Here is a 124384-nt window from a genome sequence, read left to right on the forward strand (position 1 = left end):
GGCACCTACAGCTCCGATTAGACTCCTGGCCTGGGAACCTCCATATGCTGCGGGTGCGGCCCTAGAAAAGGCAAAAAAAAAAAAAAAGATAAAAAATAAAAAAAGAGTTCCCGTTGTGGCGCAGTGGTTAACGAATCCGGCTAGGAACCATGAGGTTGCGGGTTGCCCTTGCTCAGTGGGTTAAGGATCCGGCGTTGCCGTGAGCTGTGGTGTAGGTCGCAGACGTGGCACGGATCCCGCGTTGCTGTGACTCTGGAGTAGGCCGGTGGCTACAGCTCCGATTCGACCCCTAGCCTGGGAATCTCCATATGCCATGGGAGTGGCCCAAGAAATGGCAAAAGACAAAATAATAATAATAATAATAATAATATTCTGAAAAAAGATATATCAAGTTATTTTCCATTGAAGGATATATGTATATCCTTCATGAAAATGAGGCGGTTGAGTGCAAAGGCCCTGAGGCAGGAAGCTGTTGGACAGGCTGCAGAAACAGGGAGGTCAGTAGCTGCAGCAGGAAGAGCACCACACTGAGGGCTACTGGGGCCTCTACTCACCCTGACTTTGGTTCCAATTCATTTATTTTTTGTGTTTTTATTTTAAAACAAAAACAGGATCAGTAACAGTGTCACACTGAGCCAAAAGAAAACTCAATAATTCTGATTCTATTTAAAATGTTGACATTTTGTTCACTGTGGACCTTCTTCAGCATTATTTTTAGCTTTCTGAAAATTATCCCATTAAAATACTCTTTATCTTGATGCTGGAGTTTGGGGCGTCCTCTTAGACTTTGCTCCCCAGGTGAGCTCAACCTCAGAGCAAGTGTTAAGAGGTAAATACTGTTTATTTCTTTCTCCTTTCTTTTTCGTCTTTTTGTCTTTTTCGGGCTGCACCAGCGGCACATGAAGGTTCCCAGGCTAGGGGTCGAATCAGAGCTGTAGCCGCCGGCCTACACCACAGCCACAGCAACGCAAGATCTGAGCTGTGTCTGCGACCTACACCACAGCTCACGGCAATGCCAGATCCTTAACCCACTGAGCCAGGCCAGGGATCGAACCCACATCCTCATGGATGCTAGTCGGGTTCGCCAACCACTAAGCCATGACTGGAACTCCAGAGGTAAGTACTATTTCTATACCTACTTTACAGAGGGGGAAACTGAGGCTCAGAGAGATCACGTCACTTGGGCAAGGTCACAGAGTGAAAGTGCTGGGATTTGACCCCAGGCAGCTGGACTCCAGAGCCTACATGCATCCTGTGATTCTGCACCACCTTCCCCATGCTTTAGATAGGCAAGCCTTGGTCTCATTTGCTATGTGAGACTGAAGAGGGTGAAACTCCTGGCCTGGGTTCAGTGAGCTAATAGGTGAGGCTCAGCATAGGAGCCCAGAACATCTTTAGCGCTCAGTAAATGGCTACTATCATGGCTTTTACAGGCAGGCACCCGCCCACCCCCAGACAGGAGCAGAATGCCAGGACTGGGTGGGGAGCAGAGCCTGGGTGAGGGTCCAGGGTCCTCTTAAAACATTCCACCTCTTGGCTCTGCCCAGCCCCTGGTTCTGGGCTCAGCCTCTGGCTGGGCTGGGAGAGCAGGGTGGGAGACAGGCTCTGTCTCCATGGAGACCCAAGCCCTGTGGTCCTCTGATGTGCTGAGAGAGTAATTTAAAAGAATAAAAATAAAACTCCGCCCGTTCTTCTGTGAGTCAAAGAGGCATTTTTCTCAGACTCTTTACACTGGAGTGTGGGGAAAAGCCCAGTCTAGCTTGAGTCTGACCCCTGGGAGCTTAAAGTCAGCATGCTGCCTCCTGAACAACACACATCCTTAGAGTTTATTCTATTCCCTGACACACCTCAGCCATATCAGAGGCAGAGAAAACTGGGGCTGTGCACCCGAAAGCATTTGGAGCCCTTGAGGCTGAATCTAAATGATCATTATAGCCAGAGGAAACCTGGTCACGTCAGCATTATGGCAGGAGGCCCACGGTTTGGGCTGTTACTTAAAAAAGGCAGTGAGGGTGGGAACAGAGCCTGTTGAGGGCCCTGGGGCTGGGAAGCCTCTGGCAAGGTGTCTGGCTCTCTGGATCTGTCATCAAAAACCTGTCTCAGGACCTTTGCCCTTGCTCTGTGTTTATCTCCTAGAATAGGGTTTCTCAAAATAATTACACAAACTTAAAATAAATTCATCTTAAGGGAAAACTGTCTACACTGCGGGCTGGGTCATTCCCTGTGGGGGATGGAGCAGTACCAATGGCTCTACCCACTCAGTGGAGCCCCACCCCCCCGCCAAGTTGTGACCACACAGATGTTCCCAGACATGGTCCAGAGTCCCCTGGGGGCAGAATGGCCCAAGGTGAGAACTGCTGACGTGGACAGGTAGGGAACTTCCCTGGGCAGAGGGGCTGTGTTGGGGTTAGAGGGCAAAGTCCACGCTGGCACCTCTCAGGTGTAGGCAAGACCACCTGGGCTTGTTAAAAACGCAGATCCTGATCCTGCAGGGCTGTGGTGGGGTCTGGGACTGCATTTCTAACAAGCCTCCAGGTGAGGGACAGCCATGGGGCAAGGAGACATACACCATGCTCCCGACCTGATGTGTGATGCCAAGACTCCTTTCATTGGCCATGGGTGCAAAAGGACTGAGTCCGTGAAGAGAAATGTCCTTTCTGGATCCCTGCCTTGCTTGTCTCTACTGAAGGGGAGGTGGATGGGGGGGGGGGTCTTCTGGGAGCTATCTTGCGCCAGTAGCCTCTGCCATTTGGTGGTCTCCGCAGTTGGCCTGAATGTCTTCCTGGGTGATGGTCAGCTGTGACTGTCCCCTTGGACTCTGGTGGCCTTTGGACCTGTTCCCTCCATGCCTCCAAGAACCTCACTGCCCAGGCTATGTAAGTTGTTATTAGCACACTCCCAGGAGGTTGAAGCCCCCCCAACTCATGACGGCCTAGGGGCTCAGGATGCATCTCCCCAAAAACACTACACCACAGTCCCTACCCACCCTAGACACCTTCCACCTTCACACACCTAGGGACAGAAATCAGCCAGAGATCTCCAGTCCTCAACGCCCCCAGCCCCATTGCCTTCCCTCAACTAGGAAGGACCTGACCGTCCACCTTTCTGCAGGGACCCCAATTCTCCCTGGTCTCCAGGGATGGGAAAGGACTTCTCATTGGGCCAACCCCTCACTCTTCCCTCTCTCAACAAACTCCACCTTCTAGATGGGGCGGGGGAAGGGGCGTCTGAAGAACACCTTGGCCCCCTCTGAGCAAGCCTGGGTGGGGGGAGGAAGGAAGAAGGGGATGGAAATAGGAATGGGGGTCCAGCATGCCACCCAGTGGGTGGCGGTCCCTTACCCCCCCACCCCAAACATACTGTGGCTTCACCCCTCTGGCCACAGGAGTGGACACCTGCCCCCACAGAGCCAGTGAGTTCTTTCCCTGGGAATTTGAGCTTGGGAACAAGAGGGTGTGGGCATGTGCCATGCTGAACTCAGGAGTTGTCAGGTTCCCCCCTTCAAGTGAGAATGAGAAAGAGATTAATATATTTTTTCTTTTCTTTTTTTTTTTTTAAGGGCCACACTCGCAACATACGGAGGTTCCCAGGCTAGGGGTTGAATCAGAGCTGCAGCTGCCGGCCTACACCACAGCCACAGTAACACCAGATCCTTAACAAACTGAGCAAGGCCAGGGATACTAGTCAGTATCCTCAAGGATACTAGTCAGATTTGTTTCCACCAAGCTATGACAGGAACTCCAAATTCTCTTTTCTTAATGAGCCAGCCTCAGTGTGTTCTGGCAAGTTGCAATCAAATCTGCGTAGGTTTAGACATTGTAGGATTCCGTTTCTGTGAAATGTCCAGAACAGGCACATCCACAGAGACAGAGAGTGGGTTCCTGGTTGTCAGGGGGTGTGGAGGGGATGGAGGTGACTGTTCATGGGGACAGAGTTTCTTTTGGGGGTGATGGAATGTCTTGGGAATTAGAGGTGATGGTCGCACAACACTGTGAATGTACTAAAACCCACTGAACTATATACACTTTTAAAGGGTAAATTTTAAGGTATGTGACTATATCTCAATGAGGCTTTTTTTTTTTTTTTTTTAATACAGAAAACTGAAAGCCAACTGTGCCCTTCTGCCACAAGACCCCAAGGCAAGACACTTCATTTGCCTGGATTTCCCTCTCGTCCTCTGTAAATTGGAGATTAATGCAGGTATGTGATGCTTTCGACGAGGACCTTTGGGAGGAGGGATGGAAGGAAAGTCCGTTTGGCATTTCGGGCAGGAATGGTCAATGGGCGCTGCCAATAGAGGAGGAGGAGGGTTTGCAGAGACTAAAGGATCACCTGCAACTTGCTTATGAATCACAAGGGGGGAAACAGCGACTCTCCCATGAGATGTCCGAGAGAAACGACATCACCCCGAGGTCAGGAGCGATGCCCTCTCTTCACTCCATGACGGCTACTCCCACCCCAACGCACAAGCCCAACCCAGGCCCGTGAAAGGCCCCGAGAGCCCGGAGAGGGGCTGTCCACAGAAACCTGGCCAGGATGCATCCAAAATGTCAAGGGCGTGGCATTCCAGGGTAAAGGTGGCTAGACAGGAACCAGGATGCAGTGCCTGATCTGGAATATTCTTCACTGCTGGGGACAATGGCCAACATCTAGGTAAAGTCTGTAACTCTTTAACAGTATCCTATCGGTGCCCATGCCCTGACTGTCCGGTGAGGAGGGAGAATGCCCTGGGTTTAAGGAAAGACACTTTGATGGATTTAGGAGTGAAGGGGTGGAGAGACAGGGAGAGACAGATACACAGGGAGAGAGAGAGACATGGAGAACGCCAGTGTGGTAACACACACAAAATAGATGAAGGGGTTGGAGGCTCTTTGTATTATTCCTAGGGCTTTTCTGGAAATCTGAAATTATGTCAGAATAAAAACTCAGAAAACAGAAAGAAAGAAAGAAAAAAAAAAAAAAAACCAAGCAAACAAGGAGAAAGCAAAAGCACTGGGCAACGAGCTGGATCTCCCCCTTCAGAACCACACATGTGGGCTGGCCCCAGGCCCGGCTAAGACCATCTGCCTGGCCCTGGCTGTGAGCACCTCTCCTCTCTTCCCTCGGCCTCGGTCCTACATCCTCAGGTGGCACTGGGCGTGGACTGGGATGCCCTGAGCGTCCCAACCATGGGTGGAGAAGCTTCCCCTGCCCCTTGGAACCACAGTTCCTCTATCGGACTCCCCTGGCTCAGACTTCCTCTGGACCTTCTGTGGGTCAAAGGGTGATTAAAACCATCAGTGACTCTCAGAACTGAGATGGAAATGTGTCCCGTGCAAAAGGACCACAGAGCCACTCTGTTCTGGCAGCAGCCTGAGGTTTCCCATGATGAGAATGGACAGAAATCAGAGGGCAGCTTGGGGACCACGGACTTTTCCTGGAAAGAGCCGGGAGGGTAAGCACTGGGGGTTTGCGGGCCCTGCAGTGAAAAAACACAGTTGGCAGTGGTGGGAGGGGGCGGTGGCCACAGCTGGGTGTCAATAAAGCTTTATTTACAAAGATGGCCAGTGGGCCAGACTCAGCCACAGATTGCAGTTTGCTGACCTCTGGTTAAACGCACTCCCTCCCAGTGTACCAAGAGGCACCTATGAGGCTTGCGATGGTGTGTCTATTCATTAGCAGGGCACCAGGTGGGTAAACTGTGGCACCTTCTGAGAACAGAATAGAACACAGCAGGAGAAAGGAGTTTGTGCATGTGAGTGAAAGATACCAAAGCAAGGGTTAATCAAGAGGACAGTATGATGCCATCCACAAAATATGTGTAGGTCACATACCAAGCAATGATGAATATTGTCCATGAATTCAAAAACATGCGTGTAAACAGTTTTAAAAGAATGAGAGAGTTACAGACCATGAATGATGCTCCTGTGCAAAAGGGGCAGACTGAGGTGCTTTCACAAGATGTTTGTTGTATAGCTTTCAAAACTCTCGGGAAGAGACTGAGGCCACCAGATGTGACTCCCTTGGGGTCTCAACTGGGGGGGGGGTGCAATGTCCTCCCTAGGGTACTCTTACCCAGGGTTGATGGGGACCCAGCGGGATGCTCATGGTACAGAGCAGGGTCAATTTCATAACCAGCCTTCAGGAGCCAACGGCCTCTCCAAGGCCCTCCACTCCTTGGCCCACCCCTCCCCAGAGCTCCCCATCACACTGAGAGCAGAATGAAAAACACCAACCAAAGCCCTGGAGCCTCTCTTGCCCTCCCCCCACTCCCCACTCTCAGCTCCACACACAGGGACCTTCTCACTGTTCCTGCAACACACCAGGCCAGATTCGGCCCCAGGGCCTTTGCACAGGCTGTGCCTTCTGCCTGGACCATCGTCCTGGATTTCCACACGGCTTAGCCCTTCCTGTCACACCAATTTCACTCAAAAGCCCCCTCACAGTCCACCGCAGGTTATTTTTCATTACCCGTCTTCCCCAGTAGACCACAAGCCCCAGGGCCTCTCACTGGCAGCTGCATCCCCAAGCCCAATGCAGTACCTGGCGCTTGGTGGGGGGAAATACTGGTTGACTTCATAGTTGAATGACACTAATCTGCAGTGGCGTGATCAGTGGGCTCCTGGGGACAAGGAGGGTGCAGGGAGGGGTTGCAAAAGGGAAGCCTGGAGCACCTGTCATCCCCTGAATGTGGCAATGGCCTTGCGTGCCCCTCACTGCATGTCCACTGAGCCTACAGAGAGAAACACTTAAACCATTTTTGTACATGGATATTATTTCCAGAATGAGATTTCATTTACATACCTGTACACGCACCCACACACCTGGGGGAGCAGGATGAGAAAACACAAGCATGTAGATGGCAGCCATCTGTGCCAGCCAGCACCCAGCACTGCTGTTGTTTTCGTTTTCTTGGTTACAGTCAATAGAATATTTTTGTGAAAAAGTAAAACTGGTCCCTATCAGAACGGGACGAGGGGGCTGGCTTTCTCCCTGAAATGCAGTTTTACCTGAGTCCGTGCTGGGGATAGAGCCACCTTCCAGCCTGGGAGGGGGAGGGAGGGTCTGAGGAGGTGGCAGTGACCCTGACCCTGACCACAGGAGTCACTAAGAACACCTCAGCAGCGCCCCCTCCGGCCCACACACCTACTAGACGCTCCCCAGAGCAGCCACCAGAGGGCGCCCACAAGCATACAACTCAGGCCCTGCCCTTCTCTGCCCATAGCCTTCCGGTGTAAAGGATCTCACCGCCCCCTTCCTTGGCTCCACCACAGCCCTGACCCAACTGCACCCTCAGTACCACTTGCCTCCCAGTGGCTTAGTCCCTCTGCAATGCACACCTCTGTACTTTGCGTGTCCTCTCCACCCCCGAGAATCCAAGTTCCTGAGAGCAGGGACTCAGTTCAAGGCTGACCACCACCCCCAACACACCTCTCTAGCCTGACGCTGTGTGACACCCAATGAATGTGGAATGAATCGGAACTAGGCGGACCAGGTAGCAGCTGAGGGATAAGCTCCAGACCGGGGTCTGCCCTGCCGATCCTTGGGAGCTCCCAGGCCATGCTGAGCAGCACAGGGCATCCTGGGACCCTGGCCCAGCCTGGATCTCCCTGAGCCAGGTTTGGGGCTTGGGGTAGGCCTGGCACTCAAAAAGCCACGGCACCCCATATTGGTATTGGGGCAAATGGTGTCCTTCCAAGCTCATGTCCACACAGAACTTCAGAATGTGGACATAGGTGGAAATAGGGCCTTTGCAGATGCAATTAGTCGGCGAGAGGCCGTGCTGGAGTAGGGTGGGCCCTAAACCCAAAGGTCCATCCTTAGAAGACATGGAAAGGACGGCCACGTGAAGATGGAGGCAAAGACTGGATGGGAACCAGTGAAGGCCAGAAGCTGAGAAAGACTTGGGACCCTCTCCCTCGGCCTCCAGAGCTGGGAAATGATACACTGCTGCCGTTTTGACACTGAGTTTACGGTTCCGTGGCCCTGCCCAAGGAAATGAATACGCCCCACTGTTCCAGCACCTCATGAGCTGGTTTTCACACCCATTTTGCAGTGGCATGTGTCGGGGGGTCCCAGCTGGGGGCAGGAAGGACGCTGACCTTGGGTTTCAGAGCTCCCCCACCGGGGAACACAAACCACCATGAGGTGGGTAAGGTCACACCCTGAGGCCCCAGCCCCAACAGGACACCCGAGGCAGTCGTTCGATATGGCTTTATTTCTGATCGTCCGGCTGCGTCCCACAACCAGCCTGAGCTCGGCAGTCCTGACGACCTGCCCGGGGAGGAAGAACGCTCACTCGGCACCACTCTGACCGCACATCCACGGGCTCGACCCACTGCACTCACACACAGGGAAGGGTGGCTGACCCTGGCTCCAGCCCACCCGGGGTGACGGGAGCTCAGTAAAGTCTTTGGGGGGATGGGCCACCTGGCAGGGAGGCAAGGGAGGGCCATGGCGCACCCGTTCCCTCCAATGAGCAGTGAGCCGGCTTCCTTCTGGAGGGAGCCAGTCCTGGCCCCTGGGGGCCCCTCAGTATCCAGGAGGCAGGTGCCAGGAGGCTCCTTGAATCCCCTCTCCTGGACCCTGACCCCCCAGCACTAACACTCAATTGATTATATTGCTAATGAATCGGTACACCTGGTCTCCCTGAGGTCAGTCCCAGCCCTGCTCCCCTCCCCACTTACAAGGGGCTCATGCCCCACAAGGCCTGGCGGCTCAGATCTGCCCCCTTGGGGTGTTGGGAAGAGCTGCCCCCAGGGCACATGTCCTCCTGGGGTGTGGGGAAGCCTGCCCCCGCCCCCGCTCAGTGCATCCTTCTTACAGATGAGGAACCCGAGGCCCAGGGAAAGGAGCAGAAGGGCTGCTTCTCGCCTCAGGGACTCTGCTGACACCTGTGCCCCAGGGGGACAGGCTAAGTGCAAGTCCCAAGGTGGTGGTGGGGGGACAGGGGAGCTGGGCTGGGCTTCCAGGGGCGGCAGGAGGGGCAGAGGCAGCTAAAGCAGGGCGAGCGGAGCAAGGGGAGGGGTGGACAGGGGGGTGTTCAGGGGAGTCTCAACCCAGGGCCACCCCTGGGCTGGCTCTCCTCAGCCTTGCTGGGGTGGGGCCACAGGCTGCCGAGGGAGGGGCGACGCTGCCCTCTCCAGAGAGGAGAGAAGGGGGTATCCAAGTCACCGGAGCGGGTGGGGACAGCTTGGAGGTTAGACGCAGAGCCAGCGAGGGGATGGTCTGGCCCTGGTCCCCTCAGCCTGCAACTGCTAGGTCCAAGGTCAGAGTCATAGGCAGGCTGTGCTGGGGGCATTTCCTCTTTCCTCCAGTGGCTTTTATGCCCTGAGGGCCACGGGGCCAACTCTGGGGCTGGGGGCTCGTCCACGCACTTGTCCCCGACCAAGTCCACAGCCTGGCCTGGACCTCCACCAATGCTCCTCCAAGGGAGCTCGAAGGACAGAAAAGAGAAAGAAGCCCCCAAATCCTCAAGAGCAACACAGAAAAGCTCTGTAATTCAGAGTTTCCTCGCCGAGGGAGTGAGGCCCTGCCCTCCACCAGTGTGGAGCAGGAGAGTGCAGGCGGCCGCGTCACTGCGTCTTGGCCTTCAGCAGTCTCTGAACAGTTTTGTACAGGAGGTCGAAGTGCTGGGGGCAGCGGGAGGGCTCCAGTGAGGTCAGGGCCACCCCACCAATGGGAAGGCCGCCTGTGGGGACTCGCCTGGTCAGGAGGCCCTGCCCCGCCCCCGCTTACCTGGACTGCCGTGTAGGCCATCCCGAGGTAGGCACCGATGCAGACGGCCAGGAGCAGGTCGAAGATGGCCGGCTTGACCCTGGGGAGAGGAGGGCAGTGGGGTGGCTCAGCTGGCTAGGCCAGCGGTCCCTGGACCCGGCCCCCTGGGCGGTGACGCAGAGTGCTCACCTGTAGGCATTCATCACCTGCTTCAGCTGGTCGTAGAAGACAAACTCAGGGTCCCTGGCAAGAGAGGGCTTTCTCAGAGGGCTCATCAGGCAACCCTGGAAGACGGCAGGGGATGGGGGCACCCTGGGGGTGTGTCTGCACGGGGCTGCCGCTGTCTCTCTGGGAAGGACCGTCCTTCACTCTGAAGTAATGTCTTTCCTGTTGTTTGGGGGGGGGTGTCAAAATGTACTCTCTAGAAGTAGTAATTGTGGATATTTTCTGGTCTGGGAAGTGTTCTACAGAAAAGGAGAAAGACTACAACCTAGGAATCGGAGATCCCAGCTCCGCAGCTGTGGGGCCACTCTGAGCCTCAGTTTCTTCCTCTGTTTTAGAGCTCTGTCTCCCTGGAGTGACATGAGCTGGGGGAGGCTGCCTGTGGATGCCCAAGGACACCTCTCCTCGGTCCTCCCTCACTCAGCCCAACCAGGGAGTTTGGGAGCGTCCAACAGAAAAAAAAAAATCCAGGAGACCTGTAGTGAGAAAATCCGGGAGGCCAGGGCTGGAAGGGACCTGGGTGGAGTGTGAGTCACCTGAGGCCCAGAGCACAGAAGGACCACAGAGGCTGGGTGGGAGTAATAGGGTTGCCAGATAAAACATGGGACTTCAGCTCTATGGGGAATGCAGACAAGGAAGAAGCAGGCTTTGAGCATAAGTATGTCCCAAACACTATGTGGGATAGACTTAGGCTGAGACAACCTGTCCTTCACCTGGAACCTGGATTTCAGGGGGCAACATACTTCTCACTGAGTTAGTTTTCACCCAGACCCTAGAGGAGCCACCTGCTGGCGAGCCGAGCCGGGGAAGGGCCAGGGCCTTACCGCTTGTCGGCCTTGATGTGGTGCTGCTTCACCTCCTTCAGGTATCGGCCCAGGTGGTGCTCCAGCGTGCTGAGGAACGTGCCGTCCTTGTCCACCAGCTGGGCGGCCCTTGGCTGGGTGGTGAGCCAGTCCATCACGGAGTCCAGCTGCTCCTGCTGGATCTGCTGCGGGAACGCGGCCGTGGTCACGGGACCCCTGCCCCCCTGCCCCCAACTCCCCACACCCGCCTGCCCAGCCATTACCATCTGCTCCGTGAAGACCGGCATGTCCGGGGGAGTCCCCTGTGGAGAGAGGAGGACACGGCCTGAGTCAAGACTGGACAGGGGACTCGAGGGGGGCGGGTGGGGGGGGCCCTCACCTTCTCTGTCAGGTTGTAGATGACGCGGGTCAGGGCCTCGGCAATGAGCCTTGTGTTTCGCGTCAGGGTTTTAGAGTCAACCCGGGACCTTGAAGGGCAGATTTTAAACTGTGTTTAAATGTGTTTGGAACTGTCATCATTTATAATCACCAAAAACCAAGAAGCCCCATGTATCTCTGATGATAAAAACAGGAACAGCAACAGCCTCCCTGGCAGATGGGCCCCCCCCCGCTCAGGCTCCTCTAGGCCGGGCCGCCCTCCTATGGGGCCCAGCCTGAGTCCTGTGGACACACATCTGCCTCCAGGGACTGGACAGCTCTGGGCCTAGTTCCTCCTCCGGAACCTGGAGGAGGTCAGGGCACTGGCCCATGGGCAGCTGATGTAACACCCCGCAGTGGGAGAAATGTCCCCCCAAATTCATACCCACCTGGAACCTGGGAATAGGACCTGATTTGGAAGTGGGATCTCTGCAGATGTGATAAGTCAAGTGGAATAGGGGGTTCTAAGTCCCACAGCTGGAGTCCTTATAAGGAGAGGGGGGTTTGGACACAGGCACAGGGAGAGGACATGTGATAACAGAGGATGAGTGGTGGCGCAGCCTCAACCTCAGGGACACCGAGGGCTGCCAGTGACACAGGACCACAGAGAGGAGCTTCAGAGGCAACACGTTCCTCCCAAGTGGGTGTGAGGTGCAGGCTGCCCAGGGAGGCAGGGTGAGGGGTGGCTGGCTCGCTCTCCCGCTCCCCCACATCCCCCCAACAACTCTTCTTTGCCCTCAGCTCCCTCTGCACTGCAACATCCTTCTCCTGGCTCAGGCCCCTTGGCTTGGACACCACCTCCTCCAGGAAGCCTCCTAGATGCCCCAGGACTGGCTAACACCCATCCCCCTGCTTGTTCAGACAGTGACCTTTTAACCATCCCTGCAGCAGACACGTGCCCACCCCCCGGGCATGGGGCTGACACCACCACACGACCTGCTGCTGAGGGCTGGTGTGCTAGTGGCGGACACGTGGGAGTCACAGAGGCTCAGCGTGGGCAGGGGGGAGGCCGCACTCACCGCACATCCATGATGCTGCTGCGCTGGCCATCACGGTGGCTCTCCAGGTGGGAGAGGGTGAAGGCAGGCAGCCGGCGGATGGCGAAACGCTCATGCTCCCAGGCCAGGATATCTTCCGCCAGGTTGATCTTCTTGTGCACCATGGAGAACCGCACCTCTGGGAACTGGTGGGCGGCCACCTGCCAGGGGCACCATCAGGGTCTGCCCGGTGCCTGCAGGCCTTGCCCCCGTCCCCACCACTCTGCGGAGAGAACCCCTTGTGCCTGGAGGGTCCCAAGTCCCTCCCTGAACCTCCTGCCAATGTCCCAGCCAGGCCCCCAATCCTCAAGGCGCCCATCTGTGAAGTGGGCTTGTGTGCCTGGCCCTTGCGGGGTACTTACCATCTCAAGCTCCCGTAGGAAGGCATGCTGCAGCGTCCCCTCCCTGGGTGGCTTGGACACGTGCAGGTGCAGACTATCCCCCCGGCCCACGGTGTCCAGGCAGAGGACAAAGGCCACGTTGTCCTGGAGCAGGCTGGAATCTGTGGGCAGTGAGGGCTAGTGGGGAGGGGGAGGCAGCAAGTACCAGGGGCCTGAACCCCACCCCAGGCACCCGGGGCTGCTCACCTGTGTGGTCCAGGTTGTCTTCCAGCCAGCGCTTGGTGCCCTGGTAGTTAAACTTTCCTCCTCCGGAAGCAAAGAACAGGAGATTGTACCTGCCAGTGGGAGCGGGGTGTCAGCACTGACAGGAAAGAGCCTACGCACCTGCTAAGGCGGAGAGGTCTCCCCAAGTACAAAATCCGACTGGCCCTTGGGGCATTCTAGGCGCTGTGGGGGGCTGGGCAGCGGCCTCGGCCTCTACTCACTAGATGCCAGGAGATCCCAGTCAGGACCACCACAGATGTTCAGCCAGTGTCCCCTGGGGACAAAGACGCCCCTTGGGTGAGAAGCATGGCTCCAGAGACCTCTCTGAGCTCTGGAAACCAGGAGTGACTGGGTGGCCCAACCAGGAAATAGACCCAAAGACAGAAAGCGACAGGAATGCAGCAACGCCTCCCTCAAGCAGGCCTGAAGCCAGGGATGTCATGAAGGCCGTGTCCCTGTGCCCCCCCCCATCCCATCCATCCTACCAGGGCCACTGTGGTCCTCACAGGAGAGGAGAGACATGTGAGGGTGTGGCCAAGGAATGCATTCACTGATGGAAACCACCGTTGCCGAGGAGGTAGGAAGAACCCTCCCCTCAATCTTAGCAGGGGATGCAGCCCTGCTAACACCCCAATCTCAACTCCATACTCCTGACCATGAGCACCCCTGCTGCTCGAGCCACTGTGTGGGTGGAGTCTGGCACAGCAGCCCAGGGGAGACCCACCCTGACTGGCCGTGCTCAGTGCCAAGACAGAGACCCTAGCGTAAGTGGCTATTTCCTGGGTGTTTCTGCTTTTCATCGCTGGAAGCATGCCCAAGCGTTCCGGCAACAAGAGAAGCCTGGTTTCCTGGGTGGGATTCCAGGGGCTGGCTCATAGACGTTGTGATTCCCAGGTCGGAACTGCCCCCAGCCCCACGGTGGCCGTCACTTACGCAGCATGGGTGCGCTTGTAGGTGTAGAGCCTGGAGAAGAGGCGGGCAAGCTCCAGGAGCACAGAGATGCCACTTCCGTTGGAGTCTGCCCCGTGTGACAGCCACTGCAGGTGGGAGAGATAAAGCCAGGCTCACCCCACATCCACACACAGCACCTAGATCCCCCACTCCAGCCCCCTCTGAGCCACCCCCTAATCTTGCCTTCAGCCCTATTTCCAGCACACAGCTCGGATCACTCCCCTCCATGGTTCAAAGTCCCAGACGGACGGCCCCTTGGCCTGGCCCAGCCCCACACATGAGGATCCCCTCACTGATGGAGATACTGCCCCAAGCCCACAGGGAGCTGGGATGGCAGCCTCTGCATCTGCCCCAGGAACCTTGGGCCTCCTTGCTATGACTGGGTAGGCTTTCCCTCCAGCCAGACCACCAGTCTTCTGCTCCCCCACACTGTGAAATCCCGCTGACTTGTCTGGGTCCTGCGATCTAAGGTGACATTCCCACTGGGGGATAATGGGCTCTTAGTGGGAAAAAAATTGGCCTGGGACCCTCCCACTGTCACAGTGCATAAACCGACACAGTGTATTAAGGGTCCCAGGGAAGGGGCTTCACGATGTTCAGTGAGAGAAGCCAGACACTGAGGGCCCACAGAGTGTGACTCCATTGATCTGAAACAGCTGGAACAGGCATATCCACAGAGACAGGAGGGCTGGTGTTGTCAGGGGCTGGGGAGGGGGTGCAGGTGACTGATGGGGACAGGGCTGATTTTGGTGGTGATGGAAAAAAAACAAACTTAAGAAAATTTCACAGGAGTTCCCGTCGTGACTTAGTGGTTAACAAATCCAACGAATATCCATGAGGATGTGGGTTCGATCCCTGGCCTTGCTCAGTGGGTTAGGGATCTGGCGTTGCTGTGCGCTATGGGTCACAGAAGTGGCTGCGATCTGGTGTAGTGATGGCTGTGATACAGGCTGGCAGCCGCAGCTCCGATTCAACCACTAGCCTGGGAACCTCCATATGCCGCAGGTGCGGTCCTAAAAAGAAAAAAAAGAAAAGAGAATTTCAACAGAAGGGGGAAAATCAGGACAAAAATGTCTAAAAAGGCTCTGTGAAGGTGGGTAATGAACAGGGTGAGACGGCAGTTCCAAGCTGACTGTCCAGGGCTGGCCTCACAGGTACGGTGACCTCCATGTGGCACAGCTGGGAGCACACACCCGGCTGCAGGCCCTCCAACATGCCCCGTTTGGTCCAGGTGGTTGTTACTTCTCCTGTGTGAAGCCCCAGCCCAACCACCGTGGGGCTGTGAGAGCCCCAGGAGGCCTTCAGCCTGGAAGAGGGCCGAGCGCGGGAGCTCGCGCTGCGGATCTTAGGCCACGTTCTGGGACAACCACTCACCAGGTCAGCCCTCAAGGGTCTGGCACTGGACTCTGGGGGCTCCTGATGGGGGCCTGGGGGGGGGCGCTCCCTGTCTCTACACTGATTGTGCCAACACAGGGTCTTCATGTGCACCTGCTCTCCTCCTGGAGTCTGGGGTCTCAGCCATGCCGGGCAGAGGCGCTTGCGTGACCGAGCCCAGTGAAAAGCCAGGCTAGGTCTCATGAGCCTCCCTGGGGACCCCGCCTCACTTATGCTGTCACATCTTTGGCGGAGCGAAGCTTCACGATGACACCCAACCCCTAGGGTGTTCAAAGGGACCCAAGGTAGTGCCTACTGGGCCTCCAGAGAGCATAGCGGCACGTCTGCTCCAAACTGGGCATGGAGGATAAGAACGTACCGGGGCCACCCCGAAAGCGTCGTAGTGAGCCACGATGACGATGGTGGGCAGGTCCTCTCCACCCAGCCCGGTCAGTCGCCCCTGCAAAGACACAGGCATAAAGGGCCCGCCAGCCTGAGACAGTCTCCTGGGCTTTGCCAGCTATATGCGCACACATGGGGACTGGGTGGGCATGACTATGCCAATAAAACTTTATTTACAGACACAGATTGAGGGCCACAACCTCAGGTGCCAACACTGCTTCTCCACCCAGAAACCAGGCCCACCCGTCAAAGGCTGAGCTCCAAGCCCGGTCTTAGCTGCCAGGTTGAGCTCTGCTGGAACAGCACAGGAGGAGCCCCGTGGAGTCTGGGTCAGAGGCCCTGGCTGGGGTCCTCCCGTGTAAACTGACCCTCCCTCAAGTCCAACAGGAAATAGAAAGACATCCTGTCAGGAGCACTGCCCATGGGTATTTGGCCAGGGACAGCAGGATCGGACCAACTCCCCGCTGAGTGGTGGGGCAGCAGGTGGGGGCAGCATGTGCTGAGGCCGTGTCCCTTACGCTCAGACAGAGGCAGCTCCGCAAGGCCACAGCAGAGGTCTTGGTGGAGCCTCTCAGATGCCACTTCATGGGGTGGAAGGGAACAAAACCGCCAGAGCCTTTGCTGCAGCAGTCCCCTCAACCCAGTGACATGTCCCCTTGGCCACCCAAGGGGTTGACCCTCATGGGGAGAATGGAAGGCAGGAGACTTAGTGTTTGCTCTGGCCTGGATGCTTGCCCTGCCAGTGGGAGATAAGAGACTGGACTCTTTCATGTTTGGCTTTTTTTCTTCTTTTCCAGAATGGTATTTTTAAAAAAAATTCATCGAAGTACAGTTGATTTACAACGTTATGCCAATTTCTGCTGTACAGCAAAGTGAATCAACATACATACATTTGTTCTTTTTTTAAATATTATTTTCCATCATGATCTATCCCAAGAGATTGGATCTAGTTCCCTGTGCTGTACAGGAGGACCTTGTTCTGTATCCTGGACTGGGAGTCTGGGGTAAACAGATGCAAACTATGTATGGCTTTGATCACCACCCAGAGCTCTGCTCCCTCCCAGCTCAGGTGAGTTCCTGTAATGTTAACCTGAAGGGAAGGGCTCAGCCACTCGCGGAGAGAGGGCTAAGGGGCGCCTGGTGAGGTGGGGGTCAGGGGAGGCAGTGGAAAGGCCCTCTGGTGGGATGAAGAGGCAGGGCAGCTGCATGAAGCCAGCAGGAGCCCCACCTTTCCACAGAGCCCCAATCGGAGGCTTCCTCTAATGGAGTCGGGCACTCACCTCCACACTGGTGATGAGCCAGTCACTCACGGCCTTGCTCTGGACGCCGCTGGTAACCATCTGGAAGCCATTGGCGGTGGCGGTGTGGAGCAGCACTGCAGATGGAGGCAGGGAGGGTCAGCCTGAGCCCTGGTGCTGCCCTCCAGTGGCCCCTCCAGCTGGCATCCTTGTCACCCCTGCACCCCAGGTCTGAGTGAAAGCAGAACTGACCACATGGACTAGAACACAATGCATTAACTGCACATGGGAAAGAACCTGGGTGTCCAGAATAAGAGCTAGTGAAACAGGCACCTGGACCTCGGGCAGGCCGGCAGTGTGCTTCCCCACTCTGCAGGGCCATCAAGGCCCTGTTCCTAAATCACAGAGTCACCAACCCAAATTCCAAAGGATCAATTCTGGAGTTCCTGTCATGGCTAAGTGGTTAACGAATCTGACTAGGAACCATGAGGTTGCAGGTTCCATCCCTGGCCTTGCTCAGTGGGTTAAGGAACCGGCATTGCCGTGAGCTGTGGTGTAGGTTGCAGATGTGGCTCGGATCCCGTGTTGCTGTGGCTGTGGTGTAAGCCAACGGCAACAGCTCTGATTCGACCCCTAGCCTGGGAACCTCCATATGCCGTGGGAGTGGCCCTAGAAAAGGCAAAAAGACCAAAAACAGAACAAAACAAAACAAAAACAAAGGATCAATTCAGCAATGACCCCCAAACAGGAGTTTCCCATCAGAGGGCCTATAATCCTCCAGCCCAACTGTGATGGGCACACAAGATGTTACCCCTGGAAGCCAGGAGTAGGGTGCCCCTCAGGAACTGGGGTACGTCTGCAACTTCTTCTAAATCTTAATGTACTCCAAAACAAACAATACATTTATTTTTCTTTCTTTCTTTCCTTCCTTTCTTTTCTTCCTTTTTTTTTTTTGACTCTTTAGGGCCTCAACTATGGCACATGGAAGTTCCCAGGCTAGGGTTCGAATCAGAACTGCAGCTGCTGGCCTACACCACAGCCACAGCAACGCCAGAGCCAAGTTGCATCTGCCACCTACACCACAGCTCATGGCAACACCAGATCCTTAACCCACTGAGCAAGGCCAGGGATTGAACCCACATCCTCACAGATACTAGTCAGGTTTGTTACCACTGAGCCATGGACGGGAGCTCTAAATGAGCTATTTCTGAGAGTGTTGCGACTGAGATTTATGATTTTGTATCCTGTTTTTTCCAGTAACCAATGGGAATAAGCACTTTCCCATGCTGCTAAAAAGTCTGGCCTGATATAATTTTTAATGGCTTCATGATATTGTGATATTCCATCAAGTAGCTGACTCCTCCTCCCTTTCATTCCAAATAGGAATTTAGGTCTTTCTAAAAACTCACTCTTCTGCTGCCACAATGCAAATGGCCATTCAACCTCATGGTTACTAGTCAGATTAGTTTCCCGCTGCCACAACGGGAACTCCTGTCCAGACTTTAATCTAGACCAGAGAGGGCAAACTTTTCTGTAAAGCGCTGAAGTCGAAATTTTTTGGCTCTGTGGGTCAAATGGTCTTTTGCAGCCACTTAACTCTGCTGTTGCAGTGGGAAAGCCACCATGAACCATGGAACACTGGCTCTGTGCCAATAAATCTTTATTACACAAATGGCAGCCAAGGGCCATAGTTTGCCAATCCCCAGTGTAGTACCCATGCAGCTAATAATTTGGCCAGGAGGAACCATCCTTCATTTACACCTTAAACACATAATGACAAACTATTTCTCCCAGGAGCTGGGCAAGTCCACCATGTGGACAAACCTGCCTGTCCCACCCACTCCCATGGGCTCTGAGGACTAGCTTCCTTCTCCTTTGACTACTTTTGCTAGTTTACTCCCCTTCCCCCTGAACAAACCGACAAACTGAGAGAGTTCCCAGCTGCCAAACACGGCAGCATCCCCCAGCTGATGGGTGGAAGGAAACGTTGGTGGAAGGGCCATCCAAGAGCACTGATGGCCCACCGTGACCTACACAAGACAGTGACACCAGAAGTTTACCAGGCAGGTAGAAGGGACTAAGAAAACTGTGCAGATGTCGGTGTTCCATAAACCATCCAGAAGCTGAGGACGGCAAACACCCCCCGTGGAATGAGTGGTTCTCAAGCTTTTGTTTGCATGGGAACAGGTGGTGGGATAGGGCGGGAGCTTTGAAACCCAAACTTTGCAAGCGGGTCTGGAGCCTCCACCATTACATATGAGGGATGGATGCCACACGCTTGCAGCAGGTGCAGGTAGCTGAAGAGCACAGCCTGGACCCTACCGTGAAGCCACCTCTCCCCAACCCCCCAGTCCGAGCCCACCTTCAGCAGCGGAGGCGGAGCCCTGGGAGGCGGAGGCAGCCTGCGTCTGTTCGTAGATGGACAGCAGGGCGTCATCCTCCACCGCAAAGTACACGGGGACAATGGTCTCCATGGCCAGCATCTCGGGCTCGATCTCCATGAATTGCTGTAGGAGAGAGATTCGGTCAGGTGGCTTCTGGCCAGGAGAGGGGGACCCACGGCCGCCCCTGGAGGGCGGGCAGCCAGGGCCTGGCCTGGACGGAGCTGGGCTGGCGGGGTGGGGAGGGGCTCACCCGGACGACGTCCTGCGGCACGGCGGCCATGGCCCGCGGCAGGATGATGACCACGGCGCCCGCGGACTGGCGCAGGGCGCGCTGGTAGCGCTCATACGAGAAGTCCAGCAGCCGCATGAGCACGCAGCGCCTGCTCAGCACGTCCGCGTCGATGGTGCGCGCCTCCGTGTTAAGCACCGCGTTCCGAGTGCCTACAGGAAGAGGTCCCTCAGCTGACGCTGGAACCCCGGCTGGCGCACCTCACTGCCCACCAGAGCCATACCCACCACAAACGTGGTGATCATGGGGCCTTTCAAGAAGCCAAGGAACACCAAGTCACTCCCCTTGGACCAACCTCCCATCTGCGCCTCCATTCCTAGACCAGGGCTCCACTGGCTGTCCCTGCTCTGGAACACCCCCACCCCCTCCCTTCACCCCCAGCTGCAGTCGCCCCTCAGAAAGTGACATCATGGGAGTTCCCACTGTGGTTCAAATGGTTCCCAGTGACAAAGCTGACGAGTGTCCATGAAGACGAAGGTGTGATCCCTGGCCTCGCTCAGTGGGTTAAGAATCCCATGTTGCTGTAAGCTGTGGTGTAGGTCACAGATGCAGCTGGGATCCCACACCGCTGTGGCTGTGGCTGTGGCTTGGCTGGCAGCTGCAGCTCAGATAGGGCCCCTAGTCTGGGAACTTCCATATGCTGCAGGTCTGGACCTAAAAAAGCAAAAGACATTGTCTCTGCCCACCCAGCCACCCTGTGAGGATGTGTAGTCTGCCTGCTGGGCTCTCCCCACATGCCCTTGTGGCCCCACCACAGCTGAGGGGGGCTTAGTGTCCTCACCCCACCGGAAGAGGCTGCCAGTGTCCCCCCAGCCACCCGCCCACAAGGCAGAGGCAAGAACATCAGCAGGAGCACTGGATTGGATCCTGGACGGTCCTGCTTCCCCATCACTTCCACTGGGTCCCTCCAAACTCCTTGGACACAGAACCCCAGGCCCAGCCCAGGTTGGTGGGAGACCACCAGCGCTGATTCCAGGGTCCAGTCACCAGCACAGGGAGCCCCCAGGCTACAGGACTGCCCTCCACAGTCCTCAAAGCCCTGAGGAAAACCCAAACCCTGCCCTGGCTGACCCGAGCCGGTGGCCCTGGTCCTGCCCTCTCAGCTCAGTTGTGGTCCTCTCCTGGCCAGGCACCCCCCACCTCCACGGCTCTAACATCACCCTGTCCAAGTCTGTGGGGGCCTGAGCACCACTCAGAGGGTGTAGTTGCTATCTACTCCCCTAAATAGCCTGGGGCTTCAGGGGGCAAGCGTCTCATTCACTGAAGCTTACACCCAGCATCGCTTGGCAACTCCTGGCCCAAGTGACAAAGACACACAGCGAGCCCAAAACATCTCGTGTGTGCAGGCTGACCCAGGATGCACAAAGCAAGGAAACAAACCCTATCATACATGAAGCCTGCATGTAGTCCTTTGGATCTCCAGTCTGAGACCACACAGGGGGTGTCAAAATAACAATGCAGGAATCCCTGCTGTGGTGCAAGGGGACTGGCTATGTCTCTGCAGCACCAGGTCGCAGGTTTGATCCCCTGCCCAGCCCAGTAGGTTAAAGGATCTGGCGTTGCCACAGCTTTCAGTGTAGACTGCAACTGTGGCTCAGATCTGATCCCTGGCTGGGAAACTCATACGCCCCAGGGCGGCCAAAAAACAAAAAAGAACAATGCAGAGGAATTTTCTTATGGCTTAATGGGTTAAGGATTTGGTGTTGTCACCGTGGTGGTTCTGGTTTTAGCTGTGGTGAGGATTTGATCCCTGGCCTGGGAACTTCCTGTGTGTGAGGCCAATAAAATAAAATAAAAATAGAATAACAATGCAGAGAAACGGGTCTGTTTCCCCACAGGAGTCAGAGTGTGCTGCTCGGAGGTCGAGGCAGCAGGGCAAGGTGACACCCAAGTCCTCAGGGATACACCAGGCCAGGCTCAGGGCCAGGAGTGAGGTCTCCACCTCTGCTTTCCAGGAATGCACCATGGGGGTAAAGGCAGCTTCCTACAGCTCATCCTGAGGGCTGTTCCCAGGGAGAAATGCAAAAATGACAGTGTCCCAGGTGGGAATGGGGAGGGCTGTCTCAGGGCCTTGGGCCTATGACCTAGGAGTGAAGCTGGGCCGTGGGCCTCAGGCTGGTGGCTCCATGCCTCTCCCCACCCCTTCTGGGCCTTTCCTCAGCTCTAGGGCCACCTTCAGAGCTGGAGGATGGCAAAGACCTTCAAGAGCCCTTGAAGCTTTGGGAATGCTGGGCAGCCCCTCCCCCGTGCCCCACCTGTCCCAGCCGCAGACTCCCAGGGGAGGTTCAGATGTCACCTCAGGGTGGGGACACAGAGGGCTGCCTGGGAAGCCTACTGTGACCCACTTTCTGCAGGGAAAGTAGAAGGAGGGAAGAGGTGAGAGCAGAGCCAGGTGGATGCCAACTCCCCAACTGTCCCCAGAGTGTGAGCACCCCGAGAACAGAAACAGTCTTTGCTGGGGTGAGGCTGGAGTCAGCATAGCCTCGGTCACCCTCGTGTCTGGGTGGGCACTGGACACCTGGACAGAAGTTACCAATTTCCACAACAGGATCAGACCTGAGCGGGGTTTGCAAACTTTTCTATCTATGGCCTAGTGCCAGTCTTCTCTCCTTGTGGGTGGCACTTGTCCTTTGCTGCAGGAAGCCACCAACTGGTGGGTATAGCCACATGCTGATAAAACTTTATTTACAACACGGGGCAGAGAGCCCAGCCCCAGTGAGGCAGTCCTACAAGCCTGCCCAGGTGGTTGGTTACATCCCCACCTCCCAGGACCTGTTTCAATGTGGACCAAGTGAGATGGGCACAAGCAGGCCACCCTAGCAGGGCCAGAGTCCGGGGCAGGGGGGGGGGGATGAGGTCACACCCCAGGGCCCAGCTCACACCCCAGCTCAAAGAGCACACGCCTCTCCTTCCCAGCAGCCCGCCCGCCTGTTTCTCAACAGGAGCGAACAGGAAATTGGGAAAGGAGGCCCAGCAAGGGTTGCACCAGGAGGCGGGGCGGGGAGCAAGGGTGTGCGCGGTGACACTGGGGACTCTGCAATCAGCAATGACCCAGCAGGTCAACTCTCAAAGCTTCCACCACCGGCAGAGCCAGGGGCTCCCTCTGTCCCCAGCATATCCCCAGCTTCTCAGCAGGAGAGGCAGAACAGGGGAGGGAGGAGGGCAGGGAGAAAGCAGAGAGGGTTCTCAAGGAGGACACTAGTCTGAAGTACCCATCTGCAGAGGGGAGAGTGGGCCACCCAGCAGGCAGGCCAGATTGATGAGGTGAGGGAACGGCGGGCAACTCCTCCTGGAGAGTTCCAGGATCTGGACCTGCTGGATTTCAGGATTGTCCAGACCAGGACAGCAGCTCATTACAATTAAATAACGCTGAAGATCCCTTTCCTCCGTTGCATGAACTACATCTTCAGTGGCCACCTGCGACAGCACTGCCGTGACAGCACTGTCTCCTCAGGAGGATGCCAACAATGCATACAGACGGACCACACGTTAGGGCTCCTGGCTTTCTAACCCACTGGTTAGGAGCCTGGGGCCTCGGGTCTAGAGCCATCACTGTAAGCCCCCTCTTGGCACTGCTGACATTCCAGCCCAGACCATTCTGTGGGGGAGCCATCCTGGGCACTGTGTGGGGTGGAGCACCCTTCCTGGCCCCATCCACTCAATGCCAGAGGCCCCCCTCCATGACAACAACAGTCATCACTCAGTGACCCGTAGGTTGACAATCATTGCACTAAACAGAAATGACATAACTCTGGGACAGGGAAGGATCTGAGAGAAAGTCCCAAGAAACCGGGGCCCCTCAAGGGCCCGGCAGTGGCAGGGGGTCCAGGCTGGGCCTAAGGTCCCAATTGCAGGGGCAAGTCCAATAGAACCAGGGCTCAGAGATGAACCAGGACCAGGAGGAATGGGGAGGGGGTTTCCTCATAGGGAGGGCAGGCGTTAACTTGTGGGGACCTAAGACACCAGGCCGGAAGGTTCTGGAACACCAGATACAGCAAAGCTGGGAAAAGAGAGGGGAATTTAAAATGAGCTGGGCAACGAGGTCTGAGAGATGAGGGAACAGGGCTGGGGAGTAGGATCTAGGCCTCTGCGTCTGAAATCCTGGGAAGGAGCGGGAGTGTCCCAGGAAGCCGACAGATGGGTATGCACCAAAGGAGAGAACAAAATATGGGGTCTAGGAGATTTCAGGAGCCCAAACACAAGGGACTGAAAGGGGGTGGGGGCGGAGGGATTAGCTAAGCCCTTCTGAGGAACCTGACACATAAGCTGCGACCAGGAAGCAGAGCCTAGGAGAGAGAGACCTGGACACCGGGCCACGCTGAGGTTGGCGATCAGAGCTCTTGAGCCCTAAGGGGGGCAGAATGTGGGCACTGGACAAAGAGCACCAGGGTGCTCTGGGCTATGGATGGTTGGGAAGCTCAGCCTGGCAGAACCGAGCTGAGAGGCTCCAGTCCAAGTCAAGTAGGTCAAAGGTTGGAGCTCTGGTCCACGTGGGAATCAGAGAGAGAGGGGACCCAGGAGTCCAAACGCAGGAGGAGCCTGGCCTGAGAGTAAGAGCTCTGACTTCTGGAGCATATAGCCCTTGTCGGGGCCGGGGAGCTGGGAGTGCCAGTGCAGCAGGTTCCTGGGGCATTAGGCAGAGAGAGCTGGGGGCCTAGCGTGGATCTAGGTGTTCAGGCTCTGACTTGCCAGGGGTCTTGGGTAAGAGTCTAGAGACCAAGTGAGGTCTGCGCTTGGACTCCTGCTAGACAGGTGGGAGAGACGGGTCCTAGGGCCCGAAGAGCAGAGACCAAACCAAGGGAGAGAGGTATCCCGGCTGGAGTAGGCCAGGGCCCCAGTAAAGGGGGAGTCTGAGTGGGAAAGCAGGTTGGGGTAGGCAAAGCCGGGGTAGGCCAGGGGCCCAGGAGGAGAGCCGGACTCCGTGGGGAGATGAGGGGCCCGGGTCCACGTACCATAGGGCTGTCCCTGCAGGTCGTACTGCTGCATGCGGTACACGGTAAACTCGTGCGCCGCGTCGGCGGCTGGCAGCGGCGGCGCCACGAGCAGCAGCACGGCGGGCAGGAAAACGATGAAGCCAAGTGGCAGGCACGACGCCTTCAGCATGTTCTCCAGCACCTCGCCCGCTTCCTCCAACATCCTGGCCGGCGGCGGGGCCGCGCGGGGCGGCGGCGGGGACGGGACGGCGACAGCGGCGACTCCCGCGGACTCACCTCGGCATGGGTAGGCGCCGGGGTCCTGCGGGCGCCGTGCCGGGCAGCCTGCATCCGCTTCGGGGTCCTGAGGGCACCGCTGAGGGCTACATGCCCGCCGCCCTGCCGACTGGAAGTTGTAGTTCTCCAGGCGCGCGCGGAGGCATCTGGGAATCGTAGGCCCATTCCGTTACTTCCAGATGGCGAAGGGTGAAGGGGACCGTTTGGCTAAAGTTTCACATAAACTCCAAGCCAGAAGCTACAGAGACTTTAAAAATGCTATTAGCAGTGGAACTTACTGAAATTCTGCTTTACTTTGGGAAAAGAGGAGGGAAGGGGGTGTGTTGCAGGATGTGACCTCGCGACCCGGAAGTAAGTTTGGAAGCAATTGGGGACGGGGGGCGGGGGGGAGTGGAACGTGATACTCTAGGTCTCCTGGGAATTGTAGTCTAATTGAGCAAGCGCAAGGGGTCATGGGAGCTGGAGTCTTTTAGACAGAAGTTGGAGAAAAATCACTTAAAATTCCCAAAGAATATAGATGTTAAACTACATAAGGACAAAGAATTTTGTCTGCTTTGTGCACTGATTTATACCTCATAACGTAACACAGGGTCTAGCACACAGTGGATGGTTTATATAATTTTTGGATAAATGAATGAAATAGAATAAAGAAATCCTGATAGAAGGTTCCTAAGGGATGTCGCAATGGATTGTGGGACTTGTAGTCAGGAGCCAGGCGTTGTGCCAAGATTGGAGAGATAATTATTTTGTGCTTATGCTTATTTATATTGGGGACATTCTCATATTAAAAAAAAAAAAAAGTTTAGTGTTAGAAATTCAAATTTCACTGGGTGTCTCAGATTTGTATTTTCTTATCTGGGCACCCTAAGAATCCAATTGTCTCAGGGTCCCTGGAGGCGTTGAAGAGCATTAGTAATTCACACCCTCTTGTACAGATGGGAAGACCGAGGCCACAGGGTGCAGAGCACACTGGCCCTAGCCCCCAGACTCTGATACTGTTGCCAAAGGAATTGGGCCCTCCCTCCTACCCAAGGGAGAAGTGGCAGTTATGCTGATTAATAGCATGGGTTCAAGTCCCAGCTCATCCACTTCCCAGGCTGTGTGACCTTGGGCATGTTGCTTCACCTCTCTGACCCTCTTTTTCCTCAGCTGCCAAATATGATCATCAAACACTCTTCTTGGGCTCCCCAGGGGTGTGTAAAGATTCAATAAGATAATCCACGTGAACCGACTTGGAAAAAGCAAGGCAGACGTGAAATGCTCAATAAGTGTTGGTATTAGGAGAAAGCACCAAGCTTGTGCAGCCTCAGAGCTGCTGCATCTGCTATCCCTGCGAAACACTCACGCCCCTCCCCCACCCCACCTTTCTGCATGGCTAGCTCCTTACTGAAATGATGGGCATCTCTTAGTTTGAGGCTTGTCAACCCTACCAAACTGTGACCGTTATGTGGGCAGGCACCAGGTTATTTTTCGCTGGAACTCCAGTGTCCAGAACAGAGCCTGACACACAGTGGTTGCGTGAGTGAATGAAAGAGTCATGAACACCCCAACACACCAGCCCAGCCCTCCCAGCTATGTCCCCTGCTTCTGGCCATCCCGAGGCCTCTCCAGGGAGGTCCTAGGCACCAGGAGTAATGAGCGGCCCGGTAGGGCTGGGAAAGGGATGAGAACTCATTCTGGCCCACATAATCCTCAGCAGCAAATGTTTATTACCTGCTTCTCCATCCAACCCTATTCTTCCACTCCAGGCTATGAACAGGCAAGACATGCACATGCGTCTCTCACACACACGCACACACACACTCACCCAGAATTAGAGAAAGAAAACAGCCTGAACTTGGCTCAGATAGCAGGAATTCGACTCGAGAGCTGTTCATGCTGCCTCCTCTCCTGACCCTTGGTTTTTTCTGTCTGTAAAATAAGATTCAATTAATCCTGCTTTGTGGATATGAAACCTAGGACAGCCCAAAGGATGAAATGGAACATTTGTTCTGAGTTTTCCAAAGAGGGAAGGAACTGGTATTTATTCATTCATTCATTCATCAAAGAGGCAGTAACAAGCAGGGATCAAGAAGTCACCTGCCTGGGTTTGACTCCCATCTCTGCCTCTTCCCAGCTGTGTGACTTTGTGTAAGTTATCTAACCTCTCTGGGCATTGGTTTCACCATCTGCAAACTGAAGTTAATGATGATGTCTGCCTCCTGGAGGTTTTGCAAGAATTAAATGAGTTAATACAAAAGTGACAAGAATATTGTTGAGTGATATATAAGGCTTTGTTGTTATTTGTCATTTAAAAACATACACATAATAGTTTGAGGGCCTTTATACTCCTTGCTTATCAATATCCCTGGACGGCAGGGGATATCAATATCCTCATTTTACAGATGAGGAAACTGAAGCCTGTAGTGTGTGGCAGAGCTGGAGAATGGAAATGAGTTACAGACACCTGAGCCACCTAACGAGCAGAAGTCAGGATTCATGGGGACAGTGCCACCACAGTCAGGGAGGTGGGTTGAGAATAAGGAAGGGGAGAGGCTTCCAAGGCTCAGTGGAAGGAGTGCTGCTGAGTCCAGTTCTCTCAGAGCCCCAGATCATGGAGCACCTACTGTCCGCTGGGCCCTGTGCTGACCTAGACACTGTCACTATTTCCACTCTCACAGAGCCCAAAGTCCAGGGGAGAAGGTGGATGTGTGACCAGGGGGTGATTGGAGCTATGATGGGGATGCACAGGCAGCTGTAGGAGCCCAGAAGAGGGCTAGAGAGGAGGAAAAATCAAGGAGACTTCCTGGAGGAGGTGATGTTAAAGTTGAGAACTGAAGGATGGTCAGGGCAAGTGCCAGGCAGACCACTCTAGTGGGAGCAACAAAGGCAGGTGCAAAGGCCCCAGACAGAAGGTAGCAACAGGAGTTCCCATCGTGGTTCAGCGGAAACAAATGTGACTAGCATCCATGAGAATGCAGGTTCAATCCCTGGCCTTGCTCAGTGGATTAAGGATACAGCATTGCCGTGAGCTGTGGTGTAGGTTGCAGATGTGGTTCAGATCTGTTGTTGCCGTGGCTGTGGTGTAGGCCAGCAGCTACAGCTCCGATTGGACCCCAAGCTGGGAACTTCCATATGTTGAGGGTGCAGCCCTAAAATGAGACAAAAAAAAAAAAAAAAAGAGAGAAGGGAGCAACTAACAGTCCAACTCAGACACGGCAAAATATGACACGCCAGAGGGCAGAGGGGGCCACGGGACCAGCTTACACAGGCCTGGGATACAGGATTCAAGGAGGTCCAGACTTCACTCATGCCAGATTTCACCAAGACCCCACACCCTGCCTGCCACCGTCCCAGATAAACACACCAGGAGTCAGGTAAAGGTAAGAGGTACCTCAGCTTATTCTGCATCTGATATATGCTTGGAACTTTTTCCAGCCTGGCCAACAGAACTTTCTGTTCTGATGGTGGAAATGTCCTGTGTCTACACTGTCCAAAACAATAGCCACAAGCCACTAGTCCCATTGAGCACTTGAAATGTAGCTAGTGTGACCGAGGGTTACAGGCTGAATTGCGTTTCCCCCAAAAAATTCATGTCTTGAAATCCTAACCTCCTAAGACCTTATTTGGGAACTAGGATTGTTACAGGTATAATTAGTTAAGATGACTCACAATGGAATAGGGTGACCAAAGGGGAAATTTGGAGTTCCCATTGTGGCTCAGCAGGTTAAGAACTGGACATAGTGTCTACAAGGATTCGGGTTCGATCCCTGGCCTCCATCAGTGGTTAAGGATCTGGCGTTGCTGCAAGCTGTGGTGTAGGTCACAGATGCAGCTCAGATCTGGTGTTGCTGTGGTTGTGGCTTAGGCTAGCAGCTGTAGCTCTAGGCTGGAAACTTCCATATGCCACAGGTGCAGCCCTAAAAAAAAAAAATAAATGAAACGAAAAATTAAAAAAATAAAAAGGGGAAATTTAGACTCAGATGCGCATACAGGAAGAGTCCACGTGAAGATGGAGGCAGAGATGGGATGATGTGTCTCCAAGCCAAAGGACGTCAAAGATTGCCGGCAAAGCACCAGGATCTAGGAGAGAGGCCTGGCACAGTCCCTCCTCACGGTCCCAGAAGGAACCAACCTTGCCAGCACCTTGATCTCAGACTCCCAGCCTCCAGAACCAAGAGAGAATCAATGTGTTGTTGAAGCCCCCCCACACACACCCCGGTCTGTGGTATTTGGTATGGCAGCCCCGAGAAATGCACCAAGAAACTGAACTTTTAAAATACATTTTAATTCATTTTAAGTAGCCACATGTGGCTAATGCCTGCTTTCCTGGACAGCACAGGAAAATGCTTTCCCATCGCCGCATCCTCCATCCTGCAGAGGAGAATCGGAGGCCACTGTCTTGGCTGGGAGGATGAAGACAGAGAACTTCCTACCAGCCAAAGGTGGCTACATATGGAGGGTGAACCCCTACACTGTCCTGTACTGCTGCCTGGAGTCTCACGGGCCATTCAAATGCAAATGGAGTCCAAGTTCAGTTCTTCAGTAGCACTGGACATTTATCAAGGGCTCAGTAGCCATGTGGGGGTCCCATGCTGGATGGCACAGATGTAAACATTCCCTCCATCGATGGACATTTGGTTGCACACCCTGATGCCATGTGCTGCCGCAAGAGCCCTGAACGAGTAACTGACAGCCTCCTGTGGTGGGGGGGGTCTGTCCCCTATCAGCCCATTTTACAGATGGGGAAGGGTGAGGCAGTTAGTGCTAAAGGGAACTCTACAGGTGTGGGTGAGATTCCCTGAATGAGGCCAGGAGGGCCAGGCAGCTCCCCCTCTGCTGGCCCCCAGGCTGAGGCCCAAAAGATGCAGAGGCCAGAGGTGGGGGAAGGAGGCTGCCTGGAACCTAAGATGAGACATAAGGCAGGGAAAGGGGAAGTGAGCGAGAAGGGGCGGGTGTCAATGTCACAGCCCCCTCCTCCCCACTGCCTGGCAGCCTCCAGAAACACTCACCACACACCAACAGAGTGGATTGGTCACACACATGTGTATGGCAAGCTATGTCTGTGCACACACGGGCACATGAGCACATACCCATAGGCACAGCTTGTTCCGCCCTCAGCCTCTCTCACACACACACATACATCCCCCCCCCCATAGTCCACCACTTTCTGTCACAACCACACTTCCCAAGCACACGGACTCATGGCCCTCCTGGGCCCCCGACACAGCTCAAGCAGAACCACAGCCCTCATCCCGTCACCTGGGTGCCACCTGTGATTAAGGAGAAGCTTCAACATCTCATCCTCTCATTGACCTTCTGTTTTGTCTGGGCATGGACCCCATGGCCCAGTCCTTGCAGCCTGGGAGCCCCACTAAGGCCCAGAGAGGGGTTGGAACTGCCTCAGAATCACACGGGGGCAGGAACGCGGGGGGAGGGGCGCCATACACAACAACCTCATTCAACCCCATTCCAGGAAGCTCTTGGTTCCAAAGAGCAGTTGCCTCTCGCTCCCAGCAAACTGTGGGAAACGAGCTCTGCATCAGCAGCTGCAGGAGGCTTCGGGGAAGACCACGGGGCCCTGGAATGCACGTTCCCAGTTGCCCAATTCCTTCATCTCCACGCGGCAGGCGGGCCGCCTGCAGCTCCCCCGCGCGCCAGCGCGCACCGCGTGGATGGACCACCGCCCCAGCCATGGGCTCAGACGCTCCGCACGCTGGAGATGCTGGACAGAGGCTCCCGCATCCGGAAGCTGAGCGAGCGTGAGCCGCGAAAGCTGTCCCTTGGCCTCAGCGAGCTGTCGGTGTTGGAGGCTCCAGATTGAGCCTCCGCCGCCTGCGCCAGGCAGTCCCCAGGTCCTCGCAGGCCGAGCCGTAGACACGGGCAACAGAGGAAGCTCAGCACAGCCCGGCGCACGTCCCGGCTGCGGAAAGAGTAGATGAGCGGGTTGATGCCTGAGTTGAGCACAGCCAGCGTCAGAATCCACTCCATGCCCCGCAGGTACTCCTGGGCCCAGACGTTGGAGCCGAAGATGTCGGCCAGCAGCAGGCCGAAGAGCGGGCCCCAGCACACCACGAAGGCCACCAGGATCATGAGCACCGTGTTGAGCAGCGAGCGGGCCTTGCGGCGGGCGGGGGCGCGCATGGCCTTCTGCCCGTTGGCCCGCACCACCCGGAAGATGGCTCCGTAGAGCACCGTGATGGTGGCCAGGATGCAGGCGAAGACCACCACGCAGAAGAGAATGTAGTCCTTGGAGTAGAGCGGGAGCAGGCTGGAGCAGCGCTGGAAGGCGCACACGCAGTTCCAGCCCAGTAGGGGCAGCAGGCCCAGCAGGGTGGCCAGCAGCCAGCACAGCCCGATGAAGCTGCACACGCGGCCCCTCTTGGTGGCCCCGCTCTCGGCCACCGGCCGCACCATGGTGGCAAAGCGCTCGCCGGCTGTGAAGAGCAGGCTGAAGGTGGAGGCGGCCAGCGCCATGAAGAGCAGGCCCTCGCGCAGGAACCACTGGGCCGGCGCCAGGCGGAAGGTATGGGCCCCCGACAGCAGGACATTGGCCAGGTATGCAGCGCCGGTGAGCAGGTCACTGAGCGTGATGTTCACCAAGCAGTAGTAGACCCAGCGCCGTGACCTCATGCGGCTGGCGATGGCCACCAGCACCAGCAGGTTCTCCAGCACCACCAGGCAGCTGACCGCCACGAAGAGCCCGCGCAGCAGCCCCAGGCCGCCCTCCTCCGGCCCGCCCCGCCCTGCCAGCCGGCCCGAGTGGTTGTAGTGCAGGATGATGAGCCGGCTGTGCCCGCCAGCCGCCAGCTGTTGGCAGGATTCGGGGGCCTCAGCCGGGGCCTCCGTGGTGTTCATCACGGTCCCGCGGGGCAGACTGAGGCCCGGGGTGGCTCGCCCCAGGCAGGGTGGAGCCGCCTGCCTTGCCCGGTCTTGGTTTCCTGTTATTTGAAATTTCCTGTTATGTTCAAGGTACCCCCAGGGTGGGGGTGAGGCCAGGACAGGGAGGGGCATCCCAACGGTCTCAGCTCCCACCAGGGCCCCAGGGAAGGACCTGCGGCCGCCCCCTGCTGCGAGACCCCAGCCCTGCCCCCTTCCGGTCCTTGAAAGCCCAGTGCGGTTCCACCCCCCACCCCACCCCAGGAGGGAAAACCAGCTAGCTCCCTTGTGGCCCCTGGGCTGAAGGACTTCCTCGCTCCCATGAGCTACGCCCTGCAGGGCCCACGGTTCCTCACCAGCTCCCCAACTGCTCCAAGCCCACCTGGCACACAGTAGGTGCCTAATTATTGTGCACCAAGTGACACACAGGCTATGGGAGCAGTGGCAGCTCCCTCATCGATGGCGCAGATGCACTTCATTTGATCCTCACGGCAGGCCCAGGACCGACTCGTCTACAGAAGGGAAAACTGAGGCCTGGAGAAGCTCTATGGTCCAACCGGAGTCCCGCAGAAGAACTTGCAGCCAGAAGTGAGCCCCCACATACCCACATGCTCACACAGGGGGAGGGGGCTACTCTCCTTACTGGGGTTTTCTGTTGCCTCTCCTGCCCCTGAGCTGGCCTTCCTAGGAGCAGAGCTGCACAGGACCTCCACCCAGGGCAGCAGCTCACCTCTGGAGGGGGAGGGGTCACTGGAGAAGTGGGGAGCTCCTCCTGCCCCCACTGCTCAGCCATCTGACCCAGGCTCAGGCTGACTCAACCTGAGATGGTTGAGGACAGTGGTGGGGGCACCAGGTGGAGGAGAGGAAGTGGGGGTTGATGTGTAGAGCGATGCTTGGGGAGCCTGAGGGAGGAGGCTTAGCCCTGACCAGTGTCTGAAGGGGGAGGCATAGGTATCTGAGGGGCTCAGGTATCTTCCATGTGTGTTGAGTGGGCAGGGGGCCAGGGGCTCAGAACAGCCCAGCAATCCCTCCCTGAGTTCACTGTTCAGCTCTAGGAGCAGGACAGTTACAGGGAGGCTTAGAGGGAGGGGCTGTCCTGGGAGGCAGCAATGTCCCATCACTGGAGGTAACCAAGCATAAACAGATCAGAAGGGGGGAGGGTGTGGGGGGAGGGGAAGTAAAAGTGGCTGGAGTGTGTGGCGAGGGGGTAGGGTGAGTGTGCAGTAGGCCTAGGGAGCCCCAGTCTTGGGCTCACAAGAGGCCACGGATCCAGGCACATCCACAGCAAACACTGCATCTTCTGAGCCTGGACCCTGAACTGAGCCCTGATCCCAGGCTGAACCTTGACCTTGGCTGAGCCCTTGACCATGGGCTGACTCCAACCATGACTGCTGACACCTGACCCTGGCTGAGACCTGACCCCAAACAGAGCCCTGATTCCAGGCTGGGAGAGCAAATTCAGAACTAGACTAAAATGCTATGAGAGAGCACAGTTTGACTAATTTGAGACCAAGCTGTCCAACAGTGACCTTCTGCTATGAATAACCTGCTGCCTGGGTGAAAGGCCATATGTGCATTAAACCTTACATAAGCTTATGATTATCCCCAAGCTATAGAAAAGCAGTCCCCTCTCTAGAAATTTGTCCTGAAGACATAGCTCTAACCATACACAAGTAAGTATGCAGAAGGCTATTCATTGTCAATGCAAAACATTGGAAGCAACCCAGATGTCTGTACGCAGGAGAGAAGCTGGTGCATTACATTGCACCCCATGGTGGAGTACTACACATCTATGAAAAAGAATGGAGTGATCCCTGTGAGTGGAGTGGGGTGATTTCCAAGACATGCTGTTAAGCTGAGGGGGAAATTCAAAACAATGCATGCAGTATGTTACTTTGTGTATAATAAAGAAGTGGGGATAAAATGTCCACATATCTGCCTCCATTTTGCAAAAGGAAAGAAAAACCAGGAATCATCAAATTGGTTATCTGTGGAGGTGGATGGAACTGAAGTTGAAGAGAGGAGGAGATGATAGCGTTTTGTATTCCTCTTCATATAGTTTTTAAACAGTTAAAGCTTTCTGTATTCAACAAAAAATTAAATCCACACTAATGGAGCAAAAAAGCTTTAAGATGGAATATAAATAGAAAACAAATGAGTTGAACTGTATTTCAAATGAAAATCATAACTACACAAAAATAGAAAAGAACCAGCTTATGCAACTTTTGGACATGGTACTCACTCTAGAGACAAAGGGAACTACAAAAAAATTTTTTTTAACTTGGTTCAGTACATTTGTTTTCACGAGGGGTATGGGTGTAGTGATTCTGAAACTATCATGTGTATTGTGGGACTGAGTGAAGTAGCAACTGTGTTGATATTATTAGGAATCGGGTCTTCACTGGGGGAGAAAGAAGTTGCAAAGATTAAATGGAAAAATTCAGAAAAGAAATGCATAGGGAGGGACTAGGATTAAAAGTATCAGTGTGGGAGTTTCCACTGTGGCTCAGCAGAAATGAACCTGACTGATATTCATGAAGATACGGGTTCAATCCCTGGCCTCGCTCAGTGGGTTAAGGATCTGGCCACAAACTGCCATGTTGGTCGAAGATGTGGCTTGGATCCAGTGTCACTGTGGCTGTGGCATAGACCAGCAGCTGCAGCTCTGATTCAACCCCTAGCCTGGGAACTTCCAAGTGTGGCCCTAAAAAGAAGAAAAAATGGGGGTGGGGGAGAAAAAAGAAAAAGTGGGAAAAAAAGAATGATCTTAAAATCAAACAGAAAGAGGGATGGTGGGTTTGGGGGTAGGGGAGGGGATTCAGAGTTAGTGTTTACTGAGGACAGAATTCCAATTTTACAAGAGGAAAAGAATTCTGCACATGGACAGCAGTGACATTGGCAAACATGGTGAATATATTCAGCCCTACCTCTGAAATGTCCACTCCCCATGATTCATTTTATGTTATGTGTATGTATATATATATATATGTTGTTTTTTTTTGCCTTTTAGCCTTTTTGTCTTTTTGCCTTTTCTAGGACCGCTCCCGCGGCATATCGAGGTTCCCAGGCCAGCGGTCTAATCGGAGCTGTAGCCGCCGGCCTACACCGCAGCCATAGCAACGTGGGATCTGAGCCACATCTGCAACCTACACCACAACTCATGGCAATGCCGGATCGTTAACCCACTGAGCAAGGGCAGGGACCGAACCCGAAACCTCATGGTTCCTTGTCGGATTCATTAAGCACTGCGCCACAACGGGAACTCGTGTTATGTAGATTTTATCACAATAGAAAACAACTGGTGGAGTTCCCATTAAGCACTGCGCCACAACGGGAACTCGTGTTATGTATATTTTATCACAATAGAAAACAACTGGTGGAGTTGTGGAGAAAACAACTGGTGGAGTTGTGGTGCAGCAGAAATGAATCCAACCAGGAACCACGAGGTTGCGGGTTTGATCCCTGGCCTTGCTTAGTGGGTAAAGGATCTGGTGTTGCCATGAGCTGTGGTGTAGGTTGCAGACACAGCTCAGATCTGGCGTTGCTGTGGTCGTGGTGTAGGCCAGCAGCTGCAGCACCAATTAGACCCTAGCCTGGGAACCTCCATATGCCGCCAGTGCGGCCCTAGAAAGCAAAATAAATAAATAAATAAATAAATAAAAGGGGTTGGGGGGAGGAAAGAATGACCTTTCTGTAGGACGCAGCAATTCCAATTCCAGGCATTGATTCGATCACAGGGCTACAATAATCACTCTATGATAACCATCCCAGCAAATGATTGATCCAAGCAAGATTCATCAGTGGATGCTAAAATGATTGGGTGGAAGTTTATTAGGGAGCAGGATATTTACATCATCTCAAATTTTCTTTCTATGCATGACTTATCAATTCTAAAGGGAAAAACACCTTACTTAGAAACCTGGTAAATAGCATCTTAGCCAAGCCACCCACGTAAACACACTGGGAATGGGAGAAAAAATGGGCCTCCTGATATAATGTGCTGAGGACACATCACTACTAGGATACACCTGCCAAACACAGACAACCTGTATCTGATTGTGGGAACCATCAGACAAACCCACATGGAAGGACATCCTACAGAATAAGTGACCTGGTCTCCTAGAGTCAAGGTCATAAGAGACCAAAAAAAAAAACAAAAAACAAAAACAAAAACAAAAAAAGGCCAAAGCTGCCTCAGAAGCCTCAGAAACAAGGAGATTGGAGATTTATGAAACTATATACAATGAGTGATCCCTGACTGAATATGAATACAACACTGGGGGATGGGAAGGAGTTGCAATAAAAAACAATATGGGACAACTGGTGACATTTTCCTATGGGCTAATATTAGGCCAGTATTGCTAATAGTAGTAGATGCTATTATTTAATCAGTACTAGTTTTCCTGAAATTGACTATCACCTTCTGGTTATATAACAGAAGGTATTTGCAGGAAATACATGTTTTGTTTTGTTTTGTTTTGGAGTAAATGTACATGATGGAGCAACTTTGGAATCATTTATAAAAATGAAGAAAAAGAATACAAATGTGAATATTCTTTATAGAATATATTGTGTGCTTTTAGATTATGTTTATAGAGAAATAGAAAGGAAAAGGTTAACTGTGGGAGGACCCAGTTCAAGGGTCTGCAGACTTCTTTTGCAAAGAGCCAAATAGTGGAGTCTACTAGTGGCTCAGTGGGTTAAATATCTGATGTCACTGCTGTGGTGATGGTTCAATCCCTGGCCCAGGAACTTCCGTATGCCTCAGGTGTGGCCAAAAAAAAAAAAAAAAAAAAAAAAAGCAAGTGGTAAATTTTTTTGGTGTTGAAGGCAGTTCTTGACAACGATTGAACTCTGCTGTTGTGGGGAAAGCTGCTCCAGACAGGTGTAAATGAATGGGCATGGCCGTGTGCCAATAAAACTTTATTTACAAAAACAGGCTTAGAGCAGGTAGTGACCCCTGACCTAGAGAAACGGTATATGGGAGTTCATTGTCACCTTCGTGCAACTTATGTAGGTCTGAAATATTTTCAAAGTAAAAAAGATGTGGGGGAGTTCCCATTGTGGCTCAGCAGTAACAAACCTGACTACTATCCATGAGGATGCATGTTTGATCCCAGGCCTCACTCAGTGGATTAAGGATCCAGTATTGCCATGAGCTGTGGCATAGGTTGCAGATGCAGCTCAGATCCCAAGGTGCTGTGGTTGTGCTGTAGGTCAGCAACTACAACTCCAATTGGACTCCTAGTCTGGGAACTTCCACATGCTGCGGGGTGGCCCTAGAAAGATAGATTAAAAAAAAACATGAGTGGGAAGTTCCCATTGTGGCACAGTGGAAATGAATCCAATCCATGAAGTTGCAGGTTTGATCCCTGGCCTCGCTCAGTGCGTTAAGGACCTGGCATTGCCGTGAGCTGTGGTGTAGGTCGCAGATATGGCTTGGATCCCATGTTGCTGTGGCTGTGGAGTAGGCCAACAGCTGTAGCTCCAATTTGACCCCTAGCCTGGGAACCTCCATATGCTGTGGGTGCAGCCCTAAAAAAAGCAAAAAAAAAAAGAGTGGGAGTTCCCTGGTGGTACATTGGGTTAAAGATCCGTCATGGTCACTGCAGTGGCTTGGGTCATTGCTGCAGAGCGAGTTTGATCCCTGGCCTGGGAACTTCCCTCAGCATGGCAAAGAAATAAAGAGAGTGGAGGAGAAAGAAAGAAAGAGAGAAAGAGAGGGAGAGTGGGAGGGAGGAAGAAAGAAGAAAATACGGCTTTCCTAACTTTGTGGTCTCTAAAGATCATTGCTGATAAAAGGAGGCAGGGCTCCTTAGAGAAATGGCCAGGTCTGGGGTTGGGGCTGGAAAGTATGGGATGAAGGGAAAGCATCTCGTTGTGCAGGACTCTGAATCATGAGGCCACTGGGTTACATCCAAAGGACTTAGGCACCAACTCGAAGAGGTCTCCACTGGCCAAAGATGGACTACTGTGGGCTGAAGGGAAGAAAAAGATGCCCAGTGGATGGAAACAATCAAACGTTGCATCCATGAGTTCATAGTGACACAAAAGAGAAAAGAACGTCTTGGGTGATCTTTTGTGTATAGTGAGGAACTAACTCATTACTGAGAAAATTGCTAATTAAAAGTCAAGAATCAGACATCTACCCTGTCTTTTCTGCACAGCCTTTATTTCTGGGTAACCACTTACTTGATAGGGGAAGGAGTTCTTAAATAATACTCCATTTCAAAAATTGTTCTTAATGGGTAAAATATATATGGCATAAAATTAGCATTTTAACCATTTTTAAGTACTCAGATCAGTGGCATTAAGTACATTCACATTGTTGTGCGACCATCTCCACCATCCATCCCTCAGAACTTTTTTTTTTTTTTTTTGTCTTTTTGACATTTCTTGGGCCGCTTCTGCGGCATATGGAGGTTCCCACGCTAGGGTCCGAATCGGCCAGCCTACACCAGAGCCACAGCAATGCGGGATCCGAGCTTCGTCTGCGACCTACACCACAGGTCATGGCAATGCCAGATCCTTAACCCACTGAGCAAGGCCAGGGATCGAACCCGAAACCTCATGGTTCCTAGTCGGATTCGTTAACCACTGAGCCACGACAGGAACTCCAATCCCCAGAATTTTCTAATCTTCCCAAACTGAAACTCTGTCCCCATGAAACACTGACTCCCCTCCCCCTCCTGCAGCCCCTGCCCCACCATCTCCTGCCTGTCTCTGTGGATTTGACTCCTCTAAGGACCTCCTGGGGGTGGAATCAGACCATCTTTGTCCTCCTGTGTCTGGCTTCTGTCACTGAGCACAAGGATCTCCAGGTATGTGCATGTTGTAGTGAGTGTCACAATCTCCTTTCTCATTAAGGCTGAATCATATTCCACTGTATGGATGGACCATATTTGTTTATCCCTTATCCATCAGTGGACACTTCGGTTGCTCCCAACTTTTGGCTACTGCAAATAATACTGCTGTGAACATAGGGGTACAAATAGCTCTTTAAGACTCTGCTTTCAATTCTTTTGGGTGAGGTGGGGTTTTTTTATTTTTAAATTTTTTTATTTTTATTTTTTGCTTTTTTAGGGCTGCACCCATGGCACATGGAGGTTCCCAGGCTAGAGGTCGAATGGGAGCTGTAGCCAACGGCCGTCACCACAGCCACAGCAACAACAGATCTGAGCAGTGTCTGTGACCTACGCCACAACTCGTGGCCACGCCAGATCCTTAACCCACTGAGCAAGGCCAGGGATTGAACCTGCATCCTCATGGATGCTAGTCAGATTCGTTAACCACTGAGCCATGATGGGAACTCCTGTTCGTTTTTTGTTTTTTAATAGAGCCATTCCAGACAATAAATTCAAGAGGAAATGAAAGTATTATAAGTCACTATTTTTGCAACTCCTAATGATGTATGTAAACAATGATATCAATGGCCACTAAGACCATGAGGAGAGAGGTTCATGGGGGAAATTCACAATGGATGAAATAGACGGATGCCCCCTGAACTCACTGGTCAATCTTAATGAGAGAGAGAGACGGAACCAATCAGATGTTATGTTGTTATGTGTCTTACAGACATACACAGAGAGAAAACCAACTGGATGCTATGTGTCATCCAGTGGGGCTCACACCACCTAGGATGCCATGTTTCTGGGTAGATCAATGACAGGGGAGAGGGGAGCTCACTCATCCACACCTGGGAAGCAACCTGCCCGGTTAGGAGGCTGAGAAACCCTACCAGACAAATGACCTGGTTTCTTCATCACATAAGCAGCAAAGAAAAAAAAAAAAGGCTGGGTGATTGATGGCTTTAGATGAAAAGAGTCATAAGAGATACAGCAACCAAATGCCAAGTGTGGACTTTGTTGGGGTCCTGACTCAGATGAACCAACTGTGAAACAAAAACATCTGACATTTCATTACCAGTGATGAGATTTTTTGTTTTGTTTTATTTTTTGTTTTTTGTCTTTTTGCTATTTCTTGGGCCGCTCCCACAGCATATGGAGGTTCCCAGGCTAGGGGTCCAATCGGAGATGTAGCTGCCAGCCTACGCCAGAGCCACAGCAACATGGGATCCGAGCTGCGTCTGCAACCTACACCACAGCTCACGGCGACGCCGGATCGTTAACCCACTGAGCAAGGGCAGGGATCGAACCCGAAACCCGAAACCTCATGGTTCCTAGTCGGATTCGTTAACCACTGCGCCACCACGGGAACTCCGAGATTTTTTCATTATTGACCCACCCTGTCTGATGCACTGAGGACCCTGTGGGATTCTTGTCCCAAATGTATGACATTAATCAAATCACGAGCACACATCCACCAAAGCCCAAATTGTGGATGTTCTGCAAAATAACTGGGTCGAAACCTCTAAATGGGTCACGACGGGGAAAGGCTGAGGAACCAACCCTGAGTAGGGAGACAAAGATGAGGAGGCGCAATGTGTAATTCTGGCCCAGGAAAAGGGCAGGAGAGGGAAAACTGGCCAGATTCTCATAAGTCTAGAGGTTAGCTAATAGGATGATGGTTGATGTTGATTCCCCAGCTTCAATAACCTGGCTTGTTACCTAAGAGCTTCACATCAGAGGAAGCTGGTGAAGGGTGTTCAGAAACTCTGCACTATTGCTGCAACTGTGCTGTCAATCTAAGATTACTACAAAATGAAAATTTTGGAAGACATTTACAAGACACATAGGAAAATCTAAACACTGACGGGGTATTTAATATTAAAAGATCATTGCTAACTTTTTGTTTTTTGGCAATGCCTGTGGCATGCAGAAGTTCCTGGGCCAGGGATAAAACCCATGCCACAGTAGCAACTGGAGCCACAGCAGTGACAACACTGGATCCTTAACCTGCTGAGCCACCAGGGGACTCCCACTGCTAACCTTTTTAGATGTGATAATGTTGCATATGGTTATCCTTTTTAGAAGGGAGTCTTTATATTTTAGAAGGATGCAGATGAAGTGTTATGATATCAGGGATAATGAAAATAACCAAGAGGCAGAACGGGCGGGAAGGTAGGATGGAGGGGTATGAATGGAACAGGCTTGAGTGGTTAATGTTTGAGGGATGATGGGATTTACATACAGGTTCAGGGTCAAATTAACATTCAGGCCCTGGGCCCACACCACATTTAGGGGCTCATGAAATGTTTCAGTTTTCATTTCCTTTTAAGATCTGAAGAAGGAGTTCCTGTCATGGCACAGTGGTTAATGAACCTGACTAGGAACCATGAGGTTGCGGGTTTGATCCCTGGCCTTGCTCAGTTGCCGTGAGCTGTGGTGTAGGTCGCAGACGCAGCTCGGATCCCGCGTCACTGTGGCTCTGGCGTAGGCCGGTGGCTACACCTCTGATTAGACCCCTAGCCTGTACCCTCCATATGCCGAGGGAGCAGCCCTAGAAAAGGAAAAAAGACAAAAAAAAAAAAAAAGGTGCCTAACTCAGACAGGGGACCAAGTCAACACCAAGAGTGGTTAAGTCATGTTGATGGCATGTACTTTTTTTTTTTTTTTTTTTTTCTGTCTTTTTGCCATTTCTAGGGCTGCTTCTTCGGCATATGGAGCTTCCCCTGCTAGGGGTTTAATCGGAGCTGTGGGATCCGAGCTGCGTCTGCGACCTACACCACAGCTCATGGCAATGCTGGAGACTTAACCCACTGAGCGAGGCCAGGGATTGAACCCACAACCTCATGGCTCCCAGTCGGATTCGTTAACCACTGAGCCACGATGGGAACTCCGATGGCATGTACTCTTGATACGATGGGACGAAACCTCTTCTCCCCTGTGCTCTTCCTCCTTAAAGCCCAAACTTCGGTCTAACCACAAGAAAACATCAGACAAAACTCAACCATGAGACATTGGACAAAATACCTGTTAGGAGTCCTAACTCCTGGTATCTGGGAATGTGATCTTATTTGGAAATCAGTTCATTGCAGGTACAGTCAAGTTAAGATGAAATCATTCAAGGAGGGCTAATTCAGTATAATTGGTGTTTCTATAAGAAGAGGGAATTTTGGACACAGACACACACAAGAGGAGACGGCAATGTGAACATAGAGGCAGGGACCAGAGTGACGTGGCAACAAGGCACAGGACATGGGGAGTCACCAGAAGCTAGAGGAGGCAGGAAGGACTTAGGACTTAGAGGAGTGCAGCTCTGATGACCCTTTATTCTCAGACTTTGCCCCCAGAACTATGGGAAAAAATATTTCTGTTGTTTTAAGCCCCTCTGTCTGTGGTATTTTGCTACAGCAGCCTGGGTGATAGCTGACCAGGAGTCCTCAAAACTGTCAAAGCTAGAGTTCCCGTCATGGCTCAGCAAAAACAAATCCCACTAGTATCCATGAGGATGCAGGTTTGATCCCTGGCCTAGCTCAGGGGGTTGGGGGTCCGGCGTTGCTGTGAGCTGTGGTGTAGGTCACAGAGATGGCTCTGATCCTGCATTGTTGGCAGCTCCAGCTCTGAATTGATCCTTAGCCTGGGAACTTCCATATGCTGCAGGTGCAGCCCTAAAAAGTTAAAAAAACAAAAACAAAACTGTCAAAGTTATCAAAAACGAGAAAAGAGTGAGAAATCATCACATCACAGAGGAGCCTAAGAGACTTGATGATTAAATGTCATGTGGGATCCTGGATGGTGTCCCAGGACAGAAAAAGGATATTTGGGGAAAACAGGAAATCTGAATCAAGTGTGACTTCAGTTAATAATGTGTCAATATCGGTTCATTAGTTGCTTTTTAAAAAGGACCATATTAATTAAAATATTAATATGGGGAATCATGTATCATGTGTGATTTTACAAGGCAGCTCTCTGGAGTCACAATTTTTCTGTAAACCTAAGGCTATTTTAAAAAATAAAGTTGATTATTTTAAAAGTGTAAAAAAAAAAAACCCCAGCTGTGAAATGAATAATAGAATCTTGGCTCGGTCACCTGCCAGTTGTGTAACCTTAATCCAATTATTCAGTTTCTCTGTGCCTCAGTTTCCTCATCTGAAAAATGTGGGTGGTGGAGCTTGTGCCACGTGGAGTTGCCCTGAGGGTGGTGGGCAATCAGGATCTGGAGTAAACGGAGCCATCATCTCCATCAGAGGTGAGGGGTGGCTGCTGCTGGACTGTTGTGTGAGTAGCAACAGACGGTCGGTCGGCTCAGATATCCCCGGGGGCCAGGGAGAGAGGTTGGACTCCCCTTCGGGGCAAAGTGCATACAGTCCTGCACAGCTATGTGTGCTGTGCCGCCTCGCACGAGGGGGTGGACAAGAAGAACTTTTTCTTCCTTCACTATGTTGCTACCCCTAGCCGGGATAAGCGACCTAAGAAGGGACCGCGTGGGGCGGGGACGTAGTGGGTATAAACAGGACACCCCTAAGAAATCATAGGTCTCCAGAATGTCATTTCTTTAATGTTCACCCTTGCAAGGGGCCCCGCAGATGAGGGAATAAATACAGAAAGTTGCAAGATGCAGCGCGCCGGGCCCCAGCCTGGGAAGGAGAGGAGATGCCTGTGTGCCTCGGTTTCCCTCGTCCGCAGACTGGGGCGGGACCCATTCCTGGGACAGTGTTTTCTTCCTCTTAAGAAAACGGAAGTCCCGGACCTCGGTTGGGATACTACTGTCCGCTAGGGGGCGCCGGAGTCCGCATCCCGGGGCATGAAAGACCACTCCCCCCAATCCAGGGGCTGGTGCATCACCCACAAAAGGGTCCCAGACCCCTGCTCAAGAGGGGAAATACCTGGAGGTGGGGGTCCTAAGAGGGCCCCTTCCCCCCCCCAGTCCAGGATTCCCCTCCTCTTTTCACCTTTTCTGCACCCTGATCTCCCAAATGGCCATTGTGCTCCCTCCCCAAGGAGGTAAACTGAGTCAAGGGAAGAAGGACCCAGGGGCTGTCCTGGTGAGGGGCGGAGAAGAGAGGGGGTGGCAACTGGCCTTCCAGCCCGACTCACTTGTGGCCCTTCCGCACCTGGGCTTGGAACGACAAGAGGTACCTGGGCTTGCTGAGCGCCGGCCCATCCTGCGCCCACAGCCCGCAGGTTCCACCTGCCACGCGCGGGCCTGGGGCGACAGGCCTGGGTCACAGCAGATTGATCTCATCCAGGTAGCGGGCCAGGACCGAGTCCCGCACGTCCTTGAAGACCTTGCGGATATTCTGTGTGTCCGTGGCACACGTGTAGTGGCTGAAGAGGCGGCGGGAGCGCGGGCCTTTCCTGCCTCCATCCGCGCCATCCACGCAGCCGGCGTACATCCTGGTGTACATGTCCAGAATGAACCTCTTGGCTGCCTCCGCGTCCTGCTTCGGGCCTGGGGGCAGGGGTGGGGGCAGTCAGGGAACGCGGTGACTCGTGGCAAGCGAGAGATCCTCCCTCCCGGAACCAGTGCCCACTCTGAAGATCCTGTTCCCAGTATGGGCGACATCACAGTTGCAGGGCCCACCCACCAGGTTTCCTCCCCCAACCTCCAACGCAGGTCGCCGCCATCTTTTGCCTTTCTAGCTGGTCACATGGCTCAGGCCCAGCCAATAGGAGCATCAAGGGTGGGCTCGGTTGGGTCACACGACCTGGAAAGGACCAGTAAGACTGGTCTCTGGGACTTTGAGCAGAACTGTGTTGAGAAGAGGCCCTCCCACTTGGCTAGGTTTGAGCTGGGGCTATGGGAATCCAAAGCTGCAGAGAAAGACATCTTGGGGAGGTGTATATGAGGAAACCAAAGCCAAGAGAAGAGGAGGAATGGCCATCCTGATGAGGCACACTTAGGATTCACCCCGCCACACACCCATCTCTCATTCGTACATATAATGTGTGTGAGTTAAGGGCTTTTGGAGCTCAAGACCTGGCCCTGCTACTTACTGGTGGGGTTACCTCATATGTTAACCCACATAACCTCTGTGAGCTTTAGTTTCCTCATTTGTAAAATAGGGCTCATAACGGGCCCAGGCCTCCCCGAGGATTTAACATAATCATGTCTAGTGCTCCGAGCTCAATAATCACAAGGCTTCATGAATGTGTGCTATCTATCATCAGTCTTTCAGAAAGGCAGGTTTGCATAGTGGTTAAGGCCAGCCAGCTCTGAATCCAGACAAACTGGGTTGGAATCCTGCCCCTGCCACTCACTGGCTGTGTGACTTTTGGCAAATGATTGTACCTCTCTGAGCCTCCGTTTCCCGTCGCTGTAGTGGTAAGAATGAGTGCTACCAAATAGGAATTTTTAATGAGTGCTACCAAATAGGAATTTTTAATGAGGATTAAACAAGTCAGTACAAGAGGGTACTTCCATCAGTGTTAGAAGGTTTAGCGATTATTGGTTTATCATTCTTGTCATGACTATAAGGCCAAGAACCAGAGATGAGCAAAGAGTGCTCCAGCCTCTGCATCTGGGAGAAAAGGATGAGTTATGTGGGTTCCCTTTGACCTGAAGGAAAACAAACCCTCCTCAAAACTATCCCCTTTATTCCTGTTCCCAGACTCTCCAAGCCGTGGTCCCACTCCAAGCACTACCGAGGGGGTGGTGTGGGAAGGCCATGAAGGGTGTCCAGGCCACCATCATGGAATTGACATCTGATGCCAGACCCCAAGTCTTGTAGGTATGATTAACTAGGGTTGGCCACGTAGGTTGTGACAGACCAAGGGTCACACCCCTGGTGACATCACCAAAACTTACATGCCAAGCTCACCCTCAGGGCTTCATTTACCATGGTTGATTGTGTATTAGGAAGAATAGTGCCCCCCCAAATTCATGTCCACTCAGGACCTCAGAATATGGCCTTCTGTGGAAATAGGGGTCTTGCATATGTAATTAGTTGAGTTAAGATGAATAATTAATTAAGTTGAAATGAGATCATACTAGATGAGGATGGGCCTTACATCCAATGACTGGTGTCCTTATAAGAAGATGAGACAACGGAAGCCGTGTGATGGCAGAGGCAGAGATTGGAGTAATCCATCTATAAGTCGAGGAATGCTAAAGAAGTGCAGGCAACCAGCAGAAGTTAGGCAAGAGGCCTGGGACAGATTCTCCCTCACACCCTCCAGAAGGAACCAACCCTGCTGACACCTTGATTTCAGACTTCCAGCTTCCTGAACTGTAGGGGGAAAAAAATCCCACTGTTTTCAGCATCGAGCATGAAGCCTTCTGTTATCTTCTCCCCATTCTACAGTGTGGGGGAAGCTGAGACTCGGAGAGGTTGGGCAGCAGAAAGAGCTAGGTCTGCAACTCAGGTCTGTCTGTCCAATGGGATTTGAAACCCCACTGACTCCAGGCTGGGGTAGGGCCTGGACCAGCATCTCTCTTGGGAGCTGCTTTGGAGCAAGTGAAGGGGATGGAAAGTTCTAGAACCACTCACCCTGGAAACTGGGGAAGTAGGTAGCCAGGTGGGAGGTGGGGATCTTCTCCTCCAGGATGTCGGTTTTGTTGAGGAAGAGGATGACAGAAGTGCTTTTGAACCAGGGCAGTTCCAAGATGGTGCCGAACAGGGCCAGGCTTTCCTTCATTCGGTTCTGGGTTGGGAGGCACAGGCAGGTCACTGATCCAGACAGCCAGCTTGGCTCAAACAGGACCCCTCTCCCATCTAGCAGCTTGAGGCTCCCCACTTCCCGCTCAGCTGGGTCTGAGGGTGGTGTGGCCAGCTGCCTGTGTATGCCTGGGATGGTTTTTGTGCCTTTACTGGTTTGGCTGGTGTCCCCCCTGCCCCAAATTCATGTCCATCTGGAACTTCAGAATGAAACATCTTCAGGGTCTTTGAGGATGTAATTAGTTAAGAAGCAGTCACCCTGGAGGAGGATAGGCGCCAAGTCTAATGACCGATGTCCTTATAAAAAGGGGAAATTAGGACACAAGGAGATACCCAGGTGAAGATGGAGGCAGAAATAGGGTGATGTGTCTACGAACCAAGGGACACCACAGATTGCCAGCGGCCACCAGAAGCTGGGAGAGAACCTCCTTCATAGGTTCAGGAGGAACCAACCCTATAGACACCTTGACATGGGACTTCTGGCTTCCAGGACTATGAAACAATAAGCTTCTGCCGTTTCAGCTCTGCCCCCCCCCCCCAATACCACCTTGCCTCCCAGTTTGTGCTACTTCATCACGGCAGCCCTAACAAACTGGGACAACTCCTGTGGCTGGACTTGAGCAAGATCTGTGTCAGACTAACCTCAGGTTGATTCTATCTGAAAGTCAAAATTATAATATCCGACCCTTGGATCCTGAAACTATGTGAAACTTTAACCCCAAAAAGTGCATATGTCAGAGATAATAATGTGCCCAACCTTCATACTGGGTGTTAATTAGGAGCAGAGTCCACAAAAGAGTGACCCCAGCCTTTCTGAATAAAAAGCACGACACTGTCCTCATCCCCACAGCACTGTCCCTGTCCCTGACCCACATTCCCAGGACAGCTTATGCTGTGCTTTAGACGTGGGGGAGTGGACATCGTGGGGCTTGAGTGTCCAATTGTGTGTGTGTGTGTGTGTGTGTGTGTGTGTGTCCAGGGTCCTGGTGTCACAAATGCTTGTGGATCTGTGTGTTGGGGTTCAAGGGTCTGACCACAAAAGAGTGGATGGTGAAGCTCAAAGCCACGCCAGACACACAAAGGCCCACTCTAGAGTGGCAGTGGGGCTTCTTGCTCCGCTGCAGGACCCTGGGCCAAGGAGGCGAGGTGGGAAGAGTGGAGGAGACAGTGCCCCGAAATCCCCCATGGCCTCTCACCTCTTGGTTGTTTTCCTCCAGACACTGGTCATATTCACTCAGCGAGGCTAGGTAGATGAGGGCGATCACATTCTCGAAGCAGTGGATCCACTTCTTGCGTTCTGACTTCTGGCCCCCAACATCCACGATCCTACCAGAACCACCCCTTTTCAGAGCTCAGGCCTAACTGGGACCCCGCGATGAGGCACCTGGACCCCAGTCATGGCTGGGACATGCCATGATAAAGATTAAGAGCAGCAAGAATAAATAGCAGCCGCTTTGTGTGTTACTGCATTTCCCCACATGGGGCAGGTAGCACTATTGTGCCCATTTTACAGAGGAGGAAACTGAGGTGTACAGAGGAGAGGGGACTTTCCCAAGCTTCTACTGCACTGGGCCAGCTGGTTGGACCCATTCTCAGTCTGCCCTGGAGCCGTCTTGGTTGACCTGCGGAAAACTGCAGAATGTCTCCAGAACTCAGTTTCCCCATCAGCTATGTTCTGGTGGACCATGGGAGTATCCAGTGGCCACACAGATGGGTAAACACTATCTCCTCTGTGTATGGAGGGCCCTCCTCCGCCCCCCCACCACAACAACAGCCAGAGCCCTCCCGCCTTCCTGTTCTCTCTTCTAAGAAATGTGGGTTACTGATAAGAAGCCCTGCGTCATTTCCGTGGGGATGCGACCATTACTCAGGCAGCCGGCAGGAAATGCCAGAAGCCTCAGAGCGAGAAGAGACTTGCCCTGGTGTATGGGAGGAAAACCTAGGTTGGTGCTTGTGACTCCTGATTCCCGACACTGATCCCTCTCAGGATCTTCAGACCCCCCTCAAATCCCATATCCAGAGTGAGATGGAGGGACAGTGGTTGAAAGCGGGGTTCTGGAGACTGAGACAGGTAGGGGGTATGCTACCTGAAGCCTCCCGGCTTGGAGTTTCAGTTTCCTCTGAGCTTTCTCCTTTGGCCTAAGAACATACGCAAGTTTCCCAACCTGAAAATCCCCTCCTCAGCCAGCCTTCCCTCTGAATTTCCCCAACTGCTACTTTCACTTCTAATCTTTTACCAATTCACCAACTCATCTATCTATTCATTCATCCATCCAACCACCCACTCAGTCACCTAACTATCTATCTATCTATCTATCTATCTATCTATCTATCTATCTATCTATCTATCTATCTATCTATCTATCTATGTATCCATACACTCATCCATCCACCTACCCATCCACTCACTCATCCATCCATCTATCCACCTATTGATCTATCTATCCATCTATCTATACATACATATACATATAAAACCCATCCACTCATCCATTGATCCATCTATCCACCCACCCATTTACTCATCCATCCATCTATAAATATATACATAATACATACATGCATACACATGTACATACATCCACCCATCCACCCATCCATCTACACATCCAATAACTCATCCATTCACTCATCCATCCATCTATTGATCTATCATCTATCTACCTACCTATACATACATACATACATACATAAATACACCCATCCATTCACCCATTTATCCATTCATTGATCCATCTATCCATCCATCCATCCATCCACCCACCCACCAGTCCACCTATCCATTTACTCATCCATCCATCCACCCACCCGTTCACTCAATCCACCCACCCATCTATCAACCCAATGATCTATCTATACATACACCCATCCAACCATCTACCCATCCAATCACTCATCCACTCGCCAATGCATCCATCCATTCACCCATCCATCAATCCATCCATCCATCCACCCTTCCATCTTTCCAACCATCCACTCACATTTACAAACTTCCACTCTGATCTTCAGCTGATCATCACTAATGAAGCAGGAGAATCAAACGCAGCCCTCACTTTGAGGGGCTCTCCATCTAGTGGAGGAGACCCAAGGCAAACAGATAAATTATGAAAATTATGAACTTCCCTGGTAAAGACTACTGTGGAGGCCAGAACAGCATGGAGGGTGGGGTGGGCATTCAGGCAAATAAGGGATCAACGTGGGTATGTTGAACCCTGTAGGGTCTTAAGCATTATCTTGCACCCTCCACAGCTCCCTGCTATCCTCTTGATAAAGTCACTGAAGAGTCTCTAAATGCCAATCCCAGAAGTTGCTTCTCTCTCTCTCCTTTTTTTTTTTTTTTTTACTTTTTAGGGTCGAACTCGCAGGGTATGGAGGTTCCCAGCTTAGGGGTCCAATTGGAGCTGTAGCTGCTGGCCTATGCCACAGCCAAGCAATGTGGGATCCGAGCCATGTCTGCAACCCACACCACAGCTCACAGAAACGCCAGATCCTTAACCTACCGAGCAAGGCCAGGGATCGAATCTGCAACCTCATGATTCCTAGTTGGATTCACTTCTGCTGCACCACGAAGGGAACTTCCAGAAGTTGCTTCTCTTGCTGCATTCTCCCTGACCTCTCCTTGGCCTTTAACACTGGCTCTCACTCTGCCTGGACCACCCTTTGCTGCACTGGCCACCCGCACTTCTGTCTTCCAGCTCAGGCCTGTGTGCATCCTGCCAGCCCCCGGATGCCCTAGACCCCTCAAACCAAACCTGCCCCAAATGACTTCACTGTCTTATCCAACACTTCCCACCCCACTGCCACCATGATGGTCCACCATCTGCTCTGCCATCTTGATGGGGACCTCATAGGGAGTCATTTGTGAGTCCCCACTCTAATTTCCATGCTTCTCTGGTCCTGCCCATTCTACACCAGAAACAATTCTTGCACCATGCTCTCATTTCCATCCCCATGGCCACTGCTGGCCCTTCCCAATACTCTCAGACTGAACCATGGCCCCTGCCTCGTCCTGCATTTCCTGACTGCCAACCTTACCCCTCATTGGCAACTACCTCATTGGCAACTACCGGGATCACCCTCTGAGCTTCCCCAGCCCAGAATCAATCCCTTGGGTCTAGCTGTGACCACAGTCTTTTCTTCCTCCTTCCCATCACCCTCTAAACTAGTGAACTCCTAGTCATTCTTCAATGCTCTAATACCAATGGCCCCTCCTCCAGGAAAACCTCCCCTCCAGGAGATCTATAGGCTCAGTCTAGGCTCCTCCAGTTCTCAGTCCTGACTACATGGGAGGCTGGAGGTGTCTATGTCTAGTTTTGCCTCCTCAGCTCCCAAGGGGCTGAGAGTAGGAAGCTCATACTCATCCCTCAGCACCCCAGCTCCTTTGCTCCTCCTACAGGAGTCTTCCCCACCCACCAGGTGCTGCACTCACCGCAGGTTGGTCTTCTGCACAGAGAAGCAGTACTCGTTGATGCCGGTGGTGGGCATGCGGCTACGAAGCACGTCCTGCGCGGTGGGGATGTAGCCGTCCTCAGTGATGCGCTCCAGATTGGACAGGTAGCTGTGGAGCCAGAAGCCCTGAGGCCCAGCCTGGCAATGTCTCTTCACCTCTCAGAGCCCCCACCCAGAACACCATGAGGACCCAGCTGGGGGAGGAGAGCTCCAGGCTAGGGACCGGGATCTCTGGGGTCCCCCGACGGCTCAGGTGCACCACTCCGAGGCCATGGGAGCATTGGAGAGAAGCAGCTTCACCCTTAGTGCAGCCTGACCCCAAGAATAGTCTTACTGGGGAAGGCACCACCCCTGGGTGAATTGTCATCCCAGGTGCATCACTGCCCCAAGAACAGTGATGGCATGGGAGCACCAGATACCCAGCATCATGCCCAGGACAGCATGATAATGAACAGTGTCACCCTGGGGCAGTGTCATCCTTGAACAGTCACCCCAAAATGTGCCATCAACTCAAAAACAGGGTCACCCCAGAAATGACGTCATTCCAGGAACAGTGCTCCCCAGAAGCTGTGCCACCCCGGGGAGCAGCGTCACCCTAGGTACAACATCATCTTGGAGCAAGATCATCCACAGTATCCCCCGCAGCAGGAACCGGTGCCTGGGGCCCTCTGCTGGCGCTGATCCCTGGGACTGGGTCTCCATTGGCTGCGCCTCGGCACCACCTCACTCCACACCCCAGCCCCACTCCCAGTCCCTCGGACCCCAGACTCACTACACTGCCGAATCGAGCAGATGGAACTCGCGTCTTCGCTCATAACAGGCACGGATGCCAGCGTCCCTCCACAGCCACTGCATGGCCACGGCGTAGCGCTTCTCGAAGGTGGTCACTTTGTAGGGGTCCTGACTCATGACCAGGCTGGCGTGGTGCTGGGGAGGGAGGGACAGATGAGGGGGTCAGAGCAGCTGGCTGGGTGGGCTGCCCTCCCTGGATGTCTCAGCCCCCTTTCATCCAGGCAACTGTCCACGGAGGGGCAGCAGGGGGCATGCATTGCAGGGAGTGCCAGTTCTGGGGGACCCTGCGCGGGGCCCCCCTCCAGCCCTTTATAAGCCATGGGGCTTTGGCTCCCAGGAGGTAAGTCACTATCTGTTTGCTCTTCTTCCTCAGGGCAACCTCTGCTCCACCTGTACTTTCTCTGTAGCAGAAGCAGGCACTCATGTTGTTCAGACCTCTGGGATGGCCTGTGAGTGTGCACGGGTGTGCCTGGGTGGGTGCACACACGTGTATATGCAGGCGAGCGTCTTCATGTATCCATGGGCATATGCGTGTATCTTTATGGTGGATTTGTGTGTGCACGTGTAGGTATATGTGTTTGAATTTATGTGTGTGTATGCAGTTGCGCTTGTGGGTGTGTGTTGTGTGTGTATGAGTCTGCAGGCACATGGATGTGTGCTTCTGTATGCATTTGCGTAGGTGTGTGCATGTGTTTGGGTGGGTGGATGAGTGTTGCACATGCGTTTATGAGGCAATGACCCTCTCTATTGTCTGGGTGTTGGACGGAGAGGGTGTCAAAGGAATAGGAGAGTCAACGGAGTCCTGGTAGGACCTAGGACCCCAGGACCAAAGAGGTGGCCGAAGACACTTTTGGTGTCTCTTACACATCCCTTATGCTCCAAATCTATTTCTAGATAGATATTCAATGGAAATGCATGTATTTTCATAAATATATTTGCAGATGACCTAAATGTCCAACAACATAGAATAATACAGAAATAATACAGAGTTCCCATTGTGGCACAGTGGAAATGAATCCAACTAGGAACCATGAGGTGGGTTCGATCCCTGGCCTCACTCAGTGGGTTGAGGATCTGGTGTTGCTGTGAGCTGTGGTGTAGGTTGCAGACGCAGCTCGGATCTGGTGTTGCTGTGGCTGCAGCGCAGGCCGAGCAGCTGCAGCTCCAATTCAACTCCTAGCCCGGGAACCTCCATAGGCTGCGAGTGCTGCCCTAAAAAGCAAACAAAACAAAACAAAACAAAAAAAAAAAAAACACCACCATGGCATTCTCTTATACTGGAAACGAACAAATCACAACTATGCCCCAAAAGATAGATGGAGTCACAGACAGTCTGTGGAGCACGGAACAGACATAGAGAATATTCTGTAAAATTCCACATATGAGAAGTTCAAAAACAAGCAAGGGGGGTTGCCCTTGGAGGGTAGTGATTTCCGGAAGGGGCCTTTGGGTATGTTTTGCTTCTCGCCCTGGGCAGTGGCTACATGTGTGTGTTTGCCTTGTAATGATTCCCCAAGTCTGTCAGTTGCATCTTCGTTTGCTTGTGTGTTACAGCTCAATTAAAGTGTTATTTTATTTTTATTTTATTTTATTTTTTTTGTCTTTTTGCTATTTTCTTGGGCTGCTCTCGCGGCATATGGAGGTTCCCAGGCTAGGGGTCGAATCGGAGCTGTAGCCACCAGCCTACGCCAGAGCCACAGCAACGCGGGATCCGAGCTGCGTCTGCAACCTACACCACAGCTCATGGCAACGCCGGATCGTTAACCCACTGAGCAAGGGCAGGGACCGAACCCGCAACCTCATGGTTCCTAGTCGGGTTCGTTAACCACTGCGCCACGACGGGAACTCCAAAGTGTTATTTTATAAAGCAAGGTAGCATAACCAAAGCTGATGGGTGGTTAGGTTAGTGGGTGCTCATATTTGGTCTTCTGCTTGTGGACTAAATCTTGAGCCAATTGCTTTATCTCTTGGAGCCTCCTTTTTTCTCATCTGTAAAGTGGGGGTGGTGGCATCCAGCTGAAATGGGTCATTGGGAGGATTAAAGAATCATACTACCCACTAATCCTTTCTGAGCCCATACTACATTTCAGGCCCTGTTTGAAATCTTTAAGAATTTTTAGGTTATCACATTCTTATATCAGCCCTAGAAGGTAGGTACTACCAGGCTCCAGTTGATCTTCCAAAGTCTTTGGATCAACACAGATTCATACATTAGAAGCTTTCAGATTTTAAAACAGTGATATGACCTCCTTCCTGTTAGGATGGCTATTATAAAAAAAAATAAACAGGAGTTCCTGTTGTGGCACAGTGGAAACGAATCCGAATAGGAACCATGAGGTTGCAGGTTCAATCCCTGGCCTCACTCAGTGAGTTAAGGATCTGGTGTGGCTGTGGCTGTGGTGTAGGCTGGTGGCAACAGCTCCAATTAGACTCCTAGCCTTGGAACCTTCATATGCCATGGGTGCAGCCCTAAAAAGACAAAAAAAAAAAAAAAAAAAAAAAAAAAAAAAGACAAAACAAACAAAGAGTTTCCTGGAGGCTTGCAGCCGCTACAGAAAACAGTATGGAGGTTCCTCAGAAAATTAAAAATAGAACTGCCATATCATCCAGCAATCCCACACCTGGGCGTATATCCAGACAAAAGTATAATTCAAAAAGATACATGCTGAGAGTTCCCTGGTGGCTCAGTGGGTTAAGGATCTGGTGTTATCACTGCTGTGGTTCTGGTTACTGCTGTGATGCAGGGTCCATCCCTGGCCCAGAAACTTCCACATCTCAGGTGGGGCCAAATAAGTAAATAAATGATTTTTAAAAATGAGATGTGGAGAAATTGAAACCCTCATATGCTGTTAGAGGGGAGTGCAAACTGGTACAGTCACTGTGGAAAACAGTGTGGAGTTTCCCCCCAAAATTAAAAATAGAACTATTCTATGATCCAGCAATTCCACTCCTGGATATTCACCCAAAAGAACTGAAATCAGGATCTAGAAAAGATATCTGCACTCCCATGTTCCTTGCAGCGTTATTTACCATAGCCAAGATGTGGAAAGAACCTAAATGTTCATCAATGGATAAATAAAGATAAAATGGGTATATATGTATAAAGATGGAATATTATGCAGATTTTTTTTTTTTTTTTTTACTTTTTAGGGCCGAACCTGTGGCATACGGGAGTTCCCAAGCTAGAAGTCAAATCGGAGCTGCAACTGTTGGCCTATGCCACAGCCACAGCCACGCCAGATCCAAGCTGCATCTGCGACTTATGCCATGGCCCATGCCAACTCCGGATCCTTAACCCACCGATTAGGGGCAGGGATCAAACCTGCATCCTCATGGATAATAGTTGGGTTCATTACCACTAAGCTAAAATGGGAACTCCTGCAGTCTTTAAAAAGAAGGAAATTCCACTACAGGAGACAATGTGGATGAACCTTGAGGACATCATCAAACAAGGCACCGAAGGACAAATCCTACATGATCTTACTTATAGGAGGCATCTAGAATAGACAAGTTCATGGACATAGAGGGTAGGATGGGCTGGGGGAAGGGAGTTGGAGAGTTTCCATTAGGCAAGGGGAGTACATCCTACAGTCATTGCATCTGCTGTTGCTCATACTGTATCATGCCCTTGAAATTGGTTAAGAGGGTAGATCTCAGATTGAATGTTCCTAACACAATAAAATAAAACTTTCAAAGGGAAGGGTGATGTAAGTCAGGGTCTGCACAGAAGGCCCTCCCCTCAGGAGTGTGGTGCAGGAATCAGGAACCAGCCCATACTAGTATTTCTGAACAAAACACGTGTTGACTCAGGACTCCTACAGGGCATCATGCGGGTCCACAGGGGACACAGGATGTGGGAGGGATGATGGCGTGCTAGGTCTGTGCTACCTATAATACACAGCAGGATGCCAGGAAACCCAGGTGGGGGGTGATTCTTAACAATGACTTAGGGGTCCCGAGGGACATGGCTCTGGCCTGGGGGTTTGAGGGGACACGGCCTGGACCTGGGGTGGGTGTGAGGGGGACACAGTCTGGCTCCAAAATCCTAAGGGACCCCCTCCCTGTGTGTTGCCCGCCTGGTGAGGCCCTGGGACACGCACCTTGCTCTCAGGCCAGCTGAAGGGGATCTGCAGCCGGTCCATGGCCTCGATCATGGTCCGCATGGACACGAAGATGTTCTGGTAGACCAGAGGCCGGAAGCTCTTGCGGTCCTCCTCTGAGTAGCCGGCCCCATGGATGATGCGCATCTGCTTGATGAACGTGCTCTTCCCGCTCTCGCCAGGACCTGGGGAGACACAGTGGTTAGCTTAGCCCTTGAGGACCCCCACTACCCGCAGAATCCCGGGTTCCTATCCCAGCTCAGAGAGCCAGGGTGAGCATCTTCACGGCTCTGTGCCTCCGTGTCCCCACCTGTAAAACGTGGTTCTTTTTTTGGGGGGAGGGGCTTTTTTAGAGCTGCACTCGCAGCATATGGAGGTTCCCACGCTAGGGGTCCAATTGGAGCTGCAGCTGCTGGTCTATACCACAGCCACAGCGACGCAGGTCCTGAGCCGCATCTGGGACCTACACCACAGCTCACGGCAATGCCAGATCCTTAACCCACTATGCCAGGCCAGGGATTGAACCTGTGTCCTCATGGATGCTAGTCAGATTTGTCAACCACTGAGCCACGATAGGAACTCCAAAATGTGGTTTGAAATGGCCCTGCCTGCTGGGTGGACATGAAGGTTCAACCATTACCTCAAAAGGTGCACCCAGGAGGGCCAGCAAACAGTCTTCAGAGAAAGCCAGCCACCAGCCTGTTTTTGCATGGCCAGCGAGTTTTTACCATTTGCATGGTTTTTACATTTCTAATACTTTTCATGGTTACAGTTTTTCCTTTTTTTTTTTTTTTTTTTTTTTGCTGCACCCTGAGGCATGCAGAAATTCCTGGGCCAGGGGTCTAACCCGTGCCACAGCAGCAACCTGAGATGCCGCAATGACAACACCAGATCCTTAACCTGATGAGCCACCATGAAAGTAGTTTTTACATTTTTGGGTTTTTTTTGGTCTTTTTGCCATTTCTAGGGCCACTCCCTCGCCATATGGAGGTTCCCAGGCTAGGGGTTGAATCAGAGCTATAGCCACCGGCCTACGCCAGAGCCACAGCTATGAGGGATCTGAGCTGTGTCTGCAACCTACACCACAGCTCACGGCAACGCCGGATCCTCAACCCACTGAGCAAGGCCAGGAATCGAACCCGCAACCTCATGGTTCCTAGTGGGATTCATTAACCACTGAGCCATGATGGGAACTCCTACATTTTTTAATGGTTACAGTTGTTGCTTTTTTTTTTTTTTTTTTTTCTTTTTTCACTGCTCCACAGCATATGGAGTTCCTGGGCCAGGGATTGAATCAGAGCTGCAGCTGTGACCTATGCCACAGCTGTAGCAATACCAGATCCTTAACCCACTTTCCTGCGTCAGGGATCACAAGGTTGCCTCCACAGAGAGAAGCTGGATCACTAACCCACTGTGCCATAGCGGGAACTCCAGTTTTTGCATTTTTTAATGGCCGAAAGGAATCAAAAGAACACTATTTGGTGAGAAGTGAAAATTACAAAAAATTCAGGTTTCAGGAGTTGCCGTTGTGGCTCAGTGGTAATGAACCCAACCAGTATCTGTGAGAACTCGGGTTTGATCCTTGGCCTTGCTCAGTGGTTTAAGGATCTGGCATTGCCATGAGCTGTGGTGTAGATCTCAGATGTGGCTCGGATCCAGTATTGTTGTGGCTGTGGTATAGGCCAGCAGCTGCAGCTCTGATTTGACCTGTAGCCTGGGAATTCCATATACCAAGGGTGCAGCCCTAAAAAATAAATAAATACATAAATAAAAAATCCATGTTTCAGCATTCCTAAATAAAATTTCATTACCCATGCCAGTTTGTATACAACAGCAAAGCTGAGGAGTCAGAGAGATCCCCTGGCTTGCAAAGCTAGACATTTACTACCTGGCCCTTTTCAGGAAAAGTCTGTGAAACCCTGGCTTAGAGCATGCTTCAACTTAACTAAGAGCTACATTCTTCAGTATTATTACCAATCATCATATTTACAGCAATTGTGATTATTACTATTATTTGCCATAATAAGTTCAGGTAGAGAAAGTTTACTGAATGAAATACAGTAGGATCAATAGATGGTGACTACTACAGCTGAGTATTGTGGATGGCTTCTTGGTGGCTGAGTTCTGAAGGTTGGGCGAAGGTGGCTCTCATGCCAAGATCTGGAGGAAAGGTGCACCAGGCAGTGATCACAGCATATGCAAAGGCCCTGAGGCGGGTCAGGGCTTGGTGAGTTGGAGGAACAGTGAGGAGACCCTAGTACCTGGAGCAGAGGGAGTGACGGGGAGAGGGGGAGGAGGTGAGGACAGGGAGAGGACGGGTCAGGTCATGCAGGGCTTTGGGGGCGGCGAGGAGGACTTGGACTTGGGCTCTTTTTTTTTTTTTTTTTTTTTACCCAGAGGGACTCCCCAGAGGGCTGTAGCAAAGGAGAGGCGGGGCCTGACGCTTATGCTCACGAGTGCCCTCTGGTGGCTACTCCGGGGAGGACAGACTGTGGGATCAGCCAAGGTAGGAAGAGGGGACCTGGCCAGATGGAACTGTACTGGTCCAGGCAGGGGATGATGAGGCTGGACTCAGGTGTCGGCGTGGAGCTGGAGAGGAGGGGACATAGGTACGAGATATTTGGGAGAGAGGATTCACACAACCTTGTTGATGGACCAGAGTGGGGGGAGGGGTCCTTCTACAGAATTTACAGGGCCAAGCGCACAGTGAAACCACAAGGCCCTTTTGAGGGCAGGAGGCTGTGGGACTGCTGGGGTCACACACGTGCAAAGCTGGCCCTGGGTCTGTGATAATAACACTAGAATCTTCAGGAGCTCAGGGGCCTGAAGTTTAAAGAGCAAGCCCTGGCTCCCGGCTGTCTGAACCCTGATATCTCCCTCTCTGAACCTCAGCTTTGTCATCTGTGAAATGGACATGACAGCCAGGTGAGAGGTGCTGGCCCAGGAGGCTCCTCCATCATCTTGTCACCCTGCTGGCTCCTGGGGGACATGGGTGCAGGATCCTTCCAGGGGCAGGAGAGGGGCCTGGTGCAGGAGGAAATGGGATCAACAGCAAAAAGGGAAGGGGTGGCAGGGTTGGAGCCAGAAAGAGGAACTGGGAGTGGTGGGAGCACAGGCGGGAGGACAGGGGTGGGAAATGGCAGAAGGGGGGGCCTCTTGTATCACCCCGGAGGCTCCCTGTTTCCTGAGGGTGGTGAACGCAGGTCTGGGAAAAATAGTCAATTTTCTCTTGCCCTAAAGGACATGGGGAAGCCATGAAAGCTGGCAAGATGTGTAGGTGACAGGACCCTGGCAGGCTCACCACCTGCTCTGGATCATCATGCAGGGGGGCTTTGCTTTTTAGTGGGACTCAAACCCACTGAAGTTTTTAGGAGGTAAAAAGGTATCAGAGCTGCAACTTTACTCACAAACAGTTCAGGGAAAATAAATATGTATGTATTAAATATATAAATGTATATATAGCACATTAATTATAGATGCGATTAGGCACTGTGTAAATTATAGGTATATACACATATACTAATACAGTGTATATACGTGTGCGTAGATAGACAGATAGATAGATAATAAGCAAGAGAATAAAAGATGTGGTAAAATGTTATTTGTGGAAGAAGCCAGATGCGACTTTTCTATAATTCTGAAATTATTTCAAAATGAAAAGTTAAGAAAGGGGGGGAAAACCCCTAAACGCCCTGTGAGATTCTGCGTTGGAGACTGAAACAGAAAGGGCCTTGGCGGAAAAACCATTGACAATTAAAATCTGAAGTCGAGTTCATGGACATGTAACAGTGTGGTTCCCATATTAACAATATCTCAGCTGTGACAAGCCTGAGGTGCTTATATAAGATGTTACTATGAAGGCGAAACTGTTTAGGGGAATGCAAGAATTCTCCATACCATCTTTGCCACTTTTCTGTACATCTAAAATGATTCCAGGAGTTCCCTGGTGGCTCAGTGGGTTAAGGATCCTGCATTGTCACTGCAGAGGCGAAAGTTCGATTCCCAGCCCGGGAACTTCTGCATACTGTGGGACTGGCCAGAAAAATACCCTAAAAATGAACAAACAACACACAAACACCACCCCACAGATCCACAATCAGAAACACTTCAGTAGGGTCTCAGATTTGGGAATCCCTTGGGTTGCAGGAAGGGCCACAACAAGCTCACTAAATATTCCTACCTGCCACGGGACACCTGAATATCACTGGCAGTGAGATGAACCCACAGCCTGGGAAACCTGGGCTGGTCTCTGGCACTTCTGCCATTTGGAGATGGACAAGGTGGTTGTGAGGGCTGGGTGGTCCCCATGCACCAGATCGCCCAAACCCATGAAAGCAATGGCCTTTGGTCCTACTTTTCATGTGTGGAAACTGAGTGCTGGATGGGCTGGGTCATGCATCTGGTGAGTGGCCAAACTGGACTCCAATCCAGTTCTGTCTGAGTCTAGAGCTCATGGGCTGTTTGATGATCATATTGGGAAGTTTCCCATGTGCAGCCTAAACCACCATCACCATCGTTGTCATCCTGGCGAGTGCGATTTAACTTATGGCATCTGCCAGACTCTGGGCCAATGTCCTCTGTGCATGACCTCGGTCCATCCTCACAAAGATCTGCACTGTTTTCCCCTTCGTGGAGGTGACATGGGGGCTCAGAGAGATGAAGTGACCTTCCCAGGGTCACACAGCTAGTAGAGAAGCAGAGACGTAAACACAAGCCCTTAAGGATCTTTCGCCAGCAAAATAGGATGCAGCCAGCAGGCCGAGTCAGGTATCATCAAAATATCAGGTAATGTGATGTTTCTACAGACATTCGGAAGCTCAGCAGCTCCCATGGGTGCTGCCAAGCAGTGGTGAGACCCACAGTGGAGGACTGTACTCTTGGACCTCCCTCTGGGTTGCCCCAAAAGTGTGGAGAACAAACAAAGATCTCACCAAGCAACAGTTAATTTTTTTTCTTTTTTGGCCACCCCGTGGCATATAGAGTCCCTGGGCCAGGGATCAGATCCAAGCAGCAGTTGCAACCTAAGCCGCAACTGCGGCAATGCTGGATCCTTAACATACTGTGCCAGGTTGGGGACTAAACCTACATCCTAGTGCTCTGAAGCCTCTGCCGATCCCACTGCACCACAGCGGGAACTCCAAGCAACAGTTAATTTTGTTGTGAAGCACCATTTTTTTTTTCTTCTCTTCTCTTCTGTTTCATTAAAGAAAAAAAATCGTGGTCGCCACCCACAACATGGATTTTGTGATTCATGAGCGGGTCACAACCTGAAGTCTGAAAAACTCCACTTTTACAGCTGTGACTCTCCTGGAGCCACTGAGGATCCGGGAACCTCTCCGCCGCCCCTATCCTAGTATGCTCCAAATGGGGCTGGGGGCTGTGTGGAGAGGTGTTTCCACCTGGTGAAGCCTCACAGTCCAGACGGGAAGTGATTGCTTCCTCCTGGGGGGTGGGTGAGGAAGTGGCAACTCATAGGGGACAGGAGCTGTGCCAAAGCCTGGGCATCACGAGATGCCGTGCAGCTCCTTTCAAGGGGAATGGCAGCCCCGGCCCTGCCATCCCCTCTTGGGAAATAGGGCTACTGGGGCACAGCTCTGCCTCAAAGCTGGCTGCAGACCCCAGAGCAATCCTGCACCTCCCTGGGCCTCGGTTTCCCCATCTGTCACTAGGCTTCTGTAGAGGCACAGTCACAGCGTGATCAAGCTCATGGACTTTGGAACTGGAATTCTACATTCCAATCCTGGCTGTGTGATCTTGGGCGAGTCACTTCACCTCTCTGTGCCTCAGTTTCCCCATCCGAGGATAGGAGTGATTCCTACCTCATTTAATACAGACAGAGCTGGCTCCTTGAACTGCTTTATTCTGACTCCTCTCCCTCCTCAACATGGTGACCACTTCCTGTCAGGGACAGACCCCTGGTCCCTTGGCCTTCTTCCTCAAAAGGGTCAGCTATCTTCCAGAAAAAAAAAAAAATGACTTTTGGATTCAATTCCTGTTTTTAAGGAGGGCAGGTGTGGAGCCAGCCCTCAGGGCTTGAATGCGGGTGGTTGAAATCACAGTCCACAGGGCCTCTGTCAGCACTTGGGCACGTAGACAACCTCCCCTGCCCTCTTCCTTCCCCCACAACAGCAGAAGGGGCTTCATGCTTTGGGGCTGGCTGTGCAGTGGTCAGAGTGATGGGGCAAGGGGCTTTCCTAGTTCCGAGAAGACATGGTACGGCTCTGGGGAAAATCACCCCTGAAACAGGATTCATTCATTCATTCACTTATAAGCATGCATCGGATATCTGCTCTATGTCAAGTTTACTGTACTCCTGTACTAGAAAATGGGGCTACAGGAGTGAATAAGATGGACATGGTACCCACCCCTGTGTAACTGGAGAGACAGACAATAAACAAGAAACCAAAAAGACAATGGAAAGGATATCATTGAGAGAGTGCTATGAAGAAAAATCAGGCAGAGGAAGAAGGATGGAGCCAACTTTAAAGGTAGGGAAATTAGGGAAGATTTCTCTGAGGAAGTGACACTTAAGCTGAGACCTGCCTTGAGGGAGAAGATTGAGAGCACCTGGCAGAGCAAAGGCTTGAGGGAGGCTGAGAGCCCTTGGTGGGGAGAATGGCAAGTGCCAAGGCCCTGAGGTGCAGTTAAAGGAATTTGAGATGTGCAAGGAAAGGTCACTAACACTGACAGATCCCCCAGCCCTACAGGTCAAGAAAAAAGGATCAAAGACAAAGAATGAAAAAGGAGACATCATTACAAATCCTACAGACATGAAAGGAGATAACAAGGGAATGTTATAAACACACCTGTAAATCTGACAACTTTGAAGAAATAGACAAATTCTTTGGAAGATACAAATAACCAAAGCTCACTCAGGAAGAAATAGCCTAAATAGCCCTATTTATTTAAAAAGAGTAAATAATATATCATATATACTATCAATGTAATGATAGCCTAGCGATTAAAGAAAGTGAATAGAGATAGCTGTTAAAGAAATTAAATTCTTTTTTTTTTTTTGGTCTTTTGTCCTTTTAGGGCCGCACTTGCGGCATATGGGGGTTCCCAGGCTAGGAGTCAAATCGGAGCTACACCACAGTTCATGGCACTGCTGGATTCTTAACCCACCGTGCAAGGCCAAGGATCAAATCCACAACTTCATCGTTTCTAGTCAGATTAATTTCCACTGCACCACAACAGGAACTCCAAAGAAATTAAATTCTTTTTTTTTTTTTTCAAAGAAGTTAAACTCTTAATGAAAATCTTCCAAGCTCAGAGAGCTTCGCTGGGGTCCCGTGCCCCCTGCCCTCTCTCTCTGCTGCTCAGGGCTGCCCTTTCCTACTGAGCAGGAGAAGAGAGAGGGTGACCATTCAGATGACCAAGCTCTTTGCTCCTGGGGGCAGGCAAATGGGACTTGAGGATACCCAGGACCTTCGCAACCACACTTCCAGGACTCAGGCACTCCCAGAGGACCCTCCAAGGTTGAAGTCCCTGGGGTTAGGCCAGTGGGGCCATTCGCAGGGCAAGATGGCTGGGGGAGTGGACCCATGTGGACGATAAGATGTGAGGTCTCAAAGGTCATAACCTCAGAGACTTCCAATCCACCACCCCTGTGTCACTCCTACTCCCTCACTGTGTTCTATTTTCCTCCTATTCTTCTTCCCGCCGGAAATTATTTTCTCTGCATGTTCGTTTAAGGCCTTAACGGCTGTCTCCCTCACCGGAAGCTGAAATCGCTGAAGGCAGGGACGGCTCTTTGTCCTCTGTTGCTGTGTCTCCAGGAATTACTCAGTACATCTTAAATGAATGAACCAATCAATCAATCAGAGGCACTTGGAAGTGCTCTGCCCACAGGTCAAGCCTTCCAGAGAGACTGGAGGGTCCTGGATGCTCTGGAGTCAGAGGGCCAGACGGAGGTTCCTGGGCCTGGGTGGCTGCAGACCTGAGCTCACTGCCTTCCCCTGAGCTTACAGTGGGAGCTGGGCCTGCCCGGCAAGAGCCACCTGTGCTCCGCCAGATGCTCCGCAGGAGTCCAGGCCAGGGGACCAGCCCACAGCTCACCCCTTGGGATGAGGAAGTGGGCCTCAGTCTACTCATCCCGAAAGTGGGCTCCCAGGAGTTACCCGCCCGGGTGTGGCGAGGGCCCTAGACTCACCGAGCAGCAGCAGCTTCAGCTCCCCACGGTCCCGCTTCTTCTGCTCCAGGAGGATCTTATTGATTTCCTGGTCGATCCGGACCGCCGACTTCTCATCTTCGGTCAGGCACCAGGGGCAGCAGCGCCAGGTCAGCGAGCGGGCCATGATGCAGGCCTCAGCGGGCACGAGGCGGCCTCGGCATCGCCCCTGCCCCTGGGGAAGGGCACCCCGCCTGGGGCCGCTCTGGGTGGGACTCCCGGCAGCCGGCGTGGATGGTTCCCCTCGTTGTGGGGGTCGCCCCCCCAAGGGACCCCCAGCTTCTTGGCCTCGAGTGCCCGGCAGCCCAGCTCCCAGCTCAGAGAGGCCTTTGTGCCAAGTACAGGAAGAAGAGGAGGAGGAGGAGGAGAGGAGATGCGGGCTCAGGGCTCCCCGCCCATCCCCAGACCTGCCCGGCCCGGCCCGACAGGTTGACGGCAGCAGAGGGCGAGGTGAGGTGGGCGCCCCCGGGGAGGGCGGGGCGGTGAGGGAAGGCCCGGCCAGCTGCAGTCTGGGTCTGGGCCTCCTTCCTCATTCTGGAGAAGGGGTGGACCTCGTCCTCCCTGGGCCTCTGACGCTGGCCCTGGCCCCCTCCCTCTCCCCCTTCTGTGGGCCAATTAGAAGCAGTCATCAGAATTCCAGTAATGATCTTTTATTTTAAAAAAACAAAACCCCAAAAACCAGCCCTGGTAGCACCTACAGTTTCAAGTGCTTCTGTGCATGTGTACAGGTGGGGGTGGTGGTGGTATCACTCGCACAGCACCCTAAGTCTGGCCATCCCCACCCACTGCGCAGATGGGGACACAGAGGCACGGCCTCGTGGTGACTCCCTGGGAAGCCGGCCCCCACCCTTGGTGCCCCAGGGTCTCAATGAGGAACAGGTAGCTTTAGGGACAGGCCATTCGTTCTTCCTGCAATCATTTACACAATGCCTACTGTGTACCAGGCATTCTATGGCACGGCAGGGAACAAAATGACAAAATCTCTGATCTCCCTGCCTGACACTCTTGACAGATAGATAAAGAAATTCATTAAATACATGTATATGCGAGCCTTTCAGATGGCAAAATATTGTGAGGGAAAAACAAAGCTGTGAAGGGGGATGGGAGATGGGGGGGTGAGGGGCACATTTGTGGCTTGAAAAGGGGTCAAGGAGGATCACTCTGACAAGATGGAATTTGGAACGAGGAGGAGAAGTCGGGCAGACAACTTGTACATAGGGGGAACTTGGGAGTCGAACCCGCTTCCCAACAAGACCCTGAGACCCTTCTGCCCTGACCCCTCAGCCCTCAGGACCCTAGAAGTAGGAGGGGACACAGGGTGCACACATGTGGCTGCTTCCTGTACTGTGACAGACTGTCTCCAATCTGGCACAACTTTGCTGTGCTTGGGTGCAGAATCCTCTTTGAGACATTCTAGAAAGTTCCAGAATACCCCTCCTCCCCAGAGACAGAGAATCAGGGAGCCCCTGGGACCCTCACAGATTGTACTAATGAAGCTCAGAGAGGGTACTTCCGTGCCTGGGGTCACACAGTCACAACTGCCTCCTTCCACCACACCCCAGCCTGCACCCATGTGGTTTTCTTTGCTGTTGATTCATAACGACTGGCAGATGGGAAGTTCGATAGGGGCCCAGGGGCCCGTTGGGTCACTGGGGCCAGCAGGCGCTGCCCTGCCCACCCCCATTCCCACCCCCAACCGGATGGCCGTGAGGAGGGGTTCTCCCCAGGGCTGAGGCCTGGGTGACTTCCCACTCCCGGCAGGTGAAGAAAAGCAGAAATTGGTCTAGGCCATGCAGAGCTGGGCGGATGGCAGCAGATCAGAGCCAACCAGCTTGGCAACACCAGACGGGAGGCCAGGCTGAGTCACAGACTGGAGAGCGGATGGGATGGTGGGGCGAGGCCCAGGAGTGCCAAGGGCTAGCTTCTCTATCCGTTTCCTGATGGACACCAGTTCCCCAACATGTCACACAGGGCTAAGATGGCCAGCACTGGTCTAATACCTTCCATGGCTCCCACTGACCTCAGGAAAAAACCTACAACTCAGTGCCTAGATCCACTCTCCTTCAGGGCCCCCCTCTGTGAATTACTCCAGCTTCCAACAAATCCACTTCCCAGTTCCCTAAATAGGCAATCTGCTTCCTGGCCCCATGCCAGGTGCCGTTGTGGAGGTTGTGTGCCTATTTGAAAATACACAGAGGGAGTTCCCACCATGGAGCAGCAGAAACAAATCCGACTAGTCTCCAAGAGGATGCGGGTTCGATCCCTGGCTTTTCTCAGTGGGTCGGGGATCCGGCATTGAGGTGAGCTGTGGTGTAGGTCACAAACGTGACTCGGATCCCACGTGGCTGTGGCTGTGGCGTAGGCCAGCAGCTGTAGCTCTGATTCGACCCCTAGCCTGGGAACTTCCATATGCTGCGGGTGCAGCCCTAAAAAGCAAAAGAAAGAAGGAAAGAAGGAAAGAAGGAAAGAAAGAAAGAAAGAAAGAAAGAAAGAAAGAAAGAAAGAAAGAAAATACACAGAGAAAACACATAAAATATGAATATATAATCTAACAAATTCCTGTGACACCAACAACCACATGATCCCCACTGAGGTCAGGGATAAGGGCATCAATAGCCCCATGAGGGCCCCCGGGTGTACTTTCCAACAGGAATCCTCTCTTGCCAGGCAGGCAGCATGGCCCTGACTAGTACAGTGTTTCCATGTTGCGGGGGGGGGGGCATACTTTGTGGTAAAAAGATTTATTTGGATAGAATATTTTACCCACAAAGTACCCCTGCCCCCCAACACAGAAACACTGTCTTAGTCAAGGCAGTGCAACATCACTGATTATTACAGAAATGCAAATCAAAACTATGATGAGGTACCACTTCACACTGGTCAGAATGGCCATCATTAGTAAGTCCACAAATAACAAATGCTGGAGAGGATGTGGAGAAAAGGGAACCCTCCTGCACTGTTGGTGGGAATGTAAATCGGTAAAACTGGTATGGAAAATGGTAAGGAGGTTCCTCAGAAAACTAAATAGAGAATTACCATATGATCCAGCAATTCCCTCCTGGGCATATACCCAGACAAAACTTTCATTCAAAAAGATACATGTGGAGTTCCCGTCGTGGCGCAGTGGTTAACAAATCCGACTAGGAACCATGAGGTTGCGGGTTCGGTCCCTGCCCTTGCTCAGTGGGTTAAGGATCCAACGTTGCTGTGGCTGTGGCGTAGGCTGGCGGCTACAGCTCCGATTCGACCCCTAGTCTGGGAACCTCCATATGCCGCGGGAGTGGCCCAAGGAACGGCAAAAAGACAAAAAAAAAAAAAAAAAAAATACATGCACCCCTATGTTCACTGCAGCACTATTCACAATAGCCAAGACATGGAAACAACCTAAATGTCCATGGAGAGATGAATGGGTAAAGAAAATGTGGTACATATATATAATGGAATGTTACTCGGCCATAAAAAAAGAATGAAATAATGCCATTTGTAGCCACACATGGATGCAACCAGAGATTCTCACACTAAGTGAAGTCAGACAGAGAAAGACAAATACCATATGATACCACTTATCTATGTGGAATCTAAAATATGAACCGAAGAAATCTGTCTATGAAACAGAAACAAACTCACAGACAAAGAGAACATACTTGTGGTTGCCAAGGGGGTGGGGTTGGGGAGGGATGGAGGGGGAGGTTGGGGTTAGCAGATGTAAGCTGTTATACATGGAGCGGATAAACAACGTCCTACTGTGTAGCACAGAGAACGATATGCAATGTCCTACAATAAACCATAATGGAAAATAATATTTTAAAAAGTGTATACATAACATGAATCACATCGCTGTACAGCAGAAATTAACACAAGTTGTTCTACAGCAACTATACTTCAATTTTAAAAAATATCCTTTCTGGCGTAATGAGGAATAGGATGTTTATATAGTTTCAAAGTACCTCGCATTCCTCAGCGGATGGGAGTGTTGGTAACTTAGGGCCACACCCGAAGTCATGCCCCCTCCCACCAGGGCTGGCCCAAGCCTAGGGAATCACTAAGGTCCATCCCCTCCCTTTATTACTGATGAATCAAGAATTTGATTCCACTTCTGCGTTTATATCCAAAAGGACAGAAAGCAGGGTCTCCAGCGGGTACTTAGCACCCATGTTCACGGCAGCAAAGTTCACCTTAGCCAAAAGGAGGAAACACCCAGGTGTCCGTCGCCGGCTCTCTGGGCCGGCTTCGTGGGCGAGGGACCCGTGCTCCGAAGGCTTTCAGTCTTAAAAACCTCCTGGTGTTGTCACAAAAGCCCTGCATTTTCACCTTGCACTAGCCCTCCTGGCTGGACCCGCCGCGGCTGGGGCTCAGGTTCCGGGGCGCTGCCTACCGTCAGAGCAACGGCCTGGCGGTTCCCTCCCGGTTTTCCTCTTCGAACGGTGTTGCGGAGAAGACCTCTCGGGCGTGTGCATGTTCGAGCTGCAGGTGGGCCGGCGAGTGGAGCGCGGGAGAGCGGCACCTGCCGGCAGCGAGGGGCATGACGGCCAGCGCCGACGGCCGCCTCCGCTGGCTCCCTCCCTGCACCTGCTGCCTGAATCCCACTCCCATTGTCTGCCTCCCCCGGGGGACCAGCCCATTGGCTACCCCAGGACCAGTGCAGCCCCTTTCCCCCCGGCCTCCGATCCCTCCCAATCCCAGTCTGTCCTCCCCGTAGCAGCCACCAAAGAGGGTCTGTGAGCGCCTAGGTCAGGCTCTACCCTACTCTGCCTACAGCCCCCCAGGTCTCCCACTTCCCACCAAGTAAAATCCCAATCATCCCTGCAGCTCACAAGGATCTGAAGAACCTGCCCGTCCTCTGCCTGCCCTCCCCTCCTCCTTCTTGTCTGCTGGATCGCTGCACTTCAGACACTAGGGCTTGCTCTTCCAACTCAGCAAGCATGGTGCTGCCCCAGGGCCTTTGCACCAGCTGTGTCCTCTGCCTGGAAAGCCCTTCCCTTAGATCACAGCACGGCCTCTTCCCTTCACATCTGCCAGAATCCTATTTGAATGCCACCTCCTCAGAAAGGCCTTTCCTGAACAGCCTGTCTGAAACGGCCACTATTGCTCTTTATGCCTCTTCCCTGTTTTTCTTCATAGATTAAGTCATGGTGTTAAGTGCTGTCTTCTCCCTGTATCTGCAGTGCATAGGACAGTGCCTGGCACACATGGGGACTTCAAGGCATTTCCATCCCACTGATGAACGAGTAAACAAAACTGGAGGGGAGAGTTTCCTGGTGTTTCAGCAGGTTAAGGATCCCTGTTGTCACGGCTGTGATGCGGGTCTGATCTCTGGCCCGGGAACCTGTGCATGCCGCAGGCGCATGCACAGCTGGTGGGAGCATGAAATGAGGCAGCCGCCAGTAGAAACAGTCTGGCAATTCCTCAAATACTTAAACATAGAATCACCACGTGACCCAGCAATTCTACTTCTGGGTTTATACCCAGTAGAATGAAAAGCAGAGTCTCAAAGAGATACTTGCACACCCGTGTTCACAGCAGCATGACTGATAGTGGTCAAAAGGTAGAAACACTCCAAGTGACTATCAACAGACGAATAAACAAATATGGTCCATCCAGACTGTGGAATATGATTCAGCCTTAAAAGGGAAGGAGATTCTGATACCTGCTCCAACGTGGATGGATGGAGCTTGGGGACATGATGCTCAGTGAGAGAAACAAGACACAGAAGGACAAAGACTCCACTCATATGAGGTCCCTGAAGGAGTCACATTTATAGAGAGAGAAATAGGATGGTGGATGAAAAGACAACCCACAGATTGGGAGAAAAAATTTGCAAATGAAATGACTGACAAGGGATTCATCTCCAAAATGTACAAATACCTCATGCAGCTCAATACCAACCAACCAGCCAAACAAACAAAACCACACAACTCAAAATAGATATTTCTGGGAGTTTCTGTTGTGGCTCAGCAGGTTGAGAACCTGACTAGTATCCACGAGGATTCGGGTTTGATCCCTGGCCTCGCTCAGTGGGTTGAAGGATCCAGTGTTGTCACAAGCGGCATAGGTCATAGATGTGGCTTGGATCTGGCGTTGCAGTGGCTATGGTGTAGGCTGGCAGCTGTGGCTCGAATTTGACCTCTAGCCTGGGAACTTCCATATGTCGCAGCTGCGAAAGAAAGAAAAGATGCTCAACATTGCTATTTATTAGAGAAATGCAAATCAAAACTACTATGAGGTGCCACATTACACCAGCAAATGAATGGCCATCATCAAAAAGTCTACAGAGATTGGGACAGGCTGGCGGAGTCCTAAGACTCGAGAGAACTCTCATGAAAATACCAAAATTACACTAACTGCTGAACAATCACCAATGAAACAGACTGGAAACTACCAAAAAAGATATCTTACACCCAGAAACAAAGAGGAAGCCACATCCAGATGGAGAGTAGCTGACCACTGTAAACCAAGGTGTTCCCAACCAAAAGTTTACATGCAGTTGATGAAAGTATGTTCCACCCCCTCAAGTTCAAGGCCAGTGCTGCTGTGGTCAGGACAGTGTCTTAAATCCAGACTTAAGGGCACATGAGTAGAGGAGAAGACGATATTTAGGATAACTGGACCAATGGAAACAATGGTTCTTGCCCTAAGTCTAGCTGGTCATGATGTGTGGCTTATAGACCTGATCTTTCCCTAAAAGCAGTGTTTCCTGCTTGCTACTCTTGGAAAAACTGACTCTTCTGCCCTATGGCTCCTTGATTCTGGCATTTTCTTGATGATTCCCTCCAATCACCTTTGCTCCTGGGCTCCAGCTAGGCCAGAGTGAGGCGTTCATGGATGCTAGCATTCACTTATTCAACAAGCAAAAGTATGTGACTTGAGAAGACATGGTCTTCCATGAATCCTGCAGAAAACGGGAGCAAACCACATCCACAGCTGACTATATCATGAATACTTCTTGCTACTACTAACAAAGATGATCATGATGAAAAAAAGTCTACAAACAATAAATGCTGGAGAGGGTGCAGAGAAAAGGGAACCCTCTTACACTGTTGGTAGGAATGTATAGCACAGGAAACTCTAACCAATATTCTGTGATAATCTCTGTGGGAAAAGAATCTGAAAGAGAACGGTTGTGTGAACATGTATAACTGAATCACTTCATTGTACAGCAGAAATCATCACAACTTGTAAATCAGCTATACTTCAATAAAACGTTATAAAATGAAAAAAGAAAATAGGGTGGTTGGTGGGGCCCAGGTGCTTGGGGAGAGGAAGGGGAATTACTGCTTAAACGGTGCAGTTTCTACTTGAGGTGATGAAAAGGTTTCACAGCCAAATAGCGCTGATGGTCGCACAACAGTGTGAATGAAATTAATGTCCCAGAATTGTACACTTAGCGATTTTTTTTTTTTTAAAGAAAGAAAAGTCTGAGCTTTCAGGGAGATCGCTGGTCCAACATCCGGATTTACAGAAATGGGGTGAAGGAGGGGCACGTCTTCTCAAGAACACCCAGGACAGTGATTGGCAAGTTAGGCTCCTCCCCACTCAGTCCCCTGCCCCGGCAAAAGGTGCCTCTTTTGCAGGATGCACCAGCCACATCAACTTGAAGTCAAGGGCCAAATTAAGAGGACCTCTGAGCAGGGGCCCTGGTGCCACAGTCCCAGCCCAGGGCAGGAGGCACACCCTGGGCAGCTTGGCTGTGGCTCCTGTAAGCTCCAACCCCATCCTGGAAGTGCCAGGGTCCTACAAGGAGCCACACAAGAATCAGGGGACACCCAGGGGGCCTCCAGGGCCTCTCTGCTGCAACCCCCACCCCCAGTAACAGGAAATAAGCCAGAGGGGGCCCAGTGTTTAGGAACAAAATTTATTCCAATTTAAAAGAGAATTCATTTCAGGAGAAAGATATGAAAAGTCAATTTCCATAGGTATCTCTGGATTAAGGGGTCAGGGCCCCGATATGCTGAGCAGAGCCACCACCACTGCCTGGACGTGGGCAGCTCTGGCCACAGAAGGTTGGCACTGAGCTGATGGCGCCCGGCCCTCAGCCCGCACAGACAACACATGCATTTCAATGACCAAAGGTTTAAAAACAGCATTTTTATATAATATTCTTTTTTAAATAGGCTAAGGTTTAAGTCATCTGAAATCAGGACTGTTTAATATACAAGTACAACCGGACAAGGTCGCCCCCACCGGCCAGCCCGGTCAAGGTCCCTCACTGCCACTGGGGGTGTTGGCACTGGGAGGGCAGTTCTGATGGGTGATGGGACACAGTGGGGGCGGGGGGTCGCCACTCAGGGGAAGCGCCACGGAGGTGAAGTTCACCAGAAACTAACCTCACACACTGGGTGAAGAAGGGGCCGAGGCTTGCCACCCCAACCCTCCTCTGCATGGCATAGGGCCAGGCAACTGTTGGGGGCACCCGGCCCGCAGGGAGGTTTGGCACTGTGGCCAAGCTCACTCTGGGATCTTGGCACACTAATCCTCTATGGAAGCTAATACTTTGGGTGCCCCCATCCCCGCCACCCACGTGCTCACACCACCCGATCCAGTTCCCTGTGTGATCTGGGCCTGTGGGAAGCCCACCGCCAGCGGCACCTTCTGCCCCCCAGCGCACACATCAGGGTTATGGCACAAACTCTCTCTCTAGTGGTCACACAGCACAAAAGATGGCCCTTTCAGTGGAGATGCCAGAGAACAGGCCCAGAAGCTTGGGTCCTGCCCACTCTGCCCCCATCCTGGGCCCTGCGCATCAGGGGCAGGAGGGAGGCAGGAGGGGACGCCAGCCAGGGACAGGGCTGGTGTGGGCTGGTGTGATTTTTGAGTTGTTCCTCTCTATTTGTCGAGGGCCGCACAGAGCGCTAATGTTCAGGGTCCCGAAGCGCTGGTCAGGCAAGGCATCACTGGCAGTCCACTACCGCCACATTTGTGCAAAAACAAACCACTATGGTGCGCAGTCCACACGGCATGAAACACCCACTTCTTCCGGCAGACACCAGCCCTGCCTCTCCCCACCTTCAGGCCCTCTGGGAGGGGCCTCAGTGCGTGGGCCTGAGGGCCTCCCTCCAGCTGCCACAAGCCCCGACGGCTCCACTCTGGGCAGAGGGCAGCACGGTGTGCACCTGTGGGGTGGCCATGGACCCGCCAGGGCGACCCTCCCTGCCTCCCTCTCTGCCAATCGGGGGTCAGACCTGAGAATATTCTGAAAAAGTTCCCACCCCACCCCCACTGTTTCCAAACTGGCTACAAAATGGAACAGAACAAAGAGTGACTCCCAGTCCAAATGGGTCTTCTCCCAGGCCCTGGTGGGGCTCTCCCACCTGCGTGGTGGCCCAAGGCCATCAGGGGTGCCTGGGCAGCAGCCCTCAGGAGCCCAGGAGTGCTCCCAGTGGGAGACACTGGTCCCAGAGGCCAGCCCAGAGAACCCTAAAGCCCCCAGGGCTCCCACCATGGGCAGGGGTGTAAGCCAGGGCCCAGGGGCTGGTTTTATTTTATTTCCTCAAAAAAGGAAAAAAAAAAAAAAAAAAAAAAAAAGGTTAGGCACTTCCCAGGGCGGGCAGCGGGGGGCGCCACCCACCCCCACTTCTTGGAGTCCGGTGCAGAAACGCAGCGACAGTGGCGAGGATGTCAATAACTTAAAAAAGGAAGAAAGAAAAGTCCCAGTGTCTGCGTCTCCGCGCCTCCAGGAGATCAAGAAGAAACCAGGGAAGAAGCCATCCTGCTGCGATGCTCGGCCAAGTCCCCTGATGCAGAGCCCCCCACTGGCTAGAGGGAGGCCCGGGTCTCCTCTCTGCCGGTCTTCCGTAGGTTCTTTTTTTTTTTCCTTTTTTTCTTTTTAGAAAAAAGCAAGCCACAAGTCAAGGCCAGAAAAAGGTGGCCTTTGCCACTGACAAAAAGGTGAGAAGGTGCACGAGGTGTATAGAAAGAAAGATGTACATCCCCTGATAACTGTGAAATAAAAACCATTTGTTTAAAAATATGAACCCCTGACTCCCGTGGGCGGAGACGCCACGCAGACTGGCGGTGTGGACGGCGTGGGCGGGAGCGTGGCCTCGGGTCACACCAGGTTGTACTCCTTCAGGTTGAGCTGCAGGATGGTGTCCTTGACAGCGGCGAAGACGAAGCGGATGTTCTCCGTGTCGGTGGCGCACGTGAAGTGGGAGTAGATTATCTTGTCACTGTCAGGGTTCAGGTCCACAAACATCTTCAGGATGAACTCCCGGGCAGCCTGCGCATCCCGCTGCGGGCCTGGGGGAGGCAGAGCATGAGTGAGGGCAAGGGGTGCCCGCTCTTTAGGGGCAGTCCCCCACTCCCCAAGCTCCTGGGATGAGGCCCTGACCCCTGCCTGTGGTTTATACCACCTGCTCTGGCCCGGCTGTGGCCTCTCCGGGTGGCAGCTTTCAGACAGCTGTGCCCACCTAGCCTCTGTGCCCAGTTCCACCCTGGCACCGATCCCTTTGGCCCCACCCCTCACTCATCTCCACCCACCACGCAGACGGCCCTCAGCCCACCCAGCCAGGGCCCCTCCAGGCCTACCACCCATGCCCACGTGAGACACTCCCACCACCTCCTTCCCTCCTGGCCTCACCTCACTCCACCCGGTCCACACCACACCCCACTCAGGGGCACACGTCCACACACATAGCCACACACGCTGGGACACAAAGTCATGGCCGTCCACCCACAGCCCTGTTGCTCCCTCCCAGAGACCCTCCTGCTCTCGCCCATCACCCACTCCGTCCCAGAGGCCCAAGGAGCCCACACTGCTGGCCCCGCAGGCCTCACAGTGCCTTCAGGGTGGGCCAGGTGCCCTGCTCCACATGTAGCACCAGCACAGAGCTGGCCCAGAGGGTCTGTGATGTTCCTCCTTCTCCCGACTGTAACCCCTGCCGCCCTGCCCAGAAGGCAGTGGCGAAGCCCCAGCTGCACCTCCGGAAGCACCCGGGGGTCTCAGGTGGGAGGAGATAGAGGGTGGGGTGTGTCCTGACAATAACTCGGGCTGACCCGGGGGACAGTCCTGGGTCACCTTGGGTCCCCAGTGCCTCACTTCTCCCTGCAGCTGGACCATGGAGGCCTTACAGACTCTGTGCTCCGGCTGTGGGCAGGCAGGAGACAGGCTGCCGAGTGGGGGGGCACCGCCCTCCTGCTGCTGTGAGGTGACCGCAGGGCGCCCCCTCCCACTGATGATGCTCTCCTGGGGGACACGAAGGTCCTCCCACCATCCAAGGCTCAGGGAGGAACCCAGGAAGCTCCGGTCACACTAACTGTGCCACGGCCTTGGCAAACAGCCTTCCTGTGTCTTCCTGAGCCACAGGCGAGGGCACAGAGGCCCAGAGGTGGGACTGGGTGAAGGACATGCTGGTGGCGCTAGGTACCAGCCTGAGGTCAGGCCGGTGGGGGCGCCCAGGCCCCGGCCATGCCCCACTCACCATCAAACTCGGGGAAGTAGTCCACCAGGTGGGAGAAGAGGATCTTGTCCTCCAGCAGGTCCTTCTTATTGAGAAAGAGGATGACGGATGAGTTCTGGAACCAGGGGTAGGTGACGATGGTCCGGAAGAGCGCCTTGCTCTCCTCCATGCGGTTCTGTGGGGCAGGTGGCGGGTTGGCGGAAGGCCCCCCAGAAGGGCCTGCAGAACTGCCTCCCCCCCAGGCTCAGCACCGGGCCTCACCTCGTTGTCCGACTCCACCAGCACTTGGTCGTACTCACTCAGGGCCACAAGGAACATGATGGATGTCACGTTCTCGAAGCAGTGGATCCACTTTCTCCGCTCGGACCTCTGGCCCCCTACGTCCACCATCCTACAGGGCGGGCACATGGCTCAGCGCCGGGGCTGCAGACCACTTGACAAGTGCTCCCCCAGCATGGCCGTGTCTGCAGGAGCCACAAGGGCCCCGCAGTGTGAAAGGCAGTTCCCTCAGCTATCTCAGAGCTGGCAGGTCCCCAGTGCCATCAAGCCAGGAGAACACAGTACAAACAGAGGGGTCTCCTGAGAGCACCAGATGCCTGCTCTAGACCATGCCTGGACTAGAGGTGACAACCTCAGACGGATGTCCATGCCTGGAAACCAGTCTACCCTCGCGGAGCAACGCACACATGGCCTACGTAACACGGGAACGGAGCCCAGCCAAGGCTTGGGGCTGCAGGGCGCGGGTTGCTGGTCAGGTGGGAGATGCATGGACTCGGATGCTGACGACAGGTGGGAGTGGCTAGGGGGCAGGAGAGGCGCTTGGCAATGGTACCCTGAGTGTTACAGCTGGTCACAGCTTCCCTCTTTCTACTTGTAAATTTCCTAAGTTTTCCATGATGAGGAAACATTACTTCTTAAGATAATGGCGAGAAAAGGAAACAGCCCGAGAGGGCAGGGGTCCCAGCTGGGTCCAACCACAGCAGCTGGATAGGCAGGCAGGAGGGGCTGGGGGTGGGGGGAGGGCCGAGACAGGCCATGGGTGCAGTTGGCAGAGGCGAATTCGCCTGGCCAGGGTTACACAGAGGAGGTTCCAGCAAGCACAGGTGGACAGCCAATGTGCCAGGAAGACTGAAGGGACGGGAGGGTGGTGGCCAGACACCAGGCCCACACTGGCAGCTGCAGCCAGTCTGGGGCCAATAGCATCTGGAGCCACTGCCTTTCTGGAGCATGAGTCTCCCCAGTGATGGGTCTGGGATGCCCCAAGCCTGTGCCCTGCAGGTCTCTGAGGTCCCAGACCCTACCAAAAATCTGACTGAAAAAGAAATCAAAATGCTGAACAATGGAGTTCCCATCATGGCAGAGTGGAAACAAATCTGCCTAGGAACCATGAGGTTGGGGTTCAATCCCTGTGAATGGCTGTGTACATCACAGACGCGGCTCAGATCTGTTGTTGCTGTGGCTGTGGTGTAGGCCAGTAGCTATAGCTCTGATTTGACTCCTAGCCTGGGAACCTCCATATGCCATGGATGCGGCCCTGAAAAGCAAAAAACAAACAAACAAACAAAAAAACAAAACAAACAAACAAAAAAATGCTGAAGTCTCACCAGAAAAATCAGGCACACGCAGGGTGATGCCTACAACCTCTGAGGGCCTAAGGCAACCATGGGGGGCGGATGGGTGAGAGAGAGGTGGGGGGCCGGGTGGAGACAACCAGGCTCCTCCACCTGGGGCTGGCGTTTCAAGGCTGTAGGACTTAACCCCTGGCTGGTGAGCACTGTCTCTGGGGCCCACACTGGGAGGAATCAGCTCCCACCCTCCACCCTTACCTCCCAGGGTGGGCTCTTGGAGCAAAAGGGACCATGAGCAGTGGTGGCTGGAGGGTTTGCAGCCAGAGCCAGGCCCCTGCCTGGAGCCTGTGCCTTGGAGCCCACAGCAAAAAGATGTCCCCCAAATTCAGTCCACCCAGAACCTGAGAACACAGCCTGATTTGGGAGCAGGGTCACTGCAGATGTCACTGGTTAAGATGAGGTCACACCAGAGCAGGGACCCATGAATTCAGCAACTGGTGATGTCACCATAAGAGGGAAATCTGGGCACAGACACAGGGAGGGGCCATGTGCTGATGGACCAGAAATAGAAAGAGGCTTCTACAAGCCAAGGGACACCAAGGGCTTCCAGCACCACCAGCAGTTGGGAGGGACATAGGACAGATGTCCCTTCACGCCTTCAGGAGGACCCAGCCCTGCTGACATTACCACTTCAGGACGTTTGGCCTCCAGAGCCGGGTAAGGATCCATTTCTGTGGTTTTAAGCTGCCCACCTGTGGTCGTTTGTTATGGCCGCCCCAAGAGACACACACTTGGCCTTGCCCCTTGGCAGTTCTTGACAAGCTGCAGTCTCTTGCAGTGGCAGGCCAGTCCTCAGGGATGGCCCTGAGTCCACTCTGGCCGTGTGACCTGAGGGACTGGGCCCCAGTGGAGAACCTGTCCCTTCTGCAGAGGGGCCAGGAACTGCCTTCTCCTGGCTCCTGACCGAGGAGCCTTCAGGGTCACCACAGCCCTGGAGCACCCCTGCTCTGGCCAGGACTCCAGGCCAGCCACCCCACCTGCACGCACACACGCCCTCCCTCGCCCTGGCTGTCTCTGAAGGCTGGTGGCAGTTGCAGTAGGGCACAGTACCTGAAGATGATGTTCTCCAGGTCGAAGGGGTACTCGATTATGCCGGTGGTGGGCACGCGCACCCGCAGCACGTCCTGCTGGGTGGGCAGGTAGCCTGAGGTGGCGATACGGTCCACGTCGGTCAGGTAGCTGCAATACACAGGCAGAGCTGCTCAGGCCGGGCTGGGCCGGGGACTTCCCAGCCACCACAGGTCCACTCAGCGGCGGGAAGAGGCCTCCCTAGTGGGGGCTCAAATGGCCCAGAAGCCCTCAGGACAAGGACAGGATGGCAATGATGCCAGACAGGACCCCAGCCAGTTCCAAGGGACCCTCCACTGGACCTGCCCGAGGATGGCCATCCAGGAGACAGGGACTAGCGCCGGGGGTGTCTGAAGGGTGACTTTCAAAAACACGCCTATTACTTTAGAATAGTCTTAGACACACAGAAAAGTGGCAGAGCTACCACAGGAAACTCCTGCAAACACCCTACGTGAAATCACACGTCCACCCCCAGCCAGGTCACTCACTACTTGGCAGAGTCAGAGAGCTGGTACTCGCGCCTGCGGTCATAGCACTCCTGGATGCCGGGGTCGTTCCATAGGGTCTTGATGGCACTCACGTACCGGTGCTCGAACGTCGTCACCTTCTCCACGTCCACCTCCCGGATCAGCAGCGCGTTGGCCTGCGTGGATGGGAAGGGGAGGCCCACAAGTCAGAACCATCGTCTTCAGCTTCCCACAAGCACACTTCTGACCGTCCCCCAGTGCAAGGTGGGCAAGGCGAAGCCCAGGATGGAGGCAGCCCCTGGGAAGGAGTGGGGCTGCCTTGCTCCCTGCCCCAGTGCCCAAGGGGCTGCTTTTGAAGGTGGGGGAGCAGGTGGGATGAGAAACAACCACACAGACAGATAAGCGTCCTCTTTTTTCAAGTGATCCAGGAGTGGGTGGGAAGGATAAATTAGGAGTTTGGGATTAAATATACACACTACTATATATAAAACAGATAACCAACAAGGACCTACTGCATAGCAAAGGGAACTCCACTCGGTATTCTGTAATAACTTATATGGGAATGGAATCTGAAGAAGAATGGATATATGTATATGTATAACTGAATCACCTTACTGTACACCTAAAACCAACACAACATTGTAAATCAACTATGATAAAATTTTTTTAAAAACCCACAACCCCCCCCCCAAAAAAATTAGCCTTTAGTTTGTTTTTCATGTTTTTGTTTTTGGCCGAGGTGTGCAGCAGCTTGATGTGGTATCTCAGTTCCCAGACCAGGGACTGAACCTGGGCTGCAGCAGTGAAAGTGCTGAGTTTTAACCACTAGACCACCAGGGGACTCCCTAGGCCCTAGTTTTTATCACAAGGAAGTCAGAGTGAATAAACAGCCTATAATAAAAAATGTACCTTTTTCTTATTAAAATAAAACATGCAGGAGGATAATAAATAAAAATTTTTAAAAATTAAGTAAGCGGGAGAGGGACCCAAAAGAGGGGACTGTGGCCTCCAAACAGGACAGTGGAACAAACACCACGGGCAGCACCCGAAGTCCGAGTCACAGGTGGGACAGGCCCGAGAGCCTCTGTCCCTAAGAAGAAATGTTTACTTGGTGTCTGCCCCCATTTCCTGCACACAGCTTCTGAAGCCCTCCCTTATCTGACAGGATAATGTCCTGCTCCTGGCGGCCTGGCTGGTGGCCAGATCACCCAGCAGGAGGGGAGGCTCAGCTAATGGCCATGGTCCAGTAAGTCAGGCCTCCATACACACTCTGAACAATAGGGCTCGGGGACCTGCTCCTCAGAACCACCCAAGAGCCACCAGCCAAGATTTGCACACACGCACATGACTGAGCACACACACATTACACACTACACGCACGGGGCAGAGGCTCTTGGGATACTCCCGCTTATTCTCCTGCCTGCTCCATGTGCCTGTGCACAGGGTGGTCCAGCCCTCACAACCAGCCACACTCTCTGAGGGGCCCGGGAGGAGACACACCTGGGCAGAACCCCCAACAGGGAACCAAGGGGCCCGCCGCCTAGGCTCTAGAACCCACATCCATCCCCTCCCAGGAAGCTCTCCAGCCCCAGCTCCCGCCCTGCCCTCCCCACCTCTCACTCAGGCCTGCAGAGGTAGACACCAGCCCCAGAAAACCCCACAGACTGTGGATCCACACAGATGAGGGGCCAGAGATCTGTTTCTACGGCCACATTGTCCCTGCCACTGTAGCAAAAGCCTCCAAGGCCACATAAACAGTGGGCATGGCCCATGCCCAGAAAACTGTATATACAGACACAGGCCTCAGTTTGCCCACCTGTTCCAGATGCTATTGACTTCTGTGGTCCAAACAGGGGCCTGGACTCTGGAGGGGCCTCGGTTGGAGGCCATCATGCAAACCAGAGGATGAGAGGCTCCAGCAGGCCCCACATGCGTGACCTGTACAGCCAGGCCAGCAGGGCCCCCAACCCAACGCTGGGCCCTGCAGGGTCCCTGATGACCCACGACCTGAGCGCCAAGGGAGGAAGATGCCAATATCTGAAATCTGATTGACTGGCCTCATTAAGCCTCAAAGTAAATGAATTAATTTAAACCATATTGGATAAATATGGGCTCTGGTGCCATGTGTCAGCCCAGGCAAATTTCTGGGGTTGAATGAGAAGCCCCCAAAACAGCTCTACAAAAGCAAAGCCAGGGGAGGTGGCCAGGGAGAGTCTGCTGGTGCACAGCTGGGGGGAACGCCACTGGGACAGCAGGCTGGCAGCCATCCAGAGGGCAGACCTAGAGTTACTTGGGTCTAGGTCTAGAAATGAGGATGGGCATGCAAACAAAAACCTGCACATGAATGTTACAGCAACGAGTTCACAAGAGCCAAAAAGTGGAAACAGCCAAGTATTCCTCAACGGATAATGGATAAACAATGTGGTCCCTTCATACCTGGGAGCATCACTCAACCATGAAAGGGAGAGAAGCACTGACACTCGCCACCACCTAGATGGACCTGGAGACCACGATGCTCAGTGAGAGAATCAGACACAGAAAGACACACGGTGTGTGACTCCATGGATGGGAAACGTCCAGAACAGGAGAACAGGCACATCCACAGACACAGAGAGTGGGTTCCTGGTTGTCAGGGGCTGGGGAGGAGGATGGGAGTGACTGCTGATGGGGACAGGGGTTTCCTTCCATGAAGATGAGAATGTTCTGAAATTAGAAGAGATGGTTGCACAACTCGGAATATGTTAAAAATGAGTGAGCTGCACACCTTAAATGCGTGACATGGTATGTAAATTTTCTCAATAAAGCTGTTACTAAAGAAAATAGAAGGAACCAATGGGACATAATCAAACTGACAAGCTTCTGCACAGCAAAGGAAACCATAAAAAAAAAACCCAAAAAGACAACTTACAGAATGGGAGAAAACAGTTTCAAACGAGGCAATGACAAAGGCTTCTTAATCTCCAAAATATACAAACAACTTATGCAACTTGATAGCAAAAAAGCCAACAACCCAACTGAAAAATGGGCAAAAGACCTGAATAGACATTTCTCCAAGGAAGATATACAGAAAGCTTGGGTACAAAATAGCAAAAAAAAAAAAAAAAAAAAGAAGAAGATATACAGATGGCCAACAAGCACATGAAAAAATGCTCAACATCACTGATTATTAGAGAAAGGCAAATCAAAACTATGATGAGGTACCACCTCACACCAGTCAGAATGGCCATCATTAATAAGTCCACAAATAGGAGTTCCTGTCATGGTTCAGTGGTTAACGAATCTGACTAGGAACCATGAGGTTGCAGGTTTGACTCCTGGCCTTGCTCAGTAGGTTAAGGATCCAGCGTTGCTGTGAGCTTTGGTGTAGGTTGCAGATGTGGCTCAGATCTAGCGTGGCTGTGGCTGTGGTGTAGGCTGGCGGCTACATCTGCAATTCGACCCCTAGCCTGGAACCTCCATATGCCGCAGGAGCGGCCCAAGAAATGGCAAAAAGACAAAAAAAATAAAATAAAATAAGTCCACAAATAACAAACGCTGGAGAGGGTGTGGAGAAAAGGGAACCCTCCTGCACTGTTGGTGGGAATGTAAATTGGTACAACCACTAGGGAAAATGGTATGGAGGTTCCTTAGAAAACTATACATAGAACTACCATATCACCCAGCAATCCCACTCTTGGGCATATATTCAGACGAAACTTTCCTTGAAAAAGACACATGCTGGAGTTCCCGTCGTGGCGCAGTGGTTAATGAATCCGACTAGGAACCATGAGGTTGCGGGTTTGGTCCCTGCCCTTGCTCAGTGGGTTAACGATCCGGTGTTGCCCTGAGCTGTGGTGTAGGTTGCAGACGCAGCTCGGATCCCGCATTGCTGTGGCTCTGGCGTAGGCCGGTGGCTACAGCTCCGATTCGACCCCTAGCCTGGGAACCTCCATATGCCGCGGGAGCGGCCCAAGAAATAGCAAAAAGACAAAAAAAAAAAAAAAAAAAAAGAAAAAGAAAAAGAAAGACACATGCACCCCTATGTTCACTGCAGCACTATTCACAATAGCCAAGACATGGAAACAACCTAAATGTCCATAGACAGACGATTGGATTAAGAAGATGTGGCATATATACACAATGGAATACTACTCAGCCATAAAAAAGAACAAAATGCCATTTGCAGCGACATGGATGGAATGAGGGACTCTCATACCAAGTGAAGTAAGTCAGAAAGAGAAAGACAAATACCATATGATTTCACTTATATCTGGAATCTAATATACAGCACAAACGAACCTTTTCACAGAAAGGAAAATCACTGACATGGTGAAGAGACTTGTGATTGGGACGGGGAGGGAGTGGAATGGACTGGGAATTTGGGGTTAACAGATGCAAGCTATCGCCTTTGGAATGGATAAGCAATGAGATCCTGCTGTATAGCACTGGGAACTATAGTCACTTAGGATGGAGCATGACAATGGGAGAAAAAAGAATGTATACATGTATGTGTGACTGGGTCACCCTGCTGTGCAGTAGAAAATTGACAGAACACTGTAAATCAGCTATAATGGAAAAAAGAAAAATCATTATAAAATTTTTAAAAAAGGAAAGAAAATAGAAGTGCCACTGCATGGGGTCACAGAGGGTCAAATACTGTGTGTGGAATAGCTGGGGACGCTGGCCCAAGATGCCACTTGCCTCTCACCCAGCCACTCACCTTGTTCTGCTCATACTTGTAGAGGATTTTGAGGGTCTCCATGGCCCGGATCATGGCCTGCATGGCTGTGAAAATGTTCTGGTACACCAGCTTGGTGAAGCCCCGCTTGTCTTCCTCTGAGTAGCCCGCCCCGTGGATGATGCGCATCTGCTTGATGAACGTGCTCTTCCCGCTCTCGCCCGTGCCTGCAAATCATCAACCCATGAGAGCTGGGCTGGGAATCAGCACCCCACCCCACCCACACGGCTACCCCAAGAACCGCCCCACATCCTACACAAGAGGCATGGAGGCTTGGAGGAAGGACGCCATGGGAAGACACTGGGCACCTGCTGCAAGTGAGTCTGAATTTATAGAGGCCACAGAAGTGAACGTCTCCACCAGATGCCACCTTAACTAGTCATGGTGCCTGCTCATGCTTCCCACATGTACCCTCCCTCATGTGACCACATCCCGCCACCATCAGCAACTCCTCTCCTACGACCTCCAGCCAGAATAACTCTCCTCATGGCATAAGTTTGGTATCTGCATTGAAGGCCACACCAGACCTTCGCAGGACACCATGCTGTCACCTCCACAGTCCTCCAAAGCTCCTTTCTCATCAGCCCCTGAACCTAACTTCACCCCACCCTCAGTTCGAGTGTAACCCTGGCACTGGGACAGTCACACCTCTTATGCCACATCTCCCTGAGGGATCCATGCACTCCTCCCTCATGGGGGGTGGGGTGGGGAGAGAGCACACAGGAGTGCCATGTCCCAATCAGCACCCTCTGCTGACACTGTGGCGAGTTGAGCAGTATCCCTAGCCTCCACCCACACCATCCCCAGTCGTGACAACCGTGATACCTCCAAACATCGTCCAGTATCCTCTCTGGGCAAGATCGCCTGTTTCTGACAAAATGCTACTGTTTTAAAAAGATACAGACCTAAATGTCCACCGACAGATGAAGTGATTAAGATGTAGCATATATACACAATGGAGTACTACTCAGCCATAAAAAAGAATAAAATAATGCCATTCACAGCAACATGGATGGAGCTAGAGACTCTCATACTAAGTGAAGTCAGAAAGAGAAAGACAAATACCATATATCACTTTTATCTGGAATCCAATATACAGCACAAATGAAACTTTCCACAGAAAAGAAAATCATGGACTTGGAGAATAGACTTGTGGTTGCCCAGGGGGAGGGGGGGGGGATGAACTAGTAATTTGGGGTTAACAGATGCAAACTACCGCCTTTGGAATGGATAAGCAATGACATCCTGCTATATAGCATTGGGAACTATATCTAGTCACTTATGATGGAACACGATAATATGAGAAAAAGAATGTATACATGTATGTATGACTGGGTCACCTTGCTGTACAGTAGAAAGTAGACAAAACACTGTAAATCAGCTATGATGGAAAAAATAAAAATCATTTAAAATAAATAAATTAATTAATTAAATTAAAAGATACAGGAGTTCCCATAGTGGCACGGAAACAAATCCAAGTAGTATCCATGAGGATGCGGGTTTGATCCCTGGCCTCGCTCAGTAGGTGGGGGACCCCGCGTTGCCGTGGCTGTGGCATAGGCTGGAAGCTGCAGATCCGACTCAACCCTTAGCCTAGAAACTTCCATATGCCGCAGGTACGGCCCTAAAAAGCATAAACACACAAACAAACACTCCCATCAGGGAGAAGAGCAAGGCCCCCCCTCAAGCAAAACCATGCAAGAACCCCATGACGAGCCTCATTCTAGCTATATACCTGCACAGGTGATGTGCACAGGGGACCTACTGCCACACCACCTCCCAGAGAGGACACCATGTGCCTCTTGGTCCTGGCCACGCTCTCATCTGGGGGTCGCTTGGCCCCCCGCTATTCCCCCGTAACACCACAAGCCCAGTTCCATGGGGACAGCTGTGGACACTCATGGCCGATGCCAGCGCTCCACACCACTGTTCCATCAGCCACTCCTTGGGCCCTTCCCCTCCCAAACTCCACTGCAACTCCCCACATGGAAACCCAAACTCATGTTTTCCAAGAAGTGTCCCAAAGACCCCAACACCCCACCTGTTCTTGGTCTGTTGCCTGCTCAGAGCTGGCTCCTCTGTGCCCCACCCCCAGCACAGCCCTGGCTCACAGAAGGCACTGCACAAACTCTTCCTGAATGAACCCAGTGAACTTGGCCCCAATCCATAGTGCTGGCTCTGTCATACGTCCCCATGGGTCCTCTGCATTGCAGTCCTTACTCTAAGAACAGGGGCCCCTGGGAGTACAGCCCAGTTGTAGGGAGGTCCTGCCTGGGGGCCTGGCATAGGTCAGATGGATGCAGCTGGGTGTGCTCAGTGGCACCACCAGATGCCCCAGCTGAGACTAAGCCCCGGGCAGCCACTCCTCAGGTGTGGGAGAGAAGTGGGGCAAGGAAGTGGTTCAACCTCGTCCCAGGGCTGGCCTGAGGGCAGGAAGGATGGTGCTGGTCTGACTTACTCCGGGAGGGATTCAAGATGAGCAGCATCCACAACCCCAAGGGCAACTGGGTGCAACCCAGCAAGAGAACACCAGTGTCCGGGGCTGCCGCTAGTGCTCCCTAGTGCCAGGATGTGGGTAATGAACCTGGGAACCCCAGGACCACAGGCAAGAGCACCGCCAGGGATCTGGGCTCCTGGAAACATAGTCTGGAAGTCCAACATGAGCCGTGATCTGTGTCAATAGGTCCAAGATCAAGGAGAGATGCCGACCTTATGGTGGGGGGACAGAGAAAGCGCAAAATTCTCGTGCAGGGAGTTCCTGTCGTGGCTCAGTGGAAACAAATCTGACTCGCATCTGAGAATGCAGGTTCGATCCCTGGCCTTGTTCAGTGGGTTAAGGATCTGGCATTGCCATGAGCTGTGGTGTAAGTCACAGACAGCTTGGATCCTGAGCTGCTGTGGCTGTGGTGTAGGCCAGCAGCTACAACCTCTGATAGGACCCCTAGCCTGGGAAGCTCTACCTGCTGGGGGTGAGGTCCTAAAAATACAAACAAGCAAACAACAAACAAAACCCTTGTGCAGCCAAAGCTGGTGATTACACCTTGTCCCCCTCACTCCATTCATTCGTTCATTCATCCACCTATCACCCCACCTCCCAAAGGACAGGTGAGGGAGTTGAGGCACAGAGAAGCAAAGCTGGTGTCTCCTGCCCAGGTGGCTCAAGGTGTGGACACCAGCCACCCCTGGGACAGCCACGCTGCCTAGTAGAACTTAGAGGCCCCTCTCTTGTCCCCACGTGCTGGGTCCTACTGCAGCCCTTCCTGAGCCTGACTCTCAGGAGGCAGGGAGACATGGTGGGAGCTCCCAGTCTTGCCCAACCCTGCTGTGCAATCCAGCATGGGTGTGGGGGACCCACCCCCCACCAAGGCTCAGGTGAGAGAACCGATGGGCAGAGGTGGGTGACCCACCTCCAGTTCAAACCCCAACCCCCATCCCCCAGGCCTCCAGAAGGAGTCTGACTTCTGGCTCTGGGCCTGACCAAGGTCTGAGAGCAAAAGCAAAATGTGGTAGCAGCGGGAAGGGCGGCTTCCACCAGGGTCTGTGGTGCACCCACCAGGCACAGAGGGACCACTGGCCAGTGTAACACCATGAGTGAAAACAGTACATCTGGCGCACCCAGTAGACGTGCATCGCCCCACTTAATCCCCCCAAACCCTGAAGTCGGTATGATGCCTATTCTTTCACAGAAGAGAAAACCAAGGCCTAGAAGGCGCTGGGGACAGAACTCTGCACTGTCCTGTGAGCACCACCTCCCAGGGCTGCTCCACAGCTTGCAGACGGGAGCTGAGCTGAGGCACCAGTAGGGAAAGCAGTGACAACAGGTCAGAACAGTGCCTTGGCTTGCTGAGCACCTCCTGTGTGCCAAGGGCCGCTCGGGCATCATCAGCTTAACCCTAAACATTGCTGCAGGCGGGGAAACCGAGGCTGTGCACAGGAGTCTCCACCTCCACCTGCTCACAGGAGGGCCTCCGGAGGGTGGCAGTGGCCAGCTGTTCCCCAAGTTCCTATCTGTCCACATATCAGGACGCAAGTGAGATGTGAGGATATTCAAAAGCCCGGGTAAGCTGGTCACCACCATTCTACTTGTCTGGGGGACCTGTGTTCAATAAGCCAATCAAAGTCACCCAGCAAACATCTCAAGAGGCCCACAGGGCTCTTTGCCAGGGTGCATGGGGTGGTGGGTCCTGCAGGTGGGATGAAGTGGGGTAAAGAGGGGGAGACACCGTGGTAGGGTGACACCCAGGCCATCAACCAGCCACGTGCCCCAGAAAGGCAGTCACCCAGGAGGCAGAGAGATGCTGGAAGTGGTGCCACAGTCCCTCAGCCAGCAAGCCTGAGGCCTGGGGCTGGGTTCTGAGAGAAGCTGGAATTCAGCCAAAAAATAATGCTGCATGTGGGTGCCCCCAAAGCCCATGGAGACACCTCAGTCCCACCCACAGACACTGGACAGGCCCTACAGCTCACTGTCCTGATGGGAAAGGAGCATCAGTGGGGACCAGAGAGGCTGCCCCTCCTGAGTGTGGCCCAGCGCCACACATCTGCCCAGCTCAGGCCCTGGCCAGACCTGCCCACCCAGGGCTGGACTTTATTCCCAAGGCTACCTAGGGCAAAGGAGGGACAAATGGGCTCAGTGTCCCTCCTGCCAGGGGTCTTCTTCTCTGCTCCATCTGCAGCTGCTCCAAACTCCCTGCCCATAAGCAGCAATGACCACAACATGCTCCTGGGCTGCAGGGAGGAGGGCTCCACCACAAAAATCAGAAAGTGAAACCTTTTGTGGTTAAACAACCAAGTCAAAGCACTTCCTCGAGTCTCTCAGTAGCAACCAGCGGGGCTTGGCCGACACGCTGGAAAGCATTTGTGCACACAGAGTCCATGGCCTGTGGACACACCTGGCGAGGACGAGCTTGGGCCAGTGATACTCATTCCTTCGTCCCTTGGTAAGGAAAAGTGTCACCTGGTGCTCAGGACACAAGGGAGAATTCTGAGAGTGTGTCTGGGCCCCAGCACCTCCAGAGACCGTTTCAGCAACACAAAGTTTCATTTAACTCTAGAGCACCTAAGATGCATCCTGTGGTACAAATGGGGTAGGGTGGGCCTCGGGCCTCCCACAGCCCTGGGGCCTCCCACAGCCCTGGGGTAATTAAGGGGTGGGTGAGAGGTCCCAAGGCACTTCCTGCTCTTGGGGTCTGCAAGGGACACACAAGGCCACTGCCAGCAGTGGTGGCCACGCTCCACGCTGAGCCTCAAAGCCCGGGGAGGCGCGCCCTTCCCGCCGGGGCTACCACACCCGAGGCTGGATTCCGGGTCTTTTCACTGCCCTTGGGGGCTGGCTCTGGCCGGACAGGAAGCCTGCAGAACTGACCGCCCTTCTTTATTTAGAAATCCTGGAGCTGCTCAGGCTCGGCCGGGCCGGAACACTGAGCTCCAGGAACGGCATTTCCCTGGAAGGCCTCGGTGTTCATGGGGAAACCTGCCCCAAGGAACAGACAAGGGGCTGCTCGGTGGTTCTCTGCTGAGTGACAGAAATGCAGGGACAAAGCGCTGCACCTGTACCAGGAGAGTTCATGGGAGGCCGAAGCCAGCAGGAAGCTGGCTCCCGAACCCCTCCGGGAGCTCCTAACTGGAGCCGGGGTTCTCTCCTGTCAAGTGGGAGAGAGCTGCTGCGCGGTGGGCACTGTGGCCACTGCAGGGACAGTGCGCTACTCCCAGTCCTCACCACAGACCGATGTCAACGAGGACATGGCCCAGAGTAAGAGAATCAACGAAACTGAACACGGACATCACATGTGCTCAACTATGAACTGCATATTGAGTGCACACATATACCTGGCTTTGGACCAAACAAACAAAAGTATTCACTTCTTTAGGATTCACAAAACACCTGACGAAATAACTTACAGTGATCATGCACCAGCTCTGCAACACGCACCTCACATGGCATGCTAACACGGCATGGAGGCATTCTAATAACATAAACACGGGTGATTCTGCTTCCAGAGGACACTAGGCCATGTCTGGGAACATCTGTGGTTGTCACCAGTGGGGGTGCTCCCAGCATGGAGTACAAAAGGCAGGGATGCTGCTTGGCCCCTCGGCCCCCAGCACATCCCTAGGACCTTGACCCAGCCTTACAACCGTCCTCCTCGTGTCATAAAACTTTGCCTTGGACCATCATCATCCTAACTGCCTGCCATACCTAGGACCTAGCTTCTCAAATCAGACTCCCCACCTCCTGCACGCTCGCAGGGCAGGGCTGGGTGCTTCTCTCAGGGGAGGAGTAGGATCACAGACACAGGTGCTCCCACAGCCAACACCCCACACCCAAGGGTGGGCAACAGATGCTTCCAGAGCCCCTGCAAGCCTCCTCAGTCCAGGCCCAGGGAGACCAGATACACATACCAAGGATGCAGGAGCACCCACCACCATGTCAGTCTGGGGCCTGGAAGGGCTCAGGGCTGGCAGTGGGAGCAACTGCGGGCTCACGCAGCCCCCAGCCTCCAGCCTCCAGCCAGGCCATGGGTCTGGTAACATTAATATGCTGGTAATTTTGAAACCCCAGTTCTGACAATAAAGTCTACCTCTTCTGGCAAAAGCCAGCCAGTGCCACGCTGTCCTCCCAAATGCCACTGGGACTCCACTGCCAGTTTTCTCCAAACTTTAAGGTTACTCTCTGCCTGTCTTTGCTGCAAAGATGGCCCATGTTATAGCCTTTAGGTAAAGCGGAACAAATTTGGGGAAAAGAAATTGGCAAGGTATTTTATCAAAGAGAGGACAGGGGGGGTCCCCACAGGTGGGAGAAGTAAGATGTTCCCACCAAGACCTGCAGCCTCCACAAAGTCATTCCTCCACCATGCAACTCAGTGACTCCAAACCCTGCACCAATAAGCCGGTACACCCCTCCGCGGCAGACCCCTCCTCCACCCACGGCCCATCGCAGCTGCATTTCCAACTTTCCCACAGTGCAGGAATGCAGCCCAGGTCCAGAGAAGGTAGGGCAAGGGCTTCTGTTGTGTAAACGACCTTCTTGCCTTTGACTGCGGAGGTAAGGCCTCCAACAACCCTTATTTGGGGTGACAACACTTCGCTGACAGCTGGGCCGACTGGCTCCCACCAACAGGTGTGCCTTGGGGAGATGGAGATTCGAACAGGAGTCTTCTCCAGGAGGAGAGGAGGACCGGGGAGCCCAGGCTCCCACTAAGACATAGGGGGGGTTGCCGAGTTGGCCAGTTCTGAAAACCGGCTAAGGCCCCTCTGGGGCTCCACCTGCCCCGACCCCAAGAAAAGGGGACAGGCTGTCTTCTCGCCCATGCGGTGTACCTCACTGGCAGGGACATGGGTCTTCCCCACACAGACTGGTCTGAGAGAACGGAGATTGGAGGGGCCCTGCACGCAGGGAACAGGGCTCCACCTGGTGGGAAGAGTGGAGAAAGGATCCCAGGAGGCAAGGGGCACATCTACTGGACTACAGCCGGAAGGTCTGGACCTGAACAGATGCTGGGGTCAGCAAGGGGGGCACACCTGGTGGGGGAGAGACGGAGGGCCAGCCCTGTGCAGGGAGAGGCCGTGTCTCAAGAGAAGGGGCATAGGGCAGACCCTCCAGGGTTATGGGGGCCTGACCTGGAGAGCAGAAGCAGAAGCTGGCCCTGCAGGGATCAAGGAGTGGACAGCAGAGGCCGGGACTGATCCCGAAGCGTCCTGGGAGCCCACCTGGACAGGAGGGGCGAGGGCTAATCCTGAAGGAACCCGGGCCCGTTCTGGACAGCAGAGACTGGGGACTGACACTTCGGGGATTGGGGATCAGGGCCCTGCCATGGAAAGAAGAGGCACGGGCAGATCCTGAGGCTCTGGGGCGCTGATGTGGACAGCAGAGGCAGGAGCTGGCCCCTCGCGTTTCAGGGACTCAGCCTGTACAGCAGAGATTGGGGATGACCCTGCGGGGTTTAGGTGGCCCAGAGGCCGACGGCACCGAGTACGCTGACCCCAAGGCCCGGGGTCCCCACCGTGGACACCACGCAGGGCCGCCACGCTCGGCCGTCCCCGCGCCGCTGGCCCTGGGGACCCCGCAGGCCAGGCCCACTCACCGAGCAGCAGCAGCTTGAGCTCGCGCCGGGCGTCGCGCTTGTCCCGCCGCAGCTGCTTCTCAATCTCGGCGTTGATCCTTTTGGACTCCTTCACCTCATCGCTCAGGCAACACGCCATCATGGACTCCAGAGTCATCGTTCCGGCCCCGGCCGCCCGCCGGCCGCCCCCGCCGTCGCCCCCCGGCCGGCCCGGCCCTGGCCCGGAGCTGCCCTGGCCGCGCCCGCCTGGCCCTCGGCGCTCGGCCCCCGGGCCGGCGGTCAGCCTCGGCCACCTGCGAGCGCCGGTCCCGCTTGGCCGCTGATCCCGCCCGGACGCCCTCTGCCCGCGCCGCCGCCGCCGCCACTGCCGCCGCCACCGCCAACCGCAGCCGCCGCGACCGAGCGACAGCGCCTCACAACCTAACCCGCGCCCGCACAGCGCCGACGGGCGGCCAGTGCGGCCAATGGGAGGGGGCGGTGGCCCGCGCGCCCGCCGCGGGGGCGGGACTAGCAGCTGGGCTGGGCGGGGCGTCGCACGGGCGGGGCGGGGCGGGGCGAGGCGGGCGCGCCCGAGGGTTAGGTTGCGCCGACGTGGGAAGGGGGACGCGCAGCTGGGAGCCGGGCGGGGCCGCCCGGGATTGTGGGAATGTGGCGGACTCTGCAGGGCGGCTCGGCTGCGCTCGGCTCCGCTCGGCCCTGCTCGGCTATGCTGGAGCTAAAGGCTCAGATCCGCAGCTGCTGTCGGTCGATCCGTCGGGCTCCATGTGAGGCAGCGAGGTACCAGCATTCACGGCCTCCCAGGACCCTGCCATTGCCTGACCAGAAATGAACCTTACTCTCAACCATTCTTGGAGCATGCATTAAGGGAACCTCTCCTATATACCAGACTTGGGCTTAGCATTAATGTAAGGCCTTCTGTATGCCAGGTATGGAATGAGCATTAATGGAGTACTTGCTGTATACCAGGCCTGGACCAGCTATTAATGCCGTGCCCACGATGTAACCAAGCATTAATGCAATGCCTGGTGTATACCAGGCAGGAAACAAACATTAGTGGAATGCTTACTGTAAACCTTGCATGTCCAAGCATTAATGCAACACTTGCTATATACCAGGCATGGACCAGGTATTAGTGCAGCGCTACTATATTACAGTCAGGGAACAAGGATTAATGAAGTGCCTACTATATACCGAGTCCTGCCAAGTTAATTTTATGGTAGCATAGCCACGCCCATTCATTTATGGAGATTTGCTGCCTTTACCCTGCACCAGCAGAGTTATGTAGTTGCTACAGCCCTAAAATATTTACTATCTGGAAGTTCCCATCGTGGCTCAGTGGTTAATGAATCAGACTAGGAACCATGAGGTTATGGGTTCAATCCCTGGCCTCGGCTCAGTGGATTAAGGATCCAGCGTTGCTGTGAACTGTGGTGTAGGTCGCAGATGTGGCTTGGATCTGGCATTGCTGTGGCTCTGGCATAGGCTGGCGGCTACAGCTCCAATTTGACCTCTAGCCTGGGACCCTCCATATGCCGCGGGTGCAGCCCTAGAAAAGACAAAAAAAAAAAAAAAATTTCACTGTCTGGCCTCTTAACAGAAAGAGACCTAGAAAGAGGCCCAAACACACAGGAGGTACTCAACCCATGTGTTTCGAATGATGGGAAAAGTATAAAAGTCTGAGGTGCTCCTCATGCTGAGACCCATTTCATGGACAAGGAAAGTGAGGTGCCATTCTCCACAGTTCCCTGACATCGGCACCTCCCCCAGCCCTGACTTGGCTGGAACCCCCACCCCCACCCCCGGCTCTGCCCAGATCACATCATGTACCTTCCAAGCTGCACCTTGAACACTGTGCTCACCTGTCTTGAGATAAGGGGAGAGGGGAAGGTCAAGGTCTCCACTGATTAGTTGATTGGGACTGAGGAAAGGTTGGCTCCTTAAGGCTCTGATCTTGGCCCTTCTGCCCCCACCCTAGTTGGACACGCAGTCAGGGCAGGGGTCTGGGGTCCCCCTCCACACCCTGTCCCACAAATAGAGGAAAGCTCCACTTGAATAAAGAACTGTAACCAGGGAAATGAACAGAAACATTGTCCCCTGGACCTTGGCTCCAATGTCCCCTCCTCCAGGGGCCGTCAGGCCAGGTCTTTCCAGGCCAGACCTTTCCAATGCCACCCCCCCACCCCAGCAGCACCCTGCTGGACTTTCCCACAGCCCTTTCCACAGCCCGAAATCATCTTCTTTGCTTGCCTGTTCCCTCCTCACCCTATTGTAGGGTTCTCTGTTCTGATCACTGCTGCCTCTAGTATAGTACACAGTAGGTGCTCAATAAGTATTGAAGGGAAGAATGGATGGGTTCTTTGTTGTTTGCTCTCTGTCTCCCCCACCAGACTGTGAACTCCTGGAGGGCAGTGACCACAGTGTCTTGGTGACCGTGGGGTCCCCCTCGTCCAGCACAGAGCCTCTGGCCTCTTCCCTCCCCCAGCAAAACTCCTGGGTAGCAATGAGTGGAATCGCCCACCCTCATGTGGGAGTGCTACGTGTGCAGGGAACTTTGTCCATCTTGCTCTCTGTGGTGTCCCCACAGCCAAAAACAGCACCTGCTATACAGTAGGTGATCGATAAATGTTTGTGAAATCGATGAAGGAACCCAGCGCTTCTGGGTGCTTTTTTTTTCTCTGAAGAAAAAAAAAAAATAATTGCACTTTCTTCCCTTCTCTGCTTCTGCTGCTTACCACCTCCAGCCTCCTCCTCACACAGGACTTAAACCTCAGGATGGATCCTTCCTTTTGCCACTTAACTCTGGTATAGATTGCTGGTGGGTGACTTAGTATCTCTGGACCAGTTTCCCCATCTGTAAAGTGAACATAATACTACCTGCTTTTCAGAGAGCTGTTGTGAGTAGCCAAGGAGAAGTTTCTTGTGAAGTACACAGTAGAAGCTTAATGTTTGCTGAAAGAGTCAAATACTAGAGAACAGTGGGAGATAACTCTAGGATGGCCCCCAGTGAGCCCCGCTTCTTGGTATTCACGGCCTCGTGTAATTCACCCCCATGCCTAGGATGTGTGTTGAATTTAGTGATTCACTTTTTTTTTCTTTTTTCTTTCTTAGGGCCACACCCGTGGCATATGGAAGTTCCCAGGCTAGGGGTCAAATCAGAGCTGCAGCTGCTGGCCTACACCACAGCCTCAACAACATGGGATCCGAGCCGTGTCTGCGACCTACACCACAGCTCACGGCAATGCCAGATCCTTAACCCACTGAGTGAGGCCAGGGATGGAACCCTCTAGTCAGAGTTCATAACCCTCTGAGCCACAACAGGAACTCTTGTGATTCACTTCTTTTTGCTCCTCCTTCTCCTTTTCTTCCTCCTCCTCCTCCTTCTCCTCCTTCTTCTTCCTCTTCCTCCTCCTGCTCCTTCTTCTACTTCTGTTTTAGTGATGCACTTCTAACAAATAGAATATGGCAGGGAGTTCCCGTCGTGGCTCTGTGGTAACAAATCCAATTAGTATCCATAAGGATGCGGCTTCCATCCCTGGCTTTGCTCACTGGGTTAAGGATCCGGCATTGCCGTGAGCTGTGGTGCAGGTCGCAGATGCAGCTAGGATCCTGCATTGCTGTGGCTGTGGTGCAGGCCGGCAGCTGCAGCTCCAATTCCACCCCTAGCCAGGGAAGCTCCATATGCCTTGGGTGCAGCCCTAAAAAGACAATAATAATAATAATAATAATAATAATAATAATATGGCAGATGCCACCTCAGAGATTTTGTTATATAATGCCTTTGGCTTTTAGCTTGGGCTCCCCTTCTCTGGTACTTACAGAGAGCTCTTTACAGAAGTCTGGACTATACTACCCTGCTGGAGGAGCACATGTGGTATAGAACTGAGGCCTCCCACCAAGAGCCACAGGATGGAGCCAGCCTGGAAGTCACTCTTCCAGCCCCAGTCAAGACTTCAGATAATGATGCAGCCTCAGCCCACAGCTTGACTGCAGCCTTGTGAAAGACCCTGATTCAGAACCATTCAGCTACATCACTCACAAATTTCTGACCCTCAAAACTATGCAAGATGATGAGTGTTATTGTCTTAAGGCACCAAGTTTGGAGGTGATTTGTTATACAGAAATTAATAACAACACATGTACCCAAGAGAAATGAAAGCACAGGTTTACCTAAGACCCAAGCACACATGTTGTAACAACTTTATTGATGACATCTCCAAACTGGAAATAACCCAAGTGTCCACCAACAAAGTGAGTGGATGAACAAAATGTGATCCATCCACACACTGGAATATTATTCAGCCATAAAAAGGAAACCCATACACCATGGATGAATCTTAAATGTCTTATGCTGAGTGAAAGATGCCAAACATGGAAGAGGGTGTACTCTCTGATTTAATTTATACAAAATTCTGGAAAATGCCAACTACAGAAATCTATGGTGACTGAAAGGAGATGGCTGGTTCCCTGGGATGGAGGGTGGGAATGGGAAGGAACACAAGGGATCTGGGGGGATGGAAGCTATTGCTCACTATCTTGATTGTGCCCATGGTTGCACGGGGATAGACATATGACAAAACTCATCGAACTGTACATTTTATTTTATTATTTATTTATTTTATGGTTGCATCTGCCGCATATGGAAGTTCCCAGGCTAGATGTTGAATATGAGCTGCAGCTGCCAGCCTATACCACAGGCATAGCAATGCAGGATCTGAGCCGCATCTGCAACCTACACCACAGCTCACGGCAATGCCGGATCCTTAAACCTGCTGAGCAGACCAGGGATTGAACCTGCATCCTCATGAATACTAATCGGATTGGTAACCCACTGAGCCACAATGGGAACTGCAAACTGTACATTTTAAACACATACAGATCATTACACTCAAGTATATTTTCATAGAGCTGTTAAAAATAAGAAGTCAGAGTTCCCCTCGTGGCTCAGTGGTTAATGAATCTGACTAGGGACCATAAGGTTGAGGGTTCAATCCCTGGCCTGGCTCAATGGGTTAAGGATCTGGCGTTGCCGTAAGCTGTGGTGTAGGTTGCAAACTCGGCTTGGACGTTGCCGTGACTCTGGCGTAGGCTAGCGGCTACAGCTCTGATTAAACCCCTAGCCTGGGAACCTCCATATGCCGTGGGCGCGGCCCTGGAAAAAGACCAAAAAAAAAAAGAAGTCTCCAAGGAGGTGGTACTTGTAAAGTACACGGCAGGTGCTTTATAAATGCTTAAGTGTTTAAACGGACCCAAACAGGGAGCAGAATCAACAGGGAGTGTCTTGTCATTCTCAGCCATTCACTAAGCACCCACCATGTGCCAGAGCTGGGCGGGGACCAGGAAGGCCCCCATGGGTAAGATGCAGAAACATAGGCCCACGGAGAAAGGGTGAACGGGTGCCAGGGCCCAGATGGTGGCTAATTGCTGACTTAGGCTTCTCCACCCAGAGGCCCAGAGAGACAAAGTCCAGAGCTACACGCCTTGGCGGCTGGGAGGCCCTGCCCTCCTGTCCTCAAAGCCATCTCCCCTCCTCCATCGTGGAAGTTGGCCTCCTATGGCCTGAGGGGTTCAATTTTATGAGGGGGTCCAGGCGCCAGGGAACAAGGCTATTTCCTGGCATGAAGCTGAGAATGGGAGCAAAGGTGAGTGGGGCCCAGGCTGGGGGCATGCTGGGTTGGAGGGGTACCTAAGGCCAGAGCACCAGCCCTGGGATCAGGGGGCAGATTCCACAGCGCTCAGTCCCAGGCCTCAGTGCTGAGAATAGGGTGCTCATTGCCTGCGTCTGTAATGAGCATCCCCTATGTCACGTGGACGCTCAGTGTCAGAGTAACTAGAGGGAGCTCCCAACTTTAGTCTACCTTATGCTCCAAGCTGCAATCCCAGAGGGTACTTACTAGTTTTCTTCTCTTATTTTTTCTTTCTTTCATTTTTTTTCTTCTCTTACTTTTTCAAAGATGGTGCAATCCAAGAAGACAGGGTAAGGCATCTGAGTCTGTCCAGGTCACAGTTAGGTGGACCTGGCCTGACCTACAACAGACACACAAAAAATGTTAGTGGCACAGCTCCAATAATATTAGCTTTCACTTTTCTTTTTTTTTTTTTTTTTTTTGTCTTTTTGCCATTTCTTTGGGCCGCTCCCGCGGCATATGGAGGTTCCCAGGCTAGGGGTCGAATCGGAGCTGTAGCTGCCAGCCTATGCCAGAGCCACAGCAACGCAGGATCCGAGCTGTGTCTGCGACCTACACACCACAGCTCATGGCAACACCGGATCGTTAACCCACTGAGCAAGGGGCAGGGATCGAACCTGCAACCTCATGGTTCCTAGTCAGATTCGTTAACCACTGCGCCACAACGGGAACTCCAGCTTTAACTCTTTATCAAAAAAGACATGGAGTTCCTGCTGTGGCACAACAGGATCAGTGGTGTCTCTGCAGCCCCAGGACACAGGTTCGATCCCCAGCCTGACACAGTGGGTTAAAGGATCTAGCATTGCCTCAGTTGTGGCATAGGTCACAACTGCGGATCTGATCCCTGGCCCGGGAACTCCATATGCCACGGGGCAACCGAAAAAACAAACAAAAAAAGATGGAGTTTCCTTGTGGTGCAGCAGGTTAAGGATCTGGTGTTGTCACTGCAGTGGCCCAGGTTACTACTGTGGCGAGGACTCGATATCTGGCCCTGGAAAGTCTATATGCTGTGTGCTCGGCCAAAAAAAAAAAAAAAAAAAAAGATTCTTAATATCATTAGTCATCATCAGGGAAATGCAAATTGGAACCACTGTGAGATAACATTCCACATCCACTATGATGGCTACAATGAAAAAGGCAGATAATAACATCTTGCAGACCAGTATGTGGAAGAAATAGAACCCTCCAGCACAGCTGCTGGGAATGTAAAATGGTGCAGCCACAGTGGAAAACAATTTAGCAGTTCCTCAAAATAAGTAAACATAGAATTACCATTTCACCAGCAATTCTACTCCTAGATAGCCATCCAGAAGAACTGAAAACAGGTGTTCAAACAAAACATTGTAAATGAATGTTCATAAAAAGATTATTCATAATTGCCCCCCAAAATTCAACACCCAAATGTCCATCAGCAGATAAACTGACACACAAAATATGGTCCATCCACAGACTGGAATATTATGCAGCCATGAATAGCAGAGAAGCACCAACACTGGCTACATGGATGGACCCTGAAAACACGATGCTCGGTGAGAGAAGCAGACACAAAAAGACACGCAGTGTGTGATTGCGTGGATGTTAAATGTCCAGTGCAGGCAAATCTAAAAAGGCAGAAAGTGGGTTCATTGCTGCCAGGCACTGGGAGGGGGAATAGGGAATGATTGCTTATGGAGTTGAGTTTTCTTTTGGGGGTGATAGAATGTTCTAGAATTGGTGATGGCAGTGTAAATAGTAAATATATAAACACCACTAAATTGTACACTTTAAAATGGTGATATATGGAGTTCCCATTGTGGCTCAGTGGAAATGAATCCGACAAGTATCTATGAGGACACAGGTTCAATCCCTGGCCTTGCTCAGGGGGTTGGGTATCCGGCTGAGCTGTGGTGTAGGTCACAGATGCAGCTCGGGTCCCACGTTGCTGTGGCTCTGGCATAGGCCAGCAGCGGCAGCTCCAATTTGACCTTTAGCCTAGGAACTTCCGTATGCTGTGGGTGGGGCCCTGAAAAGCAAAAAATAAAATAAATAAAATGGTGATTTATGATTTGTAAACTATACCTCAAAAAAAAATGTCAATAACCAAAAACAAACAAACCAATAACAAAGAATTCCCACATAGTCTGGCACACAGAAGGCATTCAATAAATGCTCAGGATTATCATTATCATGAGCTGAATGGACACAGTAGAGCCAGTTTTTAAATCAACAAACACTTATTGAGCACCTACTGTGTGTCTCATTCCTGGGTGCTGAGGACACAGCAATGAAAAAACAGACAAAAATTCCTGCCCCTGTGGAGCCAATGTCCTAAGTGGGAGTAGACAGATAATAAACAAATCTAAGTACACAAAATGTATTGAGTATTAGATAGTAAACGCTTAAGAGGGGAAAAAGCCGAATAGAGGTTTTGGGAGGGGCCAGTTGAGGAAATGGACAAGGCGCAGGCAGCAGGGACGGTCTATGCCAAGGTTGGAGGAACAGTGAGTGTGGCTGGGGCAGGGTGGGGAGGGGGTGGTTGGAGAGGGAGGAGGGGAGCACAGGGAGGGTACAGGGCACGTTGTGCAAAGCCTTTAGGGCGGTGGGAAGGATCTGGGCTTTCATCCTGAAAGAGGAGGGAGCCCTGGAGGGCTGGGGGCAGAGGAGAGACTTGGATTGACTCAGGTCACGTGCCCCCTCTGGTGGCGGCTGAAGGGAGGACACACTGTCTGCGGCTAAGGTGGGAGCCAGGGGCACAAAATGCAGGTGAGTGTGCTGGCTCAAGTGAGCAAAGATGAGGGATGGACCTGAGTGGAGGCTGTGGGGATGGTGAGAAGTGTGCTACTCAGTAATAGCCTAGACTTTGCGCTCACAACTTCTGGGTTCATATCCCAGCTCCATGACCCTGAGCTGTGACCTTGAGGTAGTGACTCAATCTTTCTCCATTTCCTTTTTTGTAAAACAGAGCTATAACAGTTACCTGCCCGGAGAGTTTAATTTATTATTATTATTATTATTTTTGTCTTTTTGCCTTTTCTAGGGCCGTACCCGCGGTATGTGGAGGTTCCCAGGCTAGGGGTTTAATCAGAGCTGTAGCCGCCGGCCTACACCAGAGCCACAGCAACACGGGATCCGAGCCACGTCTGCAACCTACACCACAGCTCACGGCAACGCCAGATCCTTAACCCATTGAGCCAGGCCAGGGATCGAATCCGCAACCTCATGGTTACTAGTCAGATTCATTAACCACTGCACCACGATGGGAACTCCAATGCAAACTGTTTAAAACAAAGCCTAGGACACAGTAAACAGTCAATAGTGTTGTTCTGGGTCACAATCATAGTCATGATTATTATCATCTACTATTCCAGTGGAGTGGCTGTCAACCCAAGATCCATTTCATACTCACCACCCTTCCCTCACTTTGCCTCCTGGGGAAACTCCATGTGGATTACTGGAGGACAAAGACTGGAGTTTTGTTATCTATGTGTCCCCAGCTTCCAGCTCAGGATTAGGTATCAAGAAGGTGACACTGAATGAATGAATGACTTTCCTCATTCTTCCAGGTAGAGCCCTACCAGTCTCCTGCCTGGACTCCCCATCACTGAGTCCCTTTGTCCAGGCTCTTTCCATAGAATTTTCCTTCTTAGACTAGGAACTGCTCAAAGACCAAAACTAGTCAACTCCTACTTATCCTTCAAAACCCCAGCTCGAATGCCCCCTCCTCTACACAGCATTCTCCAGGGTCCTCTAGTAGAAACTTCATGCCCCTTACCCAGGTTCCCTTAGCCTTGGACCTTCCTTCTGCCTCAGCTCTGCATGACCAGGCTCTTGAGAATATCATCATACTCAAGTTCCCCCACAGCTCCCCTCCTAGCCTTGTTCCTTCCAACTAGACTGAACTTGCTGCTGTCCCTGCAAACACTGTGCAGGCTCACATCTCTGAGCATTTGCATATATTATGCCATCTGCCTGCAACACCCTTCTCATTCTCTCTGCTCTGCCATTTTCCAGTAGCTCAGCTCCATTATTTCCTCCTCCATTCAGCCTTCCCTACCTCTCTGCTACACACAAAACCCAGTTCCCCACTCCTGAGCATCCACAGACCGAAGTGCTATCCTCTGCCCCAGTTCCTATTGTACAGGGCTGGGAGCATCTGTGCTGACCCTGTCTCCCCCAGATTGGATCTTTCTCAACAGCAAAAGTGGCAAACTTCTATTCATCCTTCAAAGCCCCACTTAAATGAAACCACCTCTGAACAACTTTGCCAGTTTCCTTTAACCAATACTCCATTCCTTCCCTGGGGTTTCCCCAGCCTCGGGTTCCCACTTCTACCCTTTGGAGCTAAGAACATTTGTGTCTAGCTCTGTCTCCTCCAAACTGGGGATTTTCAATGGCCAGGCCAAAGGATTTGGCCTTACTAAGCCCTCATGGTCTATTTAGTATGTGGCTGCTCACAGACAAGGCATTAGGAGTTTATTAAGTATGGGAATTCCCTGGCGGTTCAGTGGATTAAAGATCCAGTGTTGTCACTACTGTGGCTCTGGTCACTGCCATGGCTTGAATTCAGTCTCTGGCCCAGGAACATCTGCATGCCATGGGTGTGGGAAAAAAAAAAAATATATATATATATGTATATATATGTGTGCTAAATATGAATGAATGAATGAATAAACAGACTTGTGGTTGCCAAAGGGGAGGAGGGAGGGGGAGGGAAGGATTGGGAATTTGGGATCAGCAGATGTAAACTATTATATATAGAATAGATAAACAATAGGGTCCTAATGTGTAGCACAGGGAAATATATACATATATATACATGTATATATATAAGAACACACATATACCTGAATCACTTTGCTGTACACCAGAAACACAACATCGTGAATCAACTATAATTCAAAAAATAAAAATTTTTTTTTTTTGGTCTTTCTAGGGCCACACCCACGGCATATGGAGGTTCCCAGGCCAGGTGTCAAATCAGAGCTGCAGCCACCAGCCTACACCACAGCCACAGCAATGAGGGATCTGAGTCACATCTATGACCTTCACCACAGCTCACGGCAATGCCAGATCCCTAACCCACTGAGCAGAGCCAGAGATCAAAGCCGCATCCTCATGCATGCCAGTCAGATTCCCCTCCACTGAGCCACGACGGGAACTCCCAAAAAATAAATTTTTAAAAAATGTACCCAGAATTGATTTCAATCAGGTACTATAAGATACACAGACACAGAAATGCCCATCACAGGGGAGGAAGCTTATCCTCACAGATCCCTAGAAACAGGAAGTGGCATGCCACAGGGCCACATGGGGAAGCACCGGTGTTGAAGCGTGGGAAGCGTAGGGAAGCAGGGAGGGGGGAAATGTGGACAAGAGTCTTCACTATGATTTGACTAAAAGGAGTGGGCACAGCAAGGTAAGCAAGCTAAGGATATTTAAGCCAGAGCAAATAATTTCAGCAGAGCTTGGAGTGTAGGAACTGCCCCTAGATGCCTGGTACCTAGCCCTGGAGTCATAGGTGAAGGAGAACAGTGGCTCTCAGTGTGAGGGTCCCATAGAGGAGAGAGATGAGGGGAGGCATGGACTCTGGATTAATTGGCTGGCATAAGATCCACTTACAGGCCCGTCATTTGCTACCTCTAGGAATTAGCTGGCCATCTCTCCAGGGTCAGCAAGGCCCCACAGATACCAAAACACCAGAAAATAAAGAAAACAGAAAGGCATAAGCAATGCAGGGTCCTCTCAGTGGAGGTGGTATTTAGAAGCCAACATCTGGGTACTCAGGGTACTCACGGCACTTGGGGTGTCTCGATCTCAAGGCCATCTTGGTGGACAGAGCTGGGAAATAGATAAATGCACACAAGGTGGATCCTAATTATTCCAGGATTCCACACTTGAAAATTCTACTCACTGACATTTATTTGTATCCCCCAAATCATTATGTGTGGTATTGCCAGTCATTCTCAGACATGCACAGAATGGTGAAACATTTGAGTCAACCGATGCACTCCTTCCCAGCTGAGGTGAAACCGGTGTCTTTTTTTCTTTTTTTTTTCTTTTTTAGGGCTGCACCGCAGCATATGGAGGTACCCAGGCTAGGGGTTGAATCAGAGCTACAGCTGCCAGCCTACACCAGAGCCACAGCAAAGCAGGATCTGAGCTGCATCTGCGACCTACACCACAGCTCACGGCAATGCTGGATCCTTAACCCACTGAGCAAGGCCAGGGATTGAACCTGCAATCTCATGGTTCCTAGTAGGATTTGTTTCTGCTGCACCACGCCAGGCACCCAAGAACCAGTGTCCTTTTCATAGCCTGTTGAGTGCCATGGGTTTTGCATTTTGCTGCTGCACCTAAAGTGGCCCCCAAGCATAGAGCTGAAGTGCTGTCTAGTGTCCTAAGCTCAGGAGGGCTGGGATATGCCTCCTGGAGGAAGTTCCTATATTAGATGAGCTTCCTTCAGGTGTGAGTTAGAGTGGGCTGTGAGCTCAGTGTTAATGAATCAATGACTTTTTATTAAATAAGCAGTCTTTAAGCAGATACATACAGCACACAAGGTTATGTGTTGATCAGTTGATAAAAATGTGAGCAGAGGCTCACAGGAGCCTGACCCAGTGTGTCCCCAGGAACAAGTGGTGCAGTGTTTACTGGTTCCACATTTGTAGCACAGAACTTCTGTGAATAAGGAGGGACCCTATGGAGCTCCCTGGTGGCCTAACAGTTGAGGATTCGGGTTGTCACTGCCGTGGCTCAGGTTTGATCCATGACCAGGAAATTTGTAGGCACCACAAAAAAAAAAAAAGAAAAAAAGGATTTCCCAACATGGCCCAGCAGAAAGGAATCCGACTGGGAACCATGAGGTTTCAGGTTTGATCCCTGGCCTTGCTCAGTGGGTTAAGGATCCAGTGTTGCCGTGAGCTGTGGTGTAGTCACAGACGTGGCTTGGATCTGGCAGTGCTGTGGCTGTGGTGTAGGCTAGAAGCTGTAGCTCCAATTAGATCCCTAGCCTGGGAACCTCCATATGCCACGGGTGTGGCCCTAAAAAAGACAAAAAAAAAAAAAAATTGTGAAATACACTTCTACCACAATATACATTAAAATCAAAACTGCTCTTTGCACACTGTGGGATATGAAATGACTGGCCAGTGGGCACTTGCTATCTAGCACAGGGAACTCCAGCCACTATTCTGTGATAATCTGTATGGGAAAGAATCTGAAAAAGAATGGATGTGAGTATCTGAGAAAAAAAAAACACGAAAAAATCCCAAACACCTGCCCTTTTGGAATACTTATTGCTCATCACAAAGCAATCACCCAATGCCGGGAGCAAGCCTTTAGGAAATCTCCCCGACCCTAACTTCAGAGAGAGAGAAAATGAGGCTCAGGTGGTAGAGCTGAGTCTGTCCCAGAGTCCTGCCGCCCCCAGCCTCTTGGCACAGGAAGCTTCTGACCTGGGTGGCTGCAAAGGCTTTCGATTCTGAGTTTTATTTGAAACTCTTCCCATCTCAGTTCCTTTATTGCCCTTTATCTGTGACCAGCAGTAAAAGTCCTCAAGGTTCCTGGGCAGGCAGGGATAGGACAGATAACGAGAGACACGTGCCCTGGGAGTAGCTAACAGTTGCTTCCCCCCTCCTTTTTTGGCCGCACCCTCGGCATATGGACGCTCCCCGCCAGGGATCGAACCCAAGGTTCCACTTTGACCACATCTACAGCAAGGTCAGATCCTTAGCCCTGTGCACCAGACCAAGGATTGCACCGGCAACGCCAAAGGGACGAGCTGGATAATTAACCCACTGAGCCACAGCAGGAACTCTACTCACAATTTCTGAGCACTGCCTTCCTGCTAGGCTCCTTTCTCAAAAAAGACGTGTCCAAATACGTTTATGCAGGAAAGAGGTACAATTCTTTGATTCTTCCTCTGAGGACAAAGCCTAGACGCCATCCCAGGAGAGGAGAAACAAGCAGTGGGCACATTGCAGCCCAGGTTTAGCAAATAAAAACACAGGACGTGCACTCAATTGGGAATTTCAGATAAACAACCAAGAATGTTTTAGCATAAGAGTGTCCTATGAGGAGTTCCCTGGTGGCTCAGTAGGTTAAGGATACAGCAGTTGTCTCTTCTGTGGCGCAAACTGGATCCTTGGCCCAGGGAACTTCCTCATGCCTGCTGAGAGCGCAGCCAAAAAAAAAAAAAAAAAAAGGTGAAAAGTCTCCTATGCACGTTGAACTGGGCATTCTGTAGTTTCTGGAAGCCCAAAGCCCAGGCAAAGTCTCTGCTCCCCCGCCCCCCCCATGACAATCCCTGCCCTGACTTCATCGGATGGTAGTGTTTGTGTCCAGCCCTATTTTCCCCACCCAACCAGGTTTAGGTTTTGTGGGGTTTTGGTTTTTGTTTTTTTTTTTTCCCAGCTTTTTAGTTAATCTTTTTCTAGCTGTGATGAAATATGCATACCATAAAATTTACCATTTTAATCATTTTTTTAAGCACACAACTCAGTGGCGTTAAGTACATTCATGTTGTGTAACCATCTCCACCATCATCTCTAGGACTTTCTCATCTTCCCGAACTGAAACTCTGTCCCCATGAAACACTGACTCCCCCTCCCCTCCCCCAGCCCCTGCCCCACCATCTCCTTCCTGTCTCTGTGCATCTGACTCCTCTAGGGACCTCCTGGGGGTGGAATCAGACAGTGTTTGTCCTTCTTGTCTAGCATCACATCCTCAAGGTCTCCATGTTGAAACAGGTGTCAGAATCTCCTTCCTACTTAAGGCTGAATCATATCCATTATAGGGATGGACCATATTGTGTTTATCTATCATCTCTTGATGGACATGGGGTGTTTCCACATTTGGCCTGTCATGGTGCAGCAGAAACGAATCTGACTAGGAACCATGAGGTTGCCGGTGCGATCCCTGGCCTTGCTCAGTGGGTTAAAGATCCGGCGTTGCCGTGAGCTATGGTGTAAGTTGCAGACGTGGCTCAGATCTGGTGTTGCTGTGGTTGGGGCGTAGGCTGGCAGCTGTAGCTCCAGTTCAGCCCCCTAGCCTGGGAACCTCTACACGCCATGGATGCAGCCCTAAAAAGCAAAAAAAAAAAAAAAAAAGTTGCTATGAACAAAAGTGTACAATATCTGAGTCTGTGCTCGGCATGTACCTGGGAGCGCAATTGCTGGGTCACAAGGTGATTCTATGTTTGATTTTCTTGGGGAGTGGGGATTGGCCCTTGGCATACAAAATTTCCTGGCCCAGGGATCGAACCCACACTACAGCAGCAATCCAAGTTACAGCAGTGACAACACCCAATCCTTAACCTGCTGAGCCACCAAGGAACTCGTACTTTTGAACTTCTGAGGACCCACTGAACTATTTTCCATAGCAGCTGCATCATTTTCCATTCCCACGGGCTGAGCAGGAGGTGTCTGATTTCTCCAGCCTTGTCAATGCTTGTTACTTTTTTTGGGGGGTGGGGGTTGGGTTGGGTTGGTTTTTCATAGAGGTCCTAATGGGTATCTCCCTGTGGTTTTAATTTGCATTTCCCTGATGACTAATGAAAGATGTTAAACAGCTTTTCATGCACTTTTGGGCCATTTGCACAACTGCAGAAAAGTCTACTCACGTCCTCTGCCCACGGGTTGGTTTGACCTGCTCTTGAACTTGATACATGTGCAGCCGGGCCACTAGCTCTCCAGGCCTGGCCTCCTTCTAAGTCATGCCTGCAACACTGGTCAAGGTTGTGACACTAGTCCTTGACCATTTTCCATGCTGTGACCCTGGCCCAAGGGACCTCAGGGTTTGGGTTTCTGGTTTGGGTCCTTCATCAGCCTGTACTCTGCATCACTGTTTTTGTCCATCTGTAGGTGGAGAAATCAATTCAGTGAGTCAAGACTCACATTTTCATTTTCAGCAATATAGAACGGGAAATATCATAACGCATCATGCTTAGCAGGGGCAAGTGTTATCTTGGTCAACTTTTATTGGGGGGATGCACATATTTAAATTTGTGTCCTGAGTAGTAGGTAGGTATACATATGCATATATATAATATAGTCCTTTTAGGTCCACACCCATGGCATATAGAAGTTCCCAGGCTTGGGGTGGAATTAGAGCTGCAGCCACAGGCCTACCCCACAGCTCATAGCAATGCCGGATCTTTAACCCACTGAGCGAGGCCAGAGATTAAACCTGTGTCCTCATGGATATTAGTCAGGTTCATTACCACTGAGCCACAACAGGAACTCTGGTATACATATTTTTAGTTAATTTAATTTTACTGGGAGAAGATGTCATGGTCAAAAAAAGTTTGAAGGCCCCCCTTATATACTGCATCTTGTTTCATAATTTAAATATTAACTGTCTGATGAGTTGATTCACTAAAATGGTGATTCCCAGCTGGGTGTAATTTTGCCCTATGGAGGGAGAGACAGACGGCAGGGGTTCCCTGGTGGCAAATCGGGTTAAGGATCCAGCATTGTCACTGCTGTGGCACAGATTCCATCCCTGGCCCAGGAACTTCCACCTGCCTCAGACTCAGCTAAAAAAATAAAAAAGAGAGACAGACAGACAGCTGCCAGCTGGCAATGTTGATGACATTTCTGGTTGTCACAACTTGGGGGGTGGGATTCTGCCCCCAGGGGACACCAGTCGATGTTGGGGGACATCTGTGGTTGTCATACCACAGGCTTCTGGCATCAACTAGGTGGGGCCCTGGCATGCTGCTCAACCCTCCACAGTGCCCAGAACATCCAACCCCAGAGAATGACCTGGCCCCAAATGTCCTAGAGGTGGAGGGACCCTGTGTTAATTATTTGGGGGAAAAAATGATTTTGATCTCTTAGCTCAAATTACACACCAGAATAAATCTCCAATGGTCAGCTGGTGTAGACCAGAGTGGCCCCCACTACCTGAGTCACTGCGCCCCTCCCACTAGGTGTGCATTTAAATGTGTACAGCATCCCAAGACCTCGGTGGTCTGATGGTCATAGAAACCAGCCTCTTGGGGGTCCATGCAATCCCCTAATCCAATGGGTCTCTCTCAGAGCAGTCCTGCCTCCCCTGGGGACAATAGGCCATGTCTGGGAACATCTGGTTGTCACAACTGGGGGGCTTCTGGCATGGAGTGGGTGAGACCTGGGATGCTGTTCTGCACCCCACAGTGTCCAGGACGGTCCGCACAGACCAATGTCCAAGGGCGAGAGGGTAACCTGGACTAGACTGTCTGGAGTGCAGCGCCGTGTCCAGCACAGAGTCTGGCCCACGGTGGACGCTCTAGCCCGCCAGTTGAGGGCTGCCTGCTACCTGCTCAGCCTCTGCCCGGGGGCTTCAGCTCCTGGGACATGCTGCCCCCATGTGGTCGATCCTGGAATCGCAATCTCGGTCCCTGTTAGTGGGTGGAGCCAGCGCTGACAGGCTGGCCTGACCTTGGGGAGCGAAAGCGCTTTCTGCCAGAACGGGAATACTCCAGCTCGGTGCTGCTCGGCACACTAGCCGCTTGAGCCCCGGAGCGGTGGCCAGGGCCACTGGGGACATACATTTTTCATTTCATTTCATTTCCATCAATTGACGCGTAAGACTATTTGACAGTGTATGGCTAGTGGCCGCCATAGCTCTAGTCTGGGGTCGCTCCTGCTTGGCACAGGGGACATTTGGGCTGTCCTGGACATTGCAGGATGTGAGCAGCATTGCTGGCTGGGGGTGGGGCCGGAGATTTTGCCTTTCTATCAAGACTCCAGGTGATGCTGCTGGGACCTGCCTGAGACCCACTGTCCTACTCCAGTGTCCCCCCACCCCCTCCAGCACTGCAGACAGGGGGTCAGCTCATCCTCTTGGGGCCGTCATGGGCACTGTGGGGTGATGAGTAGCCTCCCTGTTCCACCCACCCGGTGCCAGCAGCCCTCCAGTTGTGACAACCACAGTGTCTCCAGACATCACTCAGTGTCCCCTGGGGACAGAATCACCCCCAGCTGAAAACCAATGCTCAAGAATGTTCAAGGCCGGAGTTCCCGTCGTGGCGCAGTGGTTAACGAATCCGACTAGGAACCATGAGGTTGCGGGTTCGGTCCCTGCCCTTGCTCAGTGGGTTAACGATCCGGCGTTGCCGTGAGCTGTGGTGTAGGTTGCAGATGCGGCTCAGATCCCGCGTTGCTGTGGCTCTGGTGTAGGCCGGTGGCTACAGCTCCGATTCAACCCCTAGCCTGGGAACTTCCATATGCCGTGGGAGCGGCCCAAGAAATAGCAACAACAACAACAACAAAAAGACAAAAAGACAAAAAAAAAAAAAAAGAAGAAGAAGAAGAATGTTCAAGGCCATGCTCTCCACAGAACTTCCTGCCATGGGGGGCAATGATGGGCATCTTCCCTGTCCAGTGGGGTGGCCACCAGCCACAGTGGCTAGCCCCTGAGATGTGGCTTGTGCAACTGAGGAGCTCAATTTTTTAATTTCCTTTCATTTCAGTTAATGTACACTTCTAACACCCAGCTAAGGGGAGCCTCACGCTGGATTTCATTCCATCCTTACAACTTTCTGGAACTCTTAGGACTTCTGTTTGCAGATGAGAAAACAAAGGTGCAGAGAGAGGACTTGACTTGGTCCTCATCACTCAACAAGTAAAAGGCCAGAGTGAGGATACAAACCCGCAGCTGCCTATTAACTAGGAGGCTACACTGCCTCCCAGGACTGGCTTGGGGGCATCTGGGGAAAGTTAAGGAGATACATGCAGGACAGAGAACTCGCCAGACTGGAGATGGAATCTCATCTCTATCACTTCTTGGCTGTGTGAACTTAGGGGTATGTCTTGCCCTCTCTGAGCCCCTGGGTCTCCTTGGCTAGAGCCACTTCCTCTTGGGACTATTCTGGGGATTAAATCACATAGCCCATTGCCTTAGTCAGCTTGGGGTGCCATAAGAAAATACCATAGATGGGCTTAAACGACCAAAATCTATTTCTCATGCTTCTGGAGACTTGTAGTCCAAGGTTCCAGGAAGGTCAGTGTCTGGTGAGAACTCTCTCCTTGGGTGGCAGATAGTGTCTTCTTGCTGTGCCCTATCATAGTAGAGAGACAGCTCTTATCTCTTCCTCTTTTTTTATTTTATTTATTTATTTTTTTGTTTATTTTTAGGCTGCACTTGCAGCATATGGAAGTTCCCAGGCTAGGGGTTGAATTGGAGCTATAAGCTGCCAGCCTACACCACAGCCACAACACCAGATCCCAGCCAAGTCTGTGACCTACACCACAGCTCACGGCAACGGTGGATCCTTAACGCACTGAGCGAGGCCAGGGATGGAACCCAAGGCCAGGGATGGAACCTGAAACCTCATGGTTCCTAGTTGTGTTCATTAACCACTGAGCCATGAAGGGAACTCCTCTTCCTCTTCTTATAAGGGCACTAATCCGATTATGAGGGCCCCACCTTCATGACCTCATCTAACCCTAACTCCATTCCCAAAGATCCCCACTCCAAACACTATCGGCTGAGGGTAAAGGCTTCAACACAAGTCTGTTGGGGGGCAGGGGGGTGGGGCTCAGTTTCCTCAGCTGTAAAATGGGAGTGAATATGGTGCCCACCTCCAGTGCTTGGGACAGTGCCGGTGATATGAGAGTTTGGTAGACCCTGGCCTCTGACAATGAGGGGGGGCATTTATTTTGTTCAGGGGAGGGTGCAGGGATCTAGGTTCCAGGGAGCGAAAACAGCAGTTGCAGGTCCTGTGGGGTCTGTGCTATGCCTGCACCCGCTATATAGATGGGAAAGCTGAGGCCCAGAGAGGGAGAGACTATGGTCCAGAACCACACAGCCCACCAGGTGCACAGCTGCAGCTGGCCCTTGGCCCTTAGGTGTCTGAGGGAGGCAGCGGGAGCCTCTGGAGGGCAGGCCAGGTGGACAGACATGGCTTCCTGCTCCCTACAGCCCCTAAATGTGTCCAGGTGTCCCCAGAGATACATCTGCTAGAGGTGGCCTCCTAATCATGGTACCTCATTAGCACACAGCCCCAGGGAAAGACTGGGAGCACCTTTTAAAGGCCTTAAACACCCCAACAGCAGCTCCCAGCCCTGCCAATGCCAGGCTCCCAAGGGTGAAGCCTAAAGCTCCAGGGAGACGAAAAAGCACAAAAACAAAACACAGTCATTGTTAAGCTTGGCCCCAAGGGGCAAGGACCTAGAGGTCCCCTAGACCTATTGGCCTGGATTCCCAGCCCCTGCCAGGCTGGGTGCCCTCCATTGGGACCACACTCTCTCTGAGCCTCTCTTGTCCCCATTTTTAAAGTGGGTTACTAGTAAATAAATGACTGTGTAAAGAAGACTTAAAGGAGTTCCCATTGTGGCTTGGCGGGTTAAGAACCCGACTTGTATCCATGAGGATGCAGGTTCGATCCCTGGCCTCCCTCAGTGGGTTAAGGATCTGGTATTGCCACAAGCTTCGGTGTAGGTTGCAGATTCAGCTCAGATCTGAGGTTGCTGTGGCTATGGCCTAGACTGGCCATATGCCACAGCTGTGGCCCTAAAAAGAAAAAAAAACAAAAGGAAGACTTAGAATTGTTCCCAGCAGACAGACGGCCCATGCCATCCACAGCCTCCTGGTTGTTACCTTCTTTTCTTTCCCAGAGTCCCAGGCCCTGGGTGGTCTGTCCCTTGGGCCCCGCCCTGTCAGCTCTTTCTCACCCCTCCAGCCCATTTCATGAGCCCCAATCTCGGCAGCTTTTTCCCTCCTGGGAGCTTCTGCAGAGCCGTCTTCTCCAACAGTTATCAGCCAGGCAAACCCCACATCCTTCATTTGAGGGGAAACTCAGCCCCCAGCCCAGTTCGGTTCCACTGTTATAAACCTTCCTGGGGGAAAAAAAACCTCCCCAACCCCTTCTCTCAGTTTGCTATTTGGCTCCCATTAGAGTAGCCTCGCCTCCTGGTCCTCTGTGAGGGGCCATCCTGGGTGCTAGGGAATGTGGAGCAGCATCCCTGGCCCCACCCACTCAATGACAGGAGCTCCCCCCGGTGACAACCACAGATGTCACCTGATGTTGCAAATGTCCCCTGGAGGCAGAATTGCCCCAAGGTTGGGAACGGCTGCGTTAGAGTGGCCATCAAATAAAGGCCTGCCTCCTCCACCGGGAGCTGTCCTCCTCGGCCCCTCCTGTGTCTCTGTCCCCTCCTGGGCTCCAGGGTTCAGTACAAAGACATGCGCCCCAGACTGTCCATGTCCATCATGTCCCAGAAACACAGCTGCACCTCAGCCAGAGGAACAGAACTCAGGAAAGCTATGCTATGGTCTGAATTGTGTTTCCCCAGTTCCTAGGTTGAAACCCAAACCCCCAAATGTGATTGCATTTGGAGACAGGACCTTCAGGAGGTCCTGTCTATATGGCTAAATGTGGTCATAAGAATAGAGTCCCAGGAGTTCCCATCGTGGCACAGTAGTTAACGAATCCAACTAGGAACAATGAGGTTGCTGCTTTGATCCTTGGCCTTGCTCAGTGGGCTAAGGATCTGGCATTGCCGTGAGCTGTGGTGTAGGTTGCAGATTTGGCTTGGATCCCATGTTGCTGTGGCTGTGGTGTAGGCCGGTGGCTACAGCTCCGATTAGACCCCTGATCTGAGAACCTCCATATGCAGCAGGTGCAGCCCTAGAAAAGACCAAAAAAAGAAAAAAAAGAGAAAAGAATAGAGTCCCAGTCTGATAGAGCTGGTGTTCCTATAAGAAAAGGAAGAGAGAGAGCCATCCATCCATGTACCTACAATGGCGAAAGGCCATGTCAGACAGCGAGAAGGTGGCTGTTTGCAGGCCAGAAAGGGAGCCCTCACCAGAAACCAGATTGGCTGGAAACTTGATTTTGGACCTGCCATCCTCCAGAACTGTGCGGAATAGATGCCTATTGTTTATAAGCCACCCAGTCTATGGGATTTCCTTATGGCAGCCCCACCCAATGAAGCGGCCTTCTGCTTCTGCTTTGACTAGGCAGCCAATTCCTGAGGAAAATGATTTTCATGTCTACCAAGATTCACTGAGCACTTACTGTGTGACAAACCCTTTGCAGGGAAAAAATGATGAATTAAAAAGTTAGAGTTCTAGGAGTTCCCGTTGTGGCTCAGCGGTAACAAACCTGAGTAGGATCCATGAAAATTCGGGTTTGATCCTTGGCCTTGCTCAGTGGGTTAAGGATCTGGTGTTGCTCTGAGCTGTGGTGTAGGTCGCAGACGCGGCTCAGATCCCACGTTGCAGTGGCTGTGGTGTAGGCTGGCAGCTGCAGCTCCGATTCTACCCCTAGCATGGGAACTTCCATATGCAGCACCTTCGGCCCTAAAAAGCAAAAACAAACAAACAAAATATGTGGCACATCAGGTTAAGGACCTGGCATTGTCCCTGCAGTGGCTCCAGTCACTGATATGGTGCAGGTTCCATCCCTGGTTTGGGAACTTCCACGTGCCTTGGGTGCTGCCAAAAAAATAGAGAAGATCGAGCAAATGTACATCAGGCTCTTTTTAGGAAGGCCCAAGGTGATCCATCTGGGGATGATAGTAAGCTGAGACCTAGGAAGGAGTGAGGGGGTAAGCCAGGTGATCTTTGGAGGAAGAGCCTCCCAGGCAGAGGGAACAGCCCATGCAAAGGCCCCAGGGCAGGACCATGTCTGGTGTGTTACAGGAACATCAGGGAAGTCTGTGAGGAGCAGAGTGAACAAGGAGGAGAGGAAGGAGGTGAGAGTAGGAAAGCGCCGGGGGATGGGGTAGGGTGGGCTGCAGGGCCTTGTGGGCGGTGGGGATAACTTTGGATATCACTGAAAATGCATTAAAGTGCTTGCTTCAACAGCACATATACTAAGATTGGAAGAAAGATTAGCATGGCCCTTCTGCAAGGATGACATGCAAATTTGCGATGTTCCATATTTTTAAAAATTTAATCCCAAAATTATAGGTTTCTTTTTTTTTTTTTTTCTGGCTGCACCCATGGCACATGGAAGTTCCCAGGCCAGGGAATGAACCTGTCCCCCATCAGTAACCAGAGCCACAGCCTTGACAATGCCAGATCCTTAACCCACTGAGCCACTCTGGAACTCCTAGCTTGCTTCATTTTTTATTACACAGGCAATTGAAGTACATGGTACAATGAAATAGGCAGGATATTCAATTTAATTTTCTATCTATGAGAATTTCACAATAGTATCAGTTTATTTTGTAAAAATAGGAATAGAATGCATCAGGGAACCCAGGGGGAGTCTTGAACAGGAAAGAACATGACCTCATTTCTGTTTTCAAAACTCTCCCTCTGAGCAGGGTTCCCCCTGCTGGAGAAGGGAGTTAAAATATGGAACAAGGGAAGGAATAAATTCTGGGTGATGGAATGGCATTGGAGGAATCAGTGTGAACTCACATTTCCAAGCTAGATAGATGAATAGATAGATAATAGGTCGATGATAGGTAGATAGATAGATAGATAACAGATTTAGATGTAAATGCATGAGTGTGTGTGCGTGTGTGTGTGTGCCTTCTGCACACTAGAAGGTCCCGGAAGCAGCAAAATCCCAGTATTTTAAGCGTACCTATCACCCAGATTTTGGTTTCTAAATATCATTCTCCATCAACAGGAACCAGGCTCTGCCAAGAGATGGCTGATGCCAAGAGATGGCTGATGCCAAGAGTGGAACAGGAAAGGGACAAGATGAGCTTGGAACATCTTGTAGGACCAGAACAGAAGGTGAAGATGGGGGCCACTTTAGAGGAGCTTCTAAATAGGGGACTAATTAGGCAACAGTTTGAGCCTCTCAGTAAATAATACCAGATAGTTGCCCATGGCAACCATTGTGCTAATGATTCAGGTGAGAATGCTAAAATGGATTAGTGAAAGTTTGATGAGAGACAGGATATATACATGATCCCAAAGCACATCTTCACCAGATACTCATTACTTACAAAGGGAAGATAGCAACCACCATGACCCAGATCACATCACCAGAAATGAGACAAAGGGACATAAATGCACCTCCTAATATGATGCACTGAGGAAGACACAGCATCACTTCTGAAATGTTCCCGTCAAAGATGCACAATGAATCTGATCGAGAGGCAACAGCAGAAAAATCCAAACTGAGGGACAGTCTACAGAACAACTAGGCAAAGACGCCAATGTCTTGAATACAAAGCAAGTCTCAGGAACTGTTCTAGATGGAAGGAAACTAACAGATCTAAATGCACTTTGCAATCAGGATTTTCTTTTACTATAAAGGACATTATTGGGGCAACTGTGAAATCCGAATATAGACCACGGATTAGGTAAAAAATATTGTCAACATTTTTTTTGGCTGTGCCCACGATATACAAAAATTCCCAGGTCAGGGATCAAACCCAAGTCACAGCAATGACCACTGGATCTTTAACCCACTGAGCCACCAGGGAACTCTTCCATATTATTTTCTTGATCACTTATTTTGGACCGTTACACTGCGGTTCTGTAAGAGCATATCCTTGTTTGTAGAAAATACCAACCATGGAGAATTTGGGGGTAAAGTACTATTATGCTTGCAACAAAGTCTTGAATGGATTAAAAATAAAAAAGGAGAAGTTCCCTGGTAGCTCAGTGAGTTAAGGATCCAGGAGTTGTCATTGCTGTAGTGTGGGTTTGATCCCTAGCCTGGGAATTTCCACATGCCCCAGGTGTGGTCTAAAGAAAGAAAGAAAGAAAGGAGGGGAAGAGTGAGAGAGGGTGCAAACTTGGTAAATATTCACATTTGTAGAGTTCCCGTCCTGGCTCAGCGGAAACGAATCCAACTGGGAACCATGAGGTTGCTGGTTCGATCCTGGGCCTCGCTCAGTGGGCTAAGGATCCGGCATTGCCATGAGTTGTGGTGTGGGTCACAGACACAGCTCAGATCTGGCATTGCTGTGGCTGTGTTGTGGGCCAGCAGCTGTAGCTCTCCCTAGCCTGGGAACCGTCATATGCTGCAAATGCAGCCCTAAAAAATAAATAAATAAATAAATAAAATAAGGCAAAAAAGATCCACATTTGAGGAATCTGGGTAAAGGGTGTCTTGTAGAGCTCTTTGTACAACTATTCTTGCAACTTTTCCGTAAAACTAAAATTATGTCAAAATAAAAAGCTAAAAGGAAAAATAAACTAAAAAAGAAAATCCAGCTCCCCCTGGCTGTTTTGGGTCATGGGGGATGGACAGTGGAGAGACCCACAGTCCTGTGCCCCAGTCTTGGCTACCCCACGTCCTTGTTCTGTCTTTGCATGAACTGCTACTTCTCACTGAGCTAGTGTCCTTAACTGTAAGATGGGTCAATAATAATAATATCTGTCTTGTCAGAGTATCGATTTGGAAGATCTAGCCCAGGACCTGGCAGTGAGCTGGGCAATCAGTCCAAGGGTGTTTGGGGTGACAGGGGCAGGGGTGCAGCTGAAGAAGTTATGGCAACAGTGATCGTGTCAGTCCCCAGCATTCCCTTCACTCTCCTGTCACGGTCCTTATTTTTTATAGAGGGTTTACATTTTATGGTTTCCCACAGAGCAGCGCCTTCACTTCACTTTCTCTCCAAGTAGTTAGTTTGGAGCTAGACCCACCCACTTACTATTGATGGGGGCACGTGACCCAGACCCAACCAATCAGAGCATTTAACCCTGCTATAGGAACAGAAGCAATGAAGGCATGTGATCCTATTCTGACCAGAGTATTTCCCTCTAGCCCATTAATAGTGACTGGTGGGGTGGTGAAATGGGTAAAGGTCGTCAAAAGGTACAAACTTCCAGCTTAAAATAATACTTAATACTGTGGATGTTGCTAAGAGAGTAGATATTAAAAGGTTTCATCACAAGAAAAAAGTTTTCTATAACTATGCATGGTGAGGATGTTAACTTATTGTGATGATCATGTCTCAATGTATACAAATATCACATCATTATGTTGTACCACTGCAACTAATATATGTTGATTATATCAAAAGAAAAAAAAAAAAAACCTCTAAATGGGGGAAATCATGTGACCAAAGAATGGCCAATGAGAGCATTCTACTCTGGCCATAATGGTGAATCAATGTCATATGACCTGAGCCTGGCCAATGAGAATGAGCCCTGGGACTTATCAGGTAACTAAACAGAAGGAATCAGCTGGAGTTGCTGAGCTGCCAGGGTGGAATCCTAAAGCTGCCAGGAGACTGTTTACCACCCTAGAAAACAACTGTCCCAGGAATGAAGCCAACACAGAGCACAGAAAAGCTGAATGGAGAGACACAGAATCCTGATGATAAATATTTGAGGCCCTGGACCCAGCCATGCCTGAAATCAGCCCTAACTTTCTGGATGTTCAGTTCCATGTAATTAAGCCATTTGAGGTTTTTTCTCTTTCTTTTTCTGTCACCTGTACTCAAAAAATCCTAAATGAGATGTGAAACTACTGCATTGAACAAAAAGATGTTTGTTGACTTGCACTAGGCTACTAACTCTATAGTTGGTGAAAAAGAGCTGGATTCTGTGTACATTTGTGAAGCTGGAACCAATGGGATTGTTGATAGATTATAACAGCATATTTGTTTGTATAGCTGTATAATTAACATCTGGCTTCCCTGATAGACTGTAAGGTTGGGGTCAGTGTGGATCACTGTATCCCTAGCATCTAGACCAGGATCGGGCACATAGTGGTGCTCAAAAATTCTTGTGGAATGACAGCTTTGAAGGTGGGAATAAAGGGCAGGGATTCCAAAGATACATAAATGATAGAATCCATCATTACCCCTTTCTGGGCCTCAGTTTGCTCATCTGGAATGTAGGGATAATAATTACTACCTCACTCACTCATTTCACAAATACCTGATTTTTTAAAAACATTTATGGCTGCACCCATAGCATCAGGGATTGAATCTAAGCTTCAGCTGGGACCTGCAATGCCAGATCCTTAAACTCACTGCACCAGGCCAGGGATTGAATCCTCATCCTCGACCCAAGCCTCAGTCAAATCCTTAACCCACTGTGCCACAGCAGGAACTCCCACAAATACCTGATTTTTGCAGTGAGTAGCAGTCCTTTGCCAGACACAAGGTGTGTGCTGGGACATAACAGTAAACAAAACAGTCTTTCACAGACTCTTTATTCTGACAGGACCGACAGATAATAAAGAAGACAACAATTAAACATGATAATTTTAGAGTGATAAATGCTATTTTAAATAACAAAACAAGATGATATAAAAAAATGGTTTTTCCCCCATTGGACTATTCAGGGAAGGCCTCTCTGAAGAACTTCTATTTAAGCTGATAAGAAGGGTTAAGTCCATGGGAAGACCTATGGGAGAGCACTGGCAGAGGGAACAGCAAGTGCAAAGGCCCTGAGGTCAGTCTGAACTTCCATGTTTATGTGGCTCCTACAGCAGTGCTAGAAAAGAAAATTAGAGGCCATACAACAAATGCCTGATTAATGTCAGTTTATTCTCTATCTTTTTTGTTTGTTTGTTTGTTTTTGCTTTTTTAGGGCTGCACCTTAGGCATATAGGAAGTTCCCGGGCTAGGGGTCGAATCAGAGATACAGCTGCCAGCCTATGCCACAGCCACAGCATCTCAGGATCTGAGCCTCATCTGTGACCTATACTACAGCTCATGGCAACGCTGGATCCCTGACCTACTGAGCAAGGCCAGGGATCAAACCTTCATCCTCATGGATACTAGTTGGATTTGTTTTCACTGCACCACAGTGGGAACTCCTCCCTACCCTTTTTCCATGGTAAATGGCTTGGCAAATAGGAGGCATTTGTTAAAGGATGTGGAAGAAGGAAAAAATAATGTAATAATAATCACTAATTTCCTCATTTAGTGGATTTGGAAAGTCATATGAACTAAATCTGTTCAATTAGAGCACCTATTCAGACAAGAATATTGAATCAGGGAAGTTCCCTGATGCAGTGGGTCAGGGATCTAGCATTGTCATTGCTGTGGTGCAGGTCACTGCTGTGGTGCAGCTTCCAGACCCTGGCTAGAGAACTTCTGCATACTTCAGGCCAAAAAAAAAAAAAATTGGAGGATTTCCCGTCGTGGATCAGCAGTAATGACTCCAACTAGTATCCATGAGGATGTGGGTTCCATCCCTGGCCTCATTCAGTAGGTAGGGGATCTGGCATTGCCATGAGCTTTGGTGTAGGTCGCAGACATGGCTCAGATCCCTCATTGCTGTGGCTGTGATGTAGGCTGGCAGCTGTAGCTCTGATTTGAGCCCAGGAACTTCTATATGCTGCAGGTGCGGCCCTAAAAAGACAAAAAAAAAAAAAAAAAGAAAAAGAAAAAAAAAGAAAAGAAAGAAAGACTCAGGGTAATCATGTGACCCAAACCTATCCAATCAGAGGATTCTATGAGGTCATAAGTCTTGAATTCCCAGATGTCATGTGACCCAAGCCTGGCCAATCAAAGGATTTTTATCAAGCCATAAAACCTTGACTAGGAATGTCATGTGTTACCCATGAATGCTAAGTGCTTTCTGGCTCCAGTGTTATTATTTAATTCTCCTAACAACCCAGAGGATCCTTATAACCCATCATTCGTCCATTCATTCACCATTTATTCATTACTTACAGTGAGCCAGGCACTGTTCCACATGCTGGGGATACAACTGTGACCAGGACAGTCAAAAATCCCTCCCTTCTGGAGCTGACATTCTAAAGATGGAGAAAACCAACAAATAAATACATAAAGATATCATATGTTGGATGGCGAGGAGTCCTATGCGGTAAAGTTGACTTTGTTACTGAGCCGGGATGGTGCGGGGACAAGGGGCAGTTTCCACAGGGCTGGGAAGAGGGAATCATTAAAGTGAGTGATGGGAGTTCCCATTGTGGCTCAGTGGTTAACAAGTCCAACTAGTATCCATGAGGACTTGGGTTTAATCCCTGGCCTTGCTCAGTGGGTTAAAGATCCGGCGTTCCTGTGAGGCTAGCAGCTGTAGCTCTGATTTGACCCCTAGCCTGGGAACCACCATATGCCATCGGTGAGCCTCTAAAAAGACAAAAAAAAAAAAAAAAAAAAAAAAAAAAAAAAAGTGAGTGATGGAAGTGTCAGCTGGATCCTGTTTTTATTTAAAATTTGGAAATTTTGTTCATCATGGAAATTTTTTCTTTACTTTTGATTTGTTCAATATTGCCTCATGCAAATCAAAACCACAATGAGATACCACCTAACACACAATAGGATGGGTATTTTTTTATTTCCTGCACCTGTGGCGTGTAGAAGTTCCCAGGCCACGGACCAAACCCGTGCCATAGCAGCGACCTAAGCCACTGCAGTGACAATGCCAAATCCTTAACCCATTGCACCACAAGATAACTCCCTACATATATATTTTTAGAGGACAATAACAAACATTGTCAAGGATGTGGAGAAATTAGAACCTTTTTGCATTGCAGTTGAGAATGTAAGATGGTGGAGCGCTATGGAAGTTTCGTGATTCTTCAAAAATTAAATATAGGATTACCCTATGACCCAGCAATTCCATTTCTGGGTATACACCCAAGGGAAATAAAATAATACATTCACATAAAAACTCCTAGGAGTTCCTGTAGTGGCTCAGCAGTTATCAAACCCCACCGGCATCCACAAAGACGTGGGTTCAATCCCTGGCCTTGCTTGGTGGGTTAAGGATCTGGCGTAACCAATGAGCTATGGTGGTAGGTCACAGACGTGGCTCGAATCTGGTGTTGCTGTGGCTGTGGTGTAGACCAGAGGACCCCTGATCGGACCCCTAGCCTAGGAACCTCCATATGCCTCGGAGACGGCCCTAAAAAGACAAAAATACAAACAAACCAACCCTTTTTGGAGTTCCCATTGTGACACAGCGGAAATGAATCCGACTAGGAACCATGAGGTTGCGGGTTCAATCCCTGGCCTCACTCAGTGGGTTAAGGATCTGGCATTGCTGTGGATGTGGCATAGACCAGCGGCTACAGCTCTGATTAGACCCCTAGCCTGGGAACTTCCATATGCCACAGGTGTGGCACTCAAAAGACACACAAAAAAAAAACCCTTTTATATGGGAGTTCTTGCTGTGGTGCAGTGCGTTAGGAATATTACTGCAGTAGCTGGGGTCACTGCAGAAGAGCAGGTTTGATTCCCGGCCCAGTGCTGTGGGTTAAAGCATCTGGGACTGCTGCAGGTGCTGCATAGATGGAAGCTGCGGCTTACATTCAGTCCCTGACCTGGGAATTTCCATATGCCCTGGGTGCAGCCATTAAAAAACAAAACAGGAGTTCCTGTCGTGGCTCAGTGGTTAACAAATCCGACTAGGAACCAAGAGGTTTCAGGTTTGATCCCTGGCCTCACTAAGAGGGTTAAGGATCTGGCGTTGCCGTGAGCTGTGGCATAGGTCACAGACGTGGCTCGGATCCTGCGTTGCCGTGGCTCTGGTGTAGGCCGGTGGCTATAGCTCTGATTTGACCCCTAGCGTGGGAACCTCCATATGCCACTGGTGTGGCCCTAGAAAAGACAAAAACAAACAAACAAAAACCAAAAAACTTGTATGTGAATGGTCATAGCAGAATGATTCACCATGGTCAAAAGGTGGAAACCCCCAAATGTCCATCAACAGATGAATGAACGGATAAAGGATGAAGGATGGACAAAATGTGGTCCATCCTTACAATGGAATATTACTTGGCCATAAAAAGGAACAAAGTATTGACATACACTGCAGTGAGCCTGTGCCTCAAAAACATGATACTCAACAGAAGCCAGACACAAAAGGTCACATAGTATATGATTCCATTTATATGAACTGTCCAAAACAGGCAAATCCACAGAGACAGAAAGTGGATTAGTGGTTTTCAGGGGCTGGGAGAGGGGGGATTAGAAGGTTACTGCTATTGGGGATGGGGCTTCTCTAATGGTAAATTTTATGTGTATTTTATGACAATAAAAACATCAAAGTGTTCCCTTGTGGTACAGCAGGTTAAGGATCCAGTGTTGTCACTGCAGCAGCTTGGATTGCTGCTATGGCTTGGGTTCAGCCCTTGGCCTAGGAATTTCCACATGCCTTGGGTGATGCCAAAAAAAAAAAAAAAAAATTGATTGTGGAAGTTCCCTAGTGGGCTACTAGTGGCCTAGTGGTTATGGACTCAATGTTGTCACTGCTGTGTCTCGGGTTTGATCCCTGGCTTGGGAACTTCTGCAAAGCCATGGGTATAGTCAAACAAAACAAAACAAAAAGTATATCCAACCTAGTCCAAGCCCTGCCAGAATTAAATAAGAAAGTCACAATAAAAAATTGTGAAGGTGACATTTAAGCTAAGACTTGAAGGGGACAAAGGAATTAGCCAAACAGGGCTTTGGGGATGAGCTTTCCAGGCAAAGGACCCAGCCTGTGCAAAGGCCCTGGGGCAGGATTGGGCCTGGTGGGTTGGAGGAACAGCAACAAGGCCCATGTGGCTGAAGCAGAATGAGTGAGGGGGATAGAGGAAGGAGGGGAGCAGAGGGCAGGGAGGGATGTGCAGGGCCTTGTGGACCATGGAGAAGACTTTGACTTTTAACCCCAAGGAGGTGGGGGCCCTGGAGGGCTGTAGGCAGAGAGAGGACAGAACCTGAGTCTGCTCTGCAAGGGGAAGGATTTTTGTCCTCTTTAGTCACTGCTGTAAACTCCCACTTAGAACCATGCCTGCAGAGTTCGCTGGTGGCTCAGTGGGTTAAGGATCTGGTGTTGTCATTTCTGTGGTGCTGGCTGGATCCCTGGCCCTAGAACTTGCGCATGCCATGGGCGAGGGGAAAAAAAAAAAGAACTATGCTTGGCACACAGTAGGTGCCATAAATATTTACTGAGGGAATGAATGAATAATAGCTCCATTTGGGGAGGGGGAATTCGGGTGCAGACCAGTGAACTCACACTGCTATGGGTCACCTAGCCTAGTTATGGCAGCCAGGGCCTCAAACCCAGACTGGGACAGCTGAGGCCCCAGCTCTACCAGGCCTATCACAGGGAGGTCTCCGTGCACGGCGGCCACCTGTTTCCTCCCCCGCCTCTGATTAATGACCATGCAGCCCCATCCATCATGCGCCAGCCAGCGCCTGGCTCTGCCCCGGAGGCCGCAGGGCCCAGCGCTCATTTGTAAGCAGGCCGTGAGGCTGGTCTCAGACTGTTGGATACAGGAGACAGATCCCCGCCCCAACTTGGTCCCAGATGTGGCCTTAGGAACCCCAGGGGGAGGCAAGATCAGGATGTGGCTCCGAGGAGGAGCTGGGGACAGCAGCCGCCCACACGGTGAGATCTTCGAAAGAAAGCCCCAACTCCCCCCAAATTAATTATCCGAAGAAGACTGTTCCCTCCTGGGTTGCAGCATTCTTCCCTGCCTTTCCGCACCCACCGACACTCTGTTCTTTCTACCCCCCAAAAGCTCCCCACACAGCGGGCCGGCCCAGCCTCTCTCTGCGGCTCTAAGCCAGAGCTTCTCAGCTGGGGGTGATTTTGCCCTGGGAGACACTCTGTCCGGATGGGGAGGTGAGCCTGGCATCGAGTGGGTGGGGCCAGGGATGCTGCTCCCCACCCCTTAGTGACAAGGACAGTCCCCCTAGAGAATGTTCCAGGCTAGATTTCAAGAGTGCAGACTGACAAACCCTGCTCTAAACTCCCCCATAGCTCCCTAGTGCTCTCCAGGTACAATCCCAACTCCTCAGTCCAGAATGCAGGACCCTGAATCTTCCAGGCTCCTGGCCTCCTCCAGGCAGTATTCCCACCATGCCTTGCCTTCATGCTCCACCTGGAGGGGCAGTATTGCATAGCAGTCAAGGGCCCAAGGACCTGGGGTGACTGCCACTATCACTGATCAGCTATGTGATTTTAGCCAAGTCTCTTAACCTCTCACTGTCTTCATTTCCTCATCTTTCAAATGGGCATAATGGCAGTACCTAGAGTTAAAAGACTAAAGCAGAGACTGCTACATGTTAAAAACTTATACGGGCGGGTTGGTTTATTATCATTATTATTCTGGTCATGGTGTTCGGGGCTTAATGTGGGATCTCAGTCCCCAGACCAAGGATGGAACCTGGGCTGCAGCTGTAAAAGTACTGAGTCCTAACCACCAGACCACCAGGGAACTCCCTGGGTTGGTTTATTATTATTCACACTTCTGGGCATCTCTTCATGCTGAAAGGCCCAGGCTTCATCCCACTGTACTGGGGGTGTCTGTGTCCAGCTCTGACCTTCCAAGTCTGGGTTCTGCTAAAATGGTCACTAAGTGCCCCCTTACTGGGAGCTGCCTGCCTAGATGATGAGGGCCAGGTGTAGGTGGTGTCCCAGGAGAAAAGGTGTCTGGTCCCCACGAGGGGTGGGGAGGGTTGGGAGCAGGGTGGTTTCTTGGACCTATGACTCCTGAAGCCCTACAGACCCTACCTTCAAAGGAAGGGCCCTGCACTTGGTTAAAGGATGTTTTCTCCATCTTTTTTTTTTCCCCCGCTTTTTAGGGCCACACCCGCAGCACATGGAGGTTCCCAGGCTAGGGGTCTAATCAGAGCTACAGCTGCTGGCCTATACCATAGCCACAGCAATGAGGGATCTGAGCCAAATCTGGGACCTACACCACAGCTCATGGCAACACCAGATTCTTAACCCACTGAGTGAGGTCAGGGATCGAACCCGTAACTTCTTGGTTCCTAGTCGGATTCGTTAACCACTGAGCCACAACGGGAACTCCTGTTTTCTCCATCTTTAAATTCCTGATCCTTTGTAAACACGAGGCCCTGCATTTTCATTTTGCCTTGAGTCCAGAAAATTCTGTACCCCATTCTGACTGGGGACTCCAATATGATTTGTGGGGTCTGCACATTCCAGAACTGTTAGGAATAAATTTTCTAAAAGTTTGTGCCTTTCTCTTTTTTCAGGGCAAGAGGGCATGCAGAAGCCCCAGGGCCAAGGATCAAAACTGCCACAGCAGCAACCAGCGCCACCTCAGTAGAC

General features: G+C 51.8%; 4 protein-coding genes and 1 long non-coding RNA gene across 10 annotated transcripts; 1 reads left to right on the forward strand and 4 right to left on the reverse strand.

Moving 5' to 3' along the window:
• Nucleotides 4064–24747, reverse strand: NCLN (nicalin). 6 transcript variants are annotated; one of them, XM_005654712.2, is made up of 15 exons: nucleotides 24371–24739; nucleotides 19380–19570; nucleotides 19108–19252; nucleotides 16788–16882; nucleotides 15485–15565; nucleotides 13714–13817; nucleotides 12763–12851; nucleotides 12538–12677; nucleotides 12158–12336; nucleotides 11101–11188; nucleotides 10985–11023; nucleotides 10743–10903; nucleotides 9886–9939; nucleotides 9718–9796; nucleotides 4064–8253 (listed from the first exon to the last, which is right to left on the reverse strand). In XM_005654712.2, exons 1-15 carry the CDS (start codon nucleotides 24552–24554, stop codon nucleotides 8005–8007), a joined length of 1878 nt encoding a protein of 625 aa, XP_005654769.1. In that variant the 5' UTR covers nucleotides 24555–24739; the 3' UTR covers nucleotides 4064–8004. The 6 variants fall into 6 exon arrangements, with proteins under 6 accessions (XP_005654769.1, XP_005654768.1, XP_020939793.1 ...); XM_005654711.2 differs by having other exon boundaries at nucleotides 10743–10906; XM_005654713.2 differs by having other exon boundaries at nucleotides 8179–9611; nucleotides 24371–24747.
• S1PR4 (sphingosine-1-phosphate receptor 4) lies at nucleotides 28875–34052 on the reverse strand. Its single transcript, XM_021084143.1, has 2 exons — nucleotides 32130–34052; nucleotides 28875–31548 (listed from the first exon to the last, which is right to left on the reverse strand). Exon 2 carries the CDS (start codon nucleotides 31463–31465, stop codon nucleotides 30308–30310), a length of 1158 nt encoding a protein of 385 aa, XP_020939802.1. The 5' UTR covers nucleotides 31466–31548; nucleotides 32130–34052; the 3' UTR covers nucleotides 28875–30307.
• Nucleotides 42861–67947, reverse strand: GNA15 (G protein subunit alpha 15). The gene is made up of 7 exons (XM_005654729.3): nucleotides 63480–67947; nucleotides 55328–55512; nucleotides 51208–51362; nucleotides 50416–50544; nucleotides 47183–47312; nucleotides 45819–45972; nucleotides 42861–43780 (listed from the first exon to the last, which is right to left on the reverse strand). Exons 1-7 carry the CDS (start codon nucleotides 63622–63624, stop codon nucleotides 43554–43556), a joined length of 1125 nt encoding a protein of 374 aa, XP_005654786.3. The 5' UTR covers nucleotides 63625–67947; the 3' UTR covers nucleotides 42861–43553.
• On the reverse strand, nucleotides 73543–90993 carry GNA11 (G protein subunit alpha 11). Its single transcript, NM_001044538.2, is given in 7 exon segments — nucleotides 73543–73733; nucleotides 74915–75068; nucleotides 75155–75284; nucleotides 77572–77700; nucleotides 78078–78232; nucleotides 82756–82940; nucleotides 90855–90993. Coding segments are annotated over 7 exon segments (1080 nt in total). The 5' UTR covers nucleotides 90991–90993.
• LOC110259368 lies at nucleotides 96008–115313 on the forward strand. Its single transcript, XR_002341699.1, has 3 exons — nucleotides 96008–96472; nucleotides 97967–98046; nucleotides 114063–115313. It is a non-coding gene; the product is annotated as an uncharacterized LOC110259368 (long non-coding RNA).

Source organism: Sus scrofa, chromosome 2, assembly GCF_000003025.6.
Source record: "Sus scrofa isolate TJ Tabasco breed Duroc chromosome 2, Sscrofa11.1, whole genome shotgun sequence".
In the NCBI taxonomy this organism is placed as follows: Eukaryota; Metazoa; Chordata; class Mammalia; order Artiodactyla; family Suidae; genus Sus; species Sus scrofa.

Coding starts and splice junctions, on each gene's coding strand:
- NCLN (XM_021084134.1), bottom strand. CDS start 24,554: ATGTTGGAGGAAGCGGGCGAGGTGCTGGAGAACATGCTGAAGGCGTCG. Junction 13,818..15,484: donor ACGCTTTCGGGGTGGCCCCG/GTACGTTCTTAT, acceptor TCCCACCTGCAG/TGGCTGTCACACGGGGCAGA. Junction 12,678..12,762: donor AGACAACCTGGACCACACAG/GTGAGCAGCCCC, acceptor CACTGCCCACAG/ATTCCAGCCTGCTCCAGGAC.
- S1PR4 (XM_021084143.1), bottom strand. CDS start 31,465: ATGAACACCACGGAGGCCCCGGCTGAGGCCCCCGAATCCTGCCAACAG.
- GNA15 (XM_005654729.3), bottom strand. CDS start 63,624: ATGGCCCGCTCGCTGACCTGGCGCTGCTGCCCCTGGTGCCTGACCGAA. Junction 55,513..63,479: donor GCTGAAGCTGCTGCTGCTCG/GTGAGTCTAGGG, acceptor GTGTCTCCCCAG/GTCCTGGCGAGAGCGGGAAG. Junction 47,313..50,415: donor GTGCAGAAGACCAACCTGCG/GTGAGTGCAGCA, acceptor TGGTTCTGGTAG/GATCGTGGATGTTGGGGGCC.